The sequence below is a fragment of the Pogoniulus pusillus genome, chromosome 18 (assembly GCF_015220805.1).
Source record: "Pogoniulus pusillus isolate bPogPus1 chromosome 18, bPogPus1.pri, whole genome shotgun sequence".
In the NCBI taxonomy this organism is placed as follows: Eukaryota; Metazoa; Chordata; class Aves; order Piciformes; family Lybiidae; genus Pogoniulus; species Pogoniulus pusillus.
Genome location: NC_087281.1, coordinates 22,381,706 through 22,499,935, shown reverse-complemented (window position 1 = coordinate 22,499,935; position 118,230 = coordinate 22,381,706). Strand labels below are relative to the sequence as shown.

The 118,230-nt window shown below is 43.6% G+C and overlaps 2 protein-coding genes across 2 annotated transcripts; one reads left to right on the top strand and one right to left on the bottom strand.

Annotated features, from left to right (window-relative positions):
• The first annotated feature begins 43,838 nt into the window (after positions 1–43,838).
• Positions 43,839–89,909, top strand: RMDN2 (regulator of microtubule dynamics 2). The gene is made up of 11 exons (XM_064158214.1): positions 43,839–43,912; positions 44,460–44,926; positions 53,345–53,537; positions 54,838–54,940; positions 57,603–57,663; positions 66,613–66,688; positions 68,332–68,409; positions 76,168–76,266; positions 78,428–78,481; positions 78,576–78,656; positions 89,223–89,909. Exons 2-11 carry the CDS (start codon positions 44,472–44,474, stop codon positions 89,274–89,276), a joined length of 1,254 nt encoding a protein of 417 aa, XP_064014284.1. The 5' UTR covers positions 43,839–43,912; positions 44,460–44,471; the 3' UTR covers positions 89,277–89,909.
• Positions 89,910–113,100: 23,191 nt separating this feature from the next.
• Positions 113,101–117,396, bottom strand: LOC135183324 (cytochrome P450 1B1). Its single transcript, XM_064158218.1, has 2 exons — positions 116,384–117,396; positions 113,101–114,140 (listed from the first exon to the last, which is right to left on the bottom strand). Exons 1-2 carry the CDS (start codon positions 117,394–117,396, stop codon positions 113,528–113,530), a joined length of 1,626 nt encoding a protein of 541 aa, XP_064014288.1. The 3' UTR covers positions 113,101–113,527.
• Positions 117,397–118,230: the final 834 nt, after the last annotated feature.

Genomic DNA, 118,230 nt, shown 5'->3' with positions numbered 1-118,230 from the left:
TCCATTTAGCTTTAATTTCAGTGCATGAATGGAATGCAGCCCAGTATGCAAAATGCACATGCTCCCTGTGGCTTTCTCGTTGCTGAAGATGTGTTTATCTGGTTCTTTGTGAGCTAGAGTTGAAAAAAAAAAGCATCTTGCATTTTGAGTTGTGCAATGGGATGTATGGAGTAGATCTGTACATAGATAGGAGTGCTGCTATAATTTCCATCTATGTCAAATAGATGTTTTCCTTTTAAGCATTATGGCCATTACATCATTTGCCTTTGTTAGCTCTTTCACTCTGACTTCTCAGTTAGGGAGTTCCCTATCCATTCTTTCCCAGAAATAAGATAATATAGGAACAAAGACAAACATCTGAAAAAGGAGAATCACCTTTTGCCAGGATTATAAATTCTAAGGAATTTAGGCAGTTGATTTGACTAAAGTATTTTCTTTAAAAGAATAGGTGCATCTGTAACACACCAGCTCCCTTCCCAACCAAGCTACTCCAAGATCTGTAAAAACAATTAGAGTTACAGATGGGTCATACCAATTAAACTTTCATAAGGAGCTGTTTTACTGCCACAGGCCTCAATACCATGGGTATCAGAAGAGACGGGGAGAAAGCTTGATACAAGCAAGTGCCAATCCAAATCTGTTTATTGCACCCCAAGCATGGACTTATATACTTTCTATCAGAAGGCTACATAAGAAGACTCTAATTGGTTACAAACACTTGCATTAGGATTACACACTAATTAGCGCAGCCATTCTTATATTCTCCCATCAACACATCCATTGAAAACCACAGACTCCAGCCCTACATGTGTTTATGTTTGTTACACCATTCTGTAAGGTCATTCCAACCTTCCACTTTATCTCTCTTCAGCACTTTCTACACTCGTGCACTCTTGCTGTCCATGGCTTATGTTCCACTGTATCATATTCCAACAGCTGTACCACAGTCAGACAATTCTATTGAATCACTACTGTGTCCAGTTCTGGGCCCCTCAATTTGGAGAGATGTTGAGGTGCTGGAGCATGTCCAGAGAAGGGCAACAAAGCTGGTGAGGGGCCTGGAGCACAAATCCTATGAGGAGAGGCTGAGGGAGCTGGGGCCTGTTTAGCCTGGAGAAGAGGAGGCTCAGGGGTGATCTTATTACTGTCTACAACTACCTGAAGGGGCATTGTAGCCAGGTGGGGGGTGGCCTCTTCTCCCAGGCAACCAGCAATAGAACAAGGGGACACAGTCTCAAGTTGTGCCAGGGTAGGTCTAGGCTGGATATTAGGAAGAAGTTCTTCACAGAGAGAGTGATTCCCCATTGGAATGGGCTGCCCAGGGAGGTGGTGGAGGCGCCGTCCCTGGAGGTGTTGAAGCAAAGCCTGGATGAGGCACTTAGTGCCATGGTCTAGTTCACTGGATAGGGCAGGGTGATAGGTTGGACTGGATGATCTTGGAGGTCTCTTCCAACCTGGTTGATTCTATGATTCTATGATTTAATATTACTATATCCAACATTTTACCATGCAGTTGATTATGTGGAATTGTAGAACTTATGCATCCAAACCCAAGGTAGCATCCCCTCAAATCATAAGATTTTAAGTAATAAAAATGCTGATGCTACTCTTATTTCTTGATGTTAGATACACTTTGTGTGACCTTCTGCTTAGTTTGTATCGTACCTTGCTCTAAAAACAGCACAGGATACTGCAATTCATTCTGCTTAAAAGCCCATAAAGTCCCTGGACATTCAGCAGATCTCTCTGACACACCAACAGTTTTCTGTGCATTTTTACTAGAGAAGAAAATAAACTATAAGTAAGAACAACTCCACATATGCACCAAATCAATCAGTGCAGGTCTTCTCACGGACATGGTGTCTGTTTACACCTACACATATTAGCAATAGCCACTATGAAGATTTAATGCTGTTTAAACATAAGCTAGGTGCTGTATTTCTTCACTTTAGCCTTGCCAGTCCCAATGTTTTGCCAAACAGGAGTCAAGCCTTGAGGTCAGCCTACGAATCACAGTATTAATAAATAAATGAATGAATGAATGAATAAATGAACGAATAAGTGCTGTACTCTTTGTGTGTGTTTTGTTTCAGGTTTGAACTTACATGATAATATGTTGCTCATACTTTTAGCAGCACAGAATGATAGGAAGTAGTTATTTTTTTCTGAAACAGAGCAATTATCATAGGACTTAGAGTGGAAGGCTAAGGAGTACTTAGCATTTTTTTTATTCAAGACACACTTGATTATCAATTACCTACAGATTATCAACTATCTGCAAATTGAGCTTCTCTGGAAAATGAAGAGTATGACAGCAAGGCACACATCATCTCTGCAGCACAGTCCTACCTCTGCCTTTCTGAAATGATGGCACTACATACCAGGAATGCAATAGCTTCACAGCCAATGTGGGGACACTTCTGGAATGAGCAACAAAGCAGAGCCCTGGAAGTCAAAACACTTCTCTTTGTTCAGGCAACTCTCCAGCTCAGGTCAGGTACATTGAGTAGGAGATATGTATTTCAAACAAACCATCTTAAAGTCTACAAATGTTATTTTTCTCTTTTTTACTGCTCTCAACATTACTTCTGGGTTACTGCATCCCTTTGACACTCACTAAACCTTGGAGTCCTTCCTGCAGGATACATTCAGCTTGCTGATAATTTCTGTGGTGACAGTGTATACCTCTGCAGGCACAAGCTACAGAACGAAGTGTTGACAAAAGCAAAAGCCTTGTTTCATGTACATGTATACTTCCCTTCTTGCCACAGGAACAGCTCTGGGGAACTGCTGCTCAGCTTGCTCACCATTCTGAACAGCCACACACAGCCCAGTGGCTGCAGCTGGCCTGAGTACAAAGGAGTACTGCAGGTCAAATCATTAGAACACATCCCCAGCAAGAGCAGTTATTTCAGTTCTATTATGCTTTTACTTTGCATATTTTGGACATCTCAGAGATTAAATTGTGACCAAAGCACCTCTCTGAGAAATGCCAAGCTGGGCCACAGCGAGTGCCTTCAATTCACAGCCCATGGCTGTGGCAAGGACAGGCAGGGGAGGAATAAGGAACAGGTCAAAATGGAATAGTGATTGTGGAGCTGCCCTACCCTCTCAGCCCTGACTGCTCATCATTTTTCACTGCAGTTGGCCCATGCAAAGCGGGAACCTCTGACTTAATCACTCAGCAGCTTTGTTTGACCACGCTCAGTCTCTCTCTTTAGGAAACATGATTACTGGGTCTTGAATGCTTCCTATGGCCTTTCATCTTTCCTCTATCTAATTAATGCTAATTTTCTTGATAGTAGTCCTAAAGTACAGTTGGAGCTTGGATGTAGATTACAGAGCACTTCACAGTATCAGCAGTAAATCAGAGGGAGATTGTGAAGCACATACAACATGCATTTCCTGAGACTTGTGAAGGGTGGGATTTTATCTTCCAGTGCATTTGTGCCCCCAGGATTGTGTAACACTATAAGTCACTCAGTTATCATGACACTTTGTTGCTGGAAATCCTCCTCCTTTACTACATATGTCTATTTTGTTTTGTAGATAAATAGATTTGACACATGTTAACCTGAAACTCTAATTTTGCCTTTCAGACAGTTTTCAAAGGTGATTTTCTTCAAAGATGAAAACTTCCATTGTAAGTATGCTGACAGATACGAAAAGGGAACAAATTAGCTTTCAGGAGGATCATACTCATTGTAGTGTGCCACATTAAAACTAAAAAGTACATGTGCAACTCTCACTGTAACAGGTATGATACCCCTGAATCCATTAAAAGCAAATGACCCTTGCATTTTAGAGATACCAGTCTCCAGTAAAAAGGCAGATGGGTTCATTTCCAATGGAATGTTTGACCACTTGACTCTATACCTTAAACCAAGTCAAGCTGGTCTCTTGCTGTGTATTACTAAGAAGTTTTTTGTACACGTGAAATGTGCAAAAGCACATTTCAAAGTGTATTTGTGGAGGTACATGCAGAAGTATTTGGTGATTGACGTCTAAGGACTGGTCCTAAATGATCCACAAGCCAAACCTCTCTGGCTCTGTAACTCCAATAGCCACTGCGCTCCATCATCTGGTCACTTCCAGTAATGGAAAGAAGATAATGAAATACAACTCTTTTGGCTTGGTAGTAGAATCATAGAATCATAGAATCAACCAGGTTGGAAGAGACCTCCAAGATCAGCCAGACCAACCTAGCACCCAGCCCTAGCCAGTCAACCAGACCATGGCACTAAGTGCCTCATCCAGGCTTTGCTTGAACACCTCCAGGGACGGTGCCTCCACCACCTCCCTGGGCAGCCCATTCCAATGCCAATCACTCTCTCTGACAACAACTTCCTCCTAACATCCAGCCTAGACCTGCCCCTGGCACAACTTGAGACTGTGTCCCCTTGTTCTGTTGCTGGTTGCCTGGGAGAAGAGGCCAACCCCCACCTGGCTACAACCTCCCTTCAGGTAGTTGTAGACAGCAATGAGGTCCCCCCCTGAGCCTCCTCTTCTCCAGGCTGCACACCCCCAGCTCCCTCAGCCTCTCCTCATAGGGTTTGTGTTCCAGGCCCCTCACCAGCTTTGTTGCCCTTCTCTGGACACCTTCCAGCACCTCAACATCTCTCTTGAATTGCTTCCTCCTGACTGCCCAGGGAGCGAGTCAACCCAGGGAATTCCACAGATTTCATCTTTTCTGTTCTGGCCAGTATCTCTTTGATAAAAACACAGGTGACCTAGTGCAGTTTATCATTTCACTCAGATTACTGTTGTAACTCTCAGTGACAGCACTGGCTCAGTTTCACTGTATCTCCTGTTCTTGTCAAGTATAAGATCAGTAGATTTTCCTACCCAAAGCACACATTCTTCTAAGATCTGTCCAAAAAAAGGGAAGCAAAGACAAATATATTCTTTGTTCCTGGATAATACCAATTTCCCCCATGTTTTTCCCTGAACTTTCATATAGATTATAAAATGGGAACAAGATCAGTGCATATGCATCTACATTTAAGGAAAATTATAGATTGAGCTTTCCCCAGAGATGTTTTTTCTGAGCCACTACATACAAAAACGAGTTTGTTTTTTTTCAGTCATAGCTTAGCTTCAGTGTCTCCAGTGACACAAACCCAAATTTCTTTCCTTCTGATCTATGGTACCTACATTTTACAAAACCTCTGTGCTATTTAGTCTCAAAGTCCCATCTCCTTTAATGAAATGCAGCATTTGGTGCTTCTACTGAAAAAAAAAAATCATTAAATATTTCCATATTGGCTTCCAGTTTGTCTGCTGTTTTTGCTTGGCAGAATACAGTACAGCTTTGTGCTTTACTGATGAGCTGAGCTTCCAGACAAGGCCATGCTTTTTGCCACTGCAGAGTTTTCTAACAAACCCTGCACTATAAAATGGACAGAAACAGAAACTGTCATGCACACAGAGGACTGTTTTCAATGGAGTAACTTAAGTCACTTTCATTAGATATTTTTTGGGGGGGAAAATCCTAGGCATTTTAGCAGTTGCAAAGCTGGGAGGAATGTGGGAGGCTGTCAGTCTGCAGGGCCTGGTCTCTGGCCCCTCCTTTTGACTCGCAGATGAAGGATAACAGTGTGAACACTGCTGATGCAGAACGACGTAGAAAGGTTGCCAGATGTGGGTGGTGCAGACAAATCACTGTCATGCATTAGAGGAGCCTTTCCCGGAGGGCTGAAGGCTCTGGCCTGGGAAATGTGCCATTCCCAACAGCACTAGGAGCCATGCACAGCACTACTGCATCCCCCAAACACTCTGGAGATATCCCAAGACCTGAAGGTTAAGTGTGAAATACAGCATTTCAACAGTCTGTACCCTCTCTGCCCTGGGACTGGGGAATCCTATAGCAGAGCAGCACAGATGTGTCTCCAGGGTTCAGCTAAGGCTCCTCTGTGCTCCGTGGCACGCTCAGCACACGTGGTGGAGCAGGAAAGCAGCTGTGCCCAGTGGATAGGAGCCAGTGGAGTTGGTTCTTCTCCTATGGGGGAGTTAAGAGATTTCCTTGGCCGTGTGTCTTTCCTCTCAATCCTTACTCCCACAGCTGAACAGGTCTTCTGAAATGAGGACTGTACAGAAAAATGTCCAGGAACTGTCAGCCCTTGGAGACCTTTACACTGCAAAGGAGGAATCTGCCAGGCGTTGTCACCCTGAAGCAGAAACAAACATGTGCCTTGGTCTCAGTGCTATGTGTAATAAACTTGGGTAATGTGCTAAGTTGATGGTGCAGAGAGAGTTGTGTTGTTGAGCCAAAATGTGAGTTGTTAAGGGATTCCCTTGTGCTGCCTCCTTGGTGTGGGGGGCAGCTCTGGCAGGCAGACACAGAGGAATTTACTGAAATTAACAGACCTAAACTTGCCAAATGAGACAACCATTTCCTAACTGGCAATAGGGAGGTCTCATGGAGCTGAATATTTTATTGGCAGCATTTCTGGCTTCCCTTGTTTCACAATGATTTGGAGTGGGATAAAAACAGTCATAGGCAGACAAACTGGTCCCTTGAATCTCTTATTTAAAACAAGGGAGTAAAAGACAAGAGTCACTCTCATTTAAACTGCCTCAATCACAGCCACCAATTGTATGCACTTCACCACCACCACCAATCTGAATTCTTTAAAGTGTGCTCCTGCCTCATGTCTCCATTTTCCTCCATCCAAAACCTACCCTCCTACCTCAGGGCTTCTAATTTTTAAGTGAAGAAAGCACTGTCATTGGTTCTTTGACAAAGTCAAGGACTCCTTAAGCTCAGAATGGGATGAAAACTTAGTGTCCATAGCCTTGACCTGGTCACAAAATACAAGTCCTGTAAAGATAGGAGACAATGTCATAGGAGTTTCAGTGTCGATTTAGTGGGAAGGGATGGGAATCTGACCAACACAGGTTTCCTGACTGCTTGGCAAAAGTGAATGTCTCAATATGCTTTTGTGCACAGTGGCTACCCCATGCTTAGCAGCCTCATATCCTGCAATGAGACATGAAGAGATGAAAAAGGAAGCAGCAGTGGCTGAGTAAAGAACAGGACAGGATATGAAAATCCGGATTTGTTTTTTTGCAGCAAGAAGAGATTGGTGAAGTTTGTAATGCAAGGTCTGCAGCGGAGGGAGTATCGTGTCTTGGATGGTAAAACTGTTCTTCCCTTTGGCTAAAGTTCTTCACTCAATACTGCAAGAAAACAGGGCGATTTCTAACCTACCCCAACAAAATAAAGATAAACTAAAATCCAGGGTTTTTTCTGTTTAGTTTGGGTTTTTTTTTTCCCCTGCAGCTTTGTGTGCTCTGACACCAGCAGTGGCAAGCACAACTCGAGAATATGCTGCATGTTCTTCAGCACCATCTACTGGCACTGGCCCTGTCCACCACTTGAGCATCGCCACCACCTGCAGGCTTTGACACACCGCAGGACACAAAACGTGTCAATTCTGCAGGACACTCGCCTGCCTGAATTGGTGCTTAAAGCGATTCGGAGAAGAAACACGGTGCAAATCAGTCAACTCAGAAGCTGTGCCACCAAGGTAATGGCCATACGTGTCCCCTAAGGAAAGCATAGCAGGGGCCAGGGACAGAAAGAAGACTCAGGGAAAAAAAACCAAACAAACACGAGATGATCAAACTACAAGATGATGTTACCTGGGCAGGTGTGCTAGTTTGAGCCCAGCTAGAATGTTTTGGTGAGAAGAACTAGATGACAGGCTGTGGGAGGGAAACAAAGCTGATATCTGCTTCACTCACAGGCTTGCTGAGAGGTATAAAAATAAGAATCAAAACATAGATAACTCACAACTTCTGCTGCTGGCAAGCTTGGAGCTGTATCTCTCGTCTAACCTCACCCTTTGTTTCTTTGACTGGTCCACTTTGCTTCCTAACCCCCCTGGCCAAACCTCCATTCTTCCTTGGGACTGGGGTAAGGTTGAGAGGGGTATGGGGAAGCATTTGGTGAACACAGGGCTTGGTGAATTGCTTGTAGCTTTTGCAAGATGTTGATAGCATCACACTTCTGGCAGCACACAAACTACTTGTTCCCATTTATAAGAAATTAAGGCCTTGACATACCTTTGTCACAGATGACAGAGAGTAGACCAGGCACCAAACTACTTCCTAGTGTGTCTCTAGCTGAGGTAGAACAAATTTTACAGCTTAGGGATAGAAAAATAAAACACTGAAACTCCACAGCTGGAGCTGGAATTTGGCTGGAACTTGCAGATGTAATGATAAGGGTATCTCCTTCTAAGGGCTGCAACTCAGTGTGTCTGTCAGTGTTACTGTTTGGCTTTCCAGTGCAAATGAAAGTACTGATTCAAAACTACCATGTCTTCCACCCTCCACAGACAACCAAAACCTATCATTAAAGGAAGTTGTTACTCCTCAGTCTGAGTGGAGTCAAAAATACCTCTGGAGGACTCTGTGTTAATATTTGAGCAGATGGCCTGAGGCAGCAACAGACTTTAAGCTCCTATCTCCTTTCCACTATGGGTTTTACACATGGCACATGCTTATACTAGCATAATATGTTCTGTATGTAAATGCAGAGTAGCAAAGCCCAGAATAAAATTAAGAAAGAGTAAAACACACCTCCCACAGGCATGTGAGGGACAGGATTTTCCCCTGATCATTAATAAACTTGTCCAAAAACTACAAAGGAAAAATGTAACTTCCAGTTAACAATGCCAAAATATCATGGTAAGGAGTCTGTAAATAATCCAGTGCTGGACTCCTACCTTAAGTTTGCATGGGGACATCTGTGCAACTGGAAGATGCATATGCAGAAGGGAAAGGACTTCTAGCCTACCTGATCCTTGTCCCATGCTATGAGCCCAGCCAAACCAGGGTCTCCTCATGCCAGCAGCTGCTCTGTGGTGAGACTAGCATGGAGGTGTTTGCCCTCCTGCTCCAGCCCATATCCATAAGCAATTAGTTGTGGTCCACAGCCACCAGAGTGCAGATCTCTGACCCCCAGTTCCAAGCCTGCTCCATACACCCCTTCTGAGGACCTCACATGCTGTCAGTGATGAACAGTAAAAGCTACTTCCACTGCTGCAATGGTCACTGAGAAAATGGACGAGGAACTCTAAGAGAAGACTCTGTCCTGAGAAAGAAATTTGCATTTTAACAGTAGTGGAGTAACCATGCTAGCAGCTGTATTCTGTATCACCTCAGCTCTGTTTCAAATGTGAAATGGTGGATGACCCTGCAGAAGAAATGAGGAGAATGAAGCATTCAGCTGCCTGTTTGCAGAGGCCAGTAAAGTCCAAGTTTCTGGGTAATTCAGCCATAGTGTCTTGCTGCAAGGTGCCTGAAGACTGCTTAATTACAGCTGCATTCTAGTGACAGATGTGTCTTGTTGTAGACAGTGGTTGAGGAGATACTACTGGGAGAACTTGACAAACTGCTTTTGGGAAGAAAAGGAAGTTGGACATTTGTATTTTGAAAGATGAGTAAAGAGCTAAGCCTGGATGACCTGTAGGATACTCTGTGATCTTTGCTAGCTGGGACTCAAACAAACATTATTCACTGAGTAATTCTGATCTAGCAATTTTGTTGCTCAGCACAGCACTGTATCCTTCTCTTAGTCAGCAGGATCTGTCCCAGTTTTCAACAGGCCCACATGTCCTTCTGCTCCAAGGCAAGGGAGACATCTGAGGCTCTGCAAGGGAGTCAATAAAGCATAGATGTAATGTGGCAAGGGAGACGTCTGAGGCTCTGCAAGGGAGTCAATAAAGCATATATGTAATGTCTGCTTCAATCAACAGTGCTATCAAGTGTGATTTTATGAAGCTGAAGAATATTCAATAGCTTTGCCTATTTATGCTTTAATGAACAGATCATTTTGTTCTAGAGGGCAGCTCACAGGCACAAAGGAAATGGAGTTTCTTAGAGTCATAGCAGTTGTGGTGTAATAAATAGTTCAGTCACGGTATAAAATAATGGCAAATATCTCTCTTGCATATGGTACATACAACAGAACTGGAAAATAAGTTACCTAATGAAAATTTTGGCCTCAGCTGTAATTACTTACTTTATTTAGGACAATATCTGGGGGAACACAGGAGAAGTACTTCATAAGGAATAATCCATTTATGGAAATGAAGAGTCCAGTTACCATACTCGCAGAAGAACTGCCTGCAGTAAAGTAATAGGGTACAGGACACCAGAGCTCAGCATAATACTGCTTGGAACTCCTATAACAGATACTAGTGACTGTGAGTTACAGATCTACACAAAATTCTCTCATAGGCTTAGCTGAAGCCTTAAAAACCTATGCTTAGAAACACCAAGTTCAACCCCTTGCTTAAGTTTTCAAGCACCCCGTGTAGTGTACAGCTAGTGCACACCAACACAAGGGTGTCATTGCAAGTGACCAAAACAGCTGCAGGGAATTATGAATTCAGAGAATGATTTGTTTTGCTTTTATTTCCTAGTTACCTTCAAAGATTGGGGGTTTGCCTTGCTTTTGAATATGCTTCATTAACTATGAATAGAAGCTTTATTGCCTATGCTTCATTAGCTGTGAATCAGAGCTCTAAGTCTCAAAGGGAAGACAATCCACCAACTGCTAAGAGCTAAAATAAGATGAAAATATTACTCTAGGGGGGGGAACAAAAATCAAATCAAAACCCACAAACTAGTATGGCATTGTTCTGACATTACTGCAAAATCCCAAAAGCACTTACTCAGGAAAGTGCTGTCTAAATTCTCAGAAGCACAAAAATTCTCTTCTTATGTGTTTCTGAGGAGCATTTTCAAGAATACAAATGTTTTATTTTGTTATCTTTCTAGAGAACTGGGGAAATGTGTCTAACAGTGGGAGCTACCCTGCTGAGATAGGCAGGGAAGGAAACTAATGCCAGGCAAAGTTGTTTCTTCTTCTTCTTCTAGTGAGGTAATTGCAATTCTTGCTAAGTGAAGAATGAAAGACTTGCAGAGCTATTTGGTAGGTTGTAATACTGAAGTAAGCACCTGTGAATAAGTTTTAATGATGTTGGATAGATTCAACTTCAAAGAGTGAGCATACTGAGGTCATTTAATTAAAAACTCTCAGAATACTTGGCTAGAACAAGCTCTTGACTGGTTACTGGCCAAGGTAAGGCCTAGGTGCCCAGTCTGCAAACTTCTGACAAGAGACTTCTTGAAACAAACCTGTAATGAAAATGCTAACGGATGAAAAAACTCAGTCAGAAGAAAGATATTCCTCATTGGAGAGGATCTTCTGTCAACCCATGGCTACTTCTGTGTATATCATAGTTTTACCTGAGAGAATAAGTTCTGTTGAGATCCATGCATCTCAAGTGCAGCCTGGAGGAAGAGCTAAAAGCCAGTTAAAGGACTGCCTTCCCTGAGGCATGAAATGAAGAAGCCTGAGCAGAAGCAGTCTGGCCAGGAATATGACTGGTGAGGCACTCTGAGACTGGGAGAAGATGACATATACTGCAAACCAGAAGGGTACAGCAAGTTTTCTACATGTAACAGATGTGTCTCTCATCCTGCTAACTGAAGGAAGGAGACTAGTGCACTTCTTACATCAATGTGTGGTGTCTCTGGCTTACCTAAAACCATACTCTGAGCTACATCAGTCAGCCACTGCATCCTGAGCAGAAGCTTTCATTTTCTCTTTCCTCCCAAAGTTTTATTTTTAAAAGGTGGGTTTGGATGGAGGCTTTTATGGGCAAAATCACAACATTGTCTCTAAAGGGCTATCGTCTGTTGCTTCCTGAGCAGCACAGTGGAGCCTGCATCCTGTGGAGCACCTCGTAAGAGTAAAGACAGGCTGAAGGCAATTGGGAAGACAGACACAGCACAACTCTATAAAGATAGCTATTTATGCAGGGCTGCACACAGCATTAACTACAGAACATGGATTTATATGAGCTGCTATGGGATGCTATGGGATCCTGCCCAGGTGGCCAGGAGAGCCAATGGCATCCTGGCCTGGATCAGCAACAGTGTGGCCAGTAAGACAAGGGAGGTTATTCTGCCCCTGTGCTCAGCACTGGTCAGGCCACACCTTGAGTGCTGTGTCCAGTTCTGGGCCCCTCAATTCAAGAGAGATGTTGAGGTGCTGGAAGGTGTCCAGAGAAGGGCGACAAAGCTGGTGAGGGGCCTGGAACACAAACCCTATGAGGAGAGGCTGAGGGAGCTGGGGGTGTGCAGCCTGGAGAAGAGGAGGCTCAGGGCAGACCTCATTGCTCTCTGCAACTGCCTGAAGGGAGGTTGTAGCCAGGTGGGGTTGGTCTCTTCTCCCAGGCAACCAGCAATAGAACAAGGGGACACAGTCTCAAGTTGTGCCAGGGGAGGTCTAGGCTGGATGTTAGGAGGAACTTCTTCACAGAGAGTGATTGGCATTGGAATGGGCTGCCCAGTGATTGCTGTCCCTGAAGGTGTTCAAAAAAGCCTGGATGAGGCACTTAGTGCCATGGTCTGGTTGACTGGCTAGGGCTGGGTGCTAGGTTGGCCTGGCTGATCTTGGAGGTCTCTTCCAACCTGGTTGATTCCATGATTAGTGTTTATGACAAGGTCTTGACTTTGTTCAGAGGCTAGGAGTGGTTAGACTCAGTGAAGGAGCAGTAATAAAGCAGAGTGAGAAGAAATGTGAAGGTTGAATTAGCAAATTTTGTGTGCCCCTGGACTTTCCTGGCAGCCAGGCACAGAGTGCAGTGCTTGGCTGACTCAGTGCCAATACACAAGCTTCTGAAACAGTCAGAAGCTGAGTTCTAGAAGATCATGGCTTGGTGTCTCGTAGGGTGCTGGAAGAGATATAAACCAGAGAACAATAAACCCAAAATATATCTGAAATGTTCATCAATAAACACATCAAAGCAGATGATGACTACCCAGAGAAGGGCTGGTACATCACACAACAGCTTGGCTTTCTGAGGACTTCTTGAGTGTGGGGTCTTTGGTGGCCTTCTTTGTGGGAGACAACAAAAATTGCTCAGAAGAAAATATGAAATGCTATTTTCAGACAGCTCAGTGAGTCCACAGAAGCCATTTGCAGCTATGATGCCTCTCATATTATTTTACTGCATTTTTCTGCTTCAACCAAAAAGCTCAGGTTTGGTGTCCACATGTGGTGAAGTGCAGATGTGCTGGAGAGGAAAGTTCCTTTAAAACTTGCATGTTGAAAAACCTGATGTGCTGTGAACTTGGTTTTCTCTTTAAACTAAACATCTATCTGTGGACATTTAAGAAGTGCTGATTGTAACTGCTTTTCTTTCTGACCTGGGGACTCAAAGAGCAGTCATCTGAACAAATTTTCACTCTTACTGAGCTATTATTACACCTTAGAGACCTGAATGCTTCCAGTGTGTGAATTTGAAGGTAATTTGACAAGACATGTGGAATCTAAGGTAGCAGTTGTGTAGAGAGTAGCTCATTTTCTTGCAGAAGAAAAGAAGTCTCAGGGTATAATCCAATCTGAAATGCTGACCCAGCGGCAAGGTGCCACAAAAATTTCTTTCCCAAACATTGTGGCATCTCTTAATGCCAGGAAACCTCACAGAAGTTAAAGAATGTGATTGAGATGTTCAAAGCAGAAGCCTGAATTCTACTTCAAGTTCTGGTGATGACAGTTTCTGGCACATATAGACAGGAAAAGAAAAGTAGAGTTGTTATAAGGGTAGGTCTATCTTGCAAGCATGGGTAACAATAATAATGAATAGAATTGGAGAATCAACCAGGTTGGAAGAGACCTCCAAGATCATCCAGTTCCAACCTAGCACCCAGCCCTAGCCAGTCATGTAGGCCATAGCACTAAATGACTCATCCCTGTACTCAGCACTGGTCAGGCCACACCTTGAGTGCTGTGTCCAGTTCTGGGCCCCTCAATTCAAGAGAGATGTTGAGGTGTTTGAACGTGTCCAGAGAAGGGCAACAAGGCTGGTGAGGGGCCTGGAACACAAACCCTATGAGGAGAGGCTGAGGGAGCTGGGGGTGTTTAGCCTGGAGAAGAGGAGGCTCAGGGGGGATCTCATTGCTGTCTACAACTACCTGAAGGGAGGCTGTAGCCAGGTGGGGGTTGTCTCTGCTGCAAGGCAACCAGCAACAGAACAAGGGGACACAGTCTCAAGTTGTGCTGGGGGAAGTCTAGGCTGGATGTTAGGAGGAAGTTGTTGGCAGAGAGAGTGATTGGCATTGGAATGGGCTGCCCAGGGAGGTGGTGGAGTCACCATGCCTGGAGGTGTTGAAGCAAAGCCTGGCTGAGGCACTTAGTGCCATGGTCTATTTGACTGGCTATGGCTGGGTGCTAGGTTGGACTGGCTGATCTTGGAGGTCTCTTCCAACCTGGCTGATTCTATGATTCTAAAATTTTCTCTGTGTGCAATGTTCCAGAGTAAAAGATGAATCTTAAAAAAGAAAAGAAAAAGATGCAAGAGTATTTCAGAGTGAGCACAGAGAGATGAGGAGATGAGGAGCAGTAATGCAAATGGATAACTTAGAAACAACAACTAGGTAACTGCTATAAAGTAATAGTTGTGCTCTATCCTCTACGAAATTCTCTCACCACATCTAGAAGGGGGAGTGTTCTGGAACACCTGTGCTTTGCTGCTGGAAGCTCATTTGAGCTGGCAAATTCATCCTCCAGAGGCAATTCGTTACCCATGCAACGGATGCTATTCGGTTCATTGTGCAGCATACCGAGGTTTGGCTCCCAGTTTGACTCTTTCAACACGAAGTGAAAACACTGAGCTTGTGGGATTGGAACAACTTCTCTTACTGATATGGAAAACTGAGAATTCAACTTGGAAATTCTTTGATTAACACCTGCATCTGTTTATGCAAGGAAAAGGCTGTTAATGATGGAAATTAAGATCAAACACATTCAATTCAAACTCCCTTCTTCAGAGGCAGCTCTGATTTCATCTTTTGATTGGACACCATTCCCTGAGCAAAAAGTCTCTTTCCATAGACTACCACAACAACTTCACAAATGGAAAAAGAACTGAGAGGAAAAAGGGGATATTTTCTCTCTCTTACTGATGTGGTTTTAAGTTATTGAGAACAATTCAAAACCCAGCAACTCTGAAAAGAGAAAGGCATATTGAACTGTGCATCCTGAATCAGATTGTAACTCACTTGATTTTCCTATGTGTACTTGCACATTTAGAATACACTCCTTTGGAGCATGTGCCCATGTGCCTACCAGTCTGACTGATACACCAGAGCAGAGACATTTCACAAAGAGAAACTTAATCACTTCATTTTTGATTTCTTCATTGAATTTTTTTAATCTGAAAGGGCATTTTTGTTTCATTTTGTCTTTCTGTCTCAGTAATCATGGGAAGATAGGTATTGCTGTTCTTTTTGTGCATAGCATTGCTAAGGAACTACCATATTACACTGCTTACATCCATCTGGTGTCTGATGATTCAAACAAAAAATTGTGAAATAGGTATGAAATGGGTAATCACAAATTATATTTGTGATGGTTTGGGTGTTCCCTGCCCCCCCCCCACTTTGGAAATCACCCAGACTACACTCAGCCAGCTCTGGAAATTGAATGAAGCTTATATTTACAGCTGAGCACAATATACAAGCAGATATTTACAGTAGATACAGTTATAGACAGAAATAGACAAGGGAAAAGGTAATACAGAAACACAACAGCCCTCCCAGAAACCTGAGTCCCCAGGAGGGGCTCCCAACCACCCCTTCACCTTCCCCCTACCCCTCTCAACCCTACCCCAGCCCCAAGGAAGAATGGAGGTTCAGCCAGGGGGTTAGGAAGCAAAGTGGATTAATCAGAGGAGCAGCAGAGAGGCTAGAGAGAGAAAAAAATGCAGCTCTGAGCTCTCCAGCAGAAGAAGCAACTCCCTTATCTATGTTTGGATTCTTGTTCTTATACCTCTCAGCAAGCCTATGAGTGAATTAGACATCACCATTGTTTTTTCTCCTTCACAGCCTGTGATCTAATCCCTCTTACCAAAACATTCTAGCTAGGCTCAAACTAGCACAATATTCCAAATCATAATGGCAAAGATGCTTCTATTATACACCCCACGGTGGTTTGGCCTCTTAATACAGCAGTTTTGATATTGCTCTTAGTTTTCAACAGGACTCGTGTGTGCTTGTGAGCATTTCTCTCTTTTTAGTGTAATGAAAGGTTTGCTTTGCTTTAAAGGTGGTGCCATGGTCTGGCTGACTGGCTAGGGCTGGGTGCTAGGTTGGACTGGATGATCTTGGAGGTCTCTTCCAACCTGGTTGATTCTATGATTCTATGAGTTAATAAGAAAAAAGTCTAGAAGTAAATTGGTTTGATAGTTTTCTGGTGTGGACAGCTGTAGCTCAGGTAAGTTTTTGTCTTGGGGCCAAACCCCTACCAATTCTAAAGGAAGGAGTAGATTTAGGTGTACCTTCCTTACCCCCTCCCATGTACGTTTGTATTTGGATTAATATCTTTGCAAATGGTCTAGGGAAGTGTCAGATCTGCAAAGACAAAGAGCAGGTACTGCTGGTTTTGCTTTGAAGTTTAAACTTAAGCAATGGAGAATGACAGGCTGCTTGTGCAAGTGCCATGGTACAAGTAAGCAAAGTGGAAGGAAACATCTCAGAAGCCTACATGAGGCCTTGCAGCAGATAAATTTAGCCACAAAATGCCTGGAGAACAATTCATGGGCTCTTGGACATAAGAGTTAAACTGGACACTGGTCTATTCATACAGGTTGCTCCTTGCTACCAGGAGGAAAAGAATAGTGCACAGGACTGATCAAATACATTCCTCAACAGTGTTTATTAAGGCCAATACTGAAAAATGATTAGCCCAAAGGACAGGCATGTGGTAACATGGAAGTAGTTTATAAGGATCATATAGTTTTGTAAACAAAGTCATGTATCCCAGATTTCACAAGGACTGCTTTGGATGTGGCCTTTAAACTGAAGCACAAACCTTGTTAGTGCAGAAGAGACAAACTGTTTAGAACTGTTAATCAGGCCAATATAAAGTGTCACAGTTATAGAGCTTTGGTTAGCATCACTTCCACCACCCCCCCCCATCCCCACACCCCCTCTTGTTTAATGCTGTATTTACAATGTGATTTTCATGTAGACTCTAAGTATACTTCATCATTCATATCTGGATTATTCAGGGTCCTTTTCTAGGGCTTATTACCAAAGCAACTGCAAAAGTCTCATTTCCTCCCAGCTAAGAGGACTGCCTCATTCCTGTCCCTGAGGCTCTCTTAATTACTGGTTTCTAAAAATTCCAGTCTGCATATGACAAAGAGAGAGAGGCCATGATATAAACAGCAATGTTCCCAGTTCCATGCAAGCCTCTGTTCCTGATTTAGACAAGAGTGGTGAGAGGTTGATTTTTGTCCTCCACCCTCCACTTTTTATTTTAGTTTCTTCCATCAGCTGTTGAAGGGAAAACATTTTTTTCCCCAGGCTCTCAGCATGGACAACAAGAGGTATGAAAATCCTAATACATGACAACGCTGATCAAGTCTCTACCCTGTATCATTACCTCATCCACCTTTGGGTTGTCCTTTCCCTCCTGGCTATGGCTTCAAAAAGCAGTGTCTTGCTGCATGGAGCTGCTGGAACGATGTTGCTCCAAGACTAGAGGCAGACCAGCTCACAGCAGGGATCACAGCCCTGCTCTGAGGACAGTGATCAAAGCCACCCTGACTGGGGTACACCTCCTCATGCCTAAGGTGCACAGCAAGTGATTTAGTTTTTCTCCATTCAGCATTGCTTTCTGTGTTGCCTTTTGACTTTGGTCTCCCACTCCCCTGACTGGGGCTGCCTTTGTAGCCCTAAGCTCTTTGCATGCTCTTTCAGGTGCATTACCTGATTCAGGCATTACCCTGATTTCCACCACTAGCCTTGATAGATGAAGAGCAATCATGCAGGCCCAGCAACTCCCCCACAGTTCAGAGACACATTTGGGATCAGTTTGGGATCAATACACAAAACAGCTAAATGATTTATCCTAAGTTATCATAGAAGCTGATATAACAGTGGGGGCTTAAACTCCCAGTTCCCATTGCCTGTCTAGATTCTTTACCTATCTCACGTGTTTAGAAGATCATCTAGGAACAGTGTGGCCAGCAGGATGAGGGAGGTTATTCTGCTCCTGTACTCAGCACTGGTCAGGCCACACCTTGAGTACTGTGTCCAGTTCTGGGCCCTTCAATTCGAGAGAGATGTTGAGGTGCTGGAATGCGTCCAGAGAAGGGCAACAAAGCTGATGAGGGGCCTGGAGCACAGCCCTGTGAGAAGAGGCTGAGGGAGCTGGGGGTGTGCAGCCTGGAGAAGAGGAGGCTCAGGGGGGACCTCATTGCTGTCTGCAACTACCTGAAGGGAGGCTGTAGCCAGGTGGGGGTTGGTCTCTTCTCCCAGGCAACCAGCAACAGAACAAGGGGACACAGTCTCAAGTTGTGCTGGGGGAAGTCTAGGCTGGATGTTAGGAGGAGGAAGTTGTTGGCAGAGAGAGTGATTGGCATTGGAATGGGCTGCCCAGGGAGGTGGTGGAGTCGCCATCCCTGGAGGTGTTGAAGCAAAGCCTGGCTGAGGCACTTAGTGCCATGGTCTAGATGACTGGCTAGGGCTGGGTGCTAGGTTGGACTGGCTGATCTTGGAGGTCTCTTCCAACCTGGCTGATTCTATGATTCTATGATCTACTGGTGAATTTGGTGTGAAAAGTGGCACAGAGTTTTATTTTGCTTTGTTTTATTTTAAATAAGCTTATGGTCTTACTGAAAAGGGAATAAACCTGTCTGACTTTTAAGCAAATGTTCAGGTCTTCATTTAGTGCCATGGTCTGGTTGACTGGTTAGGGCTGGGTGCTAGGTTGGACTGGCTGATCTTGGAGGTCTCTTCCAACCTGGTTGATTCTATGATTCTGTGACAGTTTAGGTTCACTATTTCAAAGTAAAATCTGTACTCCATTTGACTGAGTGTGTAGGGTCTTTGCTGTTCAGCTGTAAGGATTGGAGTTTTTTTCTGCAACTGCCAAACTGTTGGGTTTCAAGAGCCTAAAAGTTGTTTACATTGAGAAGAACTGTTCCAGCACAACTGATTTTTACCTACTGTTTGGGAAAAAAAAAGTCTTTCAGAGCAGCAAGTCACAAAGCATTATTATTTTTTTATTTTCTTTACTACTGTTTTTGGTCTCTGATTGTACATGCAGCTTCAGTGGGCCCAGACTCAAGCCATAATAACCAAGTTTCACTCCATTACCAGCACTGCTTTACATTTAGCAGGAAAGAAAATATCCTGAAAGGTGCCCCATTATAAGGGAATTGGAGAGTAAGTGTAAATAAAGCAGAGGCTGGGCAGACCAAGGAGAAATGTTTAACATTCCATGCTCTCCACAAAGTGCAGGTCAAGGAAAGGGAATGAGTGGCTGGGATGAAGCACATGCCACAGATATTTTTCAAGCACTGTTCAGCAGTATATATCTGGTCAAGTAAAAAACATCCACAACAAACAGAGCAGCCTTGTTCCTGAACCTGGCAAACCTCCTGAGGTCTGTCTATATATGCAGATGAGTCTTGCTACGCAGGGAGGCTGCAGCTGCAGAATTTGCAGCCCTATGTTTAAATCCATAGGCACAATTAATACTGAAAGCTGCACCCCAAGTGCCAGAGGTGCACTTTGGCCACAACAACCCCAAGCAGCATTACACACTCGGGACAGAGTGGCTGAAGAGCAGTCAGGAAGAAGAGGACCTGGGGGTGCTGGTGGCTAGAAGGCTGAAGATGAGGCAGCAGTGTGCCCAGGTGGCCAAGAGAGCCAATGGCATCCTGGCCTGTATCAAGAACAGTGTGGCCAGTAGGATGAGGGAGGTTATTCTGCCCCTGTACTCAGCACTGGTCAGGCCACACCTTGAGTGCTGTGCCCAGTTCTGGGCTCCTCAATTCAAGAGAGATATTGAGGTGCTGGAAGGTGTCCAGAGAAGGGCAACAAAGCTGGTGAGGGGCCTGGAACAAAAACCCTATGAGGAGAGGCTGAGGGTGTTGGGGGTGTGCAGCCTGGAGAAGAGGAGGCTCGGGGGGACCTCATTGCTGTCTGCAACTACCTAAAGGGAGGTTGTAGCCAGGTGGGGGTTGGTCTCTTCTCACAGGCAACCAGCAACAGAACAAGGGGACACAGTCTCAAGTTGTGCCAGGGGAAGTCTAGGCTGGGTGTTAGGAGGAAGTTCTTGCCAGAGAGAGTGACTGGCATTGGAATGGGCTGCCCAGGGAGGTGGTGGAGTCACCATCCCTGGAGGTGTTGAAGCAAAGCCTGGATGAGGCATTTAGTGCCATGGTCTACTTGAGTGGCTAGGGCTGGGTGCTAGGTAGGTTGGACTGGCTGATCTTGGAGATCTCTTCCAGCCTGGTTGATTCTATGACTCTGTGTTCTCAGATGTGACCAGCTAAAACTGTCGTTCGCTCTTGTCCTACTTAAACTTACAAATTGTCAAACTATGTGTGCATTGAAAGACTCTGGGCAGGTAGGATGTGGAAGAGGTGAACTTATCAAAAGCTGTAAGAGGGTTTAGAGGAATGCTTAAAAAAACCTTTAGGGCAAATGAAAGTTAGAAGGTGTTTATATAGACTCAAGGCATCTTGAAGGAACAGATTTTAAACCATTTACAGCTAAAGGCACTCATGGCTTTGAATTTGTAAGGCTGTGATGATGTGAAAGTGTTGAGACCAACATTAGGGTTATTTTTAATGTATAATGAAATGTAACAAATACAATGTTCAACAGCAGATGCCTATGTAGATATGAGTCTTTAGAAAGCTGCAAAACCTTCAGCAGAGATAAAATGTTTCTATGAACTAAACCTTCATATTGCATGAATCAGCAATTACCCCATTGTGAGAACTGCCATAGCTGTGTACAGAAGCAAAAGCATGTTGCTGAAATAGCTGCACTCAGTAGGGAGAACATCAGCTGCAGTCTGCAAACAGCAGTATGGAAAAGAGCACTCTCAGATACCCATGAGGAAGACATATGCTCACTTGCTTATCTGGAGACTATTTGCCTTGCCAGAATAGGACCAACAACAGCTGCTAAAAGGCAAAGTCCTCTGCAGGTGTCCCATGAGTTCACACCATAGAATCATAGAACTGTTTCAGTCGGAACAGACCTCTATGACCATTGATTCCAACCATCAACCTAACACCACCATGGCCATTACACCATTTCCCAAAGTGCCATGTCCAGATATTTCCTGAAGACCTCCAGGGACCATGACTCCACCTTCTACCTGGGTAACCCATTCCAATGCCTGACCACTTTTCCAAAAAGAAACTTTTTGTGATATCCAATCTAAACCTCCCCAGCACCATTTCCTCTCGTCCTATCACCTTATACTAGAGAGAAAAGATCAACCCCCACCTCATTACAACCTCCTCTTAGGTAGTTGTAGAGAGCAATGTGGTCTCCACTCACCATCCTCTTCTCTAGACTAACCCTCACCCATTCCTCATAAGACTTGTTTTCCACCCCCCACCACCTTTGTTGCCCTTCTCTGGACATGCTCCAAGACCTCAATGTCTTTCTTGTAGTGAAGGCCCCAAAACTGAATGCAGTATTTGAGATGCAGCCTCCCCAGTGCCAAGTACAGAAGCACAGCCACTTCCCTACTCCTGCTGTTCCTAATACAAGCCAGGATGCTGTTGGTCTTCTTGGCCACCATATTCACCAATGATCAGCAAGGCTGTGTTGGTTGGCAAAATCTTTTATTTATGGGGATGGAGAGAGAGACAACTGCACCAAGAGTACAAATCTCAGCATTTATGGGTTGCAAAGGAACTGAAGAGATTTCTGAATCCCACTTGCAAGACTTGATAATGTCCTAGTTTAGCATTAATAGTTCTCTAGGATACCCTAAAGTTTTGGGCACCAATCTTCTAACTGCAGCCTCAGTGCAGAAAAATGATGTAGCTCTACTACCTGGGACAGTCACAGTACCCTCTATTCCTTTCTTACTTCTTTTTGTATTGGTTAGTAGCTGGTAGTAGCTAATTTGCCTCATAGGCAGTTTGAAACCCTTTTTCTGGGTACTTTGTGCAGTGCTCGGGGGCAGTGAGATTCCTGGGGCTTGGCAGCTTTGCAGATGTGGGGTTTTTTATTTCTTCACTTTGATTTCTTTTTAGGACAGCACGGTTCAGAAATATAACTGGAGTTCATGAACCTGCACTTCCTGTAACTGAACCCTGTGTTTTAGTCTGAGTTGATTCAATTTCTAAAGTAAATGTTTTCCTAGTTTCAAGGGAAGCCAGTGCTATGTATAAGAGGCTGAATAACACCCCTGCAAAACCCATGCATCACAGGTGGGTGGCCTACACACAGAATATGTATGTACACAAATTCTAGCTTAGAGTAAGAGATGATTTTCCTCTCTGCCCATCTGTTCTCTCCCGCCTACTCCCCTGCCATAACTCCTGTCATCTCTGCGTTTTTCACTGAGCTATCTGCATAGCAATTGCCACATATTTTGAAAGTAACTTTGTGGTAGTTATTTTAAGCTTCTCTACATGGAAATTGAGCTTGGTGCTATTAGATTTCACCAACACAGAGTTTTTGTCCTGTTTCATTTTAAGTAGAGTTTGCTTTTCCTTAATGGAGCTGGGTGTCTGAACTTGGATTGCTGACATAAACACAATGATAAGAGGCTTTCACTGCTTGGGCATGTCAGTGATCTAGTTTGAAGCTAGCTAGAATGTTTTGGTGGAAAGGACTAGACTAGAGGCTGTGAAAGGAAAAACAGTGGTGATGTCTACTTTGCTCATAGGCTTGCTGAGATGTGTAAGAACAAAAAGCAAGACATAGATAAAGCAGTCCCTCTCTTCTGCTGCTGGCGAGCTTGGAGCTGTATCCCTCTTCTAACCTCACCCTCCATTTCTTTCCTAATCCACTTTGCTTCCTAACCCCCTGGATCAACCTCCATTCTTCCTTGGGACTGGGGTAAGCTTGAGAGGGGTAGGGGGGAGGTGAAGGGGGGTTGGGAGCCCCTCCTGGGGACTCAGGTTTCTGGGAGGGCTGCTGTGTTTCTGTATTACCTTTTCCCTTGTATATTTCTGTCTATAACTGTATCTACTGTAAATATCTGCTTGTATATTGTGCCAGCTGTAAATATAAGCTTCATTCATATTTCCAGAGTTGGCTGAGTCTAGTCTGGGTGATTTCCAAAGTGTGGGGGAGGGAACACCCAAACCATCACAGTCAGCTATCCAGCTTGAGTTACGAAGAGCACCTACTGCCTCCAGGCAGGCACCTGGAACACCAGATTTCTCTGCAGAAACTCCAATGTGGAGAGCAGGGATATGCCATGCTAACACCTGCAACTTACCCCTGACAAGTGGGGAAAGACAGAAGCCTCTGTTACAAGTGCTCTTCAGCCTTTATGCCTGAGCCCTGCAGCCCTTTTTTTCCACCAATCCCCACAAAAAGCTCCTTGAGGACCGCAGGATTTTTTTCCTTCCTGGGCTGTGGTCATACATATTGTATTAAATTCCCATTCACACTGGGGAAAATTCCATGTACAGATTAAAGGCAGCACAATCTTAGATATGCAGTCACATGCCAAGAAAACACAGCAATTTTCTTCCAGAGAAACAGAGAATTACCCTCTGCAATTTATCCAACAGATAAATCATTAAAAGCATGTTAGGACACCAGACAGGAAAATGTAAACAAGCACACACAACAGCATCTGTTCCTGATCATGTTCCACTCTTTGATCTTTAGAAAGATGGCTATTAATTAGCAAGGTCAATGCTAAGCTTTTTCTTGCTAATAATGCTCTGCTGAACCACCCAAATAATTGATAGCTGCTTGTAGTTTTGCTGTGCTAAGCTTCTCTGGGAAGGATTCTTCAGATAAATGGGATAACAAAATTACCTTAATATAAACAGTTTTAAAGTTAGACCATATTTGTAGTAGAGAAAAGATTCATTTTATTGACAACTATGAGGGCTGAATCCCTGGAAATCTTAAATTAAAATGAGCTCAAATCATACTGAGATTGCTGGTATTAAAATGGAGATTGTAATCTCTACTTAGAATCATAGAATCATAGAATCAACCAGGTTGGAAGAGACCTCCAAGATCATCCAGTCCAACCTAGCACCCTGCCCTATCCAATCAACTAGACCATGGCACTAAGTGCCTCATGTTCCATCTCCAACATAAAAGCCACCACATTAAAAGCTGCAAGATTAGTGAAACACTCCTGTTAAGCTGCATTTTGGTCTTGCACTATTGGATGGATTGAAAAATTGACATTAAACTCACTGGATAAACTGTAGAGTCCTACTGATGACCATGTATGTGGTGTATCTGTGTTGTCTTGCTGCAGCTGTCAGGCTGCTACCTATGAATGTGAGTTTTTGTTAAAAAGGAAATCAGTTCTCAATATGATGACAAGAAGCTTGGAATGCAAAAGCAATACTTCTGGGGTTTTTTAGCTCTAGAATTTTTAATCCAGCTTTTGGTGGATGCCCAGCAGTGGACTCAGTTTTACCCAGTTGCTTGGCATTCTCTGCACACGTATCAGTATCGGTATCAGTATCATCATCAGGGTTGGAAGAGACCTCACAGATCGTCAAGTCCAACCCTTTACCACAGAGCTCAAGGCCAGACCATGGCACCATGTCCTGTCCCTGGAGAACAGTGTCCAACTTTGTGTCTCACCAGCGATGCTGGAGCAAGAGCATTTGCCACCATGAAGCTTATGTTCACACTGGCTGAACCACGGCCCCTTTTTGTGGTTCCTTCCCATCTTCTTGTGAATCACTTAAGTCTCCAATGCCAGAAATAAGAAGATTGAATGAGTGAAGGTTTTGGGGCAAATGAAAAGTTAAGATGAGGTGTCAGATGACAAAATCAGCAGAACTGGGAAGTGCGTGTAGGAAAGGGAGAGAAGGAGGAAGCTGAGACATCAGGAAGGAGTGTAAGACTCAAGTGTTTTGTGTAGTTGAACTTCCAGCACTTCCAAGACAGAGGTCTCTCTAAGTTCTAAACAACATTATTTTTGTCTTGTTGCTATAAACCAATAAACAGGAAATGTCTAATAGTAATAAACAAAGGACAGGAAAAAGGAAACACCACTAATCAAACAGGAACACAGCCTGGGAACACAAAGAGGAACAAGCAAGTTACATTTTGCCCCATTCTCACTCAGGATTGATAACAAGTATGACAAAGGCTGAAAAAGAAAAAGGCAGTTGTGGCAGGACAGAAGCTAAACCCAACACTATCAGAGGCATTTTGTGGCCTTGCTTCTTGCTAGGAAGGAGGACAGGAGCTCTGCAAACTCTAGTTGTGGTGCTACCTCTTACACAGGAGAGTTTCACAAGCTTGTCTCTGTGAAACTGCAAATATCCCACCTTAGATCAGTCTCTTCTACAAGCACGTTTGCATCAATAGAAAGAAGATACATGAGCATGAAAACATGTATAACACTCAGCAGTTGCCAAAGCTTGGCTCTGCTCATGCTGGATGGAAAGTGAAACCACATCTTTTTTCCATTTCTATATACATTATATGTATGTATTTGTGTATGGGTGCCCTGTTTTCTTTAAGGCTAGGGAGAATTCTCTAATGTGTCCTTTGCTCTCTTTGGTACATTTGTTCCATGCTTCACCCACAAAACCCATTTTTAAAAAACAAGCTGTTTATGTGGAGAAACTTTAGTCCAAAATAAGCCCCAGTGCTCTTCTAAATGCTGTTCCACAAGGTTCATCCTGAAAATAAAACTACTTCCCTAGAAATATTCTGTTACAAATGGTACTGGATTATGATTCACTTCACAGTCTCTTAATTTTACATTGCACCTAAACCACAAAGGTGAATAATGAAGAATTGTTTTGATTTCCTTCCCACAAATAGGATGATCATAAATAAAATGCTCCAATAAGAAAATGAGCCTTCATTGAATACAAGTCAGCAGCACTTGAAATACCTGATTGTTCCACAATTAAGACCTAGATAATGAGGCAGACTGCAGCATCAGCATGTTCACAGAATCATAGAATCAACCAGGTTGGAAGAGACCTCCAAGATCAGCCAGGCCAACCTAGCACCCAGCCCTAGCCAGTCATCCAGACCATGGCACTAAGTGCCTCATCCAGGCTTTGCTTGAACACCTCCAGGCACGGTGCCTCCACCACCTCCCTGGGCAGCCCATTCCAATGCCAATCATTCTCTCTGCCAACAGCTTCCTCCTAACATCCAGCCCAGACTTCCCCTGGCACAACTTGAGACTGTGTCCCCTTGTTCTATTGCTCATTGCCTGGCAGAAGAGACCAACCCCACCTGGCTACAACCTCCTTTCAGGTAGTTGTAGACAGCAATGAGCTCTGCCCTGAGCCTCCTCTTCTCCAGGCTGCACACCCCCAGCTCCCTCAGCCTCTCCTCATAGGGTTTGTGGTCCAGGCCCCTCACCAGCCTTGTTGCCCTTCTCTGGACACCTTCCAGCACCTCAACATCTCTCTTGAATGGAGGGACCCAGAACTGGACACAGTACTCACGATGTGGCCTGACCAGTGCTGAGTACAGGGGCAGAATAACCTCCCTTGTCCTACTGGCCACACTGTTCCTGATACAGGCCAGGATGCCACAGTCTAGTTGACTGGCCAGGGCTGGGTGCTAGGTTGGACTGGATGATCTTGAAGGTCTCTTCTAACCTGGTTGATTCTATGATTCTATGATAATTAAGCTTATTTAGTTTACTTACCAAAGGAATCAAATTGTATAATGACCCATCCCTGCTACAGTAGCAGCAACTAGACAAATATCAAGTTTTGCCTGTATGAAACAACACTGAGGTCATGAGCAGAAGGTGTGGTGAGTAGGACAGATCTCTGATACACAAAATACCACACACAGCTCCTCATCAGAGCACATAAAGGTGTCAGCATGCACCACCAACTGCTGCTGTGGTTTAACCCATTGGTAATTATGATTCTCAGACATATGGGTCAACTCTACAGTTTTACTGCAGTAGCACATTTACCCCCAGGCTACAATTTGAACTCATGCCTTATCTGCTACAGCTTCTGACACTTTTTTTGGTTGGGGCTTTTTGGCATACAGCAAGTGCTCAACACAAGATGAGCAGAAGGAATTTTGGTAATAACAGTTCAGCATTCACACTGGGTAAGAGCATAGCAAGCAAACCCTTTATGCAGCCCATTTCTCCTCAGTATTATTAACAAAACTATTTAAAGTTTAATCACTCTTTTCAGCTCTTGGCTAGGCTCTCATTCTGATGTCTGAATTAAAACAAAATGAAAAATCTCTAATGAAAAATCCCCTAAGGAAGTTTTTTTTTGCTCCTAAGCTGATACAGGTGCAGTACCTCGGCTTGCTAAAGCAAGTTACTCTGGCTTTGAAAACCTGAGACATTTATTACTAACTCCAAACTTTAAAAGCTTTAAAAATAAAATGTTAGAAGTAGAAACCTGGGAGTAAAGTAAACCAAAGCCTGCATAAGTTAGTTTTGGCAAAATCAGTAAAGAAAACAGAACAAAATGAAAAATGATCAAGGGAAGGGAAAAGCCACAAACATTTAGGCACTCAGCATCATTTTTTTTCCAAGTGAATTTTCACCAAAATATGGACAAAACCTGAAAAGTTTGTTAAAATATAAAGCTTGAAAGGATTTAGTGGACAGGGATCTTGTTTATCATGTGAGACTGTGATGTCAGTCCAGGTGTAGGCTGTAATGAAAACAGTTACATGATTTCAGTGCCGTTCCTTTGAAGGCTAACTCAACATCACAAACCTGTCACATCATACAACACTTGCTGCCAAGGGCACGGTTGGTGCCACCTAGAAAGTCCTAAGGCTGTATGGACAGTACATAAACTGACCCATAAATCATTTGTGTGATACTGAGTCAGTAAATGTAGGTTAAAATCTTTTGATGCTTGTTATCAATAGTTTGGAAAAGATTTAAGGCCAGGTTTTCCAGGAACACACCTGAGTCTGTCTGCAGTGCGAAAAATACTCCCCAAGTGTGAATGGGAACAGTGTTTGAACAAACATCTACTTGGGGGGACCTGTTCTGCAGTCCTGAGCACTATGCACACTTCTGGCATGTCTGATGCAGGCCATTGGACCATTCAAAAATAAACCCAAGTCACACTTTTAGTAAATACGTTATAAGCCCAGAATGGAGAAGGAAAAGTGTAGTCTGGCTGAGACAGGAAAGTTGCCCACACGCCCTCTCAATAAGAGAGTACTCTCAAGAGGGTACAGTCTCAAGTTGTGTCAGGGGAAGTCTATGCTGGATGTTAGGAGGAAGTTCTTGCCAGAGTGATTGGCTTTGGAATGGGCTGCCCAGGAAGGTGGTGGAGTCACCATGCCTGGAGGTGTTCAAGAAAAGCCTGGATGAGGCACTTGGTGCCATGGTCTGGTTGACTGGATAGGGCTGGGTGCTAGGTTGGACTGGATGATCTTGGAGGTCTCTTCCAACCTGGCTGATTTATGATTCTATGATTCAAGGTGTGGCCTGACCAGTGCTGAGTACAGGGGCAGAATAACCTCCCTTGTCCTACTGGCCATACTGTTCCTGATGCAGGCCAGGATGCCATTGGCTCTCTTGGCCACCTGGGCACACTGCTGCCTCATCTTCAGCCTACTGTCTACCAGTACCCTCAGGTCCCTCTCTTCCTGGCTGCTCTGCAGCCACTCTGGCCCCAGCCTGTAGCACTGCTTGGGGTTGTTATGGCCAAAGTGCAGAACTCTGCACTTGGCCTTGTTCAATCTCATCCCATTGGCCTCTGCCCACCCATCCAGCCTGGCCAGGTATTGTTATTGTCATACATTTATTTTTCTAGGCATCTAATATCTGAAATGCATTCACTATTATATTTTTGTTGGAAATTCAATAGCTGCTGTCCTTAGACTGAAGTATTGCTTTATTAGTCAATTTTAAATAAATTGCTTTAATAAAGCAAAAAAATACTTTCCCATGGCAATTTTTGTACAGAAAACAAATACAGTTTCTAAAATGTTCTCTGTGTTTCTAATCTCATTTTAATGTTTTGTTTCTTTGAACTAATTGCTCATTCCTGACTAGTTGTTTCCTAGTATCCCATGTGAACATCATTACAGTTGTGGATGTATTCTGTCCCCTTTTATTGCTTCAGAAGGAGGGCCTTGTAGCATACTACTTTCTGTAGCTTACTCTTACTAAAAGAAAAGTGATTATTAAAAGATGTCAAATTTCAAAAGGAATTAAGCCAGTGTACAATCTCTTTTATGTGACAGAAAATGAAAGCCTTGTGCCCTTAAAGTATCAGTATGGGTTTGGTTTAGGTTCCAGACGCACATTTCTCTAAAGACCTCCATTTGGCTCAGTACAGGAAGCCTACCATAAAACTCCCCAGTGACATCCAGGTTACAGTATCACAGTATCACAGTATCATCAGGGTTGGAAGAGACCTCACAGATCATCAAGTCCAACCCTTTACCACAGAGCTCAAGGCCAGACCATGGCACCAAGTGCCACGTCCAGTCCTGCCTTGAACAGCTCCAGGGACGGCGACTCCACCACCTCCCCGGGCAGCCCATTCCAGTGTCCAATCACTCTCTCAGTGAAGAACTTTCTCCTCACCTCCAGCCTAAATCTCCCCTGGCGCAGCCTAAGGCTGTGTCCTCTTGTTCTGGCGCTGGCCACCTGAGAGAAGAGAGCAACCTCCTCCTGGCCACAACCTCCCTTCAGGTAGTTGTAGACAGCAATAAGGTCTGCCCTGAGCCTCCTCTTCTCCAGGCTAACCAATCCCAGCTCCCTCAGCCTCTCCTCGTAGGGCTGTGCTCAAGGCCTCTCCCCAGCCTCGTTGCCCTTCTCTGGACATGCTCAAGCATCTCAATGTCCCTCCTAAACTGGGGGGCCCAGAACTGAACACAGTACTCAAGGTGTGGTCTAACCAGTGCAGAGTACAGGGCAGAATGACCTCCCTGCTCCTGCTGACCACACCATTCTTGATGCAGGCCAGGATGCCACTGGCTCTCTTGGCCACCTGGGCACACTACTGGCTCATGTTCAGGTGGGTATCAATCAGCACCCCCAGATCCCTCTCTAGCTGCTCTCCAGCCACTCCGACCCCAGCCTGCATCGCTGCATGGGGTTGTTGTGGCCAAAGTGCAGCACCCTGCACTTGGAGCTATTCAATGCCATCAGAACTGCTTGGCTGCTAGAAGCATTCTGGAGCTTGAAAGTTTTCCTGTTTGCACACTAAAAAGTGTTGGATGCTGGACTATGACATCACTTTGTTCCAAATCCTACCCTGATCATCTCTACTGCTGTGCTTTCCCATGCTTACAGCAGTTCAAGCTCTTCCAGCAGTTTCTTGATTCAGTGGAGAAATTTTTGACTCTTTCATCCAAAGTCTGACAAGAAAATATCGGTGGTGTAGCAGGAGTGGAGGGCTTTGTATGCTAAAGTCTGCCTCTCAGGGGAAGTTTATTGCCATATTTGAAGAGCTGAGGATGTTTTTGTAGAATAGAAGCCAAGCTGACTGCGATAAGACCATATAGGGTGGAACACCAGGGTAACTTCTGTGTTTAGTTAAACTCTTATATCTGTGAGTAATTTAAAATGATGGCTAGATTTTATTGAAGATTTGTGATTCCATTTTCTCAAGAGGCCTATAAACACTAGGATCTTCTTCAGTCTATAAACAACCCATATTCCAATGCCAGGATTTAAAACAAACAAACAAACCCCTCAAAATACCTCCTAAGGCATTAGTTGAGATTCTAAAGACCTATAAATTAATTGGCTTTCCAAAAGAAAGAGAGGCTGAACTCTAGGAGAGTCACTAACTTCCCAAAATAGTGTGGTAAGCAAACCAGGGTCTGCTCCAAGGCTTGCTGAAGGCAGTGAATGTATCCTTTCACTGCAAGAGAGGTCTAAGAGGTCTGCTACATCTAATAGCACCAGGAAATATATGTAATTGTGACTCGAATTTTGTGACACATTACAGTCATATGGATACACAGGATATTGGGAAGGAATACCTGCTTTATAGACAAGAACAACAGAGAGATGGAGTTTTACAAATGAGAGACTATCCTGACATAAATTGGTGGGATAGTAGAAGTGGCAGCAATTAGCCAGTAGTAATAGGAATGATTCCTTGTTTAGGTTGCCTAGTCAAGACAAACTGAAAAAGCCCACAAATACATAGGGCAAAATTACTTCCAAGTTCCTGTTCTTCCCTGCTGAGCTGATGCTTCTAAGCTATGTGCAATAGGCAAAGCAGCTAGTGTGCTGTGTTTACTACCCTGTTAAAACCTGCTGCTCAGTCTAGAGCTAAGAAATATTCACACCAAACATTATTTCTGTTAGAAACAACCTTTGACGCTTACAATAGACTCTAAAAGAATTACAAATGCACAACAATTCCATACACTTTGAATGTGAAATACTCCATCATTTAATAAAATATTAGTTTGGCCTTCTCCAGGAACTCTTCTCTGCATTTTCCCATTGACTGACATGGCTGACTTTCATGTGCCATATAACCCAGGCTATTTTCTTGTGACACAGCAATCAGGCAAAACTCTCTACTTTCTCTAGCAGACACCAAGACCTTCTTTTTACCAAATGACCCACAGCAAAGAAAGAATTGTGAGCAGGTAGAGCAAAACAGGATAAATTTGTGGCTTTAGATTCAAAGTATGTCTAAAAAAAATTAATCATTAAGACTGCTTCAAATGGAAACTTATTCAAAGTCATAGAATCATAGAATCAACCAGGTTGGAAGAGACCTCCAAGATCAGCCAGGCCAACCTAGCACCCAGCCCTAGCCAGTCAACCAGACCATAGCACTAAGTGCCTCATCCAGGCTTTGCTTGAAGACCTCCAGGGACGGTGACTCCACCACCTCCCTGGGCAGCCCATTCCAATGCCAATCACTCTGGCAAGAATTTCCTCCTAATACCAAGCCCATACCTCCCCTGGCACAACTCGAGACTGTGTCCCCTTGTTCTGTTGCTGGTTGCCTGGCAGAAGAGATCAACCCCACCTGGCTACAACCTCCCTTCAGGCAGTTGTAGACAGCAATGAGGTCACCCCTGAGCCTCCTCTTCTCCAGGCTTCACATCCCCAGCTCCCTCAGCCTCTCCTCATAGGGTTTGTGTTCCAGGCCCCTCAACAGCTTTGTCACCCTCCTCTGGACACATTCCAGCACTTCAACATCTCTCTTGAATTGAGAAGCCCAGAACTGGACACAGCACTCAAGGTGTGGCCTGACCAGTGCTGAGTACAGGGGCAGAATAACCTCCCTTGTCCTACTGGCCACACTGTTCCTGATGCAGGCCAGGATGCCATTGGCTCTCTTGGCCACCTGGGCACACTGCTGCCTCATCTTCAGCCTACTATCTATCAGTACCCCCAGGTCTTTTTCTTCCTGGCTGCTCTCCAGTCACTCAGTTCCCAGCCTATAGTGCTGCTTGGGGTTGTTGTTTACAATGTCTTACTCAAAACCTGAAAACCTAAATATCTACAGACATGCCTCTGATATTCACATACATGTATCTAAATTCACAAGCACTCACTTGCTATTGTAACTATTAACTAAAAATACACCAACATAATCATATTAGGAAAAGATACTTATTTCTCAGGCTTTGTTTGGTTTGGAAACTAGAACTTTAATAGCATTTTGGGGTATTTTTGCCACATATACTATGTGAGATTGTGACAAATACAACTTTCATCACCAGCTTTTTTCAGTTCTAGAGTCGAGGGAGCAAGCAGCCAGCCAAGAAACAGCAGAGAGGAATGTGTTGAGGGAATAGTAGTTCAGGTAGACGGTTTGGCACATTTCCTTCTATTGCACTGTTGAATTCCAGAGGCCTGAGCTTGTCAGGCCTCAGAGCAGCATTTTCCATAAGTTACAACCCATTGAGGCTCCAAGACTCACTGGATCCACACACCAGAAACCTGCCAGCAATGCTGCACAAAATTTAACTCTTTGAAAACCAGATGCAGCCTACAGTGTTAGAGAGGCTGATGTTCTCACACTCACAGTATATCCAGAAAATGCCATCTCAGCCACCTCTTGCTGTCAGCATTTTAAGAAACCTTTCTGGAGTCTCCTATAAATGATTATTTCTCCAGAAGAGTGCACCTTTCATGGAGTTGCATAGGTTTGTCACAAAAACACAGACCCTATGAAGTTTTCCCTTTCTTTTAAAATGCTTTAGAAGTTCCATAGTAACTTGTTCAGGTTTTTGATCATTTTCTGGCTTTGCCCCTATGGAATATTGTGAAAAGCTTTTCTAAAGGAAATAATTAATTAACAGTGGTAGCCTTCAGAACAGGACAAATGAGGAAGGGAAGTCTGAGTTCCCTGCTGCTGGTGATGGCAGTACATAGGAAATCCTTGCCCAATCCTCCCACCCAGGACTTGGCACAGGGCATGGTTGGAGAGTCAAAGGTCAGAGCTGGGGGAAGTGCTATACCTAAGGTAATTACGATTTATTAGCATTCTACACAAACAAATCCACTGCATTAATGAGGGAAACTGGCAGAGAAGGGAGTAAGTTGCAGCTGAAAAGGAAGATGAGAATGAGCTGACAGTCTCCCTGACCAGAAAACTGTGGGTGCTGCCCATCTTCAGTCCCACAGTGAACCGCAGGCTGACTTAAAGTCAGTGCTTCTCACTGAATCCCATGGTCTCTGGTTTCAGCTGCCATCTCTAGATGCTCTTGATTTTCATTCAGGAGGGATTAACTTGAGCAAGGGGGAGAAGGAGCTCTTAAAAAGGTTGTCTAAGGAAGAAAATACAGGCTACATGGCTTTGAAGTACTTGCAGGTCGTCTCTGTCAAGTACTACTATGGTGATGAAAAAAGACTTTTCCAAAGAGGAAAAAAGATCCTCAGACCTTCCCCTTTGACATCTAAGTATTACTACTTCTTATGTTTGGAGTGATGGAATCAGGTTTTCCCTTTCACTGAGCCTCAAAACTCTTAATGATGGAAAATTTTCTGGTTTCATCTTTTCACAGTGTCTTATTTGGGTTTCAGCTTTACTGATTCACTCCTGATTCTAAACTCTCCACCAGCAAAGTGCACCCAGTGTGGAGAGCTGGCTTCATTTTATTCTGCTGTTCTTGTTATTAGAAGAATTTTGGTGATGAATGTTTAGAACACAACTTGAGGAATTTCATCCTGCCCTGGTAAACTGTGTAGGAGACTGCCTTAATGGACAAAGAAAAACATCTGCTGGACTGCAGCTAGGAGCTTGGACTTGATTACTAAGAAAAAAAGTACATGTTTAACCTTCTGGTGTGCAGAAGACATATTAATCCATAAAAATCACCTCTCTTTTCACAACCTTAAAGGAAGCAATTGCAAGATTAATGTATTTTTCACTATTTTATAGCAAATCACTTAGGTGTGACAGGTTTAATTCTGCTTCTTGACCAAATGTCTTACAAGGCTGTCCTGCTCTATTTTCTTCTGAAAATACCTCTAACTGGGAAAATAAATTACAGATAACTGTGAAAAACTGAAGAAAATTAAAGGTGATATTCACAGGTGTAGGGATCCTGATTTGAAATAACAGATTAAAAGCTGCAGCCCAGTTTTAGCTTTTCTCAATAGTTTGCTTGAGCAAGACTTGGGACTTAAATTCAGCAAGCCATGATGTTAGATTTATGCTCATGTAGTTTGTTTAATCAGAGTCTGACTAAGGACTTCAGCATCTGAGCTGAAATCTAGGTGACAGAGGGTGCTGAATTTACAGCAGAACAGTTTCTATCCCACACTTCAGAGAAACAGAATCACCATGTCCTGTCTGGCCAATCTATTATGTTGCATTTGTTGTAAATATATGTCCTCAGAGCTATATGGAAGAATGGTCACTGACAAGTAGAGACCCTAAAAGTACTAATGCCAAAGAGCTGCTCATCATTTCACTGCTTGCACAAAAACTGTAGATGCCTAGCAGTTATAAAGCAGAGTCTCAAACTGGGTCTAGGCATTGCTGAGCTAGGAGACAGGGTGTCCTGATGCCTTTCTCAGTCAGCAAACAGTAATGGAGATCTATGAATCACCTCTGTTTCTCCCCCTTACTCATTGGTCTATGTTAAATGTCCTCAACTGTATCAGCCAGTCCAAACTAGCACCCAGCCCTACCCAATCAATCAGACCATGGCACTAAGTGCCTCATCCATTTTTTTCTTGAACACCTCCAGGGGCATCAACTCCAGCACCTCCCTGGGCAGCCCATTCCAATGGCAAATCACTCTCTCTGGCAAGAATTTCCTCCTAATACCAAGCCCATACCTCCCCTGGCACAACTTGAGACTATGTCCCCTTGTTCTGTTGCTGGTTGCCTGGGAGAAGAGGCCAACCCCCACCTGGCTACAGCCTCCCTTCAGGTATTCTTATTACAGTCCTAGCCAATATTATTTGAATTTAAGAGTAAAGTTAATTCTCCTGCTTTCCCCCTCCCTCTCCCCCCAGCAAGTATGTGTGCTTTTAATTAAACACTCAATTATTTATTAACTTGCACTTGTTCCCTTAGCTGACTGAAATGCATTCTACCCAAGATGGACAATGGAGTCTATCCAAAGTGTGCAGAACTACCAAAATCACTGAGTCCAAATCCACTACCACCCAAGCTGGGCTCTTAATACAAACTGATCAATAATATTGTTAAAATGTCACTGTGACTTTGCTGGTTCAGTTAAGCATCAAAACAAGTATCATGTAATTTCTTCAAACTACAACTCTTCATAGAATACTTTTTTCAGCATATTAAAATGTCAAACATGCTGAAAATAAGCTTGTGCTTAGTGTATGTTTTTCACCTTCTCATGGTATTTAGAGGCAGATTCTACAAAGAAAACAAATTAGAATCTAAGCAGCAACTTGGCTACTATAGCAAATTAAAATTGCCATAATGATGCTGTTTTCCAGATTGATTTGAGCTAATTTTTATTGTGCTTTACTGTCAAACACTGATTATGGTTTTAGAGCAGATACAACCGCTCTTGACACTGAAAATATGACAAAGCTTCCTTTATTTCTTGATCCTTTGCTTTTACCTCTTTTTCACTTCTGATTACTTCTGGTCACCTATTCTGCTGCTTCCATTTATCTTTGTGGTTCTGTTTATCTTGTGGGACTACTCTGTTTTGTTTCTCGTGGTTGGTTGTGTGGGGATTTTGGTTGTGGGGTTTTGTTTTGTTTGTTGGGTTGGGTTCTTTGCTTGGTTTGTTTTTCTTTTTCTTGTTGTTGATTTGGTTTTGGTTTTAAGACTCAAAGGACACAACACTTTGACCTGAAACTTTCTCAGTGATGACCAAGAGAGTCATGCCACCAGAAACACCTGCATTCTGATTTACTCTAGAAACAAGAATAAACACCCCAAATATCTCTGATGCTTACCAAACTAGCCCTGAGGTATCTGGTATTTTCAAACAGGTACAGGCACAGGAGACAAGCAGTTAAGTGCTGTCTTTCTCCATCTGCACCCTCCTACAACAGTCCTAATTAGTGGTGCACTCCCAAGTGCACTTCCATGAGTCTAATCAGTCATCTTTTTCCTTCAGCTCTTGCTCATGCCTTTTTTTCTCACACTGGTCTTAAAACTAAGTCAACAAAAAAGTGGTTTTGGCCAAGTTATTGCGTGGCCTGGTGAATACTGGATTTGGTGCACGGGAGGGTATAAAAGCACCTCCTTCGGATAGCAGCAAGCTGTGGTCCAAGTCCCTCTGTTTCCCACTGACAGACCATTCTTCCCTCATTCCCTTTCCTTCCATCCTAGGCTTCAGATCATCTGGCTTCTCTCGTTACTTACCTCTGCTAAGACTCGTGGCTGTTCGTTGGTATCTCAATTTCCAGAGGCCGAAAGCTTAAGACAGGCTCCTAGCTACAGCAATGGAACTTCCGAAGCAATCAGTGGCTACCACCTGAACCCCATCTCTTGGCATCGCTGGGCACCACGGCTGCCACCGCTGCCCACAGGGCAGATGTCAGAGTATTTCACAGCCAGACCTACAGCTGGCCACAAGCCAGCACCTGTGTATCTCAGCCCAGTCCCGTGGGCTCTGACGAGGGATCTCACACGAGTGGAGTCTGCTGTGAGGCTTCTGTTTGTCGCTGGGGAAGCAGGAACTTGCGGCCCGTCGCCACCGCCGTTTAACGCCCCGAAATGCATAGCAACGCACCCGGACAAGTCAGGAACAGCAGGGGCGGGATGGTAGGTGTGCTTTTCCCTCACTACAAACAGGCTCGTTTCCAGGCACATCACCGGCCTCTCTTGACCCCAGAAGAACCGAGCTCCTTCCGCACCCACGCATGTTTAAGCCGGCGGCGCAGAGCAGGGCTGTTCGGGCTGGCCTGGGCGGCAGCCGCACCACACCTCCAGGAAAGCCTCCGGCCCTCGGAGTAGCTCTAAGCCGCCAGGACCACCTGGGCCACGCGGCCTGAAGGCCAGCGGCAGCCGCCCGCGCACGCAGCCTCGAGGCCGCGCCGGCTCCGTGCGGCACCGGCTCCGTGCGGCACCGGCTCCGTGCGGCACCGGCTCCGTGCGGCACCGGCTCCGTGCGGGACCGCCTCCGTGCGGCACCGGCTCCGTGCGGCACCGGCTCCGTGCGGCACCCAGCCCTGAGCCTTCGTGCGGCGGTGCCCGCGCGCCACCCAGCGGAGCCGCTGCGTCGCGCACGTCCTGCGGCGTCCCCAGGCGGCCGCGGGATTTCTCTGGGGTCACAATCAACGGTGTCGCTTCTAAGCGGCCCTCTGGCCGTGTCAGTGAGAGGAGGGTGAAGCCCAGCCCGGGCCAGAGCTTGTTGTGTATGGGGAGAGACTGGTGCACCTGGGCCACTGCGCAGGGCTCCGTCCTTCTCCTGCCCCGAAGGCACGCATGGTATTCCGTGGGTGTAGAGCTGGAAAGGCGCTCCGACCCTGCACCTACACCCGCAGGGAGGCACATTACCGCCTTCGCTCTCACAGGTGTCACTCCCCCACTGAACACCGGGTAGCTGCATTTCACATGGCACTTTCGCAGCCCAGCTCCTCTGATAGTTCTAGTTTCCAGGCTGTGCTTGCCTATGGCTAGCGCACACCAGTCTGCTTTTCTGCCAAGTGCGTGCTTTAACAAGGGTACCCCCTCGCCACCTCCTCCCACAGCAAGTGGGTAGTAGCCTCCTGCTCCGCTCGGCAGCCAGGCCCCGATCTCTGGCACTCGCCCCACTCGGCAAGAAGTGGCTGTTGTGTAATTCGGTGGCGCAGAGTCTGAGGTGAAGAGACAGTAGCAAATGGTAGGGTGTAGGGTGGCTGTCATCGCTAACGCCGTGGGTGGCTTTGGGGAAGCCATGTGGGCCACCTGTACCTCAAACTGCCCCGGCAAAAAGCTCTCTGTCAGGAACAGGGGAAAACAAAGCTGGTTATGGGGTGCCGTTGGATTAATGCATTGCCTCGGAGGCAACCAGCGCCAGACTCATGTGCTGGCATTCCTAGGCTGCTGCTGCCCATTGCTCTGCAGCCCCACCTTGCCTTCCAAGCTCCCATACGCTAGCAGCTGGCCCAAAGGCATACCTGAATTCTGACACTTAATATTGGCACGATGCTGCTTATGATAAAAACATGAAGGAAGAGTTGAATGTTACTGTCCAGCATTAGTCTGCAGCCTAACACAACTGAGTACTCTCAGATCAAACAGATTACCTATTCCACATGTTTACAAATCCTGTTTGCACCTACATTTGGGGGAACACTGCAGTAAGGTAAAAAGTAAGCACATTTTTTAGCATTCTTTCTTTCTGAATCCGGGTCCATTGCAAATTAGTAAAATTGGTACCTTACCTACATAACTTTCTGCCTTATGAGCTGTTGGCTCTTGAGAATAACTCTTGATGTGTATCAGACTAGTTTTAAGTGTAGTGTTAGATTTTATGCTTACTTTGAGCTTCTTGCTCAAAATTTAAAGGAGCCTATTGATCTGCGTTCCTCACACAACTTTGTGCAAGAAGCAAGAAGCTCAAAGTTGTGTGAGGAATGCAGATCAATAGGTTCCTTTAAATCTTTGTTTTGGTTTGTTTGCTCAATGGAAGTGTCAAAAAAGGATTATTTTGCATCTGGAAGATAGACCACATTTTGCCATTTCCTAGCCTTTGAAACAACTGTAAGAGCAAATCAACTTTTACACCCCCATTCTATTTAAAAAGTGTCAGACACAATCTCATTTAAATGAAAACAACTTAAATTACTTTGATACTATTTTTAGTTTTGCCAGCTGTGGACCAAGTCCATTAATTTCTGCCTTTGATTTTTCTAGGTGTTTCATTTGCTTAAATCCTACTTTCCCAGTCCAAGGATATTGAGTAAAACACAAAGTACCTCCTTTATGAACATAAATGGACTTGGAAAAACTGCTTAATAACTTGCTAAAGTGGATTATGTAAGTATGCAATAGAAACTTATTAAGCATTTTATCTGCCTGCTGATATACAAATCTGTATTTGCATGTGCACTTGAAAACTGGAAAGCAAAACAAGAAGACATCTCAGTTGTTGGAATCTTATCCTGTTGTTCTCAGAAATAACTGGTATTTCAGTTTTAGCATCAATTCACACAAGAATGAAAATGCTATAAATGAAATAACTACTCTGAACAAAAAATCTGCTTCTTTAAAACAGTTAGTGTAGTGTTTCCTGAGGTGCTTTTCTAGCTGTTCATTAGATTTTGCTTTTTGAAACTGCCTATTCAGTGATTGCACAGTAGTTTTAAATAACATCTATAAGTGGCAATAGAAGAAACATTGTTACTTCATTCACAGACAGGAGTACTGCTTATGTTCCAGAATGTACTGAGATTTTTGTTACTTCTGCTAAAATACAGTAAAAAAAAATCCAGGCAAAGAGCCCAAATCACAGCTGGACTACTCATACACCCTACTGGTTTCATCACATAAATACAGGCTGAGTGAAATGCTCTAAATTAAAACAAAATACCAGACAAAACAAAACAAGAAACAGACCCACAAACAGACACCAAACCCAAAGCCACACACACACACAAAGCCATAATTACCATTCTTGATCTTTTACAAGAGCTTTTTTTCCCCCACAAGGTAGCAGCACTAGAACCATGAATGTGCAAATTCATCTCACCAAAAATCCATAGAGATTGCCTGGTTTATTTAGTTTTTAGTCTTCAGGAGTCTGCAGCTCAGAATCAGAGAAAAAAATGCTTCTTAAATGTCAGGACTGGGTGCAAACAGTAAGCAAAATAATAAAATCTACATTTATGTATTACCTTAACAGACCTGCTTCCAGCTGGTATAGAGGACTGAAACAATCTGCAAAACTAAAATGCTGTGTATATAAATATATTTGTGTGTCTGTGTATGTATGCATGCATTGAATAAAGTAGAAATCCAGTCTGTATATAGCAAAATTCTTGTAACTGATTAGGAGTTTCTTTCTGATTTTCCTTAACTCTCCTAGTTTCACCACTTTTCCTCATGCTTCTTGCTGCACTGATGAATTGTCTTTGTCCAAAAATGATCCACAGTGAAGACAGAACCCCTTCGTCACTACACAGTAACTGCTGAAGGGAGGTGACCTTCTGTCCTGCATTTGCTCTGTCCTGCCCACAACCAAAGCTTCTACTGTAAATATGTATGTACAGAGTAATAATTTGGGCTGGGTTAAGTGTGCACTTCTAAATCAAGTCTCCCAATTACCCCGAATTGGCAAACTGTGCTTCACCCCATGGATTAGGCTTGGGGCATAAGAGTTGCACATTGGGGAGATTCACTGCAGAAGCACAACTCTGTGATCAGACTGGTGTTAGTTAAAAGTTAATCTGGGGCACAGCATGGATGTCATGGCTTCAGCACCAACTGTTCTGCCTGCAGATTAACATTGGTCATCCTTGCTGTTTGCTAACAGAAACACAGCCTTAGTGGCCTAGATTGAAAGTTAAAATGGGAAGGGAATTTTTTATAAGCTCAGAAGTGGTAGCAGAACAGGGGCAGAAATGACAGAAGAACACACTACTTCCCCTGGATGAAGCTTTGTTTTTAATGTGAAACTGCAGATATCCTGGGGCCATGTATGAGGCGATATGTACTGCAGGTGAAAATAGTCAAACTGTTTAATATACTTCAGTACACTCTGAAGTAGCATAATGACAGAGAAGCTGGAAAAAATAAAGACATTTCTCATTAAGTGGAAGGGGAAATTTAGGCTTGAGGTGAGGAGAAAGTTCTTCACTGAGAGAGTCATTGGACACTGGAATGGGCTGCCCGGGGAGGTGGTGGAGTCGCCGTCCCTGGAGCTGTTCAAGGCAGGATTGGACGTGGCACTTGGTGCCATGGTCTAGCCTTGAGCTCTGTGGTAAAGGGTTGGACTTGATGATCTATGAGGTCTCTTCCAACCTTGGTGATACTGTGATATGGAATGATGTGTAATACACTGTCATTGTTCAAGGTTTCAGGGCACAAACCTCACAGGACAGAATTTAGATGACTCCTCTCAGGTAAAAGACAGGCAAGGGAAATAAGGGGTAAACAAAAGGGCTTGCACAGAATTGGAAGTTAAGGAAGTAATTTTAACAAATTATAAAAGGTATTAAGGGAAAAGTGATACATACAGATACACACAAACCCCAACTGCAGATGGCAATGGATTCTCCCACAACACATGAATGCAGGCCCAACCACGCCACAGCAGCTCCCAGAAACAGCTTCCCACTAGGCAGGAACATGAAGAGGAAGGGAACTTGCCTAAACTTCTTGTCCCCTTAAAGAGAGGAGAGGCAGCAAAGGGGAGGGAATAACATAATCTGGTGATCCCACTGGGGTTGGGGTCCACCTACCCACCTGTTAGCCCTTAAGCTACAACACACACATATTTATAAACAGGTTCACTGGTTTGGCTTCTGACTCCTAAGGAATATATACATATGTAAAATATGCATTTGTACATACATACTCTTCTGGTTTTTATGACTATTCATGTATTTTTTTCTTTGGAGTATATCCAGGCACTCTTCTTTGTGAAGGAATCAGGCAGTGCTGTGGAATTACGTCTAATGTAGCCTTGAGTATTTATTCCTGTTGTCAGCACAACATACACAAACTCTTTGGGGCTGCCAACTCTTATCTCTTACATCAAGGAAATAGAATCCCATACCTTGGCCTAAAAAGTTAGCATTACTTGCATAAATGTATTTTGATAATGGCCTTGAGCTTTCTGGTGAGATGAAGATAAGCACAAAGAAGCAGGAACAGTGTGTTTTTCATGATATCAGTGTTGGATCCTATCAACACAATAAATAAATAAGCAAATGGTTGTATGTGCAGTTGAACTAATGAAGCCAGGTTTCCTATCAGGTTATATCTCTTCCAACCTGGTTGATTCTACGATTCTATGATCAGTGGAATGAGAGAAGTGGGAATTGGACCTCATGGGAAAACCCCAGGAGACTGCAGAAATTGGAAAGGATTGAACCAAACCAAAACAAAATGGTCTGTAGATGGGGGCCTGCAAGTAGGGAATATTTTTAGGTCTAATGATACTTGTGTTGTTCTTGTTGTTTATACTGTGTTTACTGCCTCTCTTCACCACTATCATAAAACAAACTACAGAAGTTTCACAGCTCAGGGATCTGAATAGATTCGAGAGGGAAGCACAAATCAATACATGGAAAAAGAAGAGGGGGGGTCGTGATAAACAGGAGCATGATTCATGTTAGCCTGAGACAGCTACTTTGGAAACTCACTGAAAAAATTTGCTTAGCTTTTTGCATCCATAATCTTTCCTTTCAGCTTTGTGCTGCATTTGCCCTGCAATTCTCTTTTTTTTTTTTTGTGTTTTAATTAACTTATGGAAAAATAGACAGCATTGAAAAGAGAAAATAAAGGTTCTCCAACAAGTTTTTCGTAGTGTTTCTGAATGTTTCAAACGCCATCATGGAGATTTGTGTAGCTCTGTTCCATTTTAAAATGCAGTGGGTTACATAAACCAATTACTTGTAGTGTAATTTCCTTTTGAAAATAATCTTAGTTTAGTAAATACTGCACCCAGCATTTACTGCATCCAGTTCTGGAGGCCCCATTACAGGAAGGATGTGGATGTGCTGGACCATGTCCAGAGAAGGGCCACGAGGATGCTCAGAGGGCTGCAGCACCTCTCCTATGAGGACAGACTGAAAGAGTTGGGGCTGTTCAGTCTGGACAAGGGGAACCTCCAAGGTGACCTTATTGTGGCCTTTCTTATCTGAAGAGGGGCTACAAAAAGGCTGGGGAGGGACTTTTTAGGCTATCAGGGAGTGACAGCACTAGTGGGAATGGAGCAAAGGTGGAGGTGGGGAGATTCAGACTGGATGTGAGAAGGAAGTTCTTCACCATGAGAGTGGTGAGAGGCTGGAATGGGTTGCCCAGGGAGGCGGTTGAGGCTCCATCCCTGGAGGTGTTTAAGGCCAGGCTGGATGAGGCTCTGGCCAGCCTGATCGAGTGTGAGGGCCTAGGAGTAGCCAAGTTGCTGAAAACAAGTAGCCACCAGACTGAATAGAAGCACCTAAATGAATGAATTTGCACTAGAACTGCGTATTCGAGCCATATCTGAAGCAGGTGCAGCCCATGCCCTCCCAACAGCATCGCCCGGCGAGATCCCCGGCGCCACGGCCCGCTCGGGCTAAGAGCTGGAGGCCGCGGACAGACCAGGGAGTCGCTCGCCCGCCCGCTGCAGGGCTGCCAGGGCTACAGGGCGACCACGGCGGCAGCAGAACGCAGCAAGAGGTAGGCCGTGCCACAGCCCTCCGCCACAGGGCAGCGCACCGCGGCTGCGGCCGAGCCCGTCCCCCTTGATCCGGGTATCGCCGCCCCGGGGCGGCCCCGCCACCGCCCCCTGTGCCGCGGCGGGAGAGCTGCGGGGCCGCGGCGTGCCGCACCTGGGCCAGAGCCTCTCCTGCTCCCGGACCGGCCCGCCGGTACGTAATGGGGGCGGCGCGGGGCTCAGGGCTGGCGTTCCTGGCGGCGACGACCCCTGTCGGGGCAGCCGGGGCTTGGGCGGGCTGCGGGAGGGGCGGTCCCCCGCGGGGAGGTAACCGCCGAGCTCCGGGAGCCCTTCGGCGCGGTGGGGTCAGGGCGGCGGGGAAGCAGCCCTCCGAGCGGCGCGGGCTGCGCCACGGCCTGGCGGCTGAGTTTCCGCCAAAATCCCGTCACTGAGTTTCTCGCTTTAAAGCCATACAAATCCCACCCTGTGGAGAAGGTTAAAAGCGAGGGCTGTGGTCCCCTGCGTACCGGTGCAGCAGTGTGTGCCCCTCATCATCCTCAGGCACTGTCAGCCCCACAGCCGCCTGGGTTTCGCTGTCATCGCCCGTAGCCCTTTACTGCAGAACCTGCTGAGAGTTGTGTTGTAACTTTGTGTCTGCAGCGTGCGTCGGTGCTGTAGCCTTGCACTTCAAAGCGAAGTTCAGTCATTTCGGTGGACGAGCAGAAACATCCTTAACTCCAGTTGTTGTCTCACTGTTTTAGGAGAGTGCAGAAATGGCTCCCTTTGAAAATAAAGGACTAATACTGGGCATAATGGCAGGGACTGCTGGAATAAGCCTGATGCTGGTTTGGTACCGTAAGAGCCGAAAACCCAGTGCTGCTGTGCGCGTACCTACGTTCGTAGGTGTAGGTAACAGGCTTAATTCAGTGGGCTTGCAAGATGAAGTTCCTAATGAGCAAGGAGCGGTAATGGTTTTACATGGAAGGCAACTGCAGATACTGGAAAAACTGAACGGCTTGCTAGTCAGTGTGGATGAACTGAAGAGAGAGGTGGCATTTCTGAAAGAAGCTGTTCCAAAGCTTGAAGAGCTTGTTCGAAATGAACTTCAGGGAAAGGGAGATGTTCAGAGGGTCAGCCCATCACACAGAGCAACGAAGCGGAGAAAAGGTGAGACAGCTTCTGGTGCAACAGAAACTACCAGCTCTGAGGAGGCGGAAAGTGAAGGAGGGTGAGTCAATAATGTTTTTAATGTATTACAGTATGTGTGCAGTGCAAATTGCATGATCACCTGTGTGAAACTTCATATTGTCAACAAAAGTCCTTTCAGAGTCTTATGTGCATGTTATATTTCTTTCTATTCAAGGAAAGCCACAAAAATTCCAATTAGTACTTTTAATTCAGAGAAAACTCTTCAGTGCACTATAGTTGAAGTTGGATTAGTGCCAATCAAAATACAGATACTTAAGGGTGCCAGTGGTTACAATCTGATACAGTATTGCTACATAGCCATGCAATGAGAGCCAAAGTTCATAATGATGGTGTAATTTTAAAAGCCCTTCTAATACGACTGCAATCTTGTCCCATATCTCTGACAGAGTTCAAATCATGTGCATGGTCTTGTGCTCTTCGTGGTGTTCATGTGCTTTTCAGTGGTGTTCCCCAGGGATCAGTGCTGGGTCCAGTTTTGTTCAATATCAATGACCTGGATGAGGGCATTGAGTGTACCCTCAGCAAGTTCACTGATGATACAAAACTGGGGGGTGGGTAGGGGGGGTGGCTGACAGCCTGTCAGGCTGTGCTGCCATCCAACAAGATCTGGACAGGCTGAAGAGCTGGATGAAGGCTGACCATTTGAATGCCAATAAGGACAAGTGCAGAGTGCTCCATCTGGGGTGGAATAGCAAGTACTAGTACAGGTTGAGGGCTGCCCTGCTGGAAAGCAGTTCTGTGGAGAAAGACCTTGGAGTCCTGGTGGACAGCAAGTTCTGCCTGGGACAGGAATGTGTCCTTCTGGCCAAGAGAGCCAATGGTATCCTGGGGTGCATCAGGAGAAGTGTGGCCATCAAGTCTAGGGAGGTTCTTCTCTCCCTCTACTCTGCCCTGGTGAGACCCCACCCAGAATACTGTGTCCAGTTTTGGGCTCCCCAGTTCAAGAGAAACAGGAACCTGCTGGAGTCTAGCAGATAGCCACGAGGATAACTGGGGGACTTGAGCATCTCTCCAACGAAGAGAGACTGAGAGACCTGGGGCTGTTTGGTCTGGAGAAGAGAAGACACTGAGGAGATCTCATCAACTTCTATATCTGAGGGGTGGGTGTCAAGAGGATGGGGCCAGTCTCTTTTTGCTGGTCAGCAGCAATAAGACAAGGAGCAATGGCTACAAAGTAGATCATAGAAGGTTTCACCTCAACATGAGGAGAAACTTCTTTACAGTGAGGGTGACAGAGCACTTGCACAGGCTGCCCAGAGAGTTTGTAGAGTCTCATTCTCTGAAGACTTTTGAAACCCACCTGGATGTGTTCCTCTGTGAACTAGCCTAGGGGATCCTGCCTTGGCAGGGAGGTTGGGTTTGATGATCTCTGTAGGTCCCTTCCAACCTCTAAAGTTCTGTGATTCTGTGATCACAGGAACTGTCTTCTATGGATGTTGAAGAGGAGTTATTACAGTATCCTGCCTAAAGGTATTACATGCACTGAAAGCTCTGTCCAAATGCAACACCTGTACAAATGGCAGTACATTTATTTCCTGTTGTATACGCTTTCTGGTGGCTGAAAAAGTAATCATGAGGGATTCAGGGTGCTGACTCAGTAAGGTAGAAAGTTCCTAGTTTTTATCACATCTTCTAATCCCGTTGTGGTTAATGATGGTGTAATTTTAAAAGTCCTAACACAACTGCAATCACTAGTGGTGTGCCCCAAGGATCAGTGCTGGGCCCAGTCCTGTTCAATATCTTTATTGCTGTCTACAGCTACCTGAAGGGAGGCTGTAGCCAGGTGGGGGGTGGCCTCTTCTCCCAGGCAACCAGCAATAGAACAAGGGGACACAGTCTCCAGTTGTGCTGGGGGAAATCTAGGCTGGATTTTAGGAGGAAGTTGTTGGCAGAGAGAGTGATTGGCATTGGAATGGGCTGCCCAGGGAGGTGGTGGAGTCACTGTCCCTGGAGGTGTTCAAGCAAAGCCTAGATGAGGCACCTAGTGCCATGGTCTAGCTGACTGGATAGGGCTGAGGGATAGGTTGGCCTGGCTGATCTTGGAGGTCTCTTCCAACCTGGTTGCTTCTATGATTCTACACCTGAGTTGAGTAACATGCTGATGTACAGATGTACCTGTTGTCCAGGAAAGGGACTGTGGTTTTGTTTTTTCATATGTTGCCTAAATACTCTTTAGTAGCGATGTAAAAATGGTGGTGACATTACTCCCCTGTAGTGACAGCATTGTTTTGATATAATCTGATTATATTCTGATATGTAATTTAGCAAGGGTATGTTTATAGCAACTAATTTTTTCAAACTGTCTCTTCAGTATGTTACATATTACTGTGTAGGCAGAGTTAGATCTGTAAATTAGCTGCCTTAAGTCACTTTTTTTCCCTTTAAAGGTCTATTAATGAACTCATATTCTGAAGACAGCAACATGCCATATAAAATAATGAATGGGATTCTGTTTTTCTAAGAGTTTATCTAAATTTATTTTCAGTTCATGTGGGCAGAGTTTCTTGTTGTGTTACATCCCAGCCCATATGCTTCACAAGGATTGTACTTTATTATCATATTTTGAGACCTGTCAGTTATATTACGAATCAGTTCTTTAAGTATTTGGGTTTGGCAGGGATGTTCAGACATTCATCCTTCATATGGTGTAGAAATATTTCAGTTCTACTAGATTCTCAGACAGTTTCATCAGTTAATTGGTTTGTGGAGGCCTTTATATCATCCATAAAATATTTGGAGATGTAGACAAGTCTAAGGGACTAGTTTGCAAATAATCAAGTTTTACAGTCAATACAGGGTTTATTCTACACCTAGCATCTGAGAAGATCTCATTTTCTGGTCAGGAGAGATGTATTGCTGTTTAAGAACTAGCCAAGGAGACTTATCTCTTCAGGTTACTCTGTGTGACGAAGAGGCTGATGAGATGATCCAGTGTAAGCGCTTACAGCATGCAAGACCTTTGAACGTGTCCTTAAGAGAAGCTTTCTCTGGCAAGTATTTGTGTACTGTCAGAAAGAAGGAAGATAATTCAAGGTTATAGATAGTGTTAGTCATTTGGGTATGTGCTTTTCCAATGCTAATTTTTAAATCCCTTTAAAAGAAGAGGTCTTTTTTCCTACTAACACCTTATACAAAAGGATTGCATTAAGTACATCTGCTCTAAACTTAAGATAATTTGATTAATTTAAATAATTTACTTCTATTCTGCTTGCTTTCTCTGCCAAATGGAAACATATTGTTAATGCTAATGTGTGTAAAATTGTGACATACATAGCTGAGGTCTTCTGTAACTTCAATGACAGTGGTGCATGTTCTGTGAGCGTTTGTTGTGAGAGATGATATCAGCACCAAATTTTCTTCATACAGTCATAAAAAGATTGTTTTTCTCTTTGTGACAGACAAAACATCTTTTCACTTTCTGCATTCTCTCTAAAGTACATGCAACACATTTCACTGCCTCAGCAGTATTCTCATCTAGAAGGTAGGATTTTGCTTGTGTTAAGCACTTCTGGTTTCACCTGACAAATGGACAGATGATGGGGACTGATAGATGCAGTAATCTTAAGAGTTGTATGGACTTCTGATGGATGACTACATTAGTTTCAGATTTGCAAACTTCTTTCAGAAAAGCTTTTAATACTACCTATTTTTCCATGAAATAATTGAAGCTGGCAGGCCTTGATCCAGTTCTTACTGCTTTGATCTGCTCTGATCGTGTTCCTCAGTGGGAAAAGAAGCTTTCTATTTTACCTTTCAAACATTACATATGCCTGTAAGTGGAAAATTATCATATGCTTTTTAATAAGTGAGACTTTTTTCTATTATATATAATTATGGAAGATGGACTGAATGGACAAGACATTGACTGAAAGCTAAAGAGCCTACAGTTTCTAGTCTGTGCTTCTCTATATTACATCCTTAACAAATTCTGTCAAGTTTCCATCAGTTGCTAGTGAAAACCTTGATCTTTAACATCTGAGAGCGTGTAACAAACACTTGATCACTTAGAAATACAGTGAATTGTGTCTAGATGATCACCTAGAGTGGAAAGTGTCACCTAATTCTTTCTTTGAGCCTTTAAAACTGGTTTATGATACAGCAGTGATGAACAGTGTCATGTTTGGCACTAGTCTCCTGGCATCCAAATTACATTTGATAGCAGTCAGCAGAAAGACTCAGTGCAATGTAACTTCTTTTCCTGCAGATGCTTTATTGATCATTTTCCCTTGAAGTAGTTTACATATTCAGCAAGAAGAAACATTTCCCTTTCCAGCTTCTAAGTATCACTTCACTTACATTTCTTCACTTATTTTTGCTACCCCTTTGTTTTCAGTGCTACCTTCAGTTGACCTAAGAACCTGGTTTGTCAAACTTTTCCTTGCGGGTCACTTATGAGTACTAAGGGATATACACTCTTCTGGGTCATACAGTGCAAATTTGATTCAGAGCAGTCTGTGGCATATAATCACCATTCTGTTGAGTAACTGGATCAGATGAGGTGGTGTTTGTGTCGTCTTGGGATTTTATTGTTGTTGAAGGTGGCAGGAGGACAACAGATTATATTTGATCTGTCTAAAAGCTGAAGTGTTGTAAACAGATGTTACATGGCTAGGCCCATGTTGAGGTGCTGGAATGTGTCCAGAGAAGGGCGACAAAGATGGTGAAAGGCCTGGAACACAAATCCTATGAGGAGAGGCTGAGGGAGCTGGGGGTGTTTATCCTGGAGAAGAGGAGGCTCAGGGGGGACCTCATTGCTGTCTACAACTACCTGAAGGGAGGCTGTAGCCAGGTGGGGGTTGGTCTCTTCTGCCAGGCAACCAGCAACAGAACAAGGGGACACAGTCTCAAGTTGTGCCAGGGGAAGTCTGGGCTGGATGTTAGGAGGAAGTTGTTGGCAGAGAGAGTGATTGGCATTGGAATGGGCTGCCCAGGGAGGTGGTGGAGTCACCGTCCTGGGAGGTGTTGAAGCAAAGCCTGGATGAGGCACTTAGTGCCATGGTCTGGTTGAGTGGCTAGGGCTGGGTGCTAGGTTAGCCTGGCTGATCTTGGAGGTCTCTTCCAACCTGGTTAATTCTATGATGCTAAGCCCAGTGTCTGCTGATTTCCAGGCAGTCTAACACTGTTTTTGAAACAGCAAAGTGAGTTTCTACCACAGTGGTGATTTACACTATGTAGCTCTTTGGATTTTTTTGCTAATACAGTACTAGGTGCCTAAATTTCCTGAACAGCTTAGCCCCAGTATGGTGAACCTCCAGGACAGCTTTCACTTGTTCTTTGGACTTTGAACAGACCTGTGTGATTCACTGAGTCCTGTTGGTTGATCATTGCTCTTTGCATTCTTATCACTGTTTCTTGTCTCTTAAATAAAATATATTGGTAATAAAGGTGGAAATGAGTTGGCACTGACTGTAGACATTCTAAAGTTTCTTCCATTGGTCAGTGTGTTTGGTCACATTGTAATGTAACTATTCACTTTTCTGTCTATCATCTGATACAATCTCTTGCAGGAAAATACCAGGTAAACCTGCAGATGTCATTGCTGTTATATTAATTATTTGTAAAACAAACCATAGTGAATCTTCCTCATATTTTTGTTAATTTCCCATTTGGATTACTGTAATCAGCCTTTAGATGGTTGGAGGTTTTAAAGCTGTTAAAAAGGATCTGTTCTGTTTGTGTTAGTTCTGGTATTTTTAATATAGTACTGCTTTTTATACCATGCTTTTCGTAGAATAAGTACATGTATAAGCCTACTACATGCTTTGTTGAAGTCATTTATCAAGCTCCACTCACCCTAGATTTATATCAGTAATATCTGTTACACTCTTATTTTATTCTTAATAGGTGATACAACTTCCTATCCTGTAATAAAACTGGCTTCAGATTGAATTAGTAAAGCACAGCTTACCCAAGTTGATAGTAAAAATCCTAGCTGTTTATTTTTTAAACATCTCTGTTGCCTTCTTAAAATCATAGAATCAGCCAGGTTGGAAGAGACCTCCAAGATCATCCAGTCCAACCTAGCACCCAGCCCTAGCCAGTCAACTAGACCATGGCACTAAGTGCCTCATTCAATCTCTTCTTCAGCACCTCCAGGGACGGTGCCTCCACCACCTCCCTGGGCAGCCCATTCCAATGCCAATCACTCTCTCTGCCAACAACTTCCTCCTAACATCCAGCCTAGACCTCCCCTGGCACAACTTGAGACTGTGTCCCCTTGTTCTGTTGCTGGTTGCCTGGCAGAAGAGACCAACCCCCACCTGGCTACAACCTCCCTTCAGGTAGTTGTAGACAGCAATGAGGTCAGCCCTGAGCCTCCTCTTCTGCAGGCTGCACACCCCCAGCTCCCTCAGCCTCTCCTCATAGGGTTTGTGTTCCAGGCCCCTCACCAGCTTTGTTGCCCTTCTCTGGACACATTCCAGCACCTCAACATCTCTCTTGACAGTCTGGTCACTTCTGAAAGCAACATCTTCATACCAGAATATTTAAAGGCCGTGGTTATAAAACCTCCATTTATATTGCTAATCTACTGTACATGCTCTATTTCTGGGAAAAAAAAACAGGGTTTTTATTTTCAACTGCCATAGCCTTGAGCTCTGTGGTAAAGGGTTGGACTTGATGGTCTATGAGGTCTCTTCCAACCTTGGTGATACTCTGATACTGTGATACTTTTTTTTTGCTTAATGTGTATGGTACATTTAATGTTTTTTTCTGCTTACAGTTGTCATTTAAGAAACTACCTCTGAAGGTAGTAGCTAATACTTGCACATTATTATTTCTCCTGAGAACAATGCTTTCAGAAGTTGAAATGCAAAAGATTAGGTGGTTCTCTCCAATTTTAGTGTGTAAGTGAACAGTGACTTAAATAATGCCATTCAGCCGCTCCTTTATGAAACTGAAGTATTCTAATCATGTTCAGTATTTTGGACAGTAAGGCCACCTGTTTATCTCTGCATGATATTTATGGCTGTTGTAAGTATTTCTTTGTCCTTGACTGCTTTGTGCTGAGTACTTGACTAAGCATAATGAATTAATAAAAGCTCTTTCTCAGTTACAAGGAACTCTGAACAATCAAGAGAAAGAAGTAAAGACATATTTAACAGAGATGTTAGTGCTTATATATAGATCTTACAAGTGTTTAAAAAACATTGGATAAGCACTTACATTTTTGTTAGTAAGCTCATTTGATCCCAAGGATCAGTGCTGGGCCCAGTCCTGTTCAATATCTTTATTGATGATCTGGACAAGGGGATTGAGTCCAGCATCAGTAAGTTTGCAGATGACACCAAGCTAGGAGCAGGTGTGGAGCTGTTGGAAGGTAGGAGAGCCCTGCAGAGGGACCTGGCCAGGCTGGATGGGTGGGCAGAGGCCAATGGGATGAGATTGAACAAGGCCAAGTGCAGGGTTCTGCACTTTGGCCACAACAACCCCAGGCAGTGCTACAGGCTGGGGACTAAATGGCTGGAGAGCAGCCAGGGGGAAAGGGACTTGGGGCTACTGGTGGATAGTAGGCTGAAGATGAGGCAGCAGTGTGCCCAGGTGGCCAAGAGAGCCAATGGCATCCTGGCCTGCATCAGGAACAGTGTGGCCAGTAGGACAAGGGAGGTTATTCTTCCCCTGTGCTCAGCACTGGTCAGGCCACACCTTGAGTGCTGTGTCCAGTTCTGGGCCCCTCAATTCAAGAGAGATATTGAGGTGCTGGAGAAGAGGAGGCTCAGGGGGGACCTCATTGCTGTCTACAACTACCTGAAGGTACATTGTAGCCAGGTGGGGTTGGTCTCTTCTGCCAGGCAACCAGCAACAGAACAAGGGGACACAGTCTCAAGTTGTACCAGGGGAAGTCTAGGCTGGATGTTAGGAGGAAGTTGTTGGCAGAGAGAGTGATTGGCATTGGAATGGGCTGCCCAGGGGGGTGGTGGAGTCACCATCCCTGGAGGTGTTCAAGCAAAGCCTGGCTGAGGCACTTAGTGCCATGGTCTGGTTGAGTGGCTAGGGCTGGGTGCTAGGTTGGCCTGGCTGATCTTGGAGGTCTCTTCCAACCTGCTTGATTCTATGATTCTGTTTCAGAAAATATGGGCAATTAGGTAAAGAGTTGAAGAGGCCTATTGAGAGTTACAGGGAATGTCTTAATGCACATTAATGATTTGAAGTGTTCTGCATTTGAAACACAAGGATACATGTGTTTTTAATATGTATCTGCATTTTCAATGCAGCATTAGGCAACAGGACAGTGTAATTAGTTGCCTGTTGTATTTGGAACATGATTGTGCTGTCCCTTTGAAGGTAAAATTTTAATAATATTGATGATAATTTTGAATAAAACAAACATTTAGGGTTGGACAGCTGGGGGAAATTGTGCTCTGAAATATTTGCAGTTGCATTTAACAATTTTACCTACGTTTTTCTGAAAGACAGGTATTATTTTCTGTGATTTCAGTTACCTTACTGCTCATACTGATTCTGAAGGAGACTCTGAGGAAGAAAAGGAACGTGTGAAATCACCTGATGCTGCTGTGAAATCAGAAGAAGAAGAATTACTTGATTTTTTACAGCAAGTGGACAACTTGCACAAGGGTTCCCAGGATGATAAAAGGGAGGGCTTCAGGTTGCTGTGTGAGAAAGATGACAAGGTATTAATGGGTAAATTTAATGTTATGTTGTTATTAACTTATACTTTGCAATGCTTAAGGTGCTATCAATATTCTTGTTGGGTGGGCATAGAAGTATTTTGTGTTCCAGCCAAGCACAATAATGTTGAGGGTTGGTTTGAGGTGCTGGAAGGTGTCCAGAGAAGGGCAACAAAGCTGGTGAAGGGCCTGACACACAAACCCTATGAGGAGAGGCTGAGGGAGCTGGGGGTGTGCAGCCTGCAGAAGAGGAGGCTCAGGGGGGACCTCATTGCTGTCTACAACTCCCTGAAGGGAGGCTGTAGCCAGGTGGGGTTGGGCTCTGCTGCCAGGCAACCAGCAACAGAACAAGGGGACACAGTCTCAAGTTGTGCTGGGCGAAGTCTAGGCTGGATGTTAGGAGGAAGTTGTTGCCAGAGAGAGTGATTGGCATTGGAATGGGCTGCCCAGGGAGGTGGTGGAGTCACTGTCCCTGGAGGTGTTCAAGCAAAGCCTGGATGAGGCACTTAGTGCCATGGTCTAGTTGAGTGGCTAGGGCTGGGTGCTAGGTTGAACTGGCTGATCTTGGAGGTCTCTTCCAACCTGGTTGATTCTATGATTCTATATTCATATGTGCAACAAAGAAACACCATGGGCATTTTTCTAAGGAAGTGATACTTCTGCTGGGTTTGGAATGGCCTGTGTGAGAAGGTCATGTGGAATTAAGTAGTAACCAGACCAAATGCTCTCAAGAAATCAGACTATGAGCCTGTAATCTCCTTATGCCTTTCTGTAGATATTCACTTCATGCAAAAAGGTAACTCCATATAAAATTTCCAAGTGGTTTAATGTACAGTGCTTAACATCAATGTATCAATTTCTTCTCACTTGGCAAACTGTAGTTCTGATTATAGTTTCATTTACATATTGAAGTACCCAGGAAGGCAGATAAGCCACTAATTGTGAATAGGTGTGGTGCTTATGATATTCCTAAGGAAAATACACATCATACCATTCAGAGCTACGTTGTGCTTGACTGGATTATCTTCTTATTTTTTTCATAATAAAAACCCCTTACCCCTTCAAAATTCTTTAGGAAATAAAACCTCTTTAGACAGCCCAGGGTAACTCCAAAGGATGTGTTCTCCTTTGGTCATGAAAGTGTTATCATCTGGCTCTTACATAAACTAATAGTAGTGTAGAAAGAGGTAAAATAACCAAAGATTTATGCCATAACCTGATAACCTGCTTTTAGCATGATGAAGGGAAACTGTTAGACTGATCAGAATGTGGTTTAAATTACCCAGCTGTCCTCTGCTTTCAGTATGAAAACTCTGCAGACTTCCTTTGGAGACTTGCACGTGCTTATGGGGATCTGTTTGAGATGACTACTGATGCTGAGGAGAAGAGGCAGTATGTTACTGATGGTAAGCAGAGGAAAAACGTTCACACAGAATGCCATCTGAACATAGTGGAACATGCTCTGAACTTTGGTGAAGTTTTCCAATCCAAGGAATTTCTAAGGGGAGCATTTGTACAATAATAATAATAATAATAATAATAATAATAATAATAATAATAATGTTTTATGCTATGAACAGCATACAGCTTCAGCTCATTCTTTCCTCACTGGAGAGATCCAAAGTCAGTGAAGGCTAAGTATTGTTGGTCACAGTTGATGGCTGTTGGCTCTGAATGATGCCTTAAAATTCTGTGTTTTATTGACAATCAGAGGGATGCAGAACGTGAGAAAAGATAGGTGCTGTCAGCATGGTTTCTTGCTTATGGCTTTGGGAGAGGAATGAAAAAAATGCCAAGGTGAACTCAAGGTTTGTTTTTTCTGCTCTTCTGTGGGAAAGGATCACTCTTGTATGCCAGCAGCTTCTTTTGTGGTGATGGTGGGAGTGGAAGTTTGTGAATCTCTTGACCAGAAACAGAAGTGTGTGAGACAACGTTGCTTCCAGCCATCTCTTCCCATGTGTCCTATTTGACAGCTATACTCAACAAGGTTCTGATTTTCTTCTTCACATCACTTTTTCTTTGTTGCTTGTAAAAGCATTGCCCTTTCTTTCACTGTCAAAATGTGTGTTGGGTAGTTGTACAGGTTGCATTTTCCTTTTTCTTTTGGGCTTTCTTCTCTTTGTTACAATAGAATCTGCATCTCTTCTACCTGTGTCACTCTACTCCAGTTGATGCATTGTTCTTACAAGACTCCTTTTTGCCTGTATGTGGGAATACTTCTGTCTCTTCTTTGTTTCTTAATTGCTTCTTCCCTTTTCTGCTGCACCAAAGCCATGTTTTATAAATGTATTCCAAGTTCAGTTTATTTTGTCTTCTGTGACTCTTTTCCTGTTCCCTACTTCTTCTGTCAGCAGTGACATCACTGACAAATAAATGTTGGCTGCCCTTTGTCATCCTTAAAGGCAGTGTCATGCATTTGTGCTGTCATTACGTATTCCATAGTCAACCTCATCTTACCCAAGGTCCTTGTCCCTTTTGTTTTGTCATCAAGATACTTATGAAGACTTGTGCTGTCTTTGCTATGGAATTGATACTGCCTTTGCTTTAGTAGCAACTTGGCTTCTGGATTTGGAAATGACACAGTGCAATGAGGGTTGTGATACAAGCTAAATTACAAAGATAAACTCTGTTGCTTAATCCTTTGCTTTTATCCGTCATGACAGGTAACCTCAGCTGATGAAAGATAATGGTATAGCATAAGACAGGGGGAGACAAAGGATGGTGGAATGAAATAAGGCCTTAGGTGTTGAGTAGTCAGCTTAGTTTGGCTCATTCTCATGAAGTGGTGGGTGGCAGCAGCCTTTTTCATCTCAGTTTTTGGAAGTGGTGCAGAGGGATTGAGACTGTGGGGGAGCTGGCAGTAGTTTTGTGGGTTTTTTTCATTCCACTAGGTTGGAGAACTGTGTATGCTGATCTTTGTTTTTATGAAGTTAACTTGCAATACAGAAATGTCAGTGTCTTAATTGGTTGCAGCTGAGACTTTGCAAACAACAAGCATCTCATCTGAAGTTCTTACTGTAAGCATGGGTTTGATCAAATCACCTACTGTCATCTTTATTTAGTTAAAAGTGGAATGTAATGGGAGTCTTTGTACTGGAAAGAAGCTTCAGCTAGTTCATTCCTGTACCCAAAGCAGGAAACAGCTTTGCTAGTTCTTCTGACAGGTGCTTCTCTAACCTGCTTTTAAAGGTCTTCACTCTTACAGACAACATGGCCTCCTTTGGCAGTCCAGTCCCATCCTTCCCTAATTCAGCTGCATCTGAATTGGATTTTAAGATAAAATACTAACATTGCACTCATGTGTGTGTGTATATATATATATCTGTGTATATGATGCACATTTTTATATGGGATTCTTATCCTCTGCTCTGGTTTGGTGAGATTCTTCCTGGAGTAGTGCATTCAATTCTGGGACCCTGACAGGAGAAGGACCTGCATAAACCCTGATGATCAGAGGGCTGCAGCACCTTCCCTATGGGGACAAGCTGAGAGAGTGAGAGCTGAGGTTGTTCAGCCTGGAAGAGAGAAGGCTCTGCTAAGACCTTCTAACAACCTTCTAGTACCTCAAAGAGGCATGTGGGAAAGCTGGAGAGGGACTTTTTACAAGGACATGTAGTGGCAGAATTGAGGAGTAGTGGCTTTAAACTGAAAGTGGGTAGATTTAGATTAGATATAAGGAAGAACTTCACTGTGAGGGTGGTGAGACCCTGGAGCAGGTTGCCCAGAGAGATTGTGGATGCTCCCTCACTAGAAATATTCAAGGCCAGGCTGGACAGGGCTTTGAACAACCTGAACCAGTGAAAAGTGTCAATTCCCATGGCAATGGAGTTGGAACTAGGTGATCTTCAGTGTCCCTAAAACTCCAAAGTATTCTCTGAACTTATGGTATATGTATGTATGGTATGTAAAAGATGTAAAGTCAGGTTGTTACATTATCCACCTAAATGTTTACTGGAACAGGAAGCAATTTCTTCTTTTGGCAGATAGGGTACATTGGCTTGCTTTGTTCTTGGGAGTAGCCTAAAACCTGTACAATAAATCCTTTAATATGTTGCATTCTCTTTGCAGGAAAGATTAAAGCTGAAAAGGCTGTTCAGCTGGATGCCAAGAGTGCTGAGAGTCACCAGTGGTAAGTCTGAGAAAGTTTGCATCTTTGCAAACTTCTGTGTCTTTATCAAATCCAAGAAAAATTCCCAGCTGTCTTTGGCACCAAATAGTGCCCACAGCAAGTTACATTGATCATGCTGCAGTCTGACATCAATTCAATAAATTATTCATTAATACAGAATTCAATTAGCATCAATTTCAGCTAAAGATTACATTGAAGTGTTTTGCAAAGCATTTACTACAGCATGTGAAGTGACTCCATAGCTCTACTTCAGTACAGAATAGATGCTTACACCTCAGAGCAGCCTGAGTTCTCCATGTGCATTCTTTTACATCACTTTGCAAAATAGTGTCTTTTGGCCTCATATTTTATCCTTTCTTGTAATAGTCTAAATTTGAATAATTCAAAATATGCAATGAGAAGGCTATGGATGCTTCATTTAACTTCTCAATTGAATGAATATTTTAGCCCTTGCCAGGACTAACAAACTGTTTGCAAATGTAAATTTTTATCAGATCATTGTCAGATAAAAGATAATTCTGCTGAGTTCTAGCTGATAGTTCTCCACCTTACTATTAGCCAGTTTTACTGGGCTCATGATTTCTTTTCTAATATTGTTAGGTTTTCCTTCCCATTTTGAGTTCTGTGTTCTTCATGAATTTTGTTGTTACACATGTAAGATGGTATTTACGTATTTAAAGCAGCTCTATTATCCCAGGCTCCCTTCACAATCTAAGGAGTAGTCAGTTCTGGAGTGCAGTTCATCCAATTCCATTTTGCTCATCTGCATTAGGGTGAGATTAATTTCTCCTGGGGTTTAGTTGACAACGTCTCCATTGCCAACAGAGGGAGCATATGTCAGCTAGCTCAGGTTTCTGGCTCCTTTCAACAGCTACTAGTCCAAACAGCTGCTTTGTAACAATGGGGTGCTAGAAGTCATGTGTGGTGGGAATCTTGACTAAGCTTCACTCTCTCAGACAGTAGAGTGACATTAAACACAATTTAAATCATTGACTTCACTGATGAAGTTACTGACAGATAATGAAGCCAGCACAAAACTTGGTGGAACATCTGTGATGATGCTCAAGTTCACGTGAAGCTGCTAGTTCCATGGTTAGATTTTGAGGAACATAAGGTAGGACAAAGCCAAAGGTCACCTAAGATTCAAGCTTGCAGTCCTCTAATGTTCTAGGCTCATTTTCTTTGTAGAAAAGGTGGTTTTGGTTGTTTGTTTGATTATGTTTGCTCCCAATGAAGTTTGTTAGCTGGTTTATAAGCTTCTGCATTTACAGAGTAATTTACCCTGGAATGTTGTCAGGTTAATGCTGATTTGTCTGTATCCCCTCTCCTTTATTTTCCCTTTTTTTGTGTTGATAGCAATTATGTTTGCCTTTTTCTTCTCTGCAGCAAATATTTATACAAAAAACATTAGTCACATAAACAAGAATTATTTACCAGTTTTACTTAAATTCAGAGATAAAAGGCAATGCCCAACTCCAAACTGACACTTAGAATCATAGAATCAACCAGGTTGGAAGAGACCTCCAAGATCATCCAGACCAACCTAGCACCCAGCCCTAGCCAGTCAACCAGACCATGGCACTAAGTGCTTCATCCAGGCTTTTCTTGCACACCCCCAGTACAACTTGAGACTGTGTCCCCTTGTTCTGTTGCTGGTTGCCTATGAGAAGAGACTACCCCCCACCTGGCTACAATGTCCCTTCAGGTAGTTGCAGACAGCAATAAGGTCTCCCTGAGCCTCCTCCATGCAAGTCCAAAGGTAGGTTGGAAATGTGAAAATACCTATTTGCTACAAGATTTTTGCCAGAACAGTCACAGAGGAAATAATTCTGGCAGCTCCCTATTACATTCCTGTTGAAGAAGAATTGCTCTCTGAAAGCTGTTGTTTCACTCTGTTTCAACATTTGCAAAGGCTATGTCCTGCTAATTTCTTTAAGATTGTGTCTGCATCTATCTGCACAACTAAAAATCTCTGTTTAGAAAACTAAAAGTTAAATTTCTGCCACATGATAATTTAACACAATTGTGGGTTCCACAGACTCAGAAACAGAACATGGCATCCACACGGTCCAGTGGTAAACTGCTGTGAAAGGCAGCATTCTCCTTTGTTTTGGTACATTGTATGTGGTGCAATAAATTATTAAGCCTGGATTCTTAGATGTCCTTTCATGTTGTTTGGATTTTATTCAACCAAAATATGCATTTGTTTCCCATGTCTTTGTACACATCACCTATGCAAATACCTGCTACATATGAGACTTGCCTGGAGCTCAGCTTCAGCCCTCTGGTGGGGTTTTTTTTTAATATGAAAGCTATATTTCTGCCAATTTCTACACTGCTCTACTCCAAGAATAAGAAAAAACAAAATAAACCCCAAGCAACAACAAAAAATGGCCATGACCAAAAAACTCAGCTAAACACTTTGCACCTTGGTGTATTTTACTTTTAAAGTTGGCCATCTTTAACATTTTTAGCCACTGCTGCCATACCCTCACCACCATGAGGAAAGATGAGTGATGGGTTGGATTGGATGATCTTGGAGGTCTCTTCCAACCTGGTTGATTCTATGATACTGTATTTTCCCTTAATACTTAATATTGGATGTATTTTTGTAGATGAAATACAATGGTAGAAAAATGACATAATTTTAAGTACCCAGAATGATGATCTCTGGAAGAGTAATGCAACAAACATCACAAACAGTAATTCAAAGTCTCCCTATGCAGGAATTGATATCTTATTGAAGTCAGACTATGAGGGTCTGGCTGCATTGCAGAGACTGTCAGAATACACAAATGCATGAAACTGGTGAGTGGAGGAGTTGATGGCTAAGAAATACATTGGGATGCACAGAACTCTGAGCTGTGCCTAGGTAGGGAGATGCAGGGGTGCATTTGGAACTGGAATGGAAATGAGCTTTCTTTTCCCTAGGTCTCTCATTTGTTACCCACACACATTAGCCTTTACTCATACTACCTTATGCATCAGGTGTCTGAGGAGAAGAGAAGGGAGTGGAAAATAGGTATGAAAGAGGTGAATTAAATTCTTTGGTATTACTAAATATCACAAACCCTCCTGTTCACAAAGTCATACCAATTACAATTAAAAAGCCCAACTTTGTTGATACTAAGCTGCCAAAAGGGAGACCTACACTTCAAAATGTAAGCCCTGTAACCACACATTTCTTGAGTCTGTGTAAAATGAGAGGGGGTTTTGGAGTTAACATACATAGAAGGGGATATAGAATTGGGGGATATAGAATTGAGAGGAAGAAATTTTGAAAGATCAGTGTTATTTCTGGGTTTGGCCCTGTGAAATATGTCCAGAAAAGTGTAAAACTTGCTGCAGTTGAGTGTCCTAATGTGACTTAATCTTGTTTTGAGGCTTTAAATCTTTTCTGTTGATCTGCCTCATATGGGTTAAGCTGTGGGTGCCAAAGTCAAAATGTTGGTAGCATCTGTGCATTTTTTGCTGTTAAAAGTAAGATTGTTTGTTATACAGCTTGCCAGACCAACCTGCTGTTCTTTCTTTAGTTGTATCCCTTGCAGTTTTATCTTGTTAGAGTGCATACAGTTGTGGAGCACCAGAAGGGAAAATGTTAATTCACCTTCATCTGGATGTGAGAGACAAGTAGGCACTTCACATCCGTCTCTATCATCTGTGGTTTCTTGTAACACATTTTTGTGCCTGTAGCAAAGGGATATAGTGCTAACTTATACTAAATTAGTTTGGTTGTGATTGTGCTCAGAAAAGGAGTACTATTTGTGGATAATTAATCTCTCTGTTTCCACACTGATTTGACTAACTTTGCTTCAACCTGGAAATAGCACTTTTTATGTTCACAGAAGTGCTGTATCTGTGTCTGTCTCAGTGAGGCTACAATCATTATGTTTATCACAGAATCAAACAGGTTGGAAGAGGCCTCCAAGATCGTCCAGTCCAACCTAGCACCCAGCCCTAGCCAGTCAACTAGACCATAGAATCATAGAATCAACCACGTTGGAAGAGACCTCCAAGATCATCCAGTCCAACCTAGCACCCAGCCCTAGCCAGTCATCTAGACCATGGCACTAAGTGCCTCAGCCAGGCTTTGCTTGAACACCTCCAGGGATGGTGACTCCACCACCTCCCTGGGCAGCCCATTCCAATGCCAATCACTCTCTCTGCCAACAGCTTCTTCCTAACATCCAGCCTAGACTTCCCCTGGCACAACTTGAGACTGTGTCCCCTTGTTCTGTTCCTGGTTGTCTGGGAGAAGAGACCAACCCCCACCTGGCTACAACCTCCCTTCAGATAGCTGTAGACAGCAATGAGGTCACCCCTGAGCCTCCTCCCTGGGCAGCCCATTGCAATGGCAAATCACTCTCTCTGGGAAGAACCTCCTCCCATGTTTAGCTGAGTGTGCCTGTGGCTAGCTTTGACGTTATCCAGATGTAGCATTATCTCAGCAGTTAGGTCACTTCCTTGCAGCATTTACTTGGTGTAACTGTCTCTGTTTGTTGTGATTTCTTTTCTGTGAAGGTACTGTAAAATGGAATTTTAATTTTGATGCTCAAAGGGCAGAAGGCAGGCAGTGATTGTGATAAAAACCAGTCTCACTTGCTCTGATGCAAGATACGTGCACGTTACCCATTCCAGTGGATGTTGGCACACTGTTGTGTGAATAAAAGACAAACATTATGGAGGGGGAATATTTTTGGGGTTTTTTCAATAGCGTGGAAGGTGATGATGTGAATAAAACTGGAGGACTCGGGCCCGGAGCCTGCCTGCTGTGGCCGAGTTTCACCACAAGATGGGGCAGGTGGCAGCGGCCAGCACCGACGCGGGGAGCTCGGGCGGTGCCCGGCGGTGCCCGGCGGTGCCCGCGGTGCTGCCGCGGTCTGCTGGCTCAGCCGGAGCAGGAGCCCTAAAGCCGCCTAGGTGGTTCGGAGTTGAATGACAAGAACCTGCTGGAAGCATTTCTAGTTAGTTCTTTCCTCATTTTCTCTGCCTGTCTTCTTAATATTGCTCTTTCCATCACCTAAACCAATGATCATAGAATCATAGAATCAAGCAGGTTGGAAGAGACCTTCAAGATCAGCCAGGCCAACCTAGCACCCAGCCCTAGCCAGTCAACTACACCATGGCACTAAGTGCCTCATCCAGGCTTTGCTTGAACACCTCCAGGGATGGTGACTCCACCACCTCCCTGGGCAGCCCATTCCAATGCCAATCACTCTCTCTGCCAACAACTTCCTCCTAACATCCAGCATAGACTTCCCCAGCACAACTTGAGACTGTGTCCCCTTGTTCTATTGCTGCTTGCCTGGGAGAAGAGACCAACCCCCACCTGGCTACAGCTTCCCTTCAGGTAGTTGGAGACAGCAATGAGGTCTGCCCTGAGCCTCCTCTTATCCAGCCTAAACACCCCCAGCTCCCTCAGCCTCTCCTCATAGGGTTTGTGTTCCAGGCCCCTCACCAGCTTTGTTGCCCTTCTCTGGACACCTTCCAGCACCTCAACATCTCTCTTGAATTGAGGGGCCCAGAACTGGACACAGCACTCAAGGTGTGGCCTGACCAGTGCTGAGTACAGGGGCAGAATAACCTCCCTTGCCCTACTGGCCACACTGTTCCTGATCCAGGCCAGGATGCCATTGGCTCTCTTGGCCACCTGGGCACACTGCTGGCTCATCTTCAACCTACTCTCTATCAGTACCCCCAGGTCCCTCTCTGCCTGGATGCTCTCAGCCACTCTGTCCCCAGCCTCTAGTGCTGCTTGGGGTTGTTGTGGCCAAAGTGCAGAACCCTGCACTTGGCCTTGTTCAATCTCCTCCCATTGGCCTCTGCCCACCCATCCAGCCTGTCCAGGTCCCTCTGCAGGGCTCTTCTACCTTCCAACAGCTCCACACCTGCTCCTAGCTTGGTGCCATCTGCAAACTTACTGATGCTGGACTCAATCCCCTGGTCCAGATCATCAATAATGTTTGCCTTGTTTGTAAAGCTTTTTAAAGAACATCCTAACCAATTTATTAGAAATGAATATATAAAATGCCACAAAGCATGAAAATAATTTAAAAGAAATAAATTATTTATGCCACTTGCTTGCCTCCCCCAGTTCAAAAGTATAACACAGGAATAAAAAGCCCCAAAGCTAATACGTGGAAGACATTTTGATTTTCAACTTGAGGGGAAAAAAAAAAAAAACCCCAAAGTATTTAACTTATTTTTTCATTTGTTGAAGATTTTACTGGGATTTCCCTCCCCAGAGATTTTAGCTGTAAGTAGAAGTTTTTCTTTGAACTGGTTTAAACTAAGGCCCTCTTTCTTGTCACGCATAGACAGGAAAGTCGTGCAGGATGCTGGATTAGCTTGTTCGCTTTTCATTGTTTTCTTTTGTAGCTGCAATCCGTTTAGCTATGGTATGCTGAGTTTATCTGATTAGCACTTAATGAGTGAAGGGAATAGGCGAAATGTAGCCTGAGTTACTTAAGCCTAACAAAGTTTTTCAGTACCTTCCCCCTCTTTCTTAATACCTGAACTTTCCTGACCCCCCCACCTCTTGCTTTTTCCCTCTGTTGCAGCCGGTTCCCATATGAAATGTGCTCCCGCTGCAGCTTTAGCTGTCAGAAGTAGTGGTGCTATTAGCTGGATTTTGTTCAGTGCACATTGGTCACAACATTCATCCTGCTCAACGGTGTTTGACAGTCAGTCTGGAGCCCTTACAAGTTCAACTACTGTCGTTATGCTGATTCATGCCTTACCTGGGAACACTTATTGACTAAAATTACAACGATCTGTAGCAGGAGTGTTTCTAACTTCAAACCATTAGGTGTAACAGCAAGCAAGAAAATGCATTAATTAATTAATGAATGTTACCAGTATTATTTTCAGGAGGATTCACTGGAGCTTGAGCAATTAGAAATTCAGGAAAGCTGAACTTCAGTAATGCTTAAAACCTGTGTGTGCCATACAGACTGCAGGTCTGTTACCATAACTGACTTGATGAGTTTCTTGTGTAACTATCATGTTTTCTTCTAGACTCCAACTTGGTTTCCCTCTTTTAGGATTACTTTTTATTTTTTTGTGACTCTAGTAGTTTCATACAGAAACACAAAGCTGCCTTAATGCCAATGCAATTTTTTTCCTGAGGAAAGTACAATCACCATATGTGCAAGAGATTCCTTATGCATAGATTCTATAGCTGTTGATGTAGTAAGTGAAAAGCAACAGAAGTCTAGCTGGAGTGTCACTAAGGCAGTAGTTGCGTAGATTCTATAGCTGGCCAGGCTGGATGGGTGGGCAGAGGCCAATGGGATGAGATTGAACAAGGCCAAGTGCAGGGTTCTGCACTTTGGCCACAACAACCCCAAGCAGCACTACAGGCTGGGGACTGAGTGGCTGAGTGCAGCCAGGCAGAGAGGGACTTGGGGGTACTGGTGGATAGCAGGCTGAAGATGAGGCATCAGTGTGCCCAGGTGGCCAAGAGAGCCAATGGCATCCTGGCCTGCATCAGGAACAGTGTGGCCAGCAGGACAAGGGAGGTTATTCTTCCCCTGTACTCAGCACTGGTCAGGCCACACCTTGAGTGCTGTGTCCAGTTCTGGGCCCCTCAATTCAAGAGAGATGTTGAGGTGCTGGAAGGTGTCCAGAGAAGGGCAGCAAGGCTGGTGAGGGGCCTGGAACACAAACCCTATGAGGAGAGGCTGAGGGAGCTGGGGGTGTGCAGCCTGGAGAAGAGGAGGCTCAGGGCAGACCTCATTGCTGTCTACAACTCCCTGAAGGGAGGTTGTAGCCAGGTGGGGTTGGTCTCTTCTCCCAGGCAGCCAGCAACAGAACAAGGAGACACAGTCTCAAGTTGTGCTGGGCGAAGTCTAGGCTGGATGTTAGGAGGAAGTTGTTGGCAGAGAGAGTGATTGGCATTGGAATGGGCTGCCCAGGGAGGTGGTGGAGTCACCATCCCTGAAGGTGTTCAAGCAAAGCCAGGATGAGGCACTTAGTGCCATGGTCTAGTTGACTGGCTAGGGCTGGGTGCTAGGTTGGACTGGATGATCTTGGAGGTCTCTTCCAACCTGGTTGATTCTATGATGTACTAAGTGAAAAACAACAGATGTCTAGCTGGAGTGTCACTAAGGCAGTAGTTGCATAGATTCTGTAGCTGTTGATGTAGTCAGTAAAAAACAACAGAAGTCTGTCTGGAATATCATTAAGACAGTAGTGTTGGTTAGGAAGTCTGAAAAACATTTCAGTTATACCTGCTTAGCCATACAATTTTTAATAGAAATTAGGTCACATTTCTTTTATCACTGTCAGTATCACCACTTTATAATAATAGTAATTATAGTAATAATCTTAGCAATATCAGCTAGTCATATCAGTAGTGATTATATGAGAGCAGAATGTGTCTGTATGCTTTTAAATAATTTTAAACATATTAAAGCAATGCTGGAGGTGCCAGAGTGCTCTCAGGTGCTTGAGATGGGTAGAGGGCAACTCTAGGGTGGTTTTTGACTGTACAGCTTCCTGGCAAGCAAGGATTTGCCTTTCTGGGTGAGGCACTGCATCAGTGCATTGCCAGACATTCCCAGTGCATTACAATGCAGAAAGTAGCATGTCCAGTTAAACTGCTGTCGATGCTGGAACGAGTCTGCAAGTGTCACAGTCTGATGTAAATGGTAGAGATTTTGGGAGAGAAGATCCCTGCTTATTTCACTTCACTGGCAGACCAAACAGTGCCGTTTAAACTTCTTGTTTCCATTATTGCTTTGTTTGTTTGTTTTGTGGGTGGTGTTTTTTCCCTCCTCAGCTTCTAAATAATGTACAGTTCATGCCAAACGTCTACCCAGCCATCAAGGTGGGAGGAAAAACCTGTGTTAATCTGTGAATTAGGTACTGAAATATGTTGTGATTTGCTGCAAAGGTTAATGTAAATCATGAAAAGTATGTGTGTGTGTTTTTCTTTTCCCCTCTCAGGTTTGCAATTATGTGTGGCTATATGTCTCAGTTTGAAAGTGTACAAAACAAAATCAGGAATGGTTATCTCTTTAAGGTATGTTTTTGTAGGGTTTGGGGTTGTGGTTTGGTTTGGGTTTTTTTAAGCTCTTCCTTTAAATTATTTCCTTATTAGTGTCTAAGACAGATTTTTTTTCAGCACAGTAGTTCAGTCTCAGGCATATTTTAGTGCCAGTGTTAAAGTGAAGAAGTTGGTTTTATGTATGCTTACAAAATACAAGAACTGAGGTGGGATTCTGGGAAAGAGCAGTGAAGATTTCAGGTTTGTTTTGTAGCCAGTGGTGGGAGGGAAGTGGAGTAACAGTTCTGTTTAGAAAATGAAAGCATTTGAAATACGAAGTGATAAACTAACACATCTCTGCAATCATTTGTCATGCTACCCTTAAGTACTTAACACTCCTTTTAAAGGAAATTGTGGGGTTTGGTTAGCACTTTGTGTTATGTGTGCTGTCCCCTTCCTTGTCCTTGCCATTGCTTAGGTGCTTTTTCATCCTTTGCCCTCTAAGCTGAAGTCCCTCCTTTCTAGATGTCAGTGAGAGGCAGCAGACACTTCCCAAGGAGTGCCTGGGATGGGTCTCTATCACATCATGTCTGTGTTAGGACTTGAAGTGTTACAGCGCTTTCCTGTGAGAGAGCGTTAATTACATCCGACTTAAGCCTGGGGCACTGGAACAAGCTGGGAACAAAGTGAAAATGACAAATAACCCAAGTGCTGCAGTTGCTTAAAGATGCAGTTTGAAAGCACCCTCCCAGTGTTGGCCACAGCCTTTTCAGGAAGGTATTGCTCTTCAGAGGTAATTACTGAAATGGGTGTGAATCATTTGGAAATGATAGGATTTGGAAAAATAATGACATGAAAGGATATCTCCTGAGTAGTTAGTGGACAAAATGAAGAATAATAGGCCATTATATCTATGTAACATGTTTTTTACTGACTGGCTTGATTAGGAAAACAGAGATATCTGGGTGGAGAAAAAAAAAAACTTTAGAAATGCAATTTCTTTTGAGAGGCAAATGATAGGTAGAGGTGAAATATTTCTCTTCAAGCTGAGGCTGAGCAATAAGATTCTTTCTTTAGTCAGTTACAGAGTGAAATAAAGATGTCCAAGACCTGTAATGCAAGTGGTTTGAAAGGAGCACCTTATTAAATGCTGTCTAAATGTTATGTTTGCAGTGTAAGCAGAGTAATATTCTTGCCTGAATTTTTCACTCTAGTAACAATTTGCTACGTTGTACCATTTCATTGAGGCAGTCACATTCCCAGGTGGAAAAGACTATGCTCCACTGATGGGTGCTGGCATATAAGATGTATCAAGGAAAGAGAATGGTTGCCTTCTCACTGATCTGGTGTCTGACAGTTTCCTAACGCTAAATGTAAATAATTTAATTGAAGTTGCCTTTTAAAGACAAAAGTTCTTGACTTCTTTGCACTTTAAAGCTGGTTTATTATCTTTGAAATGAAGCATTCTTTCTTGCATTGCGTTCAAAGCAGCTGAATGATTTTGTTTGTGGTCTCCCTCCATGAGAAAGAGCTTTGCCTGTTAAGATATTTTTCTTATGTTAAAAATAAATTGCAGCACAGGAGGCTTTCTGAATTTGTTTCTGATTTGCAACAGACTTCTTTGAATGTAAACATTGCCAAACAAATATCTGAAGTGACACTGGTTTTCTTTCTAATAGGAGCACCTAGACAAAGCAATTGAACTTAAACCTCAAGATCCTTTTTTATATTACCTCAATGGAAGATGGTGCTATTCAGTAAGTTGGTTTTGGTTTTTTTATCTAAGGTATGAATCAAATAAAACTGGCAATGTACTTTGAATCAAATAATGAGATTAAGTCATTGATAAGTACAAGGGGGAAAGGGTGGTTTCTGCTGTTGTAAGCCTTGATATCAGTTCTTTATTCTGGCACAAGCTTCCTGGATGACTTTGGACCTTCTGGTAGCTTTGTTCCTCATCCATAACTGAAGTTAAAGGCACTTGCATGTTGTGAGATTGCCTGTGACAGGAAGGCTGCCATATCAGCTTGGTAAGTTCTAGGAGAATGTCACAACAAAAATCCAGGCATGAAAATCTGTAATTCACAGAGAGAGTTGTGCTGGGGGAAGTCTAGGCTGGATGTTAGGAGGAGGTTGTTGGCAGAGAGATTGATTTGCATTGGAATGGGCTGCCCAGGGAGGTGGTGGAATCACCATCCCTGGAGGTGTTGAAGCAAAGCCTGGCTGAGGCACTTAGTGCCATGGTCTGGTTGACTGGCTAGGGCTGGGTGCTAGGTTGGAGTGAATGATGTTGGAGGTCTCTTACAACCTGGTTGATTCTATGATTCTATGATTCTGTGTTTTTGCATAGTCTATATTGTATAAGATCACTGGGAGGCTTCTCAGAATAGTGACTGCTGACATGCAGTGGATTCCAGATTTGTCCTTTTCCTCCAGCTGCTTCCAGTGCTAGTCACTGTGAAGTGCCTGCAAACTGTAAAGAAGTTGCTGTGATACTGTACAACCTTTGGCTTTGTCCACATTTGCAGCAAGATTTAATGCAAAGCAATCTTTCAACATATTTTTTCAGGTCATATTTTTATCTTTCAATGAGCAGCTTTCAACAAGGACATTGTTTTTCTCAGTTGATTTGAATAAGAAATGACACCAACTTTTTTTGGAGGGCTTTTTATTTTGCTTTTTATCACACTTTGTTCTTGAATATCAGCATTAGCTATACAAAAGTGAGTTGCTAAAGATTGTTGTATTGTATGCTTACTGTCCTGCCTTTGAAGAGCATTCTTCTCTCACCAGTCATTCCTTCAGCACTTTTACTCTGTACTGCATCCAGCAGTTGACTGCAGCTTCCATTTATGTCATGCACTCCCAGATGTTTTTTCATGGCTAAAAACCTAGCTAGATATGGTCTTGGGCATCCTACTCCTGCTGGCTCAGCTTTTCTGGTTCAAATAGGATCAGAAGCTCCCAGGAGAGAAGGTGCCTTCCAGTTTGTTTCTGGACAAAAAATATTTCCTCATCCCCAGAGGTAATTGAGTCTTGTAGACACAGTGCTTAGGGATATGGTTTAGACAAGGACTCGTCAGTTATTAGGTGAATGATTGGGCTTGATGATCTTAAAGGTCTTTTCCCATCTAGGCAATTCTGTGATTCTGATTCAGCTGTTGCTTTTGGAAAGTGTACATGTCTCAAGGTACCCCATTGTGTTCATCTTGCAGTGGGGTTTTTCTTAATTCTTAGTTCATTTTAGTGACACTCACCACTTCCTGACTCATATGTGTGGTTTGTTGCACTACATCATACAAACTCACATTACACATTCACACAGCATCTATGCAGAACTTCCATATAGAGCATCAAAGCCACAGAGTAGCATTTGCTGCAGTAAGGATTTATTTTTTCATGAGTGGTAAAATGTTGGAACAGTTTGTTCAGTGATGTTGTTGAGGCCCTGTCCCTGGAGACATTCAAGATCAGACTCAGTGTGGTCCTGGGCACTCAGATCTAGTTGGAGGGGGGGATTGGACAAGATGACCTTTTGAGGTCTCTTCTGGCCTGATGCAATCTGTAACCTGAAACACCTAGAACAGATTTTCATAGTACAGATAAATGCAAGTATAGGACTGAATAACATTTTGTTTTCACTTATGGGCCTGTCAGCTTTTAAAAACTTACTGTCATTTGCACATTTTCAGTACCTGTATGAGGCCATACTTTGGGAATATTACTTTGGAGGTTCTGCTATGGAACCTAAATCTTAATCCTAGCCCAGTAAAATTGGTGATATCCTTATTAGTTTTAGCAGACTGTATGAGTAGCTTTCTGTGCTGATTCACTAATACAGACTTTAGCTCTGCATGTGATGTAGATGGTCATATGAGCATGAGAGCCTTGGAAAATTCCTTGTTCCTATACTGCAGACCATAATGCTGTGATAATTACCCCACAAGTAGACTGTTGGTGGTGACATTGCTTCCAAATACTTCTTCAGAGTAGGGATTATGGTAGGTTGCTTTCATAGTTCTTTTCAAAATGTATTTATCATTCCTTCTCTATATTGGTACTTGTAGAAGGAGTGATAACGCTCCTCTTGGCCCTCTGCTTTTTTCTGTTTAGTCTAACCGTGGTTCAAGCTCAGGGGTGACCTCATTGCTGTCTACAAACCCTATGAGGAGAGGCTGAGGGAGCTGGGGGTGTGCAGCCTGCAGAAGAGGAGGCACAGGGCAGACCTCATTCCTGTCTACAACTCCCTGAAGGGAGGTTGTAGCCAGGTGGGGGTTGGTCTCTTCTCCCAGGCAGCCAGCAACAGAACAAGGGGACACAGTCTCAAGTTGTGCCAGGAGAAGTCTAGGCTGGATGTTAGGAGGAAGTTGTTGGCAGAGAGAGTGATTGGCATTGGAATGGGCTGCCCAGGGAGGTGGTGGAGTCACCATTGCTGGAGGTGTTCAAGCAAAGCCTGGATGAGGCACTCGGTGCCATGGTCTGGTTGACTGGCTAGGGCTGGGTGCTAGGTTGGCCTGGCTGATCTTGGAGGTCTCTTCCAACCTGGTTGATTCTATGATTCTATGTCATAAATGTGATGGATAAAATTTTGCCAATGAGACCTGCTGTGTATACAAGAACCCACGCATAACTTTAATGTGTTGTGTTGTTTTGCAGTGGTGGTGAGGGTTAAAAACCTCATTTATTTATGCATTAGGAAAACATCATTGGACACCACTAATAATGGATAACTGCAAAACCTTGCAATTGTTATTTTAATATTTCTTTTCTCAGAACTGACAAGAACATAGTGGTGGTTTTCTTCCAGGGTAGCTTTAGTGATTATGTTACTGAAAAATTCTTGTCATATGATTGCAATGAAGATACCTCAAAACATCTAGTAAGCAAAGCAACCAGTGTTTAGTATTTAGAAGAGATGTTGCTATCCAAAAAACTAACAGCTGCACAAAAAAACTAAGTTTCATTTTAAGCATTTTGGTGGTGGATGAAACTCGATCTTCTCAGCCTTGTGTGACAAAACCAGGCTTTGTTAAGTACATATCTGCGATGGTTTGGGTGTTCCCTGCACCCCCCACACTTTGGAAATCACCCAGACTACACTCAGCCAGCTCTGGAAATTGAATGAAGCTTATATTTACAGCTGAGCACAATATACAAGTAGATACTTAGAGTATATACAGTTATAGACAGCAATATACAAGGTAAAAAGTAATACAGAAACACAGCAGCCCTCCCAGAAACCTGAGTCCCCAGGAGGGTCTCCCAACCACCCCTTCACCTTCCCCCTTGCTCCTCTCAACCTTACTCCAGCCCCAAGGAAGAACAGAGGTTTGGCCAGGGGGTTAGGAAGCAAAGTGGATTAGTCAGTAAAAGGGCAGAGAAATGGAGGGTGAGGTTAGAGAGAGAGAGGTGCATCTCCCTGCTCCCCAGCAGGAGAAGAGATGCATCTCCCTGCTCCCCAGCAGGAGAAGTGCCTTATCTATGTTTTGATTCTTGTTTTCATGCATCTCAGCAAGCCAATGAGCGAGGTAGACATCATTCTGTTTTCCTTCCACAGCCTGTAATCTAGTTCTTCTCAACAAAGCATTCAAGCTAGGCTCAAACTAGCACAATATCTTTTAGGGAAGGTTTCATATTTTAAATACATGTTTGAGTTAGTCCATGTGATTTAAAATAGGTAGTGTTTGGAGTCTTTGAAGTTTCGTCTTTGTGGAAATTACTTTGCTCTTCCAGTCATCAAGAAATACTTGTTGGAAGTGAGTTGATCTGTATCATTAAGTATAGGAATGGATTTTCTTTCCTCAGAGTTTTTTTGTGAGTCTACTAATCCTTTATAATAGTGTTTCAAATTTGGAATAACTTTAAAAAGAAAGTATATAAGTATTTAAGATGACTGCATTCCATTACAGGACAAACACAACAGTTAGCATACATTTGGGAAGCGGGATCAGAGCCTCTGGTAAATGTTAGTGTGTGGTGTTAAAACCTAGATCTTTGAGGACTTTCTTTCTGCAAGTTACATGCTATACATCAGAGTCATCTCTGGTGTATCTCAGGACCTCTTTGGATTATGTCAGGGAACAAATTGACCCAGTTCCTTTGCCTGTGTGCCCTCTAAGTCTTCTTCCCTTACTGGAAGTGAAAAGCCCAAGGAATTCAAGTTGTGTATATGCCTAAATGCCTGTACAGACTGTCCTGATTCCTCAACTGCCAAGAAAGAGAATGTTTGTGTTGTAAGCTGTTGTGTTGGAGTTTTAAAATTGCTGTCCAGTTATTTAACCTCTTTCAGAAGTCAAAACATTGCAAAACTATTTAATGCAATTTTACATTCATGTATTCTAAGCAGGGAAAAAAAGAAATAAAAGGAAAACCAAAGAAACTTGTTGGGAATGTTTAAGTAGGTGCCATTAATATATTACTGAAGCTGGATCAGTGGGATAATCTTCCTGTATGGAAGACAACTGTGTGATCTGTCTTCAGTGAGCTATTAGCAAGGAAACACTGGAAGTGGAAATCCTTTAGGGCTACAAGTCAGTGCTGGCTGAATTTTCAGTCCAGGTGGATTAGTTTCCTTTGTACCAGCATCCTGTCCATAAGCAGAGTTTGCATCTCATCAGAACAAAAAAAAAAAACCCACCAAAACCAAACAGTGTTTTAGTTCACATGAGATTGTTGCTGATCTGAGGCTAAGGAAGAAGAAGGAATGTTAGGAAATCAGTTTTCCCAGGTTTTAGGGGAGAAATGCATTTCTGCCTCAATCTTCAGGGGAACAAAAGTCCTGATAGCAGCATTCTGGGTATGAACTTTACAGTCAGCTACAATCCAACTCTCTGTGTGGCTTTCTTCCATCTCCAGTATTAGTACTGAGATTTAGGTAGAATAAATGGATGGGAGCTTGTTGCTCAATAAAGCTATAGAAGAGATTGTTTGAAACAAGCATCTCTGCTAGCTTTGGGATAGTGAAGAGTGGCCTCCTCTCCTTGACAAGAGGTCAGGCTGTCATGGTGACCAGCTCCCCTCCAGCCCTAGGGCATTTCAAGTCCTTCAGCCCCTTGCTTTTTGCTGAGCAAGTGAGACTAGCTGGGAGTGATGTTACTTGAGTGACCCAGTACATTTAATCTTGATATTCTGTGGAAACACAGTGATCCTTGCAGTGCTCTTGTGAGTTTTCAGCTGCCTGATGTCCAGGTTTGGGAGACCTAAAAAAAATCACAGCTCACTGAAGGTGAACAGTGCACAGACAATCTTTATTCTTTCATCTTCTTCTTGTAGCTATTACATGCTGCAGTAGCTGTTTTTCTTACTGCTTTCTGCTTTCCTATACCATTCTTGGAAGGTGGATTAAATTAAGTCATGGTCCCACTGAAGTTGATGACAGTTAATAGTCTCTTTGTACTTGATTTTATGTGGACCTTCAGGTATGCTTTGCACTATTTGGAAGAGCCTTGACTGCAGAAGTCAAATTTGCACTACAGTAGAGCAGAGTTTCTGTTGCCTGTGCTAGCTCACACACAGAGAATGCTTAATTAAGTTAGTCAGTATAGTAGGAATGATGTTTCCATTTCACCAAACATGGCATAAGATTTTCTTCAGTAAAGTTACTTCAAATTAAAGACTCTGCTTTTGTGTAGTCAAAGGAAGGGTGTAATTTACAGTTCATCATTACTGCTCCAGGACTGTTTGGTTTCTTGCATAAAAAAGGTCTTTTTGTTCTTTTCCTTTTTTTCCCCCCATTTATCCCACCTTAGTCATAGAGAGGTCCAGACTGACTCAGATGGGGCAGAGTTAAGCTCATTTCTCTTTACTCATCCACCAGATATAATTTGCTATGTGCCTTTTGTAATTGAAGGAAGGAAAGAGCACAGAGAGAAGTGCTCATCCCAGGTAAATGTAGGTGAAGAGGAATTGTGTAATGGAAATGCCTCTTTCTGCACTGACCATGCAAGGAACCTGAAAACTTCACTTAAAACTATGTCCTTTGTTTCTGGATGGCTAGAGTTAGCTGCAATGAATCCATCAAGCCAGTGGCACACAGATCTGACTGCTCAAAAGATCACAGAACTCTCAGACTGTCTATGTAGTAGTTACAAACTATACTGCTGGAGCCAGTGCACATTAAGGAACACTTTCTGTTGTGCCAATATACATTTCATTTTTAAACGTTGTTTTAGGTTGGGGAGGTTTTTAATAGAAAAAAATGGCCAAGTGCATAGATGTTTGTGCTTTGTAAAGTTTGATGAATGCAAACCAGCACCCAAGCCTGACAAAATAAGAACTGAAATCCCAGTAAAACAGTTGTGATTAAATCTTGTAAGAATGACTGCCAGGAAGAATTTGTTTTTCAGTAGGTAATTATGGCTCCACATGGTAAAACTGCAGTTCCATTTCCTCACTATTGCATAACAGCAGACACACGGTGGGGAATTTTATGTGATACTCAGTGCATGTGTATCCCAGGGTGTTGAGTGGTCTTTCAGAGAAGGGTCTAAGTGTGTACATTTACTTTTCTCCCCTCACTTCCTCCCTTTAGCTCTATCTCAATGTAATGGACCTGCAAATACAGAAAGTTCCTTCCTCTTCCAAAAGAGTAGAGAACATTGCATCAGTAGATTGGTGTCAAGAAAATCATAGAACCATAGAATCAACCAGGTTGGAGGAGACCTCCAAGATCATCCAGTCCAACCTAGCACCCAGCCCTAGCCAGTCAACCAGACCATGGCACTAAGTGCCTCATCCAGGCTTTGCTTGAAGACCTCCAGGGACGGTGACTCCACCACCTCCCTGGGCAGCCCATTCCAATGCCAATCACTCTCTCTGCCAACAACCTCCTCCTAACATCCAGCCTAGACTTCCCCCAGCACAACTTGAGACTGTGTCCCCTTGTTCTGTTGCTGGTTGCCTGGGAGAAGACACCAACCCCCACCTGGCTACAGCCTCCCTTCAGGTAGTTGTAGACAGCAGGTTACTTTTGTGAGCAGTATTTCCCATTGGTTTTGTTTTTTTCTCTTTTTTGGTGGTTTTATTTACTCCTTTTTTTTTGTGGTTTTATTTACTCCTTTGGTGTAAGTTCCTTTCTGTCCTTTCATTCTTGGTAGCTCATGTCTGGCTCTAGGACAAGCGTTCACATTTTGACTGTAGCAAGAGCTTTTTGTGATGTTGGAAAGTCCATGGACTGTCAGGCCAAGCTGGCTCATGACAAGCTTAAGGGGTTTAAAACATTATTTCTAATCTCAGGTTTTGAAAAATGGCAAGATCTTATGAAACCTAAACTGTGCTTCAAGCTTGGCTCATTGGAACAATCCCATCACAATAATGTTGGTGTTTTCCAGAAACAGAATAAAAGATCCAGAAGGTTATGCTTTGAGCTGACAAACTGACAGTATAAAACACTGCTGGATGATCTTGGAGGTCTCTTCCAACCTGGTTGATTCTATGACTCTTTTGGTACAGGGGAGTATTTAACCCAAAATTGGGAAGTACCCTAAAGACTTTGTGTTTTTATGTTTTAATTATAGGTAGCTCAGTTGTCTTGGATTGAAAAGAAAGTAGCTGCTGCTCTCTTTGGGACTCCACCGACTTCAACAGTAGAAGAAGCCTTGCAGAATTTCCTTAAGGTAAGTCCTAGCCAAGTGTGGTTGTTCACCAACCATTACGTGACTGGGGGGCTGGGGGTGTGCAGCCTGCAGAAGAGAAGGCTCAGGGCAGACCTCATTGCTGTCTACAATTACCTGAAGGGAGGCTGTAGCCAGGCACCCAGATACCCAGTGATAGAACAAGAGGACACAGTCTCAAGCTGCACTAGGGTGGGTTTAGGCTGGACATTAGGAAGAAGTTCTTTATGGAACGACTGATTGGCATTGAAATGGGCTGCTTGGAGAGGTGGTGGAGTCACCATCCCTGGAAGTGTTTAAAAGGAGAGTGGATGAGGCCCTTAGTGCCATGGGTTAGTTAATTGGAAGGTGTTGGGTGATAGGTTGGACTTGATGATCTTGAAGGTCTTTTCCAACCTGGTTAATTCTGTGATTCTGTGACTGTCATTAAGATGTCTACTCAACAGCTCAGATTCTGTAGCCATAAATCCAGGACTTTGCTAACTATCACTGAGGTCTCTACTCAAATATATTTTCTTTTCTATTTTAAAATTAGCATGGAGATGAGTGGCTGGCACTTTCCTTCTCTCTCCATAGTTTTAGGGAGTTCTTCAGTGTCTTACCATGGTCAATAGTTATTGGATTTAATAAGAGATGGATATGGATATGCATGTGTGTGTGGTGCAAATTAATAATAGTTATCAGTTATTAATATTATTTTATATTAATTTTATTATGAATATTCAGAAACTCGTGGAAATTCCCTGAGATTATTTGGATTTTCAGTTGACAGGAAGCAGTTGCACAAAGAGTATTTATAGACACAGAATTACACAGTTTAATCAATCAGAACTTGGAAAATAGGGACAAAAAACCAGGAAAATGCTAACTGTGCTTGTGGAACCTTAGCATTAACTCCAGCATATGTACTCATGATGCTTTGGTTCCTGAGTAAGTTTCCTGTACCAAAGACACTTCCAAAACTCACAATAATGATCCTGGGATAAACCACAAAATATTCCAGGCAGAGGGAAGGAGATAAGAACTGAGTTGCTGCAAGCATGTGGATGCTGTGATTCCCAGTTAACAAGTCATGACTGGGGTGCTGCTCCCAGTGGAGGTTCAGTGCAGAAAGGCTGCTTTCTAAACCCCCCCCCCAGTAAGTACATCATTTTGACAATGAAACTGACCAATAGGCGCTAGCACCGTTGTTCTGGCCAGTGAATTCAAAGCTTTGTGCCTCGCATGACCACACAGGCACACTGAGGGGCAGCACAAGACACCTGACACATGGTGCTAAGCCTCTAGCCCTCAGGGCTTTGCTGGGGCCAAACACTTACTGCTTGTTCATCTAACTCCACTCCTGGACTTGCAACAGGAGAAGGAGAGCAAGGGTTAAACCAACCAGGCAGGATTTATGCCCTACGAGGACAGTATATCACTGGAATAAATTAACCCTAAAAATTGCCTGTTTCTGTAAGAGGGTTAACAGATGCAAGGAAACTTCAAGCTTTCGAAGCTTTATTCATTGAATTTCAGTAGAAGCCTTTTGCATTTGTGGAGGTAGGTTTGTCCTGGGTTCAGCTAGGATAGGGTTTATTTTCTTCACAAGAATCTGGGAGTGCTGTGCCAGGCTAGCCAACTGAACCAGCCCTAATCCATAGCATAAACATGCCCACTATTAAAGTTGGGAGGCTGGCATGGGACAGCAGTTGTTTGGCATGAGGAAAAGCGTCAACTGAGTCAGGTGAGTGTGTTATGGCTTTGGATGGTTTCTTGTTACTTCTTTGATGAGGAAATACATATTAATAATCTAAAGAGAGCAGTGCCTTCCAATTTACTCTATAAGTGAATGAAATTCACTTGGAAATTCTGTGGAATTGAGTGATATCTTTACAAAGCACTTGGAGAGAGAGGAGAGCAAGCAGTACTGAGCACTTCTTTCTGTGTTCCAGTGCCTCATGTGCCTGGTTTAGGATTTGAGTTTGAGTTTCCTTGTTTTCTTGATCTATTTATTTGTAAGTAAGTTTTTTAATGTGCTAAACAAATTGTGGTACATGCAGTAGGGAATGATTCAGTCTGGGGTTTGAGGAAGTTTAAGTTTGAGGAAGTTTATGGAGAACACATAAGACTCATTACAGAAGTTTTATGTCTCTTTCCTTTCCTGTTTTCTTTTGTTATTTAGGCTGAAGAAATGCATCCAGGGTATTCCAAATGCAATTATGTTTATTTGGCAAAGGTAATCAAAGTTATTTTAAACACAACAGTTTGTAGACTCTGGTATTTGTACACTGACTGGTCTGATTGGAAACAAAATGTCTTTTTCTTCTCAGTGCTATAAAGATCTCGGCCAGAAAAACAATGCACTGAAATGCTGTGATTCTGCACTGTCAATCCTCTCAGTTACTAATGAGGTGGGTGTTGAGAGTAAGAACTTGTTCTTTTGTCTTTGGCACCCATTATTGCACTGTCACTAATAACATAATGTTTCACTTTTTTCCTGTGAATGCAGAAGTTTCCTTCTTCCTCTGCTCTGGGTTGGCTCATTACAGTTGTCTGCATCAGCAGCATTGGAAAAAAATGGTTTGTGGAGCTGTCAGTGACTCATCAGTGTCAGAGAGGCTGTCAGCATTTGAGCTGCACTCTTTGTAATTCATCCCATTTCATTAGACTATCTTAAGCATGAGCAGTTGAGTGTATCACTTCAGGTATGCTGAAATTTTGCCACAGACCTACCTTTTCTCAGTTAAAAACATTCTGGATTATTGTCCTCCAGTCTCTGTCTCTCCCCCTGAAAGCCTCTGGGTGGTGATTCTTGTCAAGGCCTCCAGGGCAATGAGGCAGCCATAGCAGAAGTAGATGAGTTGTTCAAAATTGCCTTTGTCTTCAACCACAGTGCAGCTAAGAAGGCACAGTTCTTCCAGTTACATCTGCTGGAATGTAGTTCATAGCAAGAGATATACTCCCTTTTTAGGTCCTTTAGTGCCTTTTTAGTATGTGAACACAACATTTCTAGAGGTATTTGAGAGATTTTAAGTTATTTAATTTCTTAAACCAAGTCATGGCAAGAAGGTTCACTCTGTCTGATCTTGTGCAAAAGCAAGTTCTGTAATTACCAACCTATGACTGGAAATGTCTTACCATCCTAGTGACAAGTTAAAACCTGATCTTTGTCAGCCTAAGGGACCCCCTTTGAGCACAGCAGATGTGGTAGGGAGAGAGAGAGAGGTGATTCCAGAGACTAATATCCCATTTAATTCTTTGAAGTTAAGGAAAAAAAACAACTTTAAATAGTTCTGTAACTTGATTGACAATAAATACTGTGTGTGGAGCACTAACATGTTTATGTCAAGTGATCCTGCTGAGAAGAAAGACCGCTGCATGCCTCATCATTGGCTGCTCCTGGGTGGCCTTTGTTTTTGGCCCGAGTTAGAGTATGTACCAGTCATAAATTCAGCAGTCCTTGCTTATGCAAAGTGTTTCTTCAAATATGTATAGATACAGATATGACATTAATAATGTCTTAACTCAGCTTTATTCTTTACTTACTGTTGAAATGTACCTTCAGCTTGCCTATTACAGAACATAGAAAAGACTACTGTAGATCATAGAATCAACCACGTTAGAAGAGACCTCCAAGATCACCCAGGCCAACCTAGCACCCAGCCCTAGCCAGTCAACCAGACCATGGCACTAAGTGCCTCATCCAGGCTTTGCTTGAACACCTCCAGGCACGGTGACTCCACCACCTCCCTGGGCAGCCCATTCCAATGCCAATCACTCTCTCTGCCAACAACTTCCTCCTAACATCCAGCCTAGACCTCCCCTGGCACAACTTGAGGCTGTGTCCCCTTGTTCTGTTGCTGGTTGCCTGGCAGAAGAGACCAACCCCCACCTGGCTAGAGAGACATTGGGGAGACAGTAATAAATGGATGCTGATGAAGTGCCTGAATTGACTACTGCCCTGAAAAGACAGGGTTCATGGTCTGAAAAAGAAAACACAGGAGGACAGCAGACGTCTGATTTTGCTACAGCACAGGATCTTGAGTTTGTCAGTGGGTGGTATGTTGTCACAGTCAGGCAAAAGCCATCATTCCCAAGTATAATCAAAATTTCCCATGTGAGGTTTCTCTCTTCAGGCAGGGGAATTCCTTTATTGTTTTTAAGTGCTGGCTTCTGCTGAGAAACATGTATATGTATAAAGGCATAAAATCAAGTGCAGACTGAGAGACAAAATCGCTGGAAAGGTGCCCTGCTGAGGAAATACATAATATTTCATGATACAAATCATTCTGCAGCAGAAGGATGAAAAATAATAGGAGACAGTTATTTACTTTTTATTGCTTCTGAGCATCCACTGTTTCCAGTGACTTCAGTGGGAACCAGAGGTACTCTGCATTAGTGAAACAGCCTATAGCTCATTTTAATCCTCAGGTCAAATTCTCAGCTGGTCTAACTCAGGTCAATTCTTTGGTTAATTTGTCTAGGGTTCATTTAATGTATTTTCAAATTACATGAGATGATTTTTGTCTGAATATTCCATCATATCCAAGTATCCCTTCTGTGCATCATTCTGCCACTTAGAGAATATGTTTTTATTTCAAGGGGTAGAGAGACTTCCAAACAGAGGTAATTCTTGTTAAAGAAAGAAAAATAAAATCAAATGTCAGGTTTCAACCCTATTATGAACCTTTAAAAAGATAGCAAAGAAACCATAAAAGGAGAGAAAAGTTCTGATTTGACTCCTGTAAGTCCTAATACCAGTTTTTTACAAGTTTGGCATATTTTTTACCACTTAGTCTGTGCATTGTTTCTTTTATTATTATTTTGAAAGGAAATACAAGAAGTTCAGTGCAAATTACATCTGGAAGGCCAAACCGATAGAATAGAATAGAATAGAATAGAATAGAATAGAATAGAATAGAATAGAATAGAATCAAGCAGGTTGAGACCTCCAAGATCAGCCAGTCCAACCTATCCCCCAGCCCTAGCCAGTCAACTAGACCATGGCACCAAGTGCCTCATCCAGGCTTTTCTTGAACACCTCCAGGAATGGTGACTCCACCACTCCCTGGGCAGCCCATTCCAATAGCAAATCACTATCTCTGTGAAGAACTACATTAGAGACCTTTCTGTTTAACCTCTCTATGCAAAAAAATCTGTTGAATCATATGGTCTTCCATGGCCATAAATACTAGCATGCTGTAGAGTGATACTTCACTGCTGGAGGTGCATGGAACATTAAATTGTCCTGCTTTTCTCTGGTTGCTGTCCAGGTGGATAACCTCAGGGTCCTGGGAAACATTCACTTCTTCAATAAAAGAGATCCTAAAGTTCAAGGCTGCTGTGAGTTACTGTGAAGTGCATAACAGCTGCTCTATTTATCTAGTAGTAGACTACCCTTACTGAAACTCACTACTTTGTAGTGTGCTCAAAGCCTTGGTGAGTGTGACTGCAAAAAGGGATGTCAAAACCACATGTGGTGGACTACTGTGATGGAATTATTGTTTTAAGTTTCAGGGAAAAATATGACTAAAAATTGAAAAAAATAGCTTTTGTCTTGACTATGGAAAGACAAACTGAGAGTGTATGTGTGTGTGTTTGCTTAAACATACAACTCTTTGCATGTAAGGGGAATAAGACACTCATTGTTTGTTTATAACAGAGATTCTTTGGTGTTTTCAAGGCCAGAACTTGTAGGAAATTAATGTTTCAGTGTAAGACTATAAAGTAAATTAGTAAGATTTTTTTTCTTGTATCTGGAGATGAGCCTGGGTGTGACAATGAACTGCATGCTTGTAGGACCAGTGAGCTCACCAAAAGGGGATTAACAGTCTAGCAGAGAAAGAGATTAGCATTTCAAAGTTCTGGGCTCTGTGGAAAATGAATCTAAAAGGCAGGAGTTAACACAGTCTCAAGTTGTGCTGGGGGAAGTCTAGGCTGGATGTTAGGAGGAAGTTGTTGGCAGAGAGAGTGATTGGCATTGGAATGGGCTGCCCAGGGAGGTGGTGGAGTCACCATCCCTGGAGGTGTTGAAGCAAAGCCTGGATGAGGCACTTAGTGCCATGGTCTGGTTGAGTGGCTAGGGCTGGGTGCTAGGTTGGCCTGGCTGATCTTGGAGGTCTCTTCCAACCTGCTTGATTCTATGATTAGTAAAAATACAGTCTTGGAAGAGCTGAAGACAACAAAGCAGGAAGAATTTAAAGTAAATGTATTTGCACTGAGAGTCGCTGAAAGTTGTACTTAAGATACGGAAGATAACTTCCCTGAAGCTGAGAATGTATTTTACAAAGTTATTTTTTAAGAGATCTCATGACTTCAAAACCACTCCCTTTTCCCCAGCAATTACAAGTGAAGGCAGTTCAGACTTGAAATTAACAAGTGAGAGAGATTTAGATGTTACAGAGATGGCATTCACTTGTTACAGGTGTAGAATGACAGGATGTGGAGACTTCAGTTAAAGACTCTGCCTTCAGCCTTAGTGACATTTGAAACTCTATCAGATTACGTATGGAGGGGGAGGTAAATGTAAGAATGGGCAGGAGCACTGGTTGAATGTGTGCACAAGAATGCAACTGCTGAGGAGGAACCATGCCTGTAAGATTTTCTTGCATTTTTTTACATTACCATAACTGATCTCCCTGGTCATTAATTTGCATTTTCTATATCGTCTGTGAGTAAAAGAATGGGAGTTAGAGAGGGATGGAAAGAAGGACAGAGTATAAACTTCAACAACCATCAGTTGTTCCTGTTACAAGAGATCATTTATACAACTTGCATTTCCTACAGTGGGTTTCCCAAGAAATGCCTCCTCCAATCACCATAGATTGGACATAGATAGCAGACCTTAGGGGAGTATTTCCAACACATCTCACTTGAAGTTGCTCTGGCTATCTGTCCCTACTAAGATTTTGAGGAGAAAAAAGGTTGACTTTTAAAAAGTATTTTTGTTTTCTTATCAAACAGAGCTTTTGGGTTTTTTTCTCAACCTCAGCTCGATGCAGAATGTCATTTTCAGAGGACATTCTATCTTCTATGCCCATTTGTTCTCCAAATGTCATGCACAGTCCATGGTGCTTCAATTACAAAGTAATGGAAATATTGAGATTTGTGTTAATTTAGAATTCTAGGCTATTGTTTTCCTGCTAATACTGTTTGTGGAGTAAAACAAGAATTTCCTCATAGCTACTGCCAACCTAAAATGAAAATATCTTTTGAATATACTTCACAAAGCTATTCCTTAATTAGTGATCCTGTTTACACTGCATGTGAGTGCTGCAAGCTCATGGAAGGGGCCTTTTGAAAACTCTTTATGAAGAGATCAGATTTCAAACTGTAAAATGCTGGCAAAAGTGAGACATTTGTAGAAGAGCTGATAAAAGAATTTGAGGCCTCCTATTTTTCTGTGTCTTGGTGATCAGTCTGATTTGGTCTTGCATGTTTTTGAACTTCTAGCCAAAAGGTTTGTTTGCATTGTCTGCTCACTCTTTCTCTCTCTCCAAAAGCAATTCCAGAAAATGAGAATGGTTGTTTTTATAGTGTAGTAGTTTCATACATAAGGATGAAATCTACCCTGATAAATATTGAGCTTATTAAGATTAAATTGACTAGTTCATGACTAAGTATTCATTTCAACATCATATCAAAGTTAACGCAGTTTTAGCATAGTTCATGGTGCAGCATGACTGATAAACAGATGATCCCTCAAGCATGGAGTCTATCTCTTCCTCTGGCACATTGATGATGAAGGGGCAGAGTGGGAGAAGTGTTCACAGATGTGGTGGTATATTGCAGGTTGAAGAGGTTCACAGCTGGTTTCCTATTGTTGTAATGGCCACAGGAGTTCAAGCATCCAGGTCTTTGAAATGTAGTGTCTCAGGGTCAACATACAGGGTGAAGGAAAGCCTCAACAGGCATCCTTCTGAAGGGGCTGTTACTGGGCTTGGTTTGTTCAAGCAGTTTCAGTGATAATGGCACAGAAGGCCTCGTGGTGGGGGTGGCACATGGACGGGGGAATGTCTTGACCCCCAAAGGCTCCATGTTGTGTATAACAGTAAAAGGAAAGAAGATTACAGGTGGCACTTACTCTTTAAAGTGATGAAAGAACTAGAGGGTAAAAATTTTACATGACAGTTACTCTAAAACGAATTCTGTCATTCTGTAGTTTTTCAACAGCAGTCCTCAGACCAGGAGTCTTGTAGGTGTGAGAGGGTGTTTTTCTCCTTCACCTGAAGTGTATTCAGAAATTGTGGAACTGCTGTCAGCTACACATTTTAAATCAGGCCTTGTCTTGATCCTAAAAGCCTTGAGAAGTCATGGCTCACTTAAAATCCTGAGCATAAAATGCCCTATTTTCTGGTGTACTGCAGTGGTGTGGAAGGCTGCAAGTGTGGCTGGTAAACTGTAGAGAAAGACCTGGGAGTGTTGATCAGCAGCTGGTTGAACATGAGCTGGCAGTGTGCCCAGGTGGCCAAGAGAGCTGACAGCATCCTGGCCTGTATCAGAAATGCTGTGACAAGCAGGACCAGGGAAGTGGTTGCCTCTCTCAGCACTGGTGAGGCCACACCTTGAGTGTTGTGTTTTGTGTCCCTTTGTACAAGAAAGATATTGAGGTCCTGGAATGGGTCCAGAGAAGGGCAGTGAAGCTGATGAAGGATTTGAAACACAACCTACAAGGAGCATCTGAGGGAGCTGGGGTTGTTCAGTCTGGAGAAGAGGAGGCTGAGGGGAGACCTCACTGCTCTCTACAACTAGCTAAAAGGAGGTTGGAATGAGGAAATGGTTCCAAGCTGCACCAGGGGAAGTGTAGGCTAGATTTTAGGAAATCATTCTTTACTGAAAAGGTTATCAAACACTGGAACGGGCAGTGATGGGGTCACCATTCCCAGAAGTGTTGAAGCAACACGTGGACCTGGTGCTTAGGGAAATGGTTTAGTGTTTGACCCTTCAGTGCTGGGTCAGGGGTTGTACTGGATTATCTTTGAGGTCTCTTCCAACTGAATGTATTCTGTGATGAGAAGAAATGGCCTCAGGCTGCACCAGGGAAGGTTTAGATTGGATGTTAGAAGAAACTTTTTCACTAAAAGCATTCTCAAACACTGGAATGGGCTCCTCAGGGAAGTTATTGAATCACCATCCCTTGAGGTGCTTAGAAGACGCATAGATGTGGTGCTAAAGGACATGGTTTAGCACCAGGCTTGGCAGAGTTAGAAAATGGTTGGACTTTTCCAGGTGATACCATTCTATGATTCTGTGGTAAGTGGCTGATTGCATTGGTTTATTGAAATACCTAAGGGAAACATAGTATTATGCAACTGTATGTAGATTGACATCTTCTACAGTCACATCATCTGTAAGAGCCTGTCATGAACCTGGGAAGGGATAGTATATAGCTTTGTGTGATTTATATTACTCTCTAATGATCTCTATGCATGGTTGAGAGTCTCTTCTGTTACAGTCCAGAATTCCTTCTGGAGTTGTGAAGGAATGACACAGCTGTACCCAAAAAGCATAAGTGACCCTAACACCTTATTGCCGTTACTGCATATCAGAGTACAGCTTTGGACCACCCCTGCAGCCCAGCTCATTTAATACACCGTGCAGCCCCGCTGACTTCAAGGAAACCCCACAAGATATATGTCAGCCTGGGATTTGGCAGTGGTTGCACACAATTATGTTATAGTTGGCTGGTGTAACCATCTGGTCATGGGGGTGTATCATTCTCCATTGACAGTTGGGACTTTGTCAACAAGTGTGCACATATGCAGTGCCTGGATTGAGTTTGCTTAGTGCATAAGGAAGTAATTAGCAGAAATGGAAGGCAAAATCATTATCTTCCTGCCTCTGCTTTAACTGCTGGTTAATTTTTACAAGCACATTTACCTGTGAAGTCAGAATTATTTTTGTTTCAGCAGAAATTAGCTGTCAAAACGTGGCCTACCTCCAGTTAAGCCAACATTCCCATTTTCTCACTAGCTGCTCTTGTTTTCAACTCCCCCTCTTCCCTTGTTTAGTCGCTGACCTCCCAGGTTTTTGCTTCCTGAACATATCCCTTGTGGATGGTGAAACATAAAAGGAAAGTAACTAAATAGGAAGAAGGGAAAACACAGTCACTGACCCTGTAATCTGGATACCTTTTGTGTAGCTGTTTGCAGAACATTTTGAACTCACATTCAACTCTGAAAATGAGATAAGATGTGTTTAATACATGTCAGCCTTGTCAGTAGAAAGTCAGTGTTGAAAATGGCTGTGCATTCAGTCAGCATTGAACTAAGCCTCAGGGTGAATAAATGGAACTGACACAAATGTGTTGCATTCCTCCTATGAATTGCACCTCTTCTGTCTTTTCCCTGCTGTGCTCCAAAGGGATATCAAAGCCTGCCCATCTAAAACCAGACAAACAGCCCCCAAGCAAGCAAACAAAGAAAAAAAAACCCAAAACCCAAATTATTTGTTCATTTTCAGAAAGCCACAGACCTAGAAATCAGTGAGAAATAGAGTTGACCCAATACAGCATTTATGGCTTTGTCTTCCCATTAACAGTCAAGCTTTTGGGCATCAATGATGTTTGCATCCTTAAAAGTGGAGAGCAGAGTTGTGTCTTCTCTCTCCTTTTGGTATGACACACCTCTTGGTCTGGAAGGACTCTGTCCAAATATGATGTAATAGTTGACCATCAGTGGCCATTCTGAGCTTTGTTTTTAATGCCATTACTGAATTTTTCAGTGCTTTTGCCATCTGAGTTATTATTGACTGGAAACTGCTGGATCAGTTAATGCAGCCTGTTAAGTAGTTTGCAACAATAACAATTCTTCCTTTTACTGATGTAGTTTTGTCACAACTGACAACCTAGAGGTAGGACACTGCACATTTGCAGTTTCTTCTCCTAACTAACTCTCAGTATGATCCTAAACCCAGAGGAAGACTAAGGGGAGATTGCCCAATCTTGTTTGGAGCTTTACAACTCATTAAACCTTCCTCAATAGCATGGCACAGTGTCTGGCATTCTACTTTTTTGTTTAATCAAATGTAGCATAATTTTCACAAAGGGACCACAGTCAGTACAACCCCAGTGTGTTTTCCCTGAATTAATCAACATATTGATAAAAATAATTAAAATGTTGACTTTCCCACTTTTTTAATTGAAAGCTATGGAATGGTGCTCCAGGCAGCCTGTAGTGTCACGGAGTCTAAAGGGTGCTGAATTCAGTGTGACATTTCCTTCTGTTCACGTATTTTGGCAAGGGCTTACTGGCTCTGCAGTGTACCCTTTTTAAGCCCTCTGATAAATGATTAGGCAGATAGTTTAGCCTGTTGTTGCCAGTGGGAGCAAGGCAGCAACTCCAAGAGAAGTGTCCAGTTAATGTATTAATGCCTTAATCCAGACCAATAATATAATGTAGTTTGACATGTCTGGCATATGGTTTCTATCATCTCAATATTCTTCTCTATTCCTCCATGACATTACAGACAACTAACCAAAATAAAGAGAAGCAGGAATTTCTTCACCCGTAAAATGTGCTTTAAGATGTCCTGTATTTTATTCCAGCTCCTCAGTTGATTGGATAATGAAGTGATCATAAAATTCAGTGATTACTTCAGTGCCTACAGTATTTTCTTCCAGAACTACCTATGGTGTTAGCTGGGAAAGCAATACTGGTCTCTGTCATTAGAAATACTTGCACAACATTGGTGACATGCAGGTGCTTCTGATTTGCACTGCTAAGTACACATGGATTGGGCAGTTGAACCCTTGAACCCATAGCAGTCTAGAGGTATGGGGTCCTGACTTTTCAGAGACCAAGTACCCATGGGTGCATAGATTGGGTGTTTGAACCCTGGAACCCATAGCAACCTAAGGTATGAGGGCCTGACTTTTCAGAGACTAAGTACACATGGGTGCATAGATTGGGTGTTTGAACCCTTGAACCCATTGCAGCCTAGAGGTATGGGGTCCTGACTTTTCAGAGACCAAGTACACATGGGTGCATAGATTGGGTGTTTGAACCCTTGAACCCATTGCAGCCTAGAGGTATGGGGTCCTGACTTTTCAGAGACCAAGGTGCATTTTGCAGAACAGAAATTTAGTCATGGCAAGTAAATTAAGTGGATTATATCCAGATGATGTTTCAAAAAAAATAAGTAGAGCAGTAGGGGTTTTGTACTGTGTTTACAGATTTACATGCATGTACCCTTTTCTGAACAGATTATACATGGGACAGCCAAAGCCTTCAGCACTGATTGCCTGCAAAAGTGTCTGTGGGATGGGTTTGCTTTAAAGCCCGGTGGAAATGATGCATTTAGTGGCTGGAAAGGAGCCTTTCCCTTATGTCCTAGGGAGGTATAATATGGTGTTGGCTCTGAGCATAGCAAGTTACTTGCCTCTTGCTCCTCCACTGGCTCCACTCTGCCATGAGTCCAGCAGCACAGGCAGAGCCCACAAACACCGGTATGGAAGATAGCAAGGGCGTAGTTAGTCCATGGTGGTTATTACTGGTAGGTATGGCTGTGTGCACTGAAAACATAATCTAACCTATGCCATTAATTACATTGGTCAATGTTTTCTTCCTAATTGCACAATAACTAATGAGTAATCAGCATGGGAGTACCTTCAGAAAACCTGCACACAGTTGGCTGCAAGATTACATAAAGTATAAGGCAAGGCAGTAGTACTTCATGCAAAGTACAGCAATAAAAGCTACAGCCTAAACTGAAAGGCCGAGAGGGCTACTTGTGGCTAACATTTAGAGTGCTCTAAGAGAACTGTAAAGGGAGGACTGCCATCTGGCTCTTGTTTTCACTTCAAACTTTGTTTTTGCAGTCACTGATGAATTGACTTACTGTGCAGCCTTGTACATTCTGTGGCTGTTAGAGTTGTGTGTTATGTCTGCTGTTAGTAGAGAAATGTGGGTAGACATGTATTAGGCAAATGAAGGGATTTATCCTATCTAAGTTAATGCATGATTGTCTGTTTCTTTCAGGACAAAGAGGCCCAGAAAGATTTAGAGGCTTTGCTTCTTACGCTGAAGCTGTGATGCTACGCACTTTATAACCCCACGCTGATAAAACTTCAAAACTGAAATGGGAATCTGTAATGATGGGACACTATAGGTGAATTCCATATAGGTGAACTCATTGATTTGGGGTGACCTGGATCCTGGCCTTGAAGTATCTGGTGATTATGATATGAAAATGAGACATTCATTTCTGATTATTTATGATCTTGTACTGAAGTTTAATTTTAGATTGCTGACACTGTGAGTCTGATTCTTTGAACATGAAGTCCACTGCTGGCAATGGATATACTGGGAGTTAGAAGGCAAAAATGCATAAATCTTGCTTTTCTGAAAGATTGGGTACTGTGTGATGCCAACATAGAACTGTGTGTAGCAAAAACAAACAAAATGTTTATAGTAAATTATATTTGTATCAACCAATTTACAAAAGAAAATGATGAATGTTTATGTTTACACATTTCTCTACTCTTATAAAATTATACTGTTGTCCAAGAAATAAGTGAATAAGTTAAAGAAAAGAGCTGTTAGCACCACAAAGCTCTTTTTACTTTAAACTGGCAGTTGGTTTTACATGGAAATGTGAAAACTTAATAAATTAAATATTAAGGTTATATTTTATTTGTAAGCTCAAGTACAGTATTAAAAATCAGACCAATGAAATCAAATGGTTTAGATTAATCTGTTATGGCTGTGGTGTTTGATGGATTGCTACAGGACCTCCATCAAGTTTGTGAATCCTGGAACTTTCTCTTTGAACAGTTGCCTGGCATGGTGGCTTCAGTGTGCAACCTAGTCCTGCATGTGAGCATCCCTAAACTTCTATATCATCTACATAACATAATCTGTACATACAAATAGACTAATTAAGAACCTACTACTTCTGCCTGAGTGTGTAGGACAGCAGTTACAGATTAATAAAATGCAACAGGTAGGGGAAATTTTTGATGACAATTAAACTGATTCAGAATCCATAGAATCAACCAGGTTGGAAAAGACCTCCAAGATCATTCAGTCCAACCTAGCACCCAGACCTATCTAATCAACTAGACCATGACACTAAGTGCTCATTCAGTCTTTTTATGAACACTTCACCAAAGTCTGTAGAAAAATAAAAGGCCAGTTTTAATTTACTTTCATTCCAAGATCTTAATCTACATTCAGGGAGTGTAGCTGGAAGAATTGAGCGTTTCTATTAAAGGAAATACAGTTGTATTAGGAGGGAAAGTGCCTGTTTCCTTGACGTGATTGATATGGAATGTAACATTGATCCTAATTATGTCTAAGACAAGCACTCATATGGCACCAATATTTTGAACTAGCAATGGTGGCTTTCATTTTGGACTGATGAAGCACAGTATAGGAAGCAGTCACCTCAACAAAGATTTAAAAGTTAGGCAGATGTGAACAAGTACATGTTCCTGATTGGATTTCAAAGTAAAAGAGTTAACTAGCACCACCAGAAAGGAAGAGATGCAGTAGGCTGAAGATGACCAAGAAAAGACTGGATGAGGCACTTAGTGCCATGGTCTAGTTGACTGGCTAGGCCTGGGTGCTAGGTTGGACTGGCTGATCTTGGAGGTCTTTTCCAACCTGGTTGATTCTATGAATATCTAGAGTTAGATTTGATTTTAGCCTAGCTTCATGCCTGCTCATAAATTACAAAGGGTTGGGTTTTTTTTTCCATCAAGTAGGGTTGCCCATTTTTTCAAAGTTTTTCTTTACAAATACACTCGCAGGCATTACTGTGAGATATTCCTGAACAGAACCTGAAAGTTCAGAACCAGTTCTCAGTTCCTGATGGTACTTTTATAGTATTCATTATCCTGAAGATCTTCACAAATCAAAATATGCATTTTAGTTGGGTTTAATGTTCATTCTAGGGAAAATATTTCCCATACTTCTTTTCTGAGAATAGGGGAAATAATTCCTTCTGTGGCAGAAGAACTGACTTAAGAACAGAGAGGCTGCAAAGGTGGTGCACCTTTACATTTGGTAGGAGGCTTTGATGAAGACTGCTTTTGATGTTTTCATAGCCAGCTGCAGGAAGCATAGTTTAAATAGATAAGGAAGCTTTACTTAGATCAGTTTTATGCTAGTCAATGTGTTTAATAAAATAGCTTGGATAACGCAATAGATTTTTCACAAGCAATTATTGTCAACAAAGGCTGGAAGTGTATTGGAGGAATAGATTAGAACAAAAAGTTATTTGAATTCATTTCTGGAGTTAGGTGAAATAAGTAGGATTTGCTTCATTAATGGCAAATGGTAAGTATCAAAGTGAGTAACAGAGAGAGGATGGAGATGAGCTGGCTCGGTGTGGTAATTCTGGGGAAAAGGATGTGCAGATTCTAGTGAGTGGCAAGCTAAATTGTGCCAATAATGTGATGTTGCTGCAAAAAAGCAAATTTCATCCTAGATTGAATAAATAAGCATTCCATATTAACTTCACATGAAATAACTGCTTACTCTAATAAGGTCTAATGAGCTGGAATACTATACCCAGTTTCAGGCACCATGTTTCAAGGAGATTGGTGGCTAACTGAAAAGAGTCCAGTGAAGAGAGTCAAGAAAGATGTGCTAGACAACATCATTTTACGTGTAAAAAAATGAAAGAATTTGCTTTGTTTAGTCTGCAGGAGCAAGGACTAAAGGACTATTCACATTTGTGAAACATTATTGCAGAGAAGACAGTTAAAAAAATAACCCAAAACCTTGTTCTCCAAATTCCCCATTCACAAGACAAGAACTAATTGCTAACCTTTAGATTAGACATAGAAGAGAATAATTCTGAGGTTCACTTTGCAAAGCCCTGCAGTTCATTTTCTGAGAGCATTATAAAATCATTTACACAAGTTTTAAAGTAAGAGTTAAACAAAGAAGACTCTAAACATTGGCAGTGTTTAAGGCACAGTTCATCCTCTGGCAAAGGTTGGTTTAGATGACTTCTTAAAATCCCTCCTGGCCTTGCTGTCCCTGGAGAGTGCACAACTCCCACCCCCAGTGAGCCATGGACACTCCTGCTGGGTTTTTGGATTGAGTGCAACTGGCTCTGCATTTGAGCCCAGACCACCTAATGAATTTGCTCTGTGAAACTATTTCCTAACATGTTTAAAGACTTGAATTTAAAGATGTGCATTGTAGCTTTCCACTGAGTACTAATTTATCATCCCATATCCACATGACTAAGGTTTTTAAATGAAATCTACGATTGTATAAGTTGAAATCACCTATTTTTAATTAAGCTCATTCTTCTGCATTAAGTTTTGGTCATTATTAGCCTGTAGGTAGAATCACAAAGTAACATCTGAGAGAGAAAAGGATGGTTTTAATTACTCATTCTAAGTTGGCTTTCATAGTTTGCAGGAATGTTCCTCACCGTGATGAGAAACTTCTGTTTTACACAGCTAAGATATTTTGTGGTTTTTACATATTTTTTGAGTCAGTGTACATGAGTTGTTTGTGTTTCTGGTTTGTTCATCTGAGAACCTTTAAAATTGAAGCATGCTCCCTAAATTGTTCCCTCGTTGCTCGTTGGAATAACGATTTTGCATTTAGTTGTAGGCCTAGGATATCTGTTCTTGGTGTCATTCTCTGTATACTTGCTGGAGAAACAGCAAGTATAGTTCCAAGGGGCCATGTGTTTTCTTTTCTGTTTAAAATATCCACAAGCAGTCATTTGCTTCCATAGTTTTGTCTCTGTAGAGGAACTAGAAGTGTACCCTATTAACCCCTGCAGGCCTTTAAAACCACATGGAGTAGATGGGGCTGCAGGCTGCCTGAAGCTGCTGTCCCTTGGTCATTTTGCCTGCTACCTTCTCTGACTCTTCCACTCTGGCATCTCTTAGAACATAGAATCAACCAGGTTGGAAGAGACCTCCAGGATCACCCAGTCCAACCTAGCACCCAGCCCTAGCCAGTCAACCAGACCATGGCACTAAGTGCCTCAACCAGGCTTTGCTTGAACACCTCCAGGGATGGTGCCTCCACCACCTCCCTGGGCAGCCCATTCCAATGCCAATCTCTCTCTGCCAACAACTTCCTCTTAATGGGAAGAACTTCACTCTAACATCCAGCCTAGACTTCCCCCACCACAACTTGAGACTCTGTCCCCTTGTTCTGTTGCTGGTTGCCTGGGAGAAGAGACCAACCCCCACCTGGCTACAGCCTCCCTTCAGGTAGTTGTAGACAGCAATGAGGTCACCCCTGAGCCTCCTCTTCTGCAGGCTGCACACCCCCAGCTCCCTCAGCCTCTCCTCATAGGGTTTGTGTTCCAGGCCCCTCACCAGCTTTGTCACCCTGACAATAAAAATTACCTCAATTATCCAAGAAGACAGGACCAGTAATTTTAACTGCAATGAAGCACAAGAATCCTACTACCAAAATGGGGTCTCCTTTTGCAAATATTTAAAGAGACAAATTCACCCTGAGAATTTACAGAGTATGTACTGGAGTAAAGACCAAACAAGAGGTTGCTTGAGGTGCTGGAAGGTGTCCAGAGAGAGTGATTGGCATTGGAATGGGCTGCCCAGGGAGGTGGTGGAGGCACCATCCCTGGAGGTGTTCAAGCAAAGCCTGGATGAGGCACTTAGTGCCATGGTCTGGTTGACTGGCTAGGGCTGGGTGCTAGGTTGGACTGGATGAGCTTGGAGGTCTCTTCCAACCTGGTAGGAGGTAAAGGCAAACTGGCTGCTGTGTTGGTAGGAGGTAAAGGCAAACTGGCTGCTGTGTTGGTGGGAGGTAAAGGCAAACTGGCTGCTGTGTGGTAGGAGGTAAAGGCAAACTGGCTGCTGTGTTGGTGGGAGGTAAAGGCAAACTGGCTGCTGTGTTGGTGGGAGGTAAAGGCAAACTGGCTGCTGTGTTGGTGGGAGGTAAAGGCAAACTGGCTGCTGTGTTGGTAGGAGGTAAAGGCAAACTGGCTGCTGTGTTGGTGGGAGGTAAAGGCAAACTGGCTGCTGTGTGGTAGGAGGTAAAGGCAAACTGGCTGCTGTGTGGTAGGAGGTAAAGGCAAACTGGCTGCTGTGTGGTAGGAGGTAAAGGCAAACTGGCTGCTGTGTGGTAGGAGGTAAAGGCAAACTGGCTGCTGTGTTGGTAGGAGGTAAAGGCAAACTGGCTGCTGTGTTGGTAGGAGGTAAAGGCAAACTGGCTGCTGTGTTGGTAGGAGGTAAAGGCAAACTGGCTGCTGTGTTGGGAGGAGGTAAAGGCAAACTGGCTGCTGTGTTGGTAGGAGGTAAAGGCAAACTGGCTGCTGTGTTGGTAGGAGGTAAAGGCAAACTGGCTGCTGTGTGGTGGGAGGTAAAGGCAAACTGGCTGCTGTGTTGGTAGGAGGTAAAGGCAAACTGGCTGCTGTGTTGGTAGGAGGTAAAGGCAAACTGGCTGCTGTGTTGGTAGGAGGTAAAGGCAAACTGGCTGCTGTGTTGGTAGGAGGTAAAGGCAAACTGGCTGCTGTGTTGGTAGGAGGTAAAGGCAAACTGGCTGCTGTGTTGGTAGGAGGTAAAGGCAAACTGGCTGCTGTGTTGGTAGGAGGTAAAGGCAAACTGGCTGCTGTGTGGTGGGAGGTAAAGGCAAACTGGCTGCTGTGTGGTAGGAGGTAAAGGCAAACTGGCTGCTGTGTTGGTAGGAGGTAAAGGCAAACTGGCTGCTGTGTTGGTGGGAGGTAAAGGCAAACTGGCTGCTGTGTTGGTAGGAGGTAAAGGCAAACTGGCTGCTGTGTTGGTGGGAGGTAAAGGCAAACTGGCTGCTGTGTTGGTGGGAGGTAAAGGCAAACTGGCTGCTGTGTTGGTGGGAGGTAAAGGCAAACTGGCTGCTGTGTTGGTGGGAGGTAAAGGCAAACTGGCTGCTGTGTTGGTGGCAGGTAAAGGCAAACTGGCTGCTGTGTTGGGCCTGGCCTGTCACAGCCTTCCCCTCAGTGTCCAGAGCGCGCAGGGGCCAGAGGAGGCCTCTGGGCCCGCAGGCAGGCCAGCTGGCATGGCAGCTGCACCAGAGAAGCAGGCTGTGCCGCTGTCAGCTGCTCCTGCTCAGACAGAGAGGTGCACATGGACAGCAGCTCCGCTGGCAAGGGGTGAGGGCACAGCGAGGTGATCACAGGAAGAGGAGGAAGAGCCAGGGGCTTGGCTCTGTCTCTCTCGGCTGGGAGAAGGCCGAGGACAAAGAGCAGGTGGAACGGTTAGCCTGCTCTGGCAGCGTGAGGGAGTCTCCCTTCTCCTCTATAGGTCTGTGTTTCAGCGGTGTAGGAACTGTCCCAAAGGGTCACCCTAACTAAGGAGAACATGTTCTGTTCCCCACCTGTATGGTCCCACGTTTCAGCCCTGGGAAGCAGGCATTTTCCTGTCTGAGGGCGAGGTATACACCATGGCCTACCCTGTGGTTTTCCTTACGTGACCATGGGAAGGACACGAGGAAGGGGGATGGAGAACCCACTTCAGCACTGGCTGCACAAGGACTACAAGGACAGAACTCTGCCCCCATTTCCAGTGGGAAGTCACCCAAAAAGAACAGAAGAGCTGACACTGGCTGTGATCCTCCTGAAGGGACTCCCAAGCCAGGCGGAGGAGAGGGCCAGTTGGGTTTGTTGGGCTGCATGGATCTGACAGCTTGGCAAGTGGAACCCACAAGAGTATAAAGCTTTAGCAGAGTGCACTCTGGTGCCATCAAACTGTGAGAGGTAAAACCCAGATGTGTTCCTGGTACGAGAGATCCCAGCAGTTGGATGTGTTGGAAGCCAAAATGCAGGCCACAGTTTGCTTTCCCTTGGAGAGATGGAAGGAGTCAGTGAGGCCGACTGCCCCAGAGGTGAAAACACTGCTCCACCATTTGCAGCAGTCTTGAACTCTTCCACACTGTGCTGGAAGAGAGTGGAGCTGCAGAGCACCTACAGTAGAGAAGTCATCAGTGTGCTGCAAACGGATGTCATGTTGAGTGAGTATGGACAGTAAATGATATATGATGTATGGTGTTAATTGCTGCTGGGCATGGTGTAGATGGTATAGAATAAAGGGTGGAGGATGCCATGGGTTGAGTCGAATCTGCTGCTGATATTCAATACTATGGTGCTGTCATGCCAGCTCCAGCATGAAAGTGCTGACTGGAGCAAAGTATCCTGGGGCTTGCAGTTCAGATTGCAGCATGAGAGGCTTCCTGTTCCAGTTGCTGATTCTGGTGTCTTGGTTTTGGGCTGTTGGTGTTCTCCACTGGGCTGGCTTCTGCATGCTTGGGTGGGGAGAAATGTTTCTATTTCTGGCATCTGCTGCTGCTTTTGCATTTTGCTGTGCATTTTTTGCAGACAGGCTGAGGTTGCATTGTGTTGTTCCCAGTAAAACTATCTCGCCTCTTTGTCTCAACCCAGATATTTTTGGTGTGTGTTTTACTTTCCCTCCCAGTTCTGATTAACTCTTCTGTTTCTAGGCTGGTGAGTGAAACTCTTGAGCCTGCTTGGGATTGCAGCCCCTGTAATGAGCACAGAGAATTAAGGCATCTCACAGTGTAGCAGAGAGGTGTGGCTTTCCTAGGGGGCTGCAGCCTTCCCTGTTAAAACACCTAGCACAGCATATATGTCTGATGTTATGTTTTTTCTAACCCTGACAATGAGACTATTTGCTGGAGAAAAACAATATATCCACTATTAGAGAAGGAAGAAACTTTTCTGTCCCTAAATTTCATCGTTGCCCTTGGTTTAGGTGTATGGGTGCTACGCTAGGATGTTTTACATGTTTGTGTTTTGTTGGGACACTAACAGTAGTGTGTAATTATGGACCCAAAGAAGGTGGTCTACTAAAATCACCTTGTGCTTGGGTATTTGGCACAGCACTATTTACTGTTTTCTCCAAACACAAGTGAGGAACAATGCAAGCATGCATCTGTGTGGAAGATGTTTGGCAAAATAATGTTTTTCTGGGATAACTCATTATTTTTGAATGAGTACTGCCAAAGCTATGTCCAAATTCTTTCCTCTTAATTCTGCAAAAATGCAAAACTCTACAGTACTTTCACAGAGAGATTGCAGGCAAGTTGGAGTTTTGCTGTCCTTGTTTGATTTTTTTCTGTTGGGTTTTGTTGTTGTGGCGGTGGTGGAGTTTTGGTTGGTTGTTTTTGTTTGGTTGGGGGTTTTGTTGTTTCATTTGGTTGGGGTTTGTTGTTGTTTTGTTGCTTTTGTGGTTGCTTTTTCATTAAGAAGGGCAAAGCTACTTATGTCCACAATTGTTTTGCTTGCATAAGGGTTAGGTGCCTAAATGGAGAACTTCAGATCTCTAGCTTGAGATGGAGCAGAAATGTCTTGCAAGCGTCTGATATTTGTTGTGCTCGGGCATAATCCTAAACTTTTGTCCTGCTAATACAAACCATCTTTAGTTAATATAAGGGCCAGCTGAACTTCCTTGCTAACAAATATCCCTCCTCTATCTGCAGAAAAAAAAAAAAGTATAAAAAAGAATGATTTTTAACTGATGAGTGAGAAAAAACCTTGTGCCATCAGAACAAGCTCTGGTAAAAACAATGCCATCCCAGCTGTGAAGTGTGACATGTAAGAATGTTTCTTAAGATTTTTCTCACAGCTTTAACTGACCATGGATGAAGCTTTCAGCTTTCATCTTGCTGGATAGATTGACCACTGGGGAGATATCTGGCTGCAGATGAAGAATGTCCTTTGCTCAGAGATGCTAAGATCTCTTTTGAATGAGATCAAGAGGCTCTGTTTCTTATATTTTCCTATAACTGCCATTTGCTGCCCTCTCTGCATAGCTGAACAAGATGTGAGGGGGAGATTGCTGGACTCTGACACCACCTTTGCTTTTAGCAACATGGATTCAAAGATTGCTTCAGGATGGAAGGGGCCTTCAAAGGTCAACTCGTCCAACTCCCCTGCAATGAGCAGAGACAGCTTCCAACTAGACCAAGCTGTTCAGGGCCATACTGAGTCTGATCTTGAGTGTCTCCAGGGATGGGGCCTCAATCACATCCCTAGACAGCCCGTTCCAGTATTTCACAACTCACATTGTAAATAACGTCTTCCTTATGTCCAGCTTGAACCTACTCTGCTCCAGCTAAAAATCACTCCCCCTCGTCCCATTGCTACAAACCCTGCTAAACAGTCCTTCAATAGCCTTCCTTTAGGTCCCTTTCAGTTACTGAAATGTAGCTTATAAAGTCTCCCCAGAGCCTGCTCTTCTCCATACTGAATATCTCCAATTCTTTCAAGCTTTGTAGAAGGGATGCTCCAGCCTTCTGATGGTCTTTGCGCCCCTCCTGTAGACCCACTCCAGGAGGTCTATGTCTCTCCTGTGTTGGGGGTCCAAGAGCCAGACACAGTGCTCCAGGTGAGGTCTCAACAGAGGAGTGTGGCAGAATCATCTCTCTTGACCCTCTGGCACACAGCCCAGGAAGTGATTTGCCTACTGGGCTGCAAGTGCTCACTGTTGGCTCATGTCCAGCTTCTCATTCACTGACACCCCCAAGTCCTTTTCCGCAGGGCTGCTTTCAATTTCATCATTTCCCAGCCTGTATTAATATTGAAGATTGTCCTGATCTAGGTGCAGGACCCTGCACTTTTCCATGTTGAACCTCATGAGATTGTCCTCAGCCCACTTCTCCAGCTTGTCAGGGTCCCTCTGGATGGCAACTCATCCTTCAGTCTTATCAACTGTACCACTCAGCTGTGTATCATCTATAGATCTGCTGAGGGTGCTCTCAACCTCACTGACTATATCCTTGATGAAGATATTGAACAGTGCTTGTCCTAGTACAGACTCCTGAGAAACATCACTTGTCACCCATCTCCACCCTTTGTATGTGATCATCCATCCAATTCCTTATCCGCTGGACAGTCCAGCAATCAAATTTGTATCTGTCTCCTTTACAGGACCCTGGGGTGTATTAGGAGGAGTGTGTCCAGCAGATCAAGGGAGGTTCTCCTCTGTCTCTACTCTGCCCTGCTGAGACCTCATCTTGAATACTGTGTTCATTTTTGGGCTCCCCAGTTGAAGAGGGACAGGGATCTGCTGGAGAGGGTCCAGCAGAGAGTTACAAGGATGATGAGGGGACTGGAGGGCATGGCTTATGAGGAGAGGCTGATGGACCTGGGGCTGCTTAGTCTTGAGAAAAGAAGACTTAGAGGGGATTTGATAAATGTTTATAAGTATCTGAAGGCTGCCAGGAGTGGGGGGACAGGCTCTGCTCACTGCTCCCTGGGATATAACAAAAAGCAATGGTGTAAGTTGCAGCAAAAGAGGCTCTGCCTCAACACAAGGGGGAACTTCTTTACCGTAAGGGTCACAGAGCACTGGAACAGGCTCCCCAGAGTGGTTGTGGAGTCTCCTTCTCTGGAGCCTTTCAAGGCCTGTCTGGATGTGTTCCTCTGTGATCTGTGTTAGATAGTACTGTCCTGCTCTGGCAGGGGGGTTGGACTCGATGATCTCCTTGGGTCCCTTCCAACCCCTGATATCCTGTGATCCCATGAGTCCAGATAGATGACATCTGTTGGTCTTCCTTTGTCCACTGATGTAGTTACACCATTGTAGAAAGACACTGTTTGTCAGACAGGACTGCCCTAAGTGAAGCCATGTTGGCTGTCTCAAATCACTTCCTTGTTCTCCATGTGCTTTATCATAGCTTGTAGGAGGATCTGTTCCATCATCTTCCCACAGAGATGAGTATGACAGGCCAGTAATTTCCAGGGTCCTCTTTTTCACTTATTTTGAAAATGAGTGTCATGTTTCCCTCCTTCCAGTCACCAGAAACTCCACCTAACTGCCAGGAACTTTTCAAATATTATGGAGAGTGGCTTTGCAACTACATCTTCCAATTCCTTCAGAACTCTGTGATGCCTGTCATCAGGTCACATAGATTTATGTAAGCTGAGGTTCCTCAGGTGGTCCTGAACATGACCTTCCTTTACAATGAGAGGGATTTTACCTCACTGGTCCTCATCTAGTGATGCTTCTGCTATTTATGGCTTGCATTTTTATGCCTCTGCAGCGGTAACTGTGTGTGGAAACATCTCATACTGGGATTCTTAAACCTGAAATCCCAAGCATGACTACAGTTTTATTGCTTTTTATCTGACTGCATATTTCTGCTCTATAAAAAGAGCACATAAGTTCTAGTGTCATGGTTAGTCTGACATGAGGAGTATATTTGAACAGTGCTTTGGTCCATGATTAACAAGGGCATGATATATCAGTGTCTCAAGGTGACTGGACTTGAAGCCAAAGATTCAAGGGCTCTCTTGCCACTAGTGTGCCCACATGACTTCCAAAGAAGTTGGTGCTCCCTCTTGTGTAGTCTCTGTGCCTGTCTGTCCTTATTTGCTCACAGTTTTGGGGCTTTGGATAAGCAGGACCCAAAAAAACATCAGTTCCTGAAGATGGTACCCTGAGTGGAATTAAACTGTTTGGTTTTAGATGTGCAAGTTTCTCAGGAAATTTGCAGCCATAAATGCAGATGCCAAGTTACTGTACCAAGCTTTTCCACAAATGACTGTTTAGATACAAATGCAGAGAGCCTGGAGTCTGGTGGCACTTCAGCCCAGTGGCCACCTGCTCTCACTTGATTTTTTTCCAGTGCAGGAGAGGTCTATAGATAGCACAAGCAATTAATTACAATTATTGACAGCAACATGGAGACTTTTTGGATGAAATTTGAGGTACTGTGCTACCTGTGAAGCTACATTTCATATTCTGTCCTGGCCAAGGCTGTGGCTGGAGAGTTAAAAGGAGAGGAAATTGCTATCTGGGATGCCAGCTGAAGGCTTCTAGAGGACATTTTGCATGATACAGCATTTTAATTGACATAACTCCTGCCAGGAAGGAGGCAGGAGGAGGGTTACTGAGATTGGAAACAGTTAAAATGATGCTTAAACTTCCCTAACAGGTGCTGCATGTGACAGAGTGTGTGGTCTTCCTGAACTGGACTGGCTTTCCCTATAAATGGGAAAGTGCAACATGAGTTGTTTGAGTGCATGCACATGCATGAACAATGATTTTATGGCATATTAAGAACCGTTTGGTTTGTGGCTCTTCAGATGCGTCCTAAACTCTTGTTTTATGACGACTTTAGCAGAGCAGTCCAATTTCCAAGATGTGCTTCTAAAGCAAGGCTGAAGGTTGTATCTGGTTTTTATTAACTATATTACAAGCTAAAAAGAAAACAAGCTGCAGACAGCTGACAGCAATGTGGGCTCTCAAAGTGTTTCATTAAAAAACAATCATTCTCAGGGGTATGGAGGCAGAGTTCAAGATCTTTTTGTTTTCTGGAAGCCATTTTGCTTGTCTGGGAGAGGAAAGTAACCTGTCAGTCTTTGAAATTCCCTGGACTTCAAATGGAACTCAGTTAATTGTGAAATCTAACCATGTTTTATTTAGTTTGTTCCTGGACAGAATAAGTGGCTTTGTCATACCTTGCAAGCTACTGACAGAGAAGCTTTCTGGTAGTGTATATAAAAATATCCTGTGGTTGTATGTCAAAACTTCACAACTGCAAGTGAGGAATTACAACGAGGGTGGACTAATTGTTTAGCTTGGCATAGGGTTGTGGAGATTCTCTTTAACTGTGTCTGAGTGCTTTTGTGAAGAAAGGACTCAAACTGAGTTTGGAGGTAAAGTTTCAATAGAGAAATTTGCAGGATCTCTGCAGGAGACAAAAGTAGTTACTGAGCACAGGTTGATTGTCAGTCCCTTGAGAGGAGCATTATAAAACATCTAGCCTGGCCAGAGATAGGCAATTGGAAAAGAAAAACTCTAGAAGAACCCTGGGCCTTTTAAAAAAAGTCTTTACTGTGTATGGCTCCACTACTACTGAAATCTATTTCCCCTGGAGTCACATTTCACTGGAGTGTGTCTCTCCTAATAGTGCTGTTGTTTAGCAGTCAGAACTGAAAAGACAACCAACTCCATGCATTTAAGCTGAAAACATGTTCCACCTTCTAATGCACTTGAAGACAGTTCTGTGGTGCAAATCAGTAAAACTTGCTTTGGTGAACATCTGTAAACAAATGATAGATGGAAATTATTTTGATCAATACTTAAGCAAGGATGGGAAAGCAAAGAAAAAGAAACCCACAAACTGAATGCTGGAAAGAAAAAGGTAGAGTTCTAATTTGTTGAGGGTTTTTTGAGTGTGGTTTGGCAGCCTGAATTCCCCTGTCCAGATCTGGACTGCCATAGACTGTAATTTGTTTCCTGTCATTAAAATTTAATTTCAAATATGCAGTAATTGTTTTAAAAAATCTGCACAAAAATGTAATGGCCAAATTAGGGACTGAAGTCTTTACAAACACAGAATCATAGAATCAACCAGGTTGGAAGAGACCTCCAAGATCAGCCAGGCCAACCTAGCACCAAGCACTAGCCAGTCAACTAGACCATGGCACTAAGTGCCTCATCCAGGCTTTTCTTGAACACCTCCAGGGATGGTGCCTCCACCACCTCCCTGGGCAGCCCATTCCAATGCCAATCACTCTCTCTGGCAAAAAATTCCTCCTAACATCCAGCCTAGACCTCCCCTGGCACAACTTGAGACTGTGTCCCCTTGTTCTGTGGCTGGTTTGGCATGGTGAGGTTGCTTTACAGCTTTTCCTCTCTGTCATGGCTTGAGCTGAACCTGCTGCTTTTATTCATACCGTGGTTATGCCATGCCAGTTTCAAAAACGAAAGTACTGGCTGGAAAAAACTCTAATGGGGCTTGAAGTTCAGATTGTAACATGGGAGATGAGAGGCTTCCTGTTTGGGTTACTGCTTCTGCGTTCTGGGGTTTTGTGTGTTGTCTTCTCAAATGGGATGACAGTGGGACAAGGTGGGATGGGGGAGTAGTTTTCTAGCTTGGGCTTTCAGCTCGCTTGCTTCTGCCTGCTGCTGCTTTGTGCTGTGCTTTTTCTGCAAACAGACTAAGGTAATTATGCATTGCACCATGATTTTCTGATTTTGATCAGTAACTCTATTCCTGTCTCACTTTTGTGTGTGTGCATCCCAAGTTTTTGTGTGGTACTTTTCCCTCACTTCGGTGTTGGGAAAACAGAAACAGAGAAGTTAACCTGCTGGGGTTTTTTGACCCATTTTGTTCTGATTTAAAACATTACACTCTCTTAAATCCTGACTACTAAGTTTGGCTGAAGACATGGCATGCATTTGCCATTGTTGTCTTGATGTTTGGAAACACTTGAGAACTGATGCAAGTACTTTGCAAGGAACTATTTTTTTTCTTTAGTACTGAGGAGAAAGCTCAGATTCTTGGACTTATTGCCATTACAATAAACACTGACTTTTGGGCTAAAGTTCAGTGAGAAAACAGGCTACTGCTCATGGCTCGTGTCTTAAATTGCATGGCTACTTGCTGCTATCAGTAAGATTGCTGCATGTAGTGCTTGGTTGTTACTCCAAGTGTCAAAGACTTTGTGGTGCTAGTTCAAACTTTAAAAGAATCAAAACCTTTGGAAGGTATGGGGGATCTTCACCAATGTGTCACACCTCTGTGCACCCTGTCCCAGCATTTCAGGGTCTTTGTTAGAGCCTTCACTTGTGAAGCATTATGGACTGATTGTGTTCCTGCAGGCAAGCAAGTACCTCATTCTAAAAGTCAAGTGGGGTATTCCCCTCTTCTCTGTTTGTGCTGGCCCAGGTCTTCAGGGAGAGCCAGCAGTACATGTGGTTCCTATTAGTTCAGAAAACAGAAACATCTGGAAAGATGTGAATGACTTACTGGCTCAGTTTAGCAGCAAAGAAGCTTGTGATAGATCATTCTGGGCAGATATGTACTGCTGAGTTATGTACTGAGGCAGGGAGAAAATGTACATAAGTCACACAAAATCCAGCTCAAACCAGCAGGAGATGGACAGTACTGGCTCTCCTATATGGCCTTCCCCTCTTCCTGTCTCTGAGGATGACTTCTAAAGGAAAATGAAGAATGGAATGCCTTTTTCATCCATGGGAGTGGAGCAGCACTGAGAAAAGGCACTCCCCAGGGACAGCAGTGAGTTTCCCATAGGAGTTTAATTTCAAGAGAAAAGAAACCAGTGGTGAACATACCATTTTCTATGCATTTGCTGTAAAAAAAAAGCTGAAGGATAAAGCCTGTAGTCTGGTGGGTAGTTACTATTATTGTGAAGGCAGAACGACTTAGACTGGCTCCAAGAGGCCCTGCTTGAGGAAGAGATTGAATGAGTTGATCTCCAGAGGTCCCTTCCCATCACAACCAGTTTGTGATTCTGTAACATCAGGTAGCTGACTGGAGTTAGACTGCAACATGACCTGGGGAAATCAGTGTGTCTTATTTCATCAATCCTTAAGGAAATGTGTCCCACTAGTGCTTAAAGTATTGCTTTTTCTAATCTCACTGGACCACTGAAGGTGTTCTGCAGCTTGATATGCTTGTTTCTAAGCAGGGCAGACCCAAGGATCTGTCTCTAGCATACAGTAGTAGGAGAAGTAAGGAAGGGACATCAATCACCTAAAGGATAGGTGGAGATGGAAGAGCCAGATGGGATGAATTGCCCTCTGCAAGGCCCTGTGTGTATTCCTCAACTGCAACATGTGGTCCCTTGAATACCTGGGGAAGCTATTGTACCTAGAGCTGGGCAAATTATCAACAGCTGCTCATGTTCTTCTCCCTCATTTTCCTTCTCTTCTATGTGATGAAGCATTTCTTTCTGTTTGGTCTGGTCTGTTATTTTAACATTTCTCCTTGTCTGCTGTTGTCTCGGTTCTAATTTAAATTCCCAGAGACTCTAATATTAAATTTGATAGAACCAATAACAATTTGTGGAGTGCCCTTCCCTCTCCTCCCTCCTTTCCCTAAAGAAAGGGGTTAGAAGTAGAGAGGAAAGGTAAGCACACCCAAATACATCAATCTCACTCGATCTGGAAGTTAAAAAGAAAAAGAAGTTTAACAATAACTTTAAAAGGTATCTGAGGTAGGGAAGTTTGCAAAAGGTATAGGGAAGGGAAAAATAGCAAAAATACAAAATGTGTAAATACAACCTGAGTTTGTGATGGTGGCTTTGTCTGCCTCGTGGGTGATGGCTACGTGGTATGGTGGTATGCAGGGAGCGGAGTGATGCAGAGAGATATGCAGAGAGCAGTGAAGAGAGAGAGAGAGGAACAGGAATTATCCCTGCTTTTATGGGACAGGAAGGGGGGAGTGGGCTAACCATCACCGTGGTGTTCAGACTCACCCCTGAGGAGGGGTCAAGACCCTTAGGGTCAGGTTCAGGGTTACTTCCCCTGGAGTGTTAACCCTATACAGCTGTGTTCTCCCTCTCACTTCTGAGCTGTCTCAGTTTTCCCTTGTGAGAACTGAGGAAGGGAGTAGCTATTTTGTTTTTGGTAGTGCTAAAATGGAGTATAAAGATTTACTTGTTATCCTCTTTTATCTAGCTACAGCCTTATTATACATCATAGAATCATAGAATCAACCAGGTTGGAAGAGACCTCGAAGATCATCCAGTCCAACCTATCCCCACTGTAATTGTCTTAGGAGTTGTTTCCTTTGTCCGAATTGATGTATGTTCTAGATTTTGTTCCCCTTGTAAGCAGCTGGGGAAAGCACTAGGTGAACTTCTGTTAGACTCGGTACATCATGCTGCGTTGCAAAATAGAGCTGCAATTGACTTTCTGTTATTGATGCATGGACATGGATGTGAGGAGTTTGAGGGAATGTGTTGTATGAATCAGTCTGACCATTCAGTTGCAATACACAAGTGCATTCAAGGACTTGAAGATGGACTCTTGCATCATAAAGAAGATGCCAGATGGCTTGATGGGTTAAATGATGGAGTCTCACAGGATGGGTTTTGTCTTTAGTTAAAACAGGGATTGTTGTACTTCTTTTAACTGTCAGTGTTCTCCTAATGCTGCCCTGCCTGATTGGCCTGCTGCAAAGGGCCCTGCAGAGAATCTATCAGTCTGTGCTTGTGGCACAAAAACAAAGGTTGGGAGTTGTGGGAACCGAGGAAGGGAGCCAGCTAGAGCTCATCCCTGTGTACCCTTGATGCAAGATTAGGGTTAGAAACATGGTAAACTGGTATGCTCACCTTGTGTAACACTGGTACAGAAGCATAGTAAATTTAGAACAAAGAACTTAAAGTAGTCTGTGCCAAGATAGCCAACACCTTGCTGTTATCCAATAAGAATGTTAAAAACAGTATTTTATCCAACCACTGTATTCCATAACTGGTAGAGTTACCACAGTTTCTAGAACAGCAGATAAAAAGACTGCTGCTGTAGTAACAAATGGCTTCATCTTCAACTACTATATCCACATATTCTTGTGTTGCTGTTATTTTGTCCATCACTAATATATACAGTGACATCCCTATATTTATCCCTTCATCCATAGAGTCTTCTTTGCTACTGAGCCTAAAGAACTACTGCTTTTATTAGCATATGATCAGTTCTCGATGGCTTTCCCCAAAAGGCAGGGAGGTGCCCATTAAGAAAAAGGAAAGTAAAATGCATATGACTTGAGTTCAGTGAAGTAACTGACTAGAATTCTTTCAGCAGCTAAAGCTGTGTGTATTTCAGGAAAGTACTTGAATAAAAGACAGGAATGGCAAATCCTCAAGGAGGAACTTGCTTGGAATGACATGAAATCATTGACTGTATATGAACAGAAAGACGTTGGAAGCTGTGTTACCTGGATCTTTTCTAGGGAAAATATTGCAGTCTAATCAGGATACAGTTTGGGGGCCACTTAATTTATTGACTTTTCATAAATCATAGAATAGTCCAGGCTGGAAGGGACCTCCAAAGGTCATCCAGCCCCCAAAATCCAAAGTCCAAATCCTAGAAGAAAGCACTTGTTCTCTTGAGAACAAGTTTACTGTCAGTATCTAATCCTATTCTGCTTTCACAGTTTCAGTCACTCAGAAAATTGATGGAGCATTTATTTATTCCAAGAATTTCCCTAAAAGTTTCTGTTCTGCTACATAGCTCTGTGTTTTTAGAAAAGAAAATTACTGTCTGCACTTACCTCTGGGAACAGGCAAGAGCTACTTATTAAGCAGGAAAGTATCCTACTATGTCAGAGATAGCTTGTGAAGACAAGAAAGGATTTCTTCTGGCTTTCATTACAGATACATGAAACAGTGTTTTATAGTGAACACCTTGCCAGCCAAATTCTCTAAATTCTGGCTCTGCTGATGACTCCAAGAAAATTGGTGCCTTATTAGTGAATGCACAGGATACTATTGTCAGTGTGCAGTAGATGGGTGTGCGCAGATGCTAAGTATCTTCATCTTACCGCCAGCAGCAGTAGGGTTGGGTTCTTTTGCACAGAGTTGCAGTTGAAGTATAATGTTACTGAAGGATCTTATAATTATCTGGGGAACCTTCTTCATTTAGATAGTTATCTAAATGGGATTTTTTTTGCTTCCCTCCTTTATGGCAGTTAATTCTTGTTTAATTTTATTAAACATTTTCTGTGGTGTTTCTGACCAAAGTCCATTGTCAGATCTGTCCTCTGTTCACTATGTTTGCCACATATGTGGAAAATGCAGGCTTGGCAGGCAGAATGTTGGACACCTGAAAGAAGGAATGCTTATCCAGAGAAAGCTGGTGGAAAACATTTCCCTTTTGTTCCTATGCCACCTGGAAGGGTTGCCCAGAAAGCTTCCCTGCAGGACATACTGTTCTGTAGAGTAGGTACAGCTCTTCCTGGCTTCTGCCAGGAAGAGAAAGATTAATGTAGTTATGTCTTGGGACAAGTTGCAGCACGACTCTGTGTCTCAGTAGCTATATACACAAATGAAGGGAAGGAAAAAGGAGGTTTGTAACAATCAGACAAAGATTAATTTTGGAATCTCATTTTTTCATTAAGGTAATCATTGTGAAGATTGAGTTTAATTTCTGGTGGGCTTTATCTTAAATGCTGCTTTCTTACAGGGAACAAGGGTGTTTTACACCACATCTCCACTTCAGTTATCATAAGTAGTCCAAATAAGTCAAAGGTGTTCTGTTATTCTTAGAACAGAAAACATTATTATGTGAAACCCCATTTGTTACCATGAGAGGATCAAAAGCCTGTTTCTGCCTGGTAACTGTCACACTCTTAACAGATAATCAAGTTGGGAGAAGGGGAGATTCTGGAAATAAAGTCTGTTCTTGTAGAACTGTCCTTGCCAAGGAAAGATGATCAATCACTGAAAATATACCCACAATATTGAGGATAAAAGCAGTTCTGAAGCATCCTGCAGTGTACATACCATTCTTTCCCTAGGGGATGCTGAACAACCCTAGATATGATGGAAGATGTGACTGTAGAGCATGGAAATATCCAGCTCTGCTACAAATCCTTCCCATTTCAGCTTGCTCTAGTACATGACACTGACTCACTCTGAACAGATCCTCTAGACCAGCAGTGTTTTCATTTGCTGTTGTGCCTTCTCCTTCCAGGAAAATGTCACCACAATGTGTTTAGACTGGCACAGCTGGGCTGTCTTTTTCACAGAATCACAGGATATTAAAGGCTGAAAGGGACCTCTGAAGATCATCTAATACAACCCCCCCTGCTAGAGCAAGACCACCTAGAGCAGGTCACACAGGAACACATCCAGGCAGGTTTTGAATGCCTCCAGAGGAGATTCCACAACCTCTCTGGGCAGCCTGTTCCAGTGCTCTGTCACCCAACAGTCTATGTTTACATGTTGTCCCCAGGTACTGGGGATGCTGAGGCCAGGGGTGCTGTGGCTTTAGAGAGCCTGCTGTTCTTTTTCTCGTGTTTGCTACCTCCCATATCTATTACTTTAGCTAACAGGCAGTGAGGAGTTAGTATTTGGACATCCTTTGTTTGTCCAAAGTTTTCAGGAAGATAATTTCTCATTCTACCTTCAGTCTGGTGTGAAGGTAGGGTTTGGTCCAGGTGCTCTCAGTTAGATGTTCCACACTGTTGAGATGACTGCACCTTTTTAATAGAGTGTGGATTCTTATCACCTAAATTCTGACACACTGTGTGTACAAGCAATATAAACCAATCACCTCTTTGCCTAAAAATCAGAGACCCTGCACACAGTTCCTCCCTAGCTGGAATCTTCCTACATGTCAGAAATAGATTTCCTCTGCTAGTACTCAGTCATGGCAGTAAGTATCTCCTGTGTAGCTCTACAGTCAGTTTATGCATCTTTAGTCAGTCCACAGGCATCCAGCATAGATAGAGCATAGGGAACTGAGACTTTTGTTGTATTTTTTGTTTGCAGACTGGATCAAGATCTGCACTAAGTATTCAAGGACAAGGGAACAATAAAAAGCAATGAAATTTTTGGTTAGTGGAGCTGCCTGAAAAGTTGGTAAAAATCCCCAAAGGAGGGCTATCAAAGCATCAGCTCAGCCATCTTAAGTGCTCCAGGCTGTTTGTGCTTATCACTGAACTTGTTTTGACTTGACAGTTAAGTGATTTGGCCTGGTGTGAGTACAAGTGACAGGAACATGAAAAAACTCATCTGCAAAGATGCTGTTGAAACTTGAATCTGTCTTGCACACCATACACCAATGTAACATCACTTTCCAGAACCCAGACCTTTTTCTTCATTCATGAGAAAGATAGATCCATCTTCAGCATTATGTCAACTTCAACAGATGAGAGGTCTGAGTAACATTTAACCAAGCAAAGATTCAGCAAAGGCAAATGTTAACTTTCCATGGCTAATTCCTCAACCTTTCTCAGGCAAAATGTAAGCTCACAATTGACCAAGCCTCTGGTTGCTGGATAGTCTGAACCAATTTCCTACAAAGAGATCAATGCATCAGTCCCTGCCACTCACAAAAACATTACTGGGTCTGGTGCAAAACTAGTCAGAATTTGTTGTTATGAATTAGCATTTAGTTGCACTGTGCCATGACTATGCTGGTACTGTTAGCTGTTGCACGGATGCTTGACTGCTTTTTGACCCCCTCCTCCCTGCATCTTGCTAGCAGCCTTGTTCCTCACTGTTACGTAAATGCTACTTATTTCAGTACTGAAACAGTACTGACCCCTGTTGAAGACAGCAAGTTCAGCTATTGGCTTCACAAGAAATGCTACTGTAGACATGCACAGCATAAACATGTTCCATACCAGCTCTGCTAGCTCAGCCTGCTTGATTCCCACCCTTAATATAGAGGGGGTGATCTGACAGCTACTGGGTTTGCAAGACCATATGCTTGCTCTAAATTCTTCCTGTACTTCCTCTGTTGTGATTTTTTGTTTGGTTGGTTTTCTGTTTGGGGTTTTTTTGTATGTGTGGGGTGGGGTTTTTTTTTAATCCTTTATTTCAACTTAAATGGTACTAAAATTCTGGTAGACAGACTAAGTGCATGTGTGCATGCATAAACAGAGAAAGCATGATGACATGGCTCTCCTGACACGCTGAAACCACTACAAGCTGAGCAGGAAGATTTTAAAGGAAAAACCTTGTCTTGAATACAGCTGCTTAAATGCTTTGAACTTCATTTCATGAAGAGCAACATGTATTTATCTAGTATTGCTATGGTGATACCCAGTCACGGGCTGATGAGGGAGGCAGTGACAACACAAACACAAAATCTCCTAAGATGGTCATGATTTGCTGTTAAATGACCTTGCATCATTTTGAAAAGGATATTTTTTTTCTAACAACTGCTCCAATGAAACAGATGGAAAATTGAAATCAAGAATTTTTAAAATATAGCAATCAAGCCAATTTTCTGAGCTAATCTTAAGAAATTTTCTTGACATTTGGTACTGGCTTCTGTGGCTGATCAGAAACTTCTGATTCCCTACTCAACTGCTATCAATAATAGTGATCTCAGAAAAAAAATCTCTTCAAGAACGCCTTCTTCATGCTAGTTTCTGAGTGCATCAGCACTGCAATTTGCAGCACAAACATATATAAAAATGTGCCTATCAACACTGAAGAGGGAGTGTAGACTTCAGCTGTAGACAGCTGGTGAAGAAAGAAAATACCTAGAAACTGACAGGGTGGCAGCATCTCTTGACTGTATGAAGTCGCTCTTGGCTGAACACGGATGACAAGGTGTAAACAAGAGATGGGCTGAGATGGGCTGGATGAAGAAAAACCTTCAAATCTAGAAATGAGAAGACAGTGAAAAGTACATTAACAAATACCTACAATATTTTCCAAATCAGTAATACTTTTATTTTGATGTTAGAAAGCCACAAAGTAAGAAAAGGCAGTGTAAGAGTAATTTTATTCAGTATTTTGGTAACACAATGGTACATCTCAAAATGACCATAGAAGTTAGCCTGCTGAACAACTGCATACATTCCAAGTGGGTGCTGATAAAGTTGAGTAACTTCAGCTATACAGTCTGTAACCCCCTAACAGACATGAGCAGAGAATGGACATTGTATTAGTAGCCAATGCATAGTTAAGGCTTTTGGAAGAGCACAAAATTGCCAAAGGATTTTTTTGTTAAAACATGAATTGGTGATCTTTGCATTTAGAGTAATTATTCAGCTGGAAGTTACATCCTAGATATTGCTTTTCACAGGTGTAGGCTAAGTTCTGGGATGTCACAAACCTGTTCATAACTTGGAAAAAATACCTGAGGTTGTTCCTTGTACATGTAACAGAAAACTAATTCAGATATTTCAAAACGGGAGAGAGATGCCTTATGAAGTCAGAGACCTTAAACAGGTACATTGCTATTGTGTGTGGTTACACAGCAGTACTTTTAGGCTTGATTCAGGATTTTAAAATCTGTAGCAAAGCTTCTACTTGATAAGATCAGGACTGAGTTGTTAACACAGCTCTTCCCATTGCTGGGATGAATTCTGTCACTGCTGCCAACATTACTAAGCCTGGCCATCTTTCATAAGACCCAGTGCAAATCTTCACTTGCATCTCAGCTGAACTATGTTACTGTGTAGTACTGCAACCCCTACTTTTCTAGCTCTACTAATACCTTATTTAGCTCTAGGCTGAACAGGGCAAGTCCTGTTAGGTGCTTTCATTTCTAATGCATTTCATATGTAATTGAAGGCGATCTGCAGCTCCAAAGAAGTGTCCAAGACTTTTCCAAGTCAGAGCTGTTTGCTTTTTAGAGAAATACATGCAGCTTTGTGTACACAAATATTATCCAGACATTCAAAGCCATAAAGTCTCATGCCTGTGTTTTAAAATAATAGTTGGGGGGGGGGCTTTGTTGGGTTGTGTCCTTTGCCTCACTGAAATTTTACAAGTGATTTTTCATCAGTTCATAGGTACAGTAATAGGGATATGTAATGTCTGTTTTTCTTCTGAGACTTTGTTGAAACAGGTCATACTAAAGTACATAGCTGACTTTTGGATATATCATTTAACTCAACAGAGCAACTAGTCAGGAGGTGTATATTTGCTGTACACTTTACTCAAGGCGTGCAACATTAAAGTTTGAATGTAAACCCCCTGAATTCCCACTTCTAAATAACTCAGCCCATCTGAGGTTTACTGGACTTTGCTATGTGCCTAGGGATGGGGGTATTAACTCTTTACTAGAGAAAACCAAAGTTCAGCTATACCTTTATAAAACTTTCTAATTCAAATATCTACTTTGTTCATGAATGCGCTATTGAACAGATCAGCACATGGTTTGTATCACCCTAGCCATTTGGTGACATGAAGTCTGATCTTCCAATACTTAATGAGAAGTTCCTGTATCAGGACATCCTGTTCATTCTCACAGAAAATACTAATTTTATTTTCAAATGTGCTTAGAAGCAAATCTGGTTTGTTTGCAGTCATTTATGTAAACACTTTGGAATGCTAGAGGCAAGACACTGCAATTTTACCAAAAATCAGTTGAACATTTGTTATTGAGGCATTAATGCACATTCCAGCAGTCCAGATACAGGAGCTGCTAAATGGGTATGCAAGTTTGCAGTAGAGTCAACTGAGGCAGGCTGCTCTGAGCAACACTGCACCCTGCCCCCCGTTATTTCCCCCTCCTGTTTTAAACAAGAGATTTCACTTTGGGATGTGGAGTCACTGAAGGCAACGTGAGAATTAAGGCACAGTGCATGGAGAAACAGAAAAGACTGTACAAACACTCTCTGAAAATGCTCCAATCAGACAATAGATAAAAAGCACTTTACAATGGCAACTAGCTAGAAAAGGCTTACTTTCAAGTTGCATATGTTTTATCATTTAATATATTAAATTATTCCCCTGGCTCTCCTTCTAGAATCAAAGAGAGGACTGAATTATACCTTGTGTAGTTTTCCTTCCCACTCTTGCAATTTGAAATATTGGCTATTAAAAAAAATCACCAGAATAAACTATAAGTTATTTAAGTCTAAAAAGAGAGAGAGGGATTGTTTTTAGATGCAAGGTTTGTTGCTTAGGCATTTGCTGACAGATGATTTTCACTGGCTGCTTTCTCTGCTTGCAGTCTTTGAACAGCCTGATCAAGCAAATCCATAGTATCTCTAAGTGTAACATTCAAGGTAAATGGCTTAGGTTTAATGGTCAACCCATAGGTAAAGTCCATTTTAGGGTCCTCATTTGGATTAGCAGTAAAATTGCACTGATGCACCAGTATGGAGGTAAACAGAAACAGCTGCACTTTGGATAACTCCTCTCCAATACACCGACGTTTTCCTAATGAGAAAATCATCACACTACTAGTAAGATCTTTATTGATGAATCCATTCTCATCCAGGAATCTTGTTGGATCAAAATCCTCTGGGTTGGACCACTTTGCTGGATCATGGTTCACTGACCACTGATTAATAAAAATCACTGTGTCCTTGGGAATGAGGTAGCCCATTATGAAAGTGTTGGTTGTGGTGGCATGTGGGATAGTAACAGGCACAAAGCTGCTGAAACGCATGGATTCATACAAGAAAGCCATGATGTAGGGCAAGTGAGGCTGATCTTCAGCACACGGCAGACGGTCTCTTCCAACAATCCTATCCACTTCTTCTTGCATTTTAGCCTGCACATTCGGATACCTGTCACAGAATCACAGAATTGTCAGGGCTGGAAGGGATCTCAAGGATCATCTAGCTCAAACACCCCCTGCCACGGGCAGGGACACTTTCCACTAGATCAAGCTGCCCAGAGCCACATCCAGCCTGGCCTTAAAAAAACACTCAGGGATGAGGCTTCCACCACCTCCCTGGGCAACCTGTTCCAGTCTCTCACCACCCTTATGGTGAAGGACTTCTTCCTAATGTCTAATATATCCTTCTCTAGCTTGGATCCATTCACCTTAGTCCTATCACTACCCAACACCATAAAAAGTCCCTCATCAGATTTCTTCTAGGCCCCCTTCAAATTCTAGAAGGCTACAATGAGGTCTCCTCAGAACCTTCTCCAAACCAAATAACCCAAACTCTCTCTCTGTCCTAGTAGGAGGAGTGCTCCAGCCCTCTGATCATCCTCGTGGCCTTTCTGCGGACACATTCTAGCATGTCCAGATCTTTCTTGTAATAGGGGTTCCAGCACTGGACACAGTACTCCAGATGAGGTCTCATAAGAGCAGTGTAGAGAGAGAGAACTACCTCTCTTGATCTGCTAGCCACACTTGTCTTGATGCAGCCTGGCATATGTTTAGTTTTCTGGGCTGCAAGTGTACACTGGCAGCTCATATTGAGCTCTTCATCCACCAGCATGTGTACATACATAGTACTTCAAATACTTTTTGCTGAAAACATTTTTTTACAGAAACTCACCCTTACCCTAAACAATGCCATCTGAGTAAACTTTAAATACATTTAAAAAACATGTAGACCCTCAAGAGAAAAACCCAAACTTCCCATGCAATGGTGTAATTTTGGATTTGTTCAGTTTTCTCTTTACTATCACATGTAACATTCTTAAGGAAACAAAAACTAAATTAAAAAGTGCTGAAACTGAACATTCCCATCCAATTTTTCAGTTTCATTCTAAAACTAAAATCACTTGTCTCCTCTAAATATTGGGCCTTTTGTGGGAAAAAGAATTTGGGTTTACAGCTCTGAACGTGATTTCTAAAAGTTAGCATAGTGTTTGCTATCATTTAGACCTACAGAAGGTTTGCAGGTCTTTAAACTGAATAAAAGCTCTGCTAATAATGGTCAGAATGGCTTTATGAACATCCCACTCTAGGTGGGATCATTATCAAAATATATTATCTTTCTAATGTCTTTTAGGGTAGCTGTCTTGACGTTTGGAAGACCACACAGTAACCAAAAAGATCAATACATTTTGCTTAATTTGTTTTGCTTGTCTAAAAGCATGCATTCCTCCAAGAAGCCTTTATTTCCTTTCAGTTTGGCTTCCGTGCCCTTGCTTTTTCCTGCTGCAGCAAATCTGCATGCCAAATCTAGGAAGTGGAGAGAAACCCAACAAGTTGTGTTGCACGTTGGGCATCACAACCTTAGCCTACAGTGTTAAATACCAGCCTGTTTTTCAACTCGCAGTGGCACAGATGATGTTTGCATAAGCCTACAACTTACGCAGACGACGAAAGAAAAAGCCAGGGCTGGCAAGAAAAACAGCGTTATGCTGCCTTGTGTTAAACCACCTGCCCTAGCTGATGTTTTCTCCCTGGAAGAGCTGGTGCCAGGGCAGGGCATGAAAGGGGGGTGCTTGCACCCGCTGGCTGCCCAGCAGCTCGGCCTTTCCCCTAGTCACGCAATGGCAATAAAGGCACACACACTGCTGGTAAATCAACATAATAGCGGGTTTGTACACCGGTGCACGAACTCTTTATCTCGCTCAGCTTAAGCAGTTGTTATCCTGTTCCTGTGATCTCCTTGATCTTGACCTGGTAAAACTGTTACTTTCGGGTTTTATTCGGCTGCCTTTTGCCAGGCTCTCTTAATGCACTATTACTCAACCGCCCAAGTCGGTTTTGGTTGTGTCTGCGTTTAGCTTTGCTGTTATATGTATTTTGTTTTGGATTGTTATTTTGTTTTGGTTTGTTTGTTTCTTTCTTTCTCATTGCTTCTGGCAGGTTTTCTAGTTTCCGTGCTAGTTAATCAGGAACCGCTACGTTAACCCGGCACACGGGCCGCCCGGTCCCTCACACCCTCGCCCCAGCGATGGGCTCCTGGCGGCGCCGCTCCCCTAGCTCTCCCCGGGGCGGACGGCACTGACACCTGTTGGGGCCGGCTTTTACCGCCGAGGGAGCTTTCGCCGTGGCGATTGTACCCGCGCAGCGCCATTTAAACAGGGGTTCCCGCAAGGCCGGCGCCCCAGCGACACCCACCTGATGAGGAAGATGAGGAGCCACTGCAGGGCGGTGGAGAGGGTGTCCTGGCTGGCGCCGAAGATGTCGGTGACGGTGGCGGGCACGTGTTCGAGCTGCAGCCGCGGCTGCTCCCGCTGCAGCCGGATAAAGGCGTCCATCATGTCGCGAGGGGCGGCCCCCGGGCGCAGGCTGCGCTGGTGCTGCAGAAACTTGCCGCGGACGAAGCCGTAGAAGTCGCGGTTGAGGTCGCGGAAGGCGCGGTAAGCGGCGCGCACGGGGCTGGGGAAGCGCTGGAGCCAGGGCAGCGCGTCCACCAAGCTGCCGGCGCCCACCGCCCGCCCGAACTGCTCGTTACGCCCCACGAGGCGCAGGAACTCGCCGTCGCCGTGGCTGTAGCGGCGGCCGAAGCACAGAGCGCTCATTACGTTGGCCACGGCCACCACCAGGACCCGCGAGGGGTCGAAGAAGGCGCCGCCGGCGCTGTCGCGCACCAGCAGCGCCACCAGCGCCCGCGCTTCGCCCACCAGGTGCCGCTCCAGCAGGCGGCGGGTGGCGGGGCTGCCGGTGGAGAAGGCGCGCACCGTGGCGTGCGCCGCCCGGCGGTGCAGCTTCCACAACTCCGAGTAGCCGCCGAAGGCCAGGCTGAGCCCGCCTGACACCAGCCGAAAGGAGGGGAACGGCGGGCGGCCGGCGAAGGCGGCCCCCTGGCGGACAAGAGCCTGGCGAATAGCCCGCTCCCCGTTCAGCACCACCACGGGCCAGCGCCCCAGGCGCAACTGGAAGACGGCGCCGTAGGTGCTGGCCAGGCGGGCGAAGGAAAGATGTGGGGCACTGCCCAGCTGCGCCGCGTTGCCGATCAAGGGCCAGGGAAAAGGGCCCGGCGGCGCCCGGCGCTCGCTCTGCCGCCGGCGCTGCTGCTGCAGGAAGACCTTAACCAGGTGGATGACAGCGAGCAGGCAGAGGAGGAGCAGCAGGGAGCTTTGCAGGGGCGGGATGCCGCGTAGGGCTTCCCCGAGCATCTCGAGGGCCATGCTGCAAGAGAAAGGGGAAGGCAAATCAGCGGGCGGCGACCCTGTGGGCAAGCTCCTCGTCGCCCGCAGGCAAGGAGAGGTCCGGGCAGGCTAAGAGACGCGCGCTGGCGTGGCGCAGGGCAGCGCCAGCAGCCGTGTTGGTACTCCGGGTCCGGTGCGTTCTTGCTATGCGCTTCTGTGCCTAAAGCCTTCCTGTGTCCTGCGCGAAACAGAAGGGATACTCGACAGGGAAGAGACAATCGCTCAATAAAGGATGAAAATCATATTTGGCGGCGAGGCCGCTGCTCTGTACCCTCCCGCCAGGGAAAGTTTGCAGCTCGGGACCCAGAAGGTCACGGCACAGAGAGGCAGAAGGGGAGCCAGGGGGATGCTCTCCCCGGACGAGTCTCCGCAGACGCGGGCGGCCGCTGTGCGCTGGAGACAGGTTCATCCCTACGCTGCACATCGCTGCTCCCCGGGGGAAAGGTGCCAACCAAAACCACGCTCCGTGCTCAGCCATCGGAGCTTCCCGCTGCTCCAAAGAGGAACCCTCCGCACGTAGCGACGGAGCTCCCCGATTCCCAAGTCTTTCCCTCCTCTCCCCGCACCCTCGTGCCCGTTGGGGCAGCGCATGCTGACGACCGGCGGCGCCGGGGATGCGCTGCGAAGGGTCCCTGAGCTCCCGGCGTGGCAGAGCTGACTGGTCCTGCTTCCCAATCCCGTGCCCGGAGACCACCCACTCCTACCGTTTGCTCCAGCCTTTCTAAAGCGGCGAGATGAAGGAGGGATGAAATAAACGGCTACATTGGGCGCCCGTAGCAGAACTGACCTGTTGCACGCTGCTTGCTTCCGAGA

What these genes read in the sequence shown, in the direction of transcription:
- RMDN2 (XM_064158214.1), top strand. Translation starts at nt 44,472, where the DNA reads ATGGCTCCCTTTGAAAATAAAGGACTAATACTGGGCATAATGGCAGGG. An exon ending in AGTGCTGAGAGTCACCAGTG is followed by an intron (nt 57,664 to 66,612) that starts GTAAGTCTGAGA and finishes TTCCCCTCTCAG; the next exon opens with GTTTGCAATTATGTGTGGCT. An exon ending in GGAATGGTTATCTCTTTAAG is followed by an intron (nt 66,689 to 68,331) that starts GTATGTTTTTGT and finishes TCTTTCTAATAG; the next exon opens with GAGCACCTAGACAAAGCAAT.
- LOC135183324 (XM_064158218.1), bottom strand. Translation starts at nt 117,396, where the DNA reads ATGGCCCTCGAGATGCTCGGGGAAGCCCTACGCGGCATCCCGCCCCTG. An exon ending in CTCCTCATCTTCCTCATCAG is followed by an intron (nt 114,141 to 116,383) that starts GTGGGTGTCGCT and finishes ATTCTGTGACAG; the next exon opens with GTATCCGAATGTGCAGGCTA.